Below are 143835 nucleotides of genomic sequence, written 5' to 3' on the forward strand. Positions count from 1 at the left end.
TATAAATTAGTTATACGAAGCCAATTTCAGTAATTTTGCGGCAAAAAGAGCACACCATTTTGCCGGTAGGGCTTTTGTTAACATAGTTGGTAGCAATTAAGGGATATAGACTAATATATTCCTCCTTTTTTGCTTAACAAGTATGAATAGGCTTATTATAATATTCTACCAGTTACTTAGTCCTTGATCGTATAAGCAACTTTCGCGCGAGAGATGTGCGCAAATGATATCTGCGGAAGCTAATGGCATGTCTAGTGGCGCACGTGTGCTACTGCCATGTCCGGTAGTGAATGTCAAAATAAGCGAGCGCTGTCTGCCCTCCCCTGTGTGTCTGTGTATGTGTTGATATGAAAAAAACGAATGAAGTGCGGTTTTCCTCTGTGCGTGCATGTGCGATGTGCCCATGACTGTCGCATTAGCAAGGCATCGACTCTAATTAAGTGCGTCACCCGAACCTACGACTATGTCAGAAAGGTAAGTGATCAGACTGGACACTGAGCAAACCTGAGTCAGTCAGTCAGTCAGTTTGTCCGGACCATCGACTGTCGTTCGAACTAGGCCAGGTCGTTGTGCGAATAGGGAAGAATCTAGAATTTTAATTTTGATTAACATCCAATTGAAACCTCTGCCGACAATCGTCCTGTAGGTCTCGCTAACTTATTTCTACAGTTAGTAAAGGTGTACTTAAAAGAAAATTGTAGTTCGAACATCAGTTAGGCTTAGAGTTGTTAGCATCTCGTGTTGCTGCTGTTGTTGTTGATGCTTGCATTGCTTGTATACAACAACAATACATTATAACAACAGTAACCGTACTGGCAGCGAAATCGCCAAATAGTTAACTCTAAACACTGCGAGTACAGAGCCGAAAAGACAATGCCCAAGGGTTAATGATGAATGCCGATGGTAGTACAGTGAATATTACCATCAGCATTAGCAGTCAACCGACAAAATGGTAAATTGTTATACCGAGAAACGGACCGTTCGGCAGCGAAGTTGCATAGAAATTTATTTTAAATGAATGGTAGACTGGCTGGCTCCCTGGTAAACCAGCCGATGGAAAAGAAAACAATGGGGCTGTGATAATGATAATAGTAGCAGGTATATTGGAAAACAATGGAGTAAATTTGTTTCAAGTGAGCATTGCGTTGTAATCTAAATTGAATGTACTTCTGCGTTCTCCATCTATACATTGTTACATGTAAAACAAATACGGTCGAAGAACGTTAGGGTCAATTGAGGTTTGCGCATTCGACGGCTCTTCTACGATAAATCACAGGTATAAGTTATATGGGATGAAGGAGCACTACAAAACGAAACCAAATATGAAGGTATACTCTATTTTAGTGATTAGCCAACTCAACAAAGATTAGCTACCCTTACCACAGGAAGCACAAAATAGTATTCGTACGATGCTTACAATCAGAGGCAAGTAATCAATCAATGTTATTTGAAACAAAATGAAAATTGCCAGATGAATGAATTTACATATCGTCCGCAAATAGGCAACAAAACACATTTAGACGAAGATGTACCGTTTGCAAATTAGCTATATGCCTATCAGTTGTTGAATGTTTTTTATTGCGTATATAATTGACCTCTTTCTTCTTTTTATTAATGAAATTATACTTAGTAATTTGCTGAAGTTGGACAAACTGCTTGAAGTTCACCAGTGGACAAGATTGTTGCTTTTTTATTGTTGTATCGTATTAACAGTAAAAAAAACGGTGGGTCCTAAAGACTTCGCATTCTTCGTTGTCTCTTGGAGTAAACAATCTCAATGAATATTTCTGTTAAAAAAAACTATTTACTTAAGGAAATACTACTTATTCAGTGTCCGGCATTGTGCTACTTCAAGAATTCTGAAAATACTCGACCAATGTCGATGCAGAGTTATCAGTTTACCGTTATCGCCTTTGCCTTTCCTGCTAAACAACACCATCATAGTTATTTACTCCACAGCTCTATTATTTCTATTGAGAGGAGAAAGGGATGAGAAGATTGGCTGGTGTGTATTTAGTGGGACGTCGCTGTTGCGGATTTTGCCTGTACGGATGTGTGTATTGCGTATTGTTCCGTCAGTCATTTGTGTGCAGGCATATGTGTGTGTGTATATACTACTTTGTGTGTTTTATGCTTGCCACCCCTCCTCATTACCATCATCATTTTGACGTCGATCATCGTGGCTATGGTCGTCGTCATATCGTTGACGTTTTCCCGCCGTAACAACATCAGTCACTTGCTCCTGTCTGTCCGTTCGTCTGCGTCTATTCTAAGTATGTGCCACACGGCTGGTTGTCACACTAGATAACGTTGGGCTAACGACAACAACATTAGCATCATGCGCAAAACCGCAGCGATCAAGGGCTTTGACCAAGAACCCCTGCTGTTGATAGTAGTGTGGCGACCACAAACTACAAATCAGCAGTGGTAATAGTACACCAAAAGCTATTACTGCCGTATTACCACAGGCAAGGGTAACAATGGTTGACCCCTTTCTCTTCTTTTGCAGTTGCGTTACTATAAGCTCTTCTTCTTCACCCTTCTCTCCGTATTCGATACAATGCGCAATTTGTTGGGCAGCTGTTGGCCCTCGTGGCCTGCTTGTTCATCGGCGCTGGTGAGTGTTGCCGATATTGTTGCGCCTCAACAATAGGAAGTTCGTCGTGCGACCAACATCACCATCGCCACCAACGCTATAAAGTAGCATTCCCTCAAGAACCCCGCTACTGCCCGTTCTTGTCTACTTGTTACTGTCGCGACTCTGCTGTTTTGTCGTTGCAGCGATTACCGCTATTGCTGCTGTTGCTACAGCGGCGGTACAGCCCTCGCCACAAGTTGCGCGCAGCCGCGGTAGTGAACGAGCACTGCAGACATCCGTTAAGCGCGCGGTTCGCGCCGACCGTTGAGTGCACAATGTCTGACTACGTTGACTTACCATCTGTCTGTGCTATGGTGGCAGCAGAGCCCGGTGCGATAACGGCCACTATCTTTAAGAGCGTAGAATAGTAATGATAGTATTGCAGTTGTTCCCTGCCTTATCTCATTCATCCAGTCTGCTCGGAACCCGCCGCACCGAAATTCCCTGTGCCATCGCACAACGCGGCAGCGCCGATGGTCAAATTGAATTCTTTGTGCAGTTTCTTCCCACTTATAAATATCATCTTCAGCTCTATGCGGGTACAGACAGTCCAATACAGACAGAAGGTCAACTGAAGTTAAAGAAAGCTTTATAGAAATTTTATTAAGAGTTCATTTTATTGGTTATGATTTCGCGCAAGTAGTTCTTATTCACGCTGTAACAATAAAACAACTTCGCCGACAACCGACAGAGAAGCATTTAAACGTACATTTATGTGACTAGTGTCACCGATCATGCCTTCATTAACGCTGGAGAATCAGGACTTTAAAGTAACGTGTTTTCAGGTGTACACTGGTTCGACAAAAGTGAGAAAGATTGCTTTGATAGTTGTTCTGTTATTATCACATGCGGCTATCCCACATGATGCCATTGACATATTTGTATGCGAAGTTGGTAAAGCGAAAAAAAGGAGCTCTATTAATAGACCGTTGAAAATGTCAGGACTCCTCCCTCCCTCCCTCTCTCTGCTTACCGCTATTTGGTGAGTGAAGAACAGGAGGCTTTCGGAAACGGAAACTACCGTACGACAGTTGAGTGACGGTGTGATGTCGATTTTACCTAATTTACTATAACAATATATCGACTGATTCCAATTTACACTGCAGCTACCAATTTCGCCTATGCTTTATCCTGTCCCCTTATGACTTAATTATTAAGTGCTTTAGAGAAGTATGGTGTAATGTTACGTAATTTTTGCTCCCAGTCAGGATTTCAGATAAACCTACTCTATTTCATCATTCTTTTTCCCTGGATTAAAAACATTCAACACACGAAATTATTTTTATTTGGAAACCAATACCTTTAAGGCTTAATTATCTAAATGTTCTTGGTTGAAACAAGGGTGTTTCGTAGCATAAAATACTCAGTCACTTGCTGTCGGTACGCGTAAGTGGCTGGAAAGATAACGAAGCCAAATTTGTTGAAAATCTGTATTTGGCTACGACTATTTTGGCAAGAGTGATCTCGTTGTGAGCATTTTTGTTTAGATTCGCGTAACAAGCTTCCAATATTAAACTTTCATATTTGTTATTATTTTCACGCTGTGTTATTTCAGTATGGACCACATCGAGGTCGGGATAAAGAAGCTTCGGGTAAACCCGTCTCGGTAAGTACCGCTGTATTCGTACTACTTCGCTTTTATATGTCTATATATTGTGAATTAATCTATTCTATCAAGAAACCCATGTTTTTCTGATAATTGTACTCAAGTCGAGCAAATAGTCTTCTAATTAATACTTTGCTTATATAAATATAGGTTATACAAAAAGATGTGCACCTCAGTTTTCTAATAGTGCATAGTTGCTAACGCAGTAAACGAATAAAAACAGCATAGTGTATTTCATCGCGCTGTCCTTCATGCGTCTTTAAAATTTATTACTAGTATCCCTGTACTGCAATTTTGATACACATTAGCTAAGTTCATATATAATATATACACGAGTGCACTTAACTTCTTTCATACAAAAACTGCAAGAGTTCTTACTGGACAAGGTTTCTTCAGTGGTTATGACATCTTGAGCTCAAAGACATTCGTGCTTAGACCAAATAGGCATGAAAATGTCCATTGTGGATATGGCACGGCAAAAGTTATTCCCTCTTCTTTCGAAAATATCTAAATAGGTTTGTTAATCACGTTTCTGGTCGATTCTTCAGATATTCAGCTGATATATCTCATCTAGTCTGAGAGTAGGCGCAGCTTGTGCCCGAAATTTTTCATAAGCTAGAAAGAAAGGCCTGTAGTGGAGATCTCAACTTGGATGCCTCGCTCATTTCGGTCACTTGTTTTAAGAGACTTTTACGGTTTTTGTTTGTTCCGGTTGTATTCCGGCTGGGTCCTAGAGTCGAGCTAACACAAAGATGCGTGGAAGCCATCGATTCTCGAGTCAGCTGTGTCGCTTTGGTTGCGAATTTATCGGAAACGTTCAGGGACCCTGAAAGTCAATGCGAAATAACTTTGTCAAAATTTACGATTTAGTCTCGGCTCTATTAAGATCTGGTTATCGATTCGTAGGACTGAACATCTGTTTTCCTCTCACCAACGGGTACCTAATAAAAAAAAAAAGCGTAATCGTCGCGCTATAGCTGTTATGGAAACTTAATGCTCGGATGAGCGAACACCTACCGGATGATGCACTGGAGAAGTGATTTGTACTTCCTGCAGGTCCAGTGGAATTTGTAGTAGTGGGAACTTTGATCAAAGCTTTTGCACCGCACAGCTTGCACTCATATCGAAATTGATACGGCTCTGCAGCCATTTTTGCGTGCTGTTTCAACAGCTTCTTCTGCAATCTGTATGGGAACGAAGTATTTTTTTTGTCATTTAAAAACGTCGTAATAATAGATATTGGAAGATAGCCATAGGTTCCGCATAAATGAGTGATTTGGATACCGTCCTCTCCTGTTAAATTCACGTTAAAAAGTAAGGATAATTGCGTAAGAAATTTTAACATACTTAGAAAGTGTCCAAGGTCTATGCGTTTGTTTTTCTTGTAGGCGTTTAAGTTTGCCATCAGAAATTTTTTTGCTCTTCCGGAGGTCTACACGCAGATATGAAGGAGTCCACAGGATGCCGCATTTTTGACATACAATATCTTTTGGGAAGATGTTACCCGCTTTACCTGTGGCATGTAAAAAGTCAGTAATTCAACAACTCGGCCATCTGTTTGGTATACAGATAGCAAATACAATACAATATCTGATGGCTTTGCGACGTTTCAGAAGTGTTTCTTGCTTTTACCTAGTTGCATGGTGTTTGTTGTGATTAAATCTGAATTATGACAAATCGTATTGCTACGAATAAGCTCACCATACTCTTCGTACCGAAGCATGTTCGCTCGGTGAAGGTAGACAGCTGGTAACTCTAACTGCTTTCGTCTTTCTGGCAGACCATTCCGTGCCGATTGGACCTTGTGTAATAGACTTGCAACGTTAGTTAGAAACAGAATTCTTGCTTCAACTGCTGAGTCCCGGTCAAGCTTCGAGGTTAGCTTATCCTCACGAATCCTGAGCACTTCCATCTCTTATTAAATAGATTCGCCTTTAAGACCGAGATACACAAACCCACAAACAGGGTGCAGTCGGAAAACCGTCGCTGCTTTTGCTTTCCTTTTCGAACAAAAATCGTGTTTTCAGTTAAACTACAAAGCAAAGACAAGTAATATACACTATTATATTAGGGTAGATTTCGAAACTGTCTGGACCTTGTCTTGTTGGATATATTTAAATCACCGCGAATCATATTTATCATGCATAACAATTATTTTAGCGACAGCATTGACTACAGAAACTTTAACGATACCGAATTCCTTGAGCACTTATTCTTTCATTAAAAAGTTGCTGATAGGCTATCTTACACATTGTGGCTGTTTTCTTCGAAGCTCTCTCGTGGAGCGAGCAAACAAAATAATAATCACTGGCATTTAGATGATGTTCTACCTTGACTTGGTATTTGTGATTCGGTTGTGGTACGAAAAGGTGCCACACATAATCCATGATGAACAGCTTCCCACATTCTAAATTATTTTTTATACTGTATCAATACTATTTGTACATATATAACCCCAAACTAACTCGTCTGTGGTGAATTAGTTTGTTTTCTGTGAAAAATTAGTCGAAGTAGAAGAGATTAGCGAAGTGTGATAGCGCCGAACGTACCGCATGATGTTTTATTGGCGCCACAGCGGCCGTGTTACTAGGTTGCAGAAAGCAAGCTGTTCGTACCAGTGGAGACAATTGTTATTGTTGTGTTCTGTTTGTGTGTGGTGTGTTTGGATGGCAATTTGGCGTGGAATTTGAAAAAATCGAAGCTTTTTCTGAATTCTGTTCTAAAGGGCATCACTGCTAAGGATGTCTCAAGATGATGATGATAGCCCTCGGAAGTCGCTGCCGGTCCCAAATGTTAACGAACGGCCACTGCGAAACCGAAAAAGGAATTCAAGGGTTTTTAACGATGATCAAGATACTTCGTGGGGGAACAGATCGCCTCGCAAGCGCGGAGGTCAATCTGGTCATCTCGCCAGCCCTCGACAAAGCCATCATACCTCATCGATTTCCGGAGCTTCCGGTGGTCCTGGGGGCAGTGGTATCTCGATCAAACAGGAGAAATCCGCTTCATCGAGAGATGGGCTTGCAAGTGACAAACGCGATAGACTTTCTGGCCATTCCATTGGGCCTCTGGTCAAAACAAAGCAGCGAGTTAGCAGTGTTCGGGGGCCCGATCGCGTTTCCATGGGAATTGCTAGTAACCGATTAAAGAACTTCCTCAAATTGCCTAAAGCCCATAAATGGGTCATGTACGAATTCTTTTATAGCAATATTGATGACTGCCTCTTTAATCAGGAAAATGAATTTAGCAGTTACCTCAAACAGAGCTTCCCGTTTTTAAGAACCCGTCAACTGACGCGTACCGAGTGGTCGCGCATCCGACGAGCTATGGGCAAGCCTCGGCGGTGTTCCGCAGCGTTCTTTGAAGAAGAGCTGAGATCTTTGCACGAAAAACGTGAACTGGTTCGTAATCTGCAACAACGACTTATCGATAAACTTGAATTAGTGGAACATCTGCCCGCTGAAATCCCGTTGTCGCTTGTAATCGGGACAAAAGTCATGGCTTACGTTCATGAACGAGACGGTATATTTGTTGGTACTATTGATGCTGTGGACACACAAGGTGCTACGTATCGGGTCTCGTTCGACCGGCCGGAGCTGGGTACCCTGACCTGTCCAGACTTCGAAGTATTGAGTCTTCAACGTGTGGAGAGAATGCCCATTGAGTATTTCATACAGAGACCACGAACGCTACCACCGCCACGATCGCTTTTCCCCTCTGCTCTGAAAAACGACGGAGATCCGTTGTTGTCGTCAGGAATTACGGACTCGCGTTTCGGTAGTTTGTTCCCTATGGCTTTCCTAACCCTAATCGTAACGCTAACTCGCGTATTGAGTGAAAAAAAACGTAAGATCGAAAAGCTAAAGGAGATGAATTCGTTCGCTGAGAAAAGTGTCCTTAATAGACATCTAGTTTCTGTACCATTTAAGAAACGGTACGCCATGTTGCTATTGGACCTGTCACAACTAAACCATGACTTAGAAGAGTGTCTTGAAGGTATACACAAATTCTGTGAAGACTTACAACCACAAGCTCACGAGCAGCAATCCATGTTGTCACATCCAGTGGCGCTTCGCGCAAGAGCGATTGAGGAAGCAAAAAACGTTGTCGCCTTGAGCAACGGTGATCCGCCAATGGTGACAAATGCGGCACATCTCGACCTCATTCAAAGTCTCATAATGGTCATGCTACAAATGAAAGCCGCTACCGAAAAGAAGTATTCGACCTTCGAGTTGCGATCACTACAGGAAGCAATCAAAGAGCTTCAAACGAAGGTCTCACCCCGAGTAATGACCGCCTATGAGAACGAGGTTCAGGTTCATCTGCTTCATGTCCAGCAGTTACTCACAAAACAAGCGGAAGAGAACCTTAAACACAACATGGAAACGGTGATTGAAGATAATCGAAAATAGGCAAAACTTAGCAGCCTTTTTTCGTTCTGGAGTGACTAGTTCATGCCCATGCTCTTTGTGTATGTACACAATTGTTGTATATATATATATCTCTACTCATGCGCACGTAATTCCTCATACCATTACACTGGGTTGCCGTCGTAATGCAAGTGTCTTGCTGAAATTAGATACGCTAACTAGGAGTAAATATTATATGAAAACTGACGGATCAATCGGTTTCTTATGTTATCAGTAATGAATAGAGTATTGAAGTGAGAAACAAAAAGCGTAGTGCTTAATTGTAATGAAATTATAATTATTTTGTCGGAATAAATATAAATAAAGTATAATGACATAATTGCATCACGTTGTTTCCCGTCTCTGCTTAGAATAAATAAACGCTATATTTACTTTTTAGGCTTACACGTAATACAGTATTTACGTTCCGAGCGTATTTAGATATCATCAAATGTAGAAAGTTATTACAAACGAATTTGGTAGACTTGAGTTTGAGCAGCCGTTAAACTAGGTGGGCTTCTACCAATACCAACTTTAATAGGTTAGAAGTACCCTTCTTACTTTTCCCAGCGTTCTGGCAGCCTTTGGACAGTCATCATTCGCGTTTCTGTGTGTTATTTCTCTGTCCATGGGTTGCGATATACATCAACTGTATACTACACGTACTCCAGCTAGCCTGGGGTTGATTCGCGAAAGACCCGTTTTGCACGAAGTTCACATTTTCAGGACTTGGATTATATGTCTATAACACGTTACACGTGAAATGCCAGTTTTGGCCATCAAAGCCCAAACCATGCTGTTGCGGGAAGCTTCCTCGATAACAATGCGTACCTGTCCTTCGGATCTCAACATCGTGTCTCCTCGCTGATCTTCAATGCTGCAATCACCATTCTTGTATTATTACGTACTTTTTGTTGAAGGCCTTCTTGTCTTGTCTTCACCTATTTTTGATGAATTTCCGCAACGTTGTGGCTTTGCAGGAACAATAGCTATTCAGCGCTGATTTTTGAGACTAAAAGATGGTGTTTCGTTTGAAGTATTTATACTGAAATAAACTCAACAGGTTTTTATTTGTAATTTTCTAACTGGAGAACTCTAGAATTTAGTGCGCTAGTGGTTCAAATTTCGAAATCATGTCGGATTCGCTTTTAAGAGCTAAGTATTTTAAATTTAGCTGTGTTAGGTTAGATAATCTAACTTAAAATTATAACTGTTCTGCCTTCGACGTCGAAGACGTTGTAGAGGACGGAACCTTATGCTACCAAGATCCTATCATAACCATAGATTAAGCTCATAGAGATAGGTGTTAAGTTCATAGAGGGCTTCATCACAAATACTTCTGACGGTACTGTAGTTATTCAGTTTAGCGAACTACCATGATCCTTCACTCGCATATCAATTTCTTAGAGAGATTAGATTAGAAATTTTAAGAGAAAGATTAGAACTCAACTTGGGTAAGCTGGTCGGTTGACTTCTGGTTGGCTAGGCATTCAGTCCATCCATGCTTTACGGCGCTGTGTAGGTCGAGCTTCTGGATCTTTTTTCACTGCAGTTCTAGCCAGTATTTCCTTCAGATAAATTTTTTTTATCAGTAAAGGATTGTCATCATTTTTTAAGGTATGATGATTTTAGTTAGTACTTTAACAAAAACTGCGAACAAAAAGTGATTATTACTGCGTACATTTCAGGGCATCGGCATCTAGCTTAATGTCACCACCCTCGCATCATCTGCGATCGATACAGCACCGCCGAAAAAATAGCGCAGCCTGTGGAGGTCCGCGTAGAAGCGGTCAACTGAAGGACAACCCATCGCCACCGCGCAACCAAACACAGAATACTTCTACCTCTGTAGCAACAGGAAGAACTACTGGGTCTACAGAAGCATCGCCAACACCCACTACGTCAAACACTACCCCTGCAGGTCAAGAGTCTGCACTTCCAGCGCCACTATCATTAGCAGACGCTCGAACTACGGCATCTACCGCATCTAGAGAGTGAGTATACTGTATAAACTAATTCATGTGGTCAGACTAGTCTATTCTTAATTCCATGTAGACTTATGATTGTTCAACAGCTTTATTTGCAATTCCGTTGTGGTAATTACTGTTACGTCTAATACTAATTTGTGCAGTATGTGAATGTAGGCTTGTTACTTCAGAAATCTTCAACAAGTACTGGGCGTCCGGTTTGCATTCGAAAATTCCAATTACCATTTGTATAATTGCTCTTTTAGTCAGGATCATCCTCACTGATAGCGTGCACCATTGTTGGAATGTAACTTTTTCATTTGTGTTAAAATACTATGGGCATTTGATCTGCTGATGCCAAGCTCATGAGTTGATTTCCTTCCTAATTTTCCAGTATTATTTTTTGCCTAGTGCAATTCTCTGATAATCCTCGTCATGAGAAACATAGTACCCAAGCAGTCTGAATACTTTTATTGTTTAAAACATAATCTGACTAATTGTAAATCGCGTAAATGGATCTGCCTGAAACTTCTCGCAGCATTGTTTTTGTACTTTTGTTACTTTTTGCACGATGAATGAATGAAAACTTTCAAAAGTCTTTTGAAAACATTTTGTCTGTTTAAATTAGAAATTAGAAAGTTAATTTGTTAGGCAGGGTATACATTTTTGGGACACCCTGTGTTTTACTCATTTTGACTTTAGGGAACAACGATTTGGAGACGCCTTCTCGGATAACATGAGTGACTTCGCTAGCCTTCGAATAAGTGAGGGTGTTAAGAGCATTGCAGAAGGGCTAAACTCACATGGACAATTAATAGTTCCGTCTAAATTAAGCCATCAAACAAAGGCTTTCCTCAGCCATCGCGCCGACGAGCCTCGCTTAGATGTACTCAGGTATGTTACCTTCTCTTGCGTAACGAGGAATTGCTTCAGCCGGCTTGCACAAACACAGACGGTAGGTTTCCTTCGTTTTATACACCGTATAAAGCCAGCTCAAACTGCTTACGTAATACAATTTTTTCGACGGCACAGAGCCGCGTCGTTTTTAGACTTACCATTCAAACGCTGTCCTTCGAACTTTCACAGACGCGACCTGAGCTGTTCTGCGCAGGCAGCAAACGCGACAAGTCTACAGCCCCCGGCAGCGATGGCTCCGGACGACGTGACAGCCGAGGAATTGGCTGGATACCTGGACGAGCTGTTGCATCTGCCCAAGAAAATGTCTCCGATGGCCGAGATGATGTATACGTAGCCTGAGACCGACACCTATCGCCGAATAACACACCGCTAAGCAACAGAAGCAACACCAATGATATCATTGTAACAACTTGTTGTTGAATAGTTTTTGAGCTACCAGTCTCGTATATCGCTGTGAACCGCTCACTGTGAACGACGCACGCACTTAGGGTTAAAATTGAGGACGGAAAATGAAGTAAAACATACGGCCATATTGGGCCTTATACTTGATATTTATATCTATGAACAAGATTTACGAAATAGATTTTCAAAAAATAATTCAGTCTCAATAAATACTGGCCATAATGTCTCTAAAATCAATCTTGTTCGACAACGGCGAGAGTTTACTACTCGGTAGCTACCGAAAGACAGATCCGGGATTCGGAAAAATAAACCATTTTTTGAATTTCCATAGTAATAATAATAACGAATGTTTCGGGAAATGCGTGAAAAATAAGAAAAAGTAAAAGAAACCTAATTAGTGTTTATGCGATGGTGTTGAGAGGAACACTGGTATGACTGTTACTAATCTAAAGCCGAACTGAGGGAAATGTATTGGAAAACTTGACGACAACATAACTTTAGGATAAACGTTTAGTGTAGATACGTTGATAATTATGAAACTCTATAAATTTGAGACGAATTGATAAATGTATCTGTAACTAAATATAGGCACCATACAGAACTGCCATAAAAGCGTCGACAATAAAAACGAGATCAAACGTTGATCAGTATAACTACGTTAGATATTACGTATGATATTTAGCTACTCAATGTGTTGAATTTTCAAACTTGCACTAACAGAAACAAGGAAACAAGACACTTCGGCAATTTTACTCTAAAGAAACAACAGAACCGGTAGGTATGCTTGGTAATTCAAATAGAAATTTAGTACTCATACCAACACCACGTATTACAGAAAAATGCAAAAAACAGCCTCCGAAAAATATCGGTTGCCTATCGTGTATAGTGTTGACCTCCCAAAGGAGATTAGTACATCAATCAGTGTGGAGTGGCCTATACAATACCTAATTAAATTCCAGTCCACTTTCAGTTGAAAAAATTGTGAGATTGCGATGCTGAAGTTCATTAAAGGGTCGAACACGAATGTTCGGTGGCGTAAAGAGCATAATGTCTAGTTGATAGTGACAAACGTGGAGTATAAGATCTAGAAATAGAGAACAATGGCGTATGTTGACAATAATGATGCGGATGATTATTGAAAACCCACATCATAAGTGTAATTATTAGGCGATACGAATTGCATAATTGCTTAATTTTTTTGGTGTTTCTTAAAACAATCATGTTGTTTAGACTATTTGGAGTCATGGCTGGTGTCTGAAGATTTTGACTCGTTTGGAGTTTTTTTTTTCTGCAATTCAATCTGTTATCAGCCACGTATCATCGGCGATACATTCCGCTTGATCACGACTGACCAGCTTCAATTACCTGAAATCATTTCTAATTGTTGTACTTGGAAGTCCTGAAGATACGTGAGCTGAATGCGTCTATTGGAGAGATAAAGGAAGAGCGAGGAGGAGGCAGACGAAGCTGAAAACTGAATTCACAGCTTAATAATTGAACCATATGTATCTGTAAATTGAAAAATAAAATCACTATTGTATGTTAGTATAAAAGTAGCCCTCCCTGTAAAATAGCCCCTCCCGTGCATGTCTTTATTAGGATGCTCATGTCTCTTGTGAAGCAATGTAGGTACGTATTTGTTTTTTATTGCTAATTTGCCGTAACACATACTGTACAAAATGAAGTGAAACCCCACACACGAAAGTCATCTGACTGGCTTAGCCGTTGCTTGAAACAATCTTTAGATCATGACAAAAGCCCACATCAATGACGAGATGACTGGCGAGATATCCACTGCATAAATACTGCAACAAACTTACTTCAGGACACATTTCATGGATATATAAGAAAAAAAGTAAATTCCTACAGTTTCATGTCTGTTTCCCCCTCATTTAATACCTGGTGGCTTGATTGATACAACAGATTTTCGGTCTAAAGATTAAACTAAATTTACCGATTAAAAAATTACAAAAGAGAATTTTTATATCAAATATTTTGTGCTTACGCACTACTTTTTGAATAGTTAAGTTTTACAAGGCCACAGTCATAGATATCCACCTGAGACCTCGTATCGTCAACCATGAGTTTCAGTACTAAATGCCGAAAAAATCAATATAGACAACGGATGCCCATTTAACCGCAAAAAAACGAAGTACAATACTGCTAAAATTATTAGAATGATGGTAAAAAAACAAAAAAAAAAGAAAGGTCTGTTTTTTCTTTCAATATGTATATAAAGTTGATTAAAAATTAATAGTACAAATCAAGTACAGGGGATGGACGCTTGAACTCAATAATATTTTAGACTAGTCGTTTGCGGTTTTGCACGCATTCACGCATTCAAAATCTCATAGCCGCGGCAAAAAACCAGTGAAAAGGATCCATGATTATCTAATCTATTTACGCGCAACGAACCGCACTCGAAATAAACCTACACGGTTATCGTAAATTAAGAACTTAATTCATCGTAAATAAGTATGTAGCTGCAGAAGAAGCAGAAGCAAATTTCAACATAGCTAAACAGAGAACCCACAACATCCAAAAACAGATTGAGCTCTAAAATGGAACGACCCTGTCTAAAAGTATATTTCTAATGATCCATTCATTTTCAATCAGGTCGTTATTGAACAACTTTTACTTCTGTGTGGTTACCACTTACCGATTGGTCGCGGAGACTTTAAATATACATCAGATAGCATAAAAGTCAAACAGATTCTCTCTAAGGTTAAAGAATTCAAGATTAATTTGATGTCGTTTGCTCTTAAACTATCACAGAAAAGAAGCAAAAAATCGTCCTTGATTCTTTTCTAGAGGGAAACTGTTTATATCCTCGATATAATAATCTTTTGCACGATCCAAAGAAGTGTTCTCTGCATTGTCGTCGCAAGATATATTTTTGACACTTTGTTGAACCGCTTTCTTATTATGTGCTTACAAAAGGCTCTTATACCTAATAATTGGCACAACGCATCGCTCATATGCGCTTTAAAGAAAAAGACAATTCTTAAAAACCTTGTAAATGGCGTGATATTGCTAGAAATATACTTTGCTATAGGCTCCTAGTCTCTATTTTGACCGATCGTTAAAAGAAAATTCTTAGGGAATCGCAAAGTTATATTGGAAAAGCAGTACAGTTGTGCGCTCTCCGTTTGAAGGGAGGATACGGTATTCGCGCCTTCCATATGTTGCATGCTCTTAAAATATCCAAGGTTTACTTTACGGTGACGCATTTTATATATGCGGCATTTGTAGATTCTCAAGCGCCATTTGGTACAGCACCAAGGACTAAAATTTTCTTTGAAAGACTCGAAGAAGCGAACGACACGTTTGACCCAGCAAGCATACTTCAAGGAGGATGAAGAATGCACTGGTAGCAGCTACAACAATCGGTAAATCACATAAGCTTTTACTACGTAGGACGATGGCTTTTGTATATCTCAAGAGAGTTTCAGGATCGGTATTTCGCTAATCTAGGAGCGTCTAATAGCGAAGTAAGTAGCTAAATCTTGCTAAGCTCTTGTTCCTACAGTACAATGTCAACACGCAACTGCTAAACATTATTTTATGTACCACCTCTGCCAAACGCTGCTTTTTATAAAAGACTTGCAAAAAAGCTTGAGTTACCATAAACAGCGGCCTACAACCATTTAACCCATGCTGTGGTTCAGTATACCGTACATGGTTCAGTGCATTGTATGGTACTATTTATGGCCGGTAGTGGCCGAAAATTACCAGCTGGGAGCATAACTGCAAACCTTCATACTAGAGGTTCCTGCTTTTATGTTCACGACGTTATTCTATATATTATTATCGTTATGATTATTAACAATTTCTTTAAATAAATGTAATAGATATAAATAATGTACCTGCTAAAAGTGCGAATGAAAGGTAATAATAAAATGATATGCCTAAAAAGACCATACATCTCTCAACAAGAACGCGCATCTATTCATACTAGCCGGCTACCCCAGGGTTGGCCGTTTGAGGCTCTGAGTATGTTCTGGAATAAGCATATTTGACCGCTGAACAACCCTGCTCTGATTCCATTGAAGTGCTATGTATAAAACATGATCAAGCGGTACCTCCATATGTCTGGGCATGACAACATCAATTCGCTCACGTCTTTAACAAGATGACGTTCGCACGATCGTAAAGGGAACATTTTAAAGATAGGTTTTTTTTTTTAAAGATAGGTAGGCGGCTGAAGCCCTGATTGAAGCGGTAATATAAACTTTAATTACATTTAAAGATAAATACAGGTTAATGGCGGTCGGGAACGACACTGCACATACAAGAAATCGTTAAACTTTGTTTTTGTTTAGCTGTAGCCTTAAAACACATGTGAAGTATTCGAATTTAAGTCAGCTGCCCTGCAATGAAGGGTTTTAATTTACCAACTAATGATTTTTTAGAAGATGAAATTGCCTGTTTGAGGACTTCCGATTATGGCTGGAAATCTAAAACTATGAGTGTAAAGCTTAAATTCTATTTCTTAATCTGGTACTATCCAAAATCTAAAGATGTTAACGAAGTGCTAAAACAAACTTCAGATGCACAGTTGTATAAAGGACGGAATATTTCTTCGGTATAATCCAGTAGCTTCATAACCAATTTCGAGGAGCACTCAGTTGTAGACTGATAATTTTCTATGGAGCCTGTTTAAATATAGGAGCTGAACATTCAGTTAAATCCATTGTTTGAGCGTCCACTGCTATCGCATTCCTTTGATTTCCACAAGAACAGACGAACAGTTGAGACTTCGAAATTCCTTTGCCCCTTAAAACTTTTGTTAGCTCTTCCACTAAGCAATTTGCTGTTCGACTTTGCCGGCTATAAATATCCGATACCCTCTTTTTTCGTCGGTGTCCATCGGTGTGTGGTGGTTATCAATCGCTATTTCAAATACTTACTATATGATTTTTAGATCACATAGCTAAAACATAGTGACTCCTCGAATTTTACTTAAATACTCAACTGTGTCAAAAAAAAAAACGGCTGATTAGCGTTGCGCAAATATTCCTGTTTGTCCGGCCATAATAAAAAGTTTGAAATTTCGTTTTAAAGCTAAAGGACTGTAAACGTAACGGTTTATGGCTCCTGCTTGTATGACCTATTAGTATTGGCTACTTTAAATCAACTTATTGGACCCGGTATTTAAAAAATAAATAGGCACATCTTTAAATATATATCCTTAACTTCAAACAACTGACCTTCTACTTCAAAACTTCCCCCATTTCCCCTATTGCTTTTTTAGATTATTTATATGTTTTAAGTTAACCCCTCCGAATAACTATAGGGGGATCGGTTGAGCCCAAGTAATTACCGGCGTAATGCTCTTTCGTGTCAAGGATCAAGTTTTAACTGATTAGCCTGCTAGTCCAGTTTGCTTGCCGTCTATTCCGGTCCACCGAATTAGCTCTCAGTGACGTCATTAGGTTCATTCACCGTAGGACTGCAGATGGTGACATGCCCACTGGCGTTTTTCGTGACGTTTCTGAGGCCTTTCTTTGTTGCAACATGGTACCCTGTAATAATACTTTTTCATTTGGAGCAGACTTCAAGCCGTGCAGACGCTTTTTGTTTTGTTTAAATCGTCGAATTATGCAAGCATGGAAAGTGATAGTCCTTCCAACAGCGAATTGATACCGGCTAACTTACCTCAAAATTCGATTATGCGACTGTTTTGCTTTAGTTTCTATGCATTATTATATTTATTATATTATATATATATATATATATATCTTCTATCTCAAGTGAGTACTGACAGAAAAGCGAACAGAGTTAACAAAACCAACGCTTGCCGTACTTTAATTCCTTATGTCCTATTGTATTACAGTTGGAGATGGTATTTGGAAAAAAATCATTGTGAATCTACAAGTAATTCAAAATTTTGATGTTTGCCATAAGTCATATAAAATTTCATAAATTTAATGCATCACGTGTGCCTGATTTCGAAACTAAAGTTTCGTATTTTCTATTTCTATAGTTTATTGTCATTTCAAATATTAGCTCATTCTAAAAAACATAGCTAACACACGATGCAACGTTTTATTCTCTACCTTAAAATTTTCTGATGTCCACATCCTCACAACCAATATTTTTAGCGCTAACGTTAGGTAACCACGGAAATTGGCTATATAAAGAGGTAGAAATTCGTTTAGGCATGAGTAATTACCTGATACCTGTACCGTAATGGTGCAATGGTAACGTCTGCAATGGTCGTGTGGTGCAACGTGGTGCAATGGTCTAGTAAAATGACGTATGCATGACGCGGTGATGCTGAGAAGAAGAAGGCGTATTTGTTTTATGTTTAAAGTCAGCCATTTAAAGCAATGCCAATAGAGTTTCGCAAGTAAAACTCGTCGAAAAATTTCGTCTACTGTAAGTGTTCCGCTTTCATTAGGCTTTTTTTGTCATATAATTGACTATAACAATATATTGTACAAAACTCGCATACTTAAAGGCATAACAAATCAATAATAACCATGACGTATACACCAATATGTATATAATTATCTTCTGTAAAGGTCGTAAGGAAGGCACTTTACTTTTTACTACAGTTTATTAAAGCTCATTTGTACCACTTAGAGTTGGCTTAGAAAAAATATAAATGATGCAAATACATTAAACCAAAAACAAATATTTCTCAAAATAATGCGCTCCTTGTCAACAGAGACGATGGTTCTTTAATTAACTATTGAGAATTAAGACCTACTAGGCACTTTTGGGCAACGCAATTTACTGTAGGTAAAGGGTATAAAATACAAGGAAATCGCGTGAACGGGTGCGCTCTAGGTTGGTACTCTGATGAAATCCCTAATGTCTTATATGAATCTAAGAGTACTATAGCGCGCGTGTTAACACCCACGCTTGATACTACAGCTTTAGTGTACCTCAGACATGGCTGACAGGAGATTAACTCTAAAGACTGTTCTTAAGCATAACGTGCGGAAGTGCATGATATGAGGCAACAGATATAGAAATGAGCAAAAAATAAAAGAGCAATAAATTAAATCGTAAATAATCGCAAGAAATATATTATTATTATTAGTATTAATAATATGTAGAAAGTTACTGCTAGCAACGTTTCATTGCATATAACTTGCATTGTATTTATAAAACGATATATTAAATAACGACACTTTTTCTAAACACTCGCAAGACTGCCATGTATTTGTTGATGAATCTTTTATAATTATGAAATCTATAAGTACATGTTTAGAAATATAGGTTGTCCAAGTTGCAAAAAAACATGAATAGCCCATTAAGATTCCCTATTACATCAGTTTCGTTGCTAGCAAGCTTTCTAACCGATTTATCCCATCGAGAACGACATACGCGCGGAAAAGAATAAAAAAAAAAGAGACCGTTAGAAACGATTGTTACTGTTGCAGATGATTTTATTGTTTTTTGAACAATGAGAAAATATACAATTGTATTATCGGACTAGTTCTGTTGTATGGGAAGAGGGTAAACTGTTTAGTCGCAGTAATACGCCTTGATAAATATAATGACATATAGTGATACATATTTCTTTATTTAAATCCGTACCTTAGTAATAATATTTTCACCGTATGCACTTTCTTGCACAGTCACACACTTACGCACACCACGTTAATCGTACATTGCACATGTATACACTTTACATGATTAAATTGCTAGCTTCATGTGACATATATAATCGCGTATTAGCTAATATAATCATTATCTTCAGATCTTCAACTTAGATTAAACATTTTGCGATTTGTTTGTTAGTTTGTCCATGTGGTCAGTAAACTTTGGTCAGTATAATTCAGTTTACACTTTGCACCGCTGTAATCTATTTGAAAGCCCGTTGTCGCTACCATTTTGTTTTCTACATACCATTTTTCAGGTTCATCTGTTTAATATACAGTTAGTTAGGAACTATGCTTGTGTTGTATTTATAGGAAATAAATATCTCCCACTGGAACTCCCGATAGTTAGAACAAAATAAACACTAGATGATTTATTAAGAATAAATTATCTAGGTCTAACAACGGAGCAGAGAGATTAACAGCTGGCGTATCTTATGCCAGCAATTACCAATCGATTGTTAAACGTGAAATAATTGTTACGTGGATGTCTGGAGGACTGCACCAAATTAAGCACAATACTAGCTTTATATATATCCCAAACATTTTGCTTAAGCAAACCTTGTTTTCGTTCATTTATAACAGCGGTGTGTGTGTATGGCAGATTGGCACATAGCGAAGCCTGACGTCACGGCTGGTGCCATACCTTCACACCGTTGATATAACGACAACGCTGTTTATCGTGTAATTGATGTGTTCCTTACCGCATAAATGCGGACCATTTTTATATATTTAGCCGAAACCGTGTTTCCGTAAGTAAAAAACGTGATTCAAATACCTGCGCAACTGTTTTGATTGAACGAATAACAACCAGACTACTTGACACAAAATGTGACTCTTTCAGCCAAATCTTACTTAATCTTAAATCTTAAGTGCTATTTGTGCTACTAGTAAGCTTCTTCTTATCAAACACCTTCTAAAACCTGTAGGAGCAAGCCTAGCAGTCAAATGCCTTCGCCACATACGCAGTTCTTACAGCACCAACAAAGCTATTGTCAGAAAAGGAAGTTGAGTCGTATTTGGTAATTATTAGTCTCCTCGTTCGATAAACTGGCGAAATAAACGACACCATTCCCGCTCACGACAAACAGAAGTTGTTTGTAAAGTATCAAATACACGCATCTGATGCCGTAAGTGTAAAATTTATCGGTAGCGACAACAATTAGCTGCAATTCTATAACAACATTTAACAGCGAGTTGAAGGGCAATAAATTTATTAAAGGATCGATGTATAAAAAAGTACAGAAAATTGTACCAACAGTTACGTAAACATTAATTTACTGATAACAAACATAAAGAATAACTGAGAGAGGGAGGAGCGATTCCCGAGTTTGCCGCATTAGTCAATACATAAATCATGGACAATATCTGCAAGAATCTGCATAATCGCACACAGATAATATGAAACAGTTCGGATGACATGATTACGACCAGTGCTTATCCATGGATAGCACAAAACTAATAAAAATGAACTAAAATGAGCCAGGTGCATGGATATACCATTCACACAATACACCGGGAAAATAGACATGTTGACCGTACACCAAAAATGTAAAGTAATGCGTTCGTACAATAAGTACTATACGCCGTGTAAGAAAAACGAAACAAAGAAATCTATCTGCGGAAAGCATTTTTGAGAAACGAGACGTTCCAAAAGCTAGAAGAATCCTGGTTTATCATGCCTTGAACGGAAGATTTCTATAATTTAGTATTACTTGATAAGTTACAAAAACGGTTGTGCAGTCTTGATTGGGCGCTAAATGGGGTAAGAGAGTTAGCTTGGAAACTGCAAAAGCCACTCCCAAATGAGTGACTCAGGTGGGAAATCTTCAGAGATTCGTCTATTTCCTAAATGATGACCGCCAATCGTCGGTTTCTGTTGTAGGGTCTTCTAAAGAAAGTATTAAGGTATAATAGCGAGAACAGATTAACTTCCCAAATAACAAAAACATGCGACTCGGGGCAATGCTCTACTATATACATATTTAGATCGTTTGTAAACTTAGCTAGCGATCTGCTAATTAATAATAGAGCTTGTGGCGAACAGAGCAACCCAACCAGTCCTCCAGTGGTACAAAAGTGCACTATCGAAATCGAACATTTACCTGAGTTTCGCAAAGTTTTCGTAGAAAAAAAGCTCTGGAATATCTGGATAATGCCCGCCTTCAGTGACTTAATTTTCCTTGACTCGGTATCTTGGCATGAAGTCAACCAAAGGCAAAGTACGCAATGATTATCAATAAAATCGTCATTCAAATATCAACAGCATATTCAAGATGTATACGGTGGGTATGCTCCACGCCTCTGGTGGTTTGCCCTTAGTTCCGCCAGCCAGTTCACAGTCATATTCTGCTCTAGTTTTTTCACGTGAAGTGTTCAATCAATATTTTTAGTACACAACTACTAAAGATGAAATAAATAAATTGTGCTCTATGATATCGCTTACAGCGCATCTACGATGAATCGTAGTAGTAAAAATGAATAATTAATTTTATACAGATACAGACGACGCCATAAAACGAAAAAAAATGTGAAACATCCTACTTTAGTAAATTTCCACTTCCTACTGGAAGAAATTTGGCTTCGTTCATTTTGTAGTCTGGAGCGGCTGGTGCTTTTTGCTTCTCATTTTTAAATCTTCACCGCCAAAACTATCGGTGTTCGGGGACGAATAGTGATGCTGCTGAATTAGTGATGACTCAAATTGTCAGTGAATCTATTACAGCATCGATTCGATCATGAATTAAGTCGTTCGATTCCTCCATCGGTCTATTGGTTTTAACTCGCACAGTTGGATTCAACAAAATACCAACATGCTAATATATATATATATATATATATATGTATTTCCGAATAAAGCTATGTAATGAGAGACGACCGATAAACTAGGAATTTGTTTCTAATGACTTGGTGAAGTGCTTGCCTACTTCGTTCGTCGCTAACTTGACGGAAGGCGCAATTGCCATCACATACACTCTGGTTTGTAAATAAACGCTTCGTTCAATGACTTAAGTTGAACCTACCAGGAAACATAACGCGATAAAAGCACAACTCTCAGATAAAATATTTGTACACAATCAAATGAAGAAAGGAAGATAAGGATGGAGTTGTACCAACATAGACATAATGTACCTAGAAAAAATTATGTTATATTGCGTACGCCTACCCTATTATTATTATAGATATTATATATCTACAGCTTTTGTTGACACATTCTGATTGTGTTGGCCTGCCTTCACTCATTCTCCCACTCTCGCAAGCTGTTCCTCGATTACACCTCAATGTATGTTTGCCTTGTTTCATTATCTATAAAGCGTGTGTGTGTGTGTGTATGTGTGTTTTTAGAATTTATGATCATCTAGTGAAGTTCGCATCCATTTGCTGGCTTTCACAACAGTCTGCAGTTTTTTGCAGAGATAATCATAGTAATAATAATAATCGTCAACACATGCGTCAGACACAACATACTGCCAGTGTATTATATATATATACACACCTTAACTTGTTATTTATATGCATATACTTATATCAATGCGCGCAAAACGAACATCGCAGCAGCCACTAAAATAATGATGAATAAAATGTGTGTATATGTCGATCTGCTTCATCGTTTTTTAAAGAATACAATCGTAATTATAAACATTCTGATACATTTTTTTTCAGGTTCGGCGGGCAAATGAATAACATCATTACATTTCAATAAAGCAGGACTGTCTGTTCTTCACTTATCATTTTTGTTTGCCTCATATATATATATATATATATATATATATATATATATATATATATATATACTACAAGCTTATAAGCTCATAAGACGCCGATGTCGCGATGTGTGACGACCACGTTTTGTCCATCCAGATACAATGGATGCCCGTGTTCCCTATAGTAGGCTGCCCTTTACCATTTTTAAAGTTTTCTCACCGTGGATCTGCCTTTTATATTTCTTACCTTTGTCATTTCGAAACTGTCTAATAGCTCCCTATATTCCGCTAAAGACAGTCACACACACACACACACACACATAAATATCAATTCAAATTACTTAATAGTTTACATCACCAGTAATTCCTCCTCTCGAATTCTTTAAGTTTAGCTCATCAATATAGCAAACGCGCAAAATCTAGTGAAGATGTCAACTTGTGCCTTTCTGCAATCTGTCCGTCCTCTTGCTCTGTGGATAGAGCCTTTCACTACTAAGCCTAGATCCATACGGTACTCCAGATTCCATATATAGCTGTACCCGTATGTTGGTCAAAGTTCCTGTTGTGAGGCTACCGCTCCTCCACAAAATGGAAACGATTTTTCACACACACTCTTAAACATCGTACTCGGAAAAGCACTTTCTTGTATACAACAATTATAATAATAATAATAATAATAATAATAATAATAATAATAATAGTCATCGTAAAGCTCTATTGATGATGTTATTAAGAATGTTTTCTTATTTGTCACCAACAGCTGATAGCCTCGACATACTATTGCCGTCTTCGGATAACTCCTTTGCTCACCGTTTTCTTCCCTACGAATTCGTGCTCAAGGTTGCGATGGAGGTTGCTGTTGATGTTGTTGCTGCAAGGTTAACAAATCCTGTCCCTGGGCCTGTTGTTGCTGCTCATCAGAAGATTGTAACATTGAGGCAGGAGGCGATCTTGCTAGGTAAGATGGCTGCTGGTTAGTGTTTAGACCGATCTGGTGTGGTCCAGGTGAATACGACGGTTGTTGTGAAGCGAGCAAAGGCGATAGGAAGCTTTCAACCCCGACGCCGCCCTCGACAAGATCGCAAAGCACCCCAGCCGCTCGAAGTTTGTTCAGATGACAACGTTTGTGGGTCACCAGCTGGTGGCCCCGTTTACAGCTGAAATTACGATCATAACGCAGAGGGTTGTAAATTCTAATTAATCATGACGTTACATAATCAAGAACACCAATCAGCAAATATACGAGCGTTGAATCTCTAGGTGGTAAGAGCAATGCACACGTAATAATCTCCTTAGGCTTAATTTACTATCTGCCAACCAACTTAACCTAGTAAATTGGAAACATTATGTGCTAAACTTGAAGAAAACAATGTACTATCGCTTTTTGTTTTGTACTTTTAACAGTTTTTTTTTTTATACTCCACAATGAGATGACATTTGTTTTGGTTGGATTTACCTTTTTGCAAAATGGTACCTGGCTGTCCAATAGGAAACAACTTAACTAAATACAACTCATCTTTTTTATCATCATCATCATACCGATAATCACAGAGATCGCATTTGTACGGCCTCTCATCCGAGTGTCTCTTAAGATGTTGTTGAAGATTAGAACTCTGTGAGGAGGTGTAGTCGCACACTGTGCATTTGAAAGGCCGCTCTCCTGTGTGCACTCGCATATGAGTCTTCAACCAAGAAGGCCACGATGTAGTGTATTCGCATTGGCCGCATCTACACAGAATCATTACAAATTCACACCATTATTAATAGCATAATTTTTGTTAACTAAAAAACCCCCACACATAAGTGCCGTTCGCTTACTCAGTCGGATATTATTAGCATGATATACAAAAAACGTTCAAGGGTCAACCTTTAAAAAACGACATCTACGAAAAACTAGATCCAAACACAACGAATGAAACTGGGGCCTGATGATGTCTTAAACTGTTAAGCCAATGAGTCATGGAAAAGTGAATGATGTGATAATGAGCGGAGGACCTAGAATTCTGATATTTGTCATGACCTATTTGTTCGTTTATTTATATGCTAGCGCGTCCAAGCCGCATTCAGTAAACTCTACAGTTTGGCTGACATCGTGAGCCGTTCTTCGTCAGACGCTATTTCGACGTAGCAGGTATGTTCGATAATACGAGATGTCACTCGACCAGTTTTCGATATAGAGTAAATATTTTTACTGATTTTTACTTTTTTACTGATCCTTTAGTTGAAACCATGCTATTGTTAGCGGCGGTAATTATAAACAATTACAGAAAAGCCAATTGCGTCACTGCTTATGGTTGGTGTAAGTAATGTTTTCTAAGTCATTTAGATCACTGTGTAGATATTCGTCATTATGAGCAGCACTGATTTCCGATCCTCTACACCTGAACACCTAGAGAAATTGGATTCGTGGCACAACGAACTGAAATTATTATTTCTAAATCTATCGGAACGAGGGAAAGTACTGTAAACGACGCGTAAATATAGAAAGCAACGGAAACATTTCTCATCTTTTTTTTTTTTTATTTTCATGCGACTATTGCCGCCTTAAGCCTTTATACTGCCACCCCCTGGCATCGTCATCAGTATCATCACCATGCCCTTTCCCGTCAAAGCTAGTTGCTGTTGCTAGATATTATCACGATGATTTTTCCGGATTGATAAACCAGACTTATTCGTTTTCACTCGCGTTCTCGTTCGGCCTCCGTTTTACTATCTTGGCCGTTCATACAGCGCGCCCCGAATCATCGGCACTATCGTTAGTTACGACAAACTGCAGCGGCGCATTTTACTGTGTGTGTATAAAATATTGTACGATCGAGCCACCAGCACCTAGCGGGCGCACACGCTGCCGCAAGCGTCCATACGGCGCTCACAAACAGCAGCAGCACGACCATCAGTAACCAACCTCTAGCTTCGCAGCGGCCTCACGCTGGTACCACTACGACTTACCGCGCTAGCAGCAGCAAATCAACGCGGGTGATAACACGGAAAAGCGGCAGCATCAGCAGAAACAGGGGTAGCCCAGCTATCAAGAATGAACATCGAAGAACGATGCAGAAAGTCTGTCGACGAACATTTCTAATATTTACACAACTGCCACTTTGGCAGCGGTAACTGCCTCCTCCCGCGCGGCGGCAGCAACCTTCGCTGGGTGAGTAGACAGACGAGGGACAGGCAAACAGAAAGGAGCGCCATCACGCAACGACGGCCCACCAGGCCACTGCTGCAGCCGCCCACCACTAGCACTAGCCAGTAGCTGACTAATTGAGCCAGACCTCCACTTATCAGTCTCTACTATTATCTATAATAGCTAGTCAAGCAGGTAACGCGGGGTGTTACAGACGAGGACCTCGCTATCGACGGCACCAGTAGTGAATGTAGTCGTGCTATAAGCTATTATTCGTGGACGGCAGCTACCCAACCCAGAATTAGGTCCAACAGGATCAGTCCAACAGAATAAGTCACAACTGCCGCCTCTTTCTCTTCTTCCCTAGCGGCAGTAGCAGTATCATCATCATCAACAGGAGATATCTATGCTGCTACTGCTGTGCCTCCACCGAAGCCGTCGTTGCGACTGCTGTTGTTGGCGTCGCTGTTGTGGCTATATTAACCAAACAACAGCGCGCAGCCGCCAACGAATAACGATACTAAGGAACGGTCGATTACTGAAGGGCGACCGAGCAAGCGTTGTTCGTTGTTTTAGGCAGGCAGTCATGGGAAGAAGCGTGCGCGCGCTAAAATGGCTTGACGGACAAATGGACCGTCTCCTTCTATCTGACCGCCGACGACCGGTCGTCGGCGGTCAGACGGACAGTGAGGCGGGTAAACTACGCGATCAAACGGAGGGACCGACTGATGTAAGTACGCAGCGAACAACGACAACAATTAATGTTATTATGGCAGCGGAAACTCTGCTGTCGGAGAGCGAAAAAGAGTCACTGACAAAAACCGCTACGAACAAGCTTCAAGTCAAGCAAAGAGATGTTAAGCATTTTTTTTTCCAATAGAAATTCAATTACCCAGCTAGTCTTGCTGCTTATTACTTATTCTCTTTGTCCACCTGACCTTACTATGCACCGAAATATTCAAGTGCGCTTAATACTTAGTATAGGACAATCTGGAACGCACATTTATTTCAAGCTGAATTGAACGGAAGTTACGGTTTATGCTGCCACAATGTGACCTCAACGATTAACTTCGCTCGCCAATGGACGTTAGAAGCGAACAGAGCTAAGGTAACAAATCGGAAGATTTCTTTACCCTCCAGCGTGACAATAATTTTTGATTGCGTATGAGTTGCTTCTATCTTTGACAGTTATTTAGCACTCTCGAAACTCTCCATGGCAAACACGGTAGCAATAGTAATGAGCTATTAAAAGGAGAGCAACGACAAAAACGAAAACAAGTATGGACTCATTAAACTAAAATGAATTCATATTTTGCTCTATGGACATGAAGAGAGTAAAATCGAAATTAGCTATCATGATAAGTCCAAGCCCAATGTAAGAGCCCTCTGAGGTAGTTACACGGGTTTTTGCTGCTCGTAAACGGAAGTTATTCGTTGTGAAAAACATATTCGGCCTAGTGAACCCCATACATGTCATATATGATATTGTATTGCGCCTCGCATAAACATCATACTTTCAATAATTAAATGGGTTGATCTCACGATGAATTGCCAGAGTCAGCAAATTCATGGGTGTAGACTTCTCTAACAGATGCAACAGACTGAAATCTAGCATGAGCTGATCTGGCCTCTTGTATTTGTAGTGACGCCTAGTTAACACCGATATTCAAAAAGGATATAACCAAGAATAAACGGGAGGGTGTTTGCACCAGCTACCAGCCGGGAGAAAATTTACGATTCTGATATTTCGAACGATGGGGAAGTAAGGGAAAGAGACGGAGACAAAGGGCGACTGGACGATTCACGGCGATTGTGAGCCCTGACGGCGGTTTCAATTGAGTATCTGCGGATATTTCCATATTCTAAATCCATCGGCAGATCTGTGTGTATGCACTATACATAGAATGGTGAACGAAACAGGTAAACCTAGTGGACGACAGAGCAAAAACATGCAGGACAACAGCCTGGCTTGCTCAGCTTGAATCAGTTGTCGTTGGTGTCATTATCAGGACTACTGACTCTTTTGGCCGGTTCGTTGCTGTTCATTCGACTGTGTCCATCTAACAATAGGACAGTTTAGACCGCTGCCACCTCCACTATTACTGCTACGCTAGAGCCATTTCTACCGCAGATAGACACGCGCACGGACAGAGCGGCAGTTGTTTAACGAGAACTGTGTGACAGATTTAGTTAAGTATCGGGTAGAAGAAAAGAAGATGTTTTTAAGCAGGTAGATTTGAATCTAATCAAATTCACCAGAAGCATTTGAGTGCGCGCACAGGTGGTAAAATCACAGAAATAGAAAAAGGAAATGAGCTCACTTTAAGCAGCATAATGAGGGGCTGGCCTAATAGCATTATACAATTATATTCATTTTACACACATATATACATCTCCTGAGGTATGTAAACCTTGACATGGATGCAGGATTAAGCCAGTAAATATTCGCCTCGTGATCTTGCAGTAGAAATATTACTTTATATGATTTTTTATTAAGAGGTAAAATCACAATTATCTGGAAATTCGATCTACAAGCTCATAATCAGACTAGTTCATCTCTAAGTAGAAGTTTATTACAGATCTCACTAAAATGCTTAAACATCTGAGCATCGACTCTCTTTTGCTAAAAATAATAATAATAACAAAGGTCATACGGTACCAACATATTAGCTTCAATATAAATACGAATAAGCCTTAGCTGTGAGATGTTTCTGTTGCCTATACTGAAGAAGAATCTGGTTATATATGCCTGATCATAAGAGTTACACCGTTTGGCTCAACCCAGCGTTAATGGAGCAGTGCTAATTCTGCTTGTCTCTTTATTGGCTATCTAGTGATCGCCATCTTTTGCGGCTCGCGACCAGAGGTGGTTAGTCATAAAGGCAGAATTCTTAAAATGCATGTGTAAATTTGCCCATATAAACTTAGTACAGGTTTCGCAGGCGTTACTAAACTTGGGTCTACGAATAAACGCCACATGAATAAAAGCCTGCGCGAATCGAGGACCAGCTAACGCATTACGCCATTTTATCGGTCTGCTTCGGCTGACTCAGAATTACATTTACCGATATTGCACGGGATCACCTCAATTTTATTATTCCGTTTTCTCGGCGCTTTAGTGGTTGAGACGTCGACGGATCTATGCACTGCTATGAGTAAGTGAGTAAATGTTTAGCAAACATTGACCAAGAATGACTAACCTGTACAAAGCCTTCCCATTCCCACTAACTCGCGTTCGGCGAGAGGCATCTGCTAATGCTTGTAAAATACCTGAAATCATTCCGGAATAGACGCAGTAAGAAACATATCCCATCGTATGCGTTCATATCCACTTTTGTTGCTGCCATCACCAGAAATCTGATCAGAAACTGCACGACACATACACCAGTAAAAAGCAATTATTATGGTTAAAAACAGAGCGACGATTGTTTACAGAAAGAGTAGTGCATTTATTGTTCTGTTGAGCTAGTTTAAGAAAAAGGGGGGTGGGGGTAAGAGAAGTGCCCACTGCCACTGAGTGCTGCTGCGCTGTAGTTATCTACCAATGTTCAAACATATTATTATTATTATATAGTACATGTTCAGAATTCAGTGAAATGAAGTAGCCTAACTTCGATAAAATCGCTGACCCGATTAATGTAACTTTCTCGTGTCGTTTCTGTTTCCGTTCTAAGTTGACTATAAGGGCGATTTAGCGAGAAAACAAGTAACTGCAAGAAGAATCAGCTATGAAATAAGATTCGCACATGCGACTGTAAAACATTGATGTGGATTCTGCGACGCAGGCACCATCGTGTGAACTTCATCCGTAGTTGGTAACGAGACACAGTGAACAGTACCAAAATGAACAGGCATCACCTCTTTCGGAGTGTATATTATCTAGGACCATCAAGCGGGGTCCCTTTTGCATGAATTTATAAACGTAAACACATGAGCATAGACGTGATGACTCCTTTAAGAGATCACTAAGTCGCTCTAGCTAATAATCTTCTGCGCTAGCATGGGATCACACATTGGTGTATAACTGCGGAACAAAAAGCACACAGTGCAGAATTAGTTGAACCGTGTTAGAAACCGTGACTAGGATGACCAAGGGGCGGAAGTGAGGTGGAGAATCGAAAAGGCGTCAGAGCTGTAGAGGAGAAGGCGGCGCAGTAGCACTGTGGAACAGGCGTCAGGTTTAGGTAACGCATTCAGGTGATGTAGGACACACCGGCCCCTCTTTCGGTAAAGGTTTGCGTTGCGGCTCCTGGTACGATGATTCTTCATTAGCTCTGAAGTGGCACTAACCATGGCACAAACCAATAGATTTGTTCCTTGGTTACTTTTAGAGCGCGTAAATCGCAAAGCATTGAACTAATTTTCTGCATCGCACAGCTGCAAGTTGGCCGCCGCGTCTGAAATGACATTACATTTTAGTAGAAGCACGCGTAGATTTACTAAACATATTTCCGCAATCTTATATATTTTCAAGAGCTATTGTAAAATAAGCATGAAAATGTCCATTACGTGAATTATATAATGGATCATGAGTTATGTGGTTATTAGATTTTAGAATGTAAAATAGCAGAAGAGACTCGTTTTAATTATCGTGAGAAATCAAACTTTGCACCGACACGGGATTAAATTCCAGCTCCATTCGAACGCGTAACTTTATTCAGTTCAGTATATCTAATACTTGAACGGTTTTGATGATCGTGCTGCAATACTACGCATATCTCGGGGGCATTCAAAAAACACAGGAGATAATAGATTCAATTTTAACTATATATATATATTCATATGACCCGATGATGACACTGCTTTTCAAGCTAGCGTTTCTTGCTAACGTAGAACGAATAAGATTCGAGTCCTAATTTGCAGAACCTATAATACGTCTTGCTATATATTGGACTGGTTTAGAGTAGGTACGGTAGAAGTAATCTCACTGGGGATCATGTGATAGCACATTTTGGTTAATGCAGTATGTTTTCGAATGATTTTCTAAGTGAACCTTACGCTTCTTTCGTTATCGTTCAAGAAGGAAGCGCGGAACCAATATGTTGTACATAGATCACTTTAATTTAGTAATGCGTGTAAACAAGTGAATCTAGCCTATAATATACGCCTGTTTGCCCTACACGCTGATTAAAAAAGGCTACATCAAGAAGTTCGACTATGACTATTTACACTAGAGGAAATTCTGCGGCAATCAACATACCTGTTCTGCCCTTTCTGAATCTGCAATTAAATGAGCACAATTTTTATTTTCGTCTATGTTGAAAAATTTATGCAGCTCAAAATTTAAGTCATTTTCTATTGTAGTCGAACTAGGACTATTGTTTAAAAGATAGGCGCAATTCTAATTTTCATATAGTCATTCATTAGACTCCACTAGATTTTGCTTGTAATAACACAAACATCTGTAGCCAACGTTTTTGAATGTGCGTAGGGACTGCAAAATGTGTTATGTAATTTTATAGTCTGCACGTGTGTCTTATGTTAATATCCTCTGTCCTTATTTTCAATAAAATTGTGGTCAGAGAGAAATGTAGAGCTGCGCAACCATACGTATGTGTGTGCAGTTCCAGCTGGCCCAGCAGCAGCAGCAAGATGGAGTACTGGGTAGTTTGAGCACCACGTAACAGTAGCCCACGAATGCAGCATCCGTTCGTTGCGCCAGACAGCGGCGACGCTTAATGCAGCGACACAATATTTTGCTCTTTGTCTTCTTTATCCCTCGCCTTGCTTGTTGTTCTTGAAATAAATTTTTCTCCTCCTCATTTACCCCACTTTACGCCTCTCCTATTTCAGAGCCATTTAAGACTTGCATATAATATGCAAATGCATCTTCATGGCACTGTTTTTTTCTTAGCGCTGAATTCTTTTCAGGCAAAAGCTGCTAAGGCAGCGCCACTAGTTGCAGCAGTAGAAGCAACGACAGCGCCAGTTGCTGTCCATTTTTTCTCATCTTTTTCGATAGAACCATATAGTAAAAGATACAAGTGCACAGCGGAACGCACCCGCCGCACAAGCTTAATGATCTTATATTACGTTGTTGATAAACACACACAGGCACACACACACATACACGCACATAGACGGCCCTCCACCCACCCACCCGCAATAAGCTGAAATGGTGAGCAAACGCAGTGCGCTAATCATTGACCTCGCGACTTAAAAAAGAGACAAGCCTGCAATTGTTTAGACGACGCATAAGTCGAATTCTAAATGATCGATGAATCCAATTTCACATACTGAACGCTCTATGAGCTTCTCATAGGCAGAGTTATCAAAGAGTAGCGAACTAATACTATTAATTTCTCACGAAACAGACTAGCGTAAGTACTATTTAGTGTACTCCTTATTTGAATGAAGTAGCATCACTGCGATTTGTTTGTGTATTGATCTCATATTAGAAGTACTTGAAGTTTTTACACGATAAGCTCTATAGTGCACGAACGGCCTAACTGTTCAGCCGATCTATATAGCCATCGAAACAATGGAAAGTTTTGGCGGGTGTTCGGAACCTGCATATTACCTAATAAGTTACTAGCTCTGCATAGTGCTCGTATAAGGAAACTAAACGAGTGACAGATCATATAAACGATAGTAGAATGCCATGTCATTCTGTGCAATCGACATCAATATCGAGACAGCGGTTTTAGTCTGACGTTACTCGATCTATAGAAGAGATTGCGCACTTAAATAGCTACATTTATCGCTCATTACGGTTGTCACTATGACGAAGCGTTACTCTAAATGACGACAAAAAATTTGATGGCACTGCTGTTATTGAAAATTCAAAGACGGCGATAAGACAATAAATGGAACACTTACAAGGAAAAAGGTTACCAGTATATTTAGCCTAGAGCTATTTTCGTATGATATTAGTCACAATGTTAGGAGAAGCAAGCCGCACCAAAATTAACACAAAATTGCCAGTGAATAAGCGAACGAATAAAATGATCTGCAAGGCACATTTGATGGCGCTGTACATTGATTTGCGCCCACTGTCACTCCAGTACACTGTTATGCACACAGGAAGTACACACATAGCACACAATTGCTTGAAACATATTAAAAGCTACAACATATACTATCGCACACGTTTCTACGCTAAGTTCGCATGGTATTGAATCGACATCGAGCTGCGTTCTCGATTCGACTTCATTCAGGTTGATGTAGCATTATGTAGACGAATGAAGGCTGGGCAGTATTCGTTGTCATTCCTGTCCTTGTTGGCTCACAGGGTAAACGTGAAATGTACTAAAAAGAGAACGGAAAACAACTTAATTTACTCAATGTATCCAGTAGCCCAACTGTCAACATAGTATTGATAAAAGACGAGATCAGGCTGCTGCAGAGCTCTGTGAGCGCCCAGCGCTCGCGGAAGTAAATACACCGACATTTGGCTAAGGTGAAGCATAGAACTCCCAACTGCGCGGACTTTGTACAAGATTCCTCCACTCGCACTAAACACGGTCCTTGCACACGCAAAAAGAACTGACACAAGACGACAACGGCACGAAAAGACGCAAACATAGACACACACATGGGCGATCGTAATAACTGACTCACTGGCCGTCGTTTACTAAAGACCATCGTGCGTTAGCAAGTCGCAAGATTGAAGTGCGCCGATTACAACTGCTCGTTGACGACGGTATGCAGTTGATGAGGTTTTCGCACACACTACCTTACTCTTTGTCAATTCGTCAGTAATAAAAATGGACGATGGCAGATGTTAAGAATCGATGACGGTGAAACGGTTGCGAGAATATCCGCAGTCACATTGATGCATGTAAAAATCGGCGCCTATCTAGAACAGCAATAAAGAATACGACCGTCTACATATCTGGCCAAACGCTCTTTTTTGCAACCTTCGTTTCGACAATACTAAATCGCAGTAATCGAAGCGACAAATAGGAATGGCGATTTCACGTTCCTCCCATCCATCCATTAAAAACGGACCCGGTCGAACCTGTTTTTAATTTAATTACGGTAGCTCTCATAATGCACCGGACAAGTAGAACCACGACATTGTCCGACAGTCCCGCACTCAACGGCCAACGCTGCTGCAGCAGCAGCCCTACCGGAGCAGTATAGATGGCGAATAAATTTACTACTGTTCGATAAACATTCCCAGCATCGCTGCCCTGCTTCTATTGCTGCTGAATAATGTAAACACTGAGAAAGGAAAAAGGGGGAAAGGACGAACGCACGCTCAGCATATGGAGGCCTTTAACAGATAGGCCCCAATTAACGAGCCACTGGCTAGCAAATCAAGCGGCGCCAGCTGGATCTAGGCAAGCATTTGCAAGGACCTCTCCCGATTACCGCTGGTGTTGTCGCGGCCGAAGTGCGACACGTTTCCTATGGCTAAATAGCAGTAAACGTAACTATAGTATACCATTGAAACCGTGAGAGACATTTATGCATACAAGCACGCAAAATATAGCAAGTAGCCGACACACCGACTCTTGTCTATCGTGTATCATATTATTGCCATCAACAATAATATCGTCTCAACTTTCTCCGTCATCCTGCCTTTGCAGCTCGCTTTCCGGTTACTGACCGGCATTGCCCAATTCCTTTTAAATAACAGAAGAAACCACACTTCAGGTGATCGACAGTCGGTAAAAACAGCAACAGTGGCGACTAGGCGTTAGACACCACTGGGCGATGTTCGAATCGACGACTAGTTATGTTATCGTTATCGTGCCTCGACGGATACAGAAGTGAGTTCTGATTGCAGTACCTACCCAGATAGTGTTTTCTAAAAGTCTCAGATATCTCGACTAACCACGATAGCTAATAGTAGAAAGTGTGTTCTCAACAAAAGCTCCTTCTGAATAAGCTGTTACGTCGAGAAAGAAGCCACATCCGCGATGATAAGCATGCCGCAGTAGTCGGAGAAATGGGTGGGTGAAAGTGTGGCTGAGTAAGAGAGACTAACAAATAGTTCTATAGCATCAACAATGATAGCTACCTCGCTTACAGTATCATTATGAATATTAATGCTGGTACACCACAGCCATTGAGCTACGGATGCACAAGACAGATGGCGTTTAACAGTGTACACGCTGATGCCCTTTGCGCTGTTGTAGCCTGATGCCGCCTACTTTATATGTCGGACACCGATACGCTAAAATCGCAATTCAAACGAAACGCTAAACTACAATTCACAGAGTCAATAGACTTCGCTCTGAACGGGCTTCCAACTCGACAAGGCGTAGCCGGCAACGAAATGTTCGATGCATGTTGTGATTACTACTATCGGGCCACTGATGCTTTGCTATAGACCTTAGTTCAGTCCTGGAACAGTAACTAAGAAACAGGATCAATTTGCAGTAACAGCTGGATGTGACTTGCCTCTCATAGGCCGTTATCAGCTGACCAACAGCAGGGAAACAAGCAGCGGTGCCTCCCAAATGTGCGACGATCTCTTTAGTTGATCTGACGAATAAGAGCAACGGTGTTGGCATGGTCGTAGTGTTGAAGGTGCTAGTTTGTTAAACTGAAAAAAAAAAAAGCTGAGGTAGGGCCTAGCCATACGGCGCGTTATCTGCCTTCGCAGCGATGTTGGAGTTCACCGATGTGCAGAAGGCCGGCCTTGGCTTCCTGACGTTTGGCGTGGTCTTTCTGTTTCTATCAGTGATGCTGTTTTTCGATGGCGGACTTATGGCTTTGGCCAATATTTTCCTACTTCTCGGACTTACGCTCGTCGTAGGCATACAGCGATCCGTAGCCTACTTTCTCGAGCGGAGCCGCGCTAAGGCGACAGGTGCATTATTGCTTGGTATGGCAGTTGTTTTGTACGGGTTTCCGATGATCGGGATTGTTTTCGAAATTTATGGACTTGTCATTATCCTTCGGGGCCTATTTCCCGGCGTGCTGGCAACAGTACGGTCCATGTGGAACGCATGGTCCTTTCCGTAAATAATGACAAGTCTAAATTGTATATGCGGGAGAAATTATCCGAAGGAGGTACTTGATGACCTACATATAATGACAACGATTAATAAAGTGTTCAAAAGCTAACATTATACGTAACGTCACAATAATATTTAACGAATACCAACCTTAAAGAAACCTCCTTGGTTATCAAGACAAACTGGGAGTGACCAGGCTGACTGAGTTTTACAGTATCAACAGAAATTCGAGGAAGGAAAACAGAAGACTTTAGGTAGTATCTACTTTACCTATGCTTAGGTAGAGACGGATATACGTGAAGTCAAAAAAATGAACTATAGGGAAACACGAAGCGGGTGTCACGTGTTCTACGCCATAATATGTAGGCAGCAGATGCAGTTGTTAGCTACGAAAAAGCATTGTTTGTTTTGTCTGATTATTGTCAGGTAATTAGTTGATAGACGAAGCAATATTAACCTATAATTCTATTTATGTTTTAAAATGATCAGTAAGCGCTGCTCTGAAATTCGGGAATTATTTCTATTGTAATAGAAATTTGTTGCTTAAAAAATATAAGACCTATAACACCACCAGTCTGCCAGTCGTACTAGACTGTGAACCTGTTAAGCCCGAATGATATTACAGATATCATCATTGATGGTACTACATTATGCGAATAACACGTAAGACATTAAACTTTACATATAAATGAAATGCGAACGTACGAAAGATTCGATGAAAGCTATTGCTGACTGTAAAACGACATAATATATGTAGCGTGAGAACTGTAAATAGATCGTGTAGACTTGGCAGTCGTATTTTTAAACAGAGTAAAAAAAATGTGTTTGTATGATAGGTGACGCTGGACGACAGAGATACCCATCTACTATATATACATATAAATATACATAACACTGTACACAGTCATTGTCACGAGGGATGGAACGAATCCATCGTCGACAACGTTTGAAAAGGACACGGAATGCTATAATGGATCACAAAATAGGGCGTGTGAGGTACCAGTTGTACGTGAGGCTAGTAATGAAGTACTTCATGAAAATCTGGTCTTGACACGTAGGAATTCGATGTGCTAATAATATCAATAATAATAACATACAAATAGTGATTATTTTTAATTGAGTTTCCAGATTTTAGTACGGATTTTTACCATGTAATGTTATTATAGAAACAATGAGTCGTCGTAAAATGGTAGCGGTGTGGAGAATAAGATGTGTTATTCCGAATGTCTGGAAGTGAATTAGTCGGACTTTTACGGGAAGAAAAGTAAAATCACAACATTTTCATGTTACGAATTGTAGCGAATAAAAGATATATAAATATTTACGCCTATTTGGGTTGTCTGGTCATTGAAAACAGCATAGGGCTTTGAGGGGCTTGGATTACATCTAACTAGCTCACGTGTCATTTGTAGATATTTGCTATGAGTTAATTCATTGCCACGAAGGCAGTCACGATCAGTATCTCCTACTTTAAATTTCCTTGGGTCAGTGGTTCTTCATTAGCAGGTAAAGGAATTTCTCACAATTCAAAATCTGAAATTTATGCGCAGTTTGGCAGTGACGTAAGTAAATTTAAGCCAAAAATATCTTCGAATAAGTTTAATAAGCCCATCCTTTTCTTTTGACTTTCATCTTGCATCGGTGGAGCGCAAAAGATCTTACGCTGAAGTCCACTTTGAGGTTGGGCTTAGAAACTTGCACGATAATGAAATGTTGCTGCGTCGCATTAGATTATCCGTTTAAACAGCAAAAAAACGTTCTGTTTGGCGTAGTTTCAAAAGCAAGCCTTAACACATTAGTAGTCAGTTATTGTGAAACCATACATTTAGATAGTAGAACATCAAGAAGATAATATTGTGTAAATATTTTAGTTCAACAGCGAAGTATCATCTCATATCCTGTAATGCATACGGAACGTTGATCATCAGATAGACAAACTATTTTGCACGTTATATCAGAATAACTTTAAAGGTGAATTTTCAAGGATAGAGATTCCAATAAGATAATTTTAGTGAATACACAAATAGGTGAAGAAACTGGTGCTGCTTAAGAATCGTTTACTCTAAGAAACGAGTCCACCTTTCTGGAACCAAGCCCACCTGTACCGTTCACTTTTTTTTTCTATAGCTGTCCTCACTGCCGTAGGAACTGTCATTTTTGTTATTAGAACAAAAATACGAATCAAGAATAATAATATTGTTAAGGATTGTTATTCTTTGTCCCTGAAACATAATTATTTATTCTGTTCAGCTTTGTCTTCTGAAATTAGCCTATTTTTTCTAAAATTAACTCTAATGATAAATATTTTGAGTTCTAAAAATTGATGACAGATATAGGTAGAAATCTATGTTCCTAGGGGTTACATTATTTACATATATGGAAGGGTCGCGACAAGCTCTTTCAACTGTCATATCATTCCAGTCACAAATTTCGTATGGTGATCATAGCTAATGGATGAATCGTATAGCTTGACACAGGCAGGCAGACAAGTAGTTACACGGATGAAGTTATCCAAATTTCGCTTGACGTCGAATCATGAACATTTATCAATTGTAATCGAATTCAACTGCAACGAGTTTCTCTGCTCCATCTGATTGACATCATGGTCTTCAGGACAAATTGATTCCCTTTCCCCAAGTTAGCAAAAGTGTGCCCAATTATGCAGTTTTCCAAAATAAAAAGTAACAAATAACAATAACGTGATTGGCGTACGCTTCACAAGGCAATTTTATTACTATGGTATACATAGATTCGTGTATTCTTATTCTGCTAGTACATGCTGTTTACCGGTGTACTTTTCTCTGTGATCGTTTCGGCGAATATCGATATATAAATCTACTTCTATCCTTTATCTGTTACATGACGCACATGAACTTGTCACATGTTTACATTTCTATATAATGATTGTATAAGGTTCCTTTACACATTACTTTCTAATGTGTGTGCAATTACAGCTATGACACGGATGCACAGCTTGTTATGTGTATATCTAAGTATACAGATTAACCCATAACGGGAAGAGCTCAATCTATACACAGCGGAACTGTATTTGATAATTTATAAAATTATGACGATGCTCCCTAAAAATAGAGGAATGTCACATTCGGTAAGGTGTAGTTCCTCACGTAAGTTGAATAAAAATGACAGGATTATTCACATAAACTTCACAAAACAAATCTCATATAGGAACAGGCGTGTCTTAATTAATTTGCTGTTTTATCGACACCCATATATTGAAACCCTAATAACTTATTTCTTGTTAATGGGCATATTAAGCTGAATGACGTCAACCAGGAATTGACGTTTCTGCTAATTTGTCACTTCTTGTCATCGATGTTATTTTCGCTAATTGACGTTTTGTTCACTTTGCGCTTTGGCTTTGACCTCACTACATGTTCTAAGCAGTAATTTTCGTGTTCGTTGTCCCACCAATGATTGTGTGACTACCATAGACATCATTCCATAATGGGTTCTAATCTAACCAAGACCTAGCCAAGAACTCAGGTATAACGCAAAACATAAAAACCTATTCTTAAAAACAACTCTTCACACGAACTCGATCGTTTGAACAAACGGTGCAGAAACAATCTAATGTTAGATTTTAGTAACCGAGGTTCACACTCTGATGTAATTAACTAGGCCTCAAGGGTAACGCATTGAGCCTACATCATTGTGTCTTCAGTGTCATCGCCGTCGAAGTCCATTACCTCATCTTCATCTCTATGTCGTTTTCGGCCCCGGCCCTGATATTGTTTGCCAGGTTGTCGTCCACTACCGCCAACCATAGGCGGTGCTTCCTCACCTTGGAGTAGACAAGATCTATTGGACACAATTAAACGGGAAGAAAACGTTTTAATATTTTTGCTTGTCATATCTATTTAGAGATAATTACGCAGAAACCGATTAGTGAGTTAAAACACCCAGAAAACAGCCTGACCGACCTAGTTTACAGTCAGAGATCACAAATCGTATACGAAATCGATGCTTACGCGATATTAAATCAGAACTTTGGATTAATGTTAATGTTTACAAATTAAAATAGTCATACTCAGGCTGGAATTAATATCAGGGCCTTACCTGTACAATCTGTGTGGCTCCCAATCATCGAATTTGCTTACTGGCAGACGGGCGGGAATCGATTTCTCCAGATATGCGCATACGACGCGGCGATCTTGCTTCATGAGCTTATTCACAAGGTCCAGCAACAGCTCCAGGAATGCGAGATTTGGCGGGTGGGTAAGTTGTGAGTTAAGTTCGTTTTCGAGGGGATGGGCGGCTAATTGGATGCCACGCCGATGAAACGCCGCAATGGCCTCACGGTTTTTCAGGTTATCTAAGCCAAAACTAAGAGCAAACCGTTTGGCCAATTCCTTGAGATTGCTGAACTGCTCTGAACCGCGGTCAATACAACCGTTTCGATCCCTATCAAGATCGCGAAACAATGAAAACAGCGCTTCTACCATCGTGTTTGCGCATATGACCTTATTAATCTCACGAGCTTTGCCGAGAGTCGCCTTAATAATATCTCCATAATCGTTATAGAAGCGCATATAATTGCGGAACACGAGCTTCAGGTGTGGGATATCAATCACGTTGTAGATACCTAGCTTGCAGTAAGCAGCCAGGAACTTGCGCCGTCTGTGAAGGTTTTCAATTTTCTGTTGTTCGTCCATACCATCGTCGTGATCGTCGGCGACAAAGACACGCTTCTCAATAAAGCGCTTCAAATCTTCAATCATCATGTCAGATGGTTCGTAATAGAGCACATCTTGACCTGGAACATTCTTAAACTCCCGCGAAAAATAGATGAGCATATCGCAAAGGCGCATAAATGCTTCTTCGCTTAGCTGGTTATCCATCAGAAGGGTCGAAAGGCAGGCCATGTATTCGTAGACACTGTCACGAAGGAGTGCGGGTGTGACTGCGCTGTGATGGCCACCGCCATCCACGATCGATTTCATGTCCCAGATGAGTGAGGATTCGCACGCCGAAATAGCGTAGCGAACCGCGTCAACAGGAAGCTCGACAGATGTTTGTTGGCTCACGTGCGCCTTAACCCATGGCTCCCATAATAGATTCCAGATTCTCCACGGACCAAGATTGTGGATATCGTAAAAGATGGCAAGCTTCTTAAGAGCGTTAGTGATGCGAAACACCGTTTCTTCGTCTGGTGTGTCATCAGCGGCGTACTGTTGAAAATCGGCGAGCGCAGTTTGATAACTGAAATTAATAAGCAAATGTTGTTCAAGTATTAAATTGCAAATTACTAGAATTAATATATTAGAATTAATCATCTAGCGTAAAGCAAACTGGGTTCAAATCAAATAGCGAGTATGATGTTAGCTGCTGAAAAAATGTTTGAAGCCTCTGCAGCCCACCTATCATCACTTTTTGTCATCCTCTAACTCAATTATAAACAAATGAGCTTGAACAACCGTTAAGCACTACAAAAGCGGAAACTTAAAAATGATTAAATGTAAATATTATAATATATGATTAACTGCATTTGGTGGAAGTAACTTGAAGTAGGGGTGATTACTTACTTGTTACGAAGGCCGTCTATCAACGTTGCCCTACTCACGCTGCACTTAGACCAAATTGCTAGTGTTTCATTACAAAGTGCTTCATAAGTCTTAGCGCATGCTACCAGAGCTTCATCGTTGACGTGCATTTCAACCAACCGGTTCATTGCGTGCAATAGCTGATCTAGCGAACGGTCTTGTCGTGAAGTTGTATAGATTTCCAGATCGAAGTACTGAGGCAATACGAGCAAGTTAGAAACTTTATCAACATCGGCTACATACTTGTTCAGAATAGCCGGTAAAGTCTGAATGAAGTGTTCGGTCAGCTTGGTGCGATCGTCCTGCACTTGCTTTGCCTCCTTTGCTGTCAACTGACGGCGACTTCCACGACCTACGGGGGGTTCGCCCGTTGCAGCTTGCTTTACAGCGCACACCATAAGCTCAATGAGTGTTGTTTCTTGCTTGTCCTCAAATGCGTCTTCCGAATCTTCAGGTTCTTCGAGCAACAGGTCGGTGTAGCATTCCCAGTCTTTTACCATCGGGTTGCTGTCAATTAGGCTGTCGACGATATACGCTCCTTCACGCGAAATAAGTACGAATTGCTTAATGAATGCACTACAAATGACTTGAATATAAAAGTAATTAGAGGCTTCCTTAACCATATATCGTGTTTTTGACTTCCTATATTATCAGATACTAGCACGTTTAAAATACAAATAGTCTGAATACAACAGATCTAGACAAGTGGGCTTAACTAATAGTTTTTTTTTTTTTTTTTTTTATAAATATTTCATGTAAATATATTTATATTACGTTGCGCTATCTTTGGGTCTTAAAAACATATGACTACAGATAGAACGGCAAAGAAAACGGAAGCGGCAGCATTAAGTGTCCAAAAAATGAACTATTGTACTCTACTTGATTGTCGTTTCAAATTTACCATGTTCGTGTAATTCGCTTTCAATAAAGAAGAGCACCATATCACGAAGTGCGGAGGTATATCTTGACATTCGTTTGCCGCGTTTCGTTTTGATGACCGTGGTATCATCGGGTTGGAAAAGTCTTTCATTAAGAAATTCTCCTGCTGCTTGGGCAACTGCCCGGTGAGAGGAATACACTAACTCGTAGACGTGCTCGCAATCCTTATCCGTTAGCACTTCGGGATGATATCGATGAATGTAGATGACGAGTTTAACTGCTTGTACACTCACATCGAATTCCTTGTCTAGTGTCATTTCAACAATACGCTCTTTAAATTTGGTTGAAAACAACTCCATTTTTTGGCACAGGTCTTGGTTCGCGTAGAGTGGTAACAGCGCCTGCAAGCATTTGAGTCTGACTTCGCCCACTTTGTCATGGAGTGTCCAACCAAGATATTTTAGATACGAGTCATCAAGGAACTGCTGGTGAAACTTCTTCATCCAGTTGCCGATCTCTACCATGCAGATACACCGGACCTCGGGAAGCATGTCCCGGTAGCGGTGAACAAACACCGACTTGAAGAGGTATGTTAGCATGTTCTTGATGTCCTCGTTGTTCTCTTCAAGTTCACGTCTTCGAGAAAGTAGCATCTGCAACCGCTCCGAATGTTGATCACGAGTGCGTGCCCACTCGTTGTCGTATTGACGTTGGGTGTTATCCAAATTGATGGATAAATTAAGAGCCACATCAACTAAAGCAGTCATCAACTTCATTGCCGCCAGCGTCGCTGTGTGGCGAAAAGCGCGAACCTGCCGAATACAATCGGTTTAGATGCGAGTAGTAATATTAGCGTACTTACGATCATTTGTTTAGAGGTATGGCATAGGTGGTAGCGAAGAACATATAGGGTCTGCGAGACCTGATCTCTTGAGGCACACACAAATCGATGCAGTCTTGTGTTAGGAAATTAGTTTATAAGGTATCTTAAATAATAAATTAACAGATCGATGTTCGTGACCGCCGGCCCTGGTGCGGTCTGCAATTCGAGTTCTACTGTTTCTATCATGTTCTGAGCTCATTTTCTTTTAAATCTCCTGTCGAATCCAGCTAGCAGATGTGAAAGAAGCTACACTCAGAACGTGATAGGAAAAACGGCCTAATTCCCAGATTGGCACCAGGCATGGTAGCACTAGGTAAAACATAAAAAAAAGTTCTAGCTTATTTTGTGATAACTGCGTTGAGAGGTTTCTTGGTATAAGTACAACTAACCATCTAAGTATTTACTCTTCAGCAAAATCTTTAAACCGGCTCTTGTCGCCAGTAAAACTATCCTTTCGCCGCATATATCTGTATATATACATGTAATACCGGTGTCTCAATCGCTGTGAAAAAGCTTAAGAAACGGAAAAATAAGGTTCATGCACATGTACCTGCGAGTCCGAAAGACCGGTCAGTAAGGTAATTATGTTATCCATCATGTACGAGTCGTAGATAATCGAATATTGACAGCTTTTGACGAGTTGGTGAACAAAGTCACAGAAGTGGTGGCGGAACTTCTTCCACTGTGGCCCAGGCATAATTAGTGGATAATCACCGGAGTCCTCGTCAAATTCTTCTGTCATTCGTCGAATAATCTGTGGATGATCCATTGAACGTTGCATCTCCGCTAAATATGTACAAACGTTTCGCATCTTAAAGTTAGCCAAAACCAATGAGTTAATCACCCCTATGCAACAACGCAAATATATGAAACGAATGAAAAACATTTCCCATTGAATTCAGTTTATGAGCGCATGACCATAGTGTATGCCGAATATTACGATACACCATATAACATTACATGGCTTTGTTGAATCTTTACTTAATCTTATTTTCACCTGGCCTATCGTTTTCCGCCGAACTTATCTACTGTGCTATCACAGTTTAGTATAGCCTACTAATTTGTTGTATTATTAGATATATTATATAATACCTACGTGTAATTTGACTTTTGCATCCTGCACTTTGAATGAAGAATTGCATAAGATCTCGAATACCCTCTTCGCGGTTTGTTTTATAGTTCGTGATCCACTCATCTACCATGTAGGTAATATTTGTTCGTCCTCGACATAGAACATCGAATATGCATCGGGGATTCACATCGGCAGGGAAGTTATCTTCCATTCGTTCCTCAGGAAGGGCGGCATCGCCGTGCGCCATCAAGTGAGCATGCGCAGCGGCGGCGCCTCTTCCCCGACCTCTGCCACGGCCCCGACCTCTGCCTCGGCCACGACCTCGTCCGCGGCCTCTACCGCGGCCCCTTCCTCGACCCCGTCCAGTCCCCTGCGAGGAGTACGACACCGACGGCCCATATGACACGTCATTGTTGTCATCATTCGAGTCCTCCTCGTTGAAGAAGTCGTCCTCCAACAACGAGTTGCTGTCGCGATCCTGGTTCGAGCCTTCCTCCACATAGTGGTGTCCACGGTTCGCGTTCCGAAGAATCATCTTCGTCCCTCCTGGCAACCGAATACAGTGACGCTTAGGTTATATTGGTCACACGGATGATAGTAGTATCAATAATGTCAGTAGGTTTTTGGATCACAGTTGCTTTGTCAACCCCAATTTCAAGTTGAGAGAGAACAGAAGTTATAAAATGACATAATCTTCAACCCATAAACACTATTGTGTATTTACAATATAATACATCGCAGTATTTAGCTGTAATTACTTCGACCCTTAAAATTTTAAATTAAATAGCTAACATTTGAAGATTGCTCAAAGTACTAAGTTATTTGTGGTTACTCTATGCATTACAAAATATGAATTATGTGACTAACCAGCTACATATTTTTTTCATTCTAAAGGTAATTTAAATTAAACCTAATTTATTCCGTAAAACAACATAAGTACAACAAATTGTCCCACTATGTTAAGACAAACAGAACTTGCGAATCTCAGTTTCTTTTTCTGCCGCTTCATTTATTTATAAACAGATCGTTGATTTGAAATAAAATTATTTTTAAATTCAGCACGGATTAACCTAAGAGTATCCACATGTATGTTTGGCTATATACTGATTAGGTCAGAACATGTTCACAGTAACGAGCGGATAGTTTCCGAGGCCACATAACGGATTGTCTCACTGACACAATTCGAAATACTTTACAACTGCTATTCAACTGAGCAAGTTCGAGGTTATTTGTCGACACTGAATAGGCTGTTCAAGTCTCTCTAGGTATCTATGACCTAACATCCGTTATTGTTACATGTACTACAGGAGACGCAAAAAAATACGCAAACATTCTCTTTCGTGCTTTAAGTACAAATTAAAGCTGAACTTGCGTCATCATCCCATGTTCAGAAGGCCATTGAAAACACTTGATACATCTTGCACATTTCCCACAGTTAGATTTTAAGCAGAACCGTATAACTTAGATATGTACCTTTGTGGAGTCAGGCTCCCCGTTGGCTGAGGCGATCGACGGGGTGAGATAAGCGGGGAAAAAATAAAACCGACGGTTTAAGTATCCTTAAGCACCATTAAATCGCGGCGCGAAACATAAACACTTTCAGGCGGCAAGCTCCAGCGAATGAACGCGTCTTTCAGGCGCAGACAGTGCCCTCCGAAACATACGGGCGGGCGAATCCCATCACTCAGAAAGGGCAAACAGACTCTGACAAATACATTCGTCTATACTGTTACTCCTTTTTCAAAACAGAATTTCTCGTCGGTATAGCTAAGCGTAGCACACCATTTAACAAAAAGCTTTTCGTCTTGCGCTTCCAAACTTAAAGTGACCTATTTTTGCTATTTGATCGAGGTGTTCGCGGTCCTAAATTGTTGAATGACTAGATCCATTATTGGGAATAAGTTTACTCTAGATCGCCGAATGATTTACCTTCGTTGTACAACCGAAATATTAACTTCTACAAGGTCGTCACCTTACTTTCATTTTCTTCTGTAATTTGGCAGGAACAATGCAACATACAAGTACGGTAATCACCTAGACTATATGTATCGAAGCCAATGGCGCCGTTATATCATATCAAGTAAAGATTAAAGTTGATAGCTTCGGAACTGGATTACTAATTCTGGCACGATTTCAATCCTTAATCTCGTTGTCTTTTATTTTTATTTAGATAGGCTTATTTTTCGTTCATAGATTCGAGGTATGTTATGATTGCTTACTCGAAATATAAGTTTCTTGTTTCTCTTCTGTTTTGTCTTTTAGCCAAATATGCCTAAATAACGTTGGAAGGTACCCTTAATATAGCGCGAAACTTTGAATATTTTCTTTCCGTTTTCTTTAGATTCTGATAGTCGAAATTCTGTCTTGTGCAGTACAATAACTCCCTACAACTATAAAAAACACCGTATATATGTATATGTATATATTTTTTTTTGTAAAATATAGTCCTTAGAGTACATATAGCTTTAAGTAAAAAATGCGTATCCTTATTGGAAGATGCGAGTTTAAAGTTGCGGTTTACTACTTTTGCTTTTTTTTTTTAATACTTTCGCTGGATACAATTGGCAGCAATACACTCCGTGCTAATTCGAAAATTATCTGGGTTGAAATTCAGTTGTAAAATTATGTCTTTTCCTAGATAAATTTAGTCGTGAAGATCCATCGATTTCCGTCACGGATATGACGAGTAACGGTACTGCAAGATATCTTTTATTTCGACGAGTGAAAATAGCCGAGTTTCTTAAGTTAATGCAACACTCAGTCAAGTTTGCCCATTAAAAACAACAATATGTCGTCGTCTTCTGATAATTGTTTAACAGCGTCTGCGTCTTTAGTGAGTCACTAAACTCGTGCGTCTACATAATTCAAGAAAATAATAGATCGAAAATAGGTTTTTTCCCATATTTTCATATATCAGTTAGAATACGGCATTCAAATCATGACTATAATTGATTAGACGCTTATACGCTATTTCACTAGCATAACTGCGTTTATATATATACGTCTTGATTCTCGATCATCGATTCTCTGTCTTATATTAGCTAAAATATATTCGCTTTGACCGTATGCCAAGTAGTCCATTGTCTATGTTGTGGGATAAAGCTCACGCGCTTTTTGATATAAAAACGCAGGTGTTAACCGATCAACATAGCTGTTCGCCTCTCAAACTCTTCTAAGCTTCGGCTAAAGTTTTATTCTTAAAATGGCTTGTTTGACTTGTCAGGATGGCTTCAAGGGGTCATGATACTCAAGTCAAGTACGTTTCTGAATTGCTCTCAGGCAAAAACAAGGTGAGAGAAATGAAATTCCTGAAGAAACTTAGTTTCGAAGCTCGAATTCTCCTTACTCGATCTCGACAAATATCTCTTTCCTTGGGTGGACAGGTCGACGGCGGCAGAACTTCGAAAATCGTGCAGCATTCGATAGGCTCTTTCGGAGCGCGGCGGACGTCACTCGTCAACGATGTCTCGCACGGGGGTGCTCCCGTTCGTCAGAGGCATAGATCTCGCTAGAAATGACCTCCAAGTAAGTTTCCAACACAATTGTGATAATCTCAACACTCCAGCAACATCCCCAGATATCCTGGTAAAGTTTGGCCACTATTTCACCACTGGCTCTGCATGGAAACACAAACCGGTGCCGTAGCCTGCCCACCCGTTCAGTGGTTTTAATAACTGTAGCACCCCGGTGTGGTGTGCTGTGTCTTTTTGATATAAAATAAGGGAGATGAGAATGTTCTGGTTAGTTTTCTAAGTGCGACTATTTTCTTGACGTAAAAGAAGTATGGAAAGGTTTAACGGTAGGAATTACTTAAATAGCTCAATTTCGACATTGGTTGGTATACACATAGTTGGAGAAATGTATCATTGGTCTGTGCAGGGCGTCCAAGGCTTGGAGACGACTGAATAGTTACACAAAAAATCGTATCAATTCGCTTATATATTAATAAATAATTATCACGCGTTTTCGGTCATATACAATATATTATGCTTCGGTATGTTTAAATTGCAATCGGTCGCTAAGCTGGGCAGCACAAGTTCCCTGTGATGTGGCAACTACGATCAGCTGCTAGGTGCCGCTCAGATATGTCAAATAGGGAGTTATTCTTTCTAAATGAGCTCCCAATAATTTGTATGATAGTTGAGTCGATAGTGGATTCTTAAAGATGGTATGTATCGAAAATCGGCATTTTTGGTACAACATGTGGTTAGTAATGCTATATTTACCTGCAGATTAGCAAACATAGTGTTCCCGTATTTACCAGCCCTACAGACAGTAAAAGAAACTACGTGAAATAATTAGCGGATAAACTGGCCGTGTTGATGCATATCTAAATCAGAATTTACAAGTCGTGAAATACTTCGAGGGCTGCCGAAAACGACGTGCTCAGTTTTGGCTCTCAGGACGTCGCCGGAACACCCACGCCCGTTTTAATATAAGAATGCTCCGATACAGAACAAAAGTTCTTTTTTTGCATCAGCGTTTCCTGACATAAAAAAAATTGTCTGATTGCCACAAACAAGCCTACATGTATGATGCGGTAGTGATGGTGATCAATGTTATTTGACGTAGAGTATAATAAATTAATAGTAGATTGGAACAAGAAACAGGACTGTCCGCTTTGTAGCAGAAACAGTTGACTAGCAATAATTTTTACGCAGCGTATGTCCACACCAAATTTAGCACAACGAATTAAGAAAATGGCATGCTAGATGGCTTGACGCACGCCTTATTAAAAAGTGAGTAATACACTGATTCGCAAATAAAGCTTTTGTTTTTATGTCGTGCTTCTACTTAAAGCTTTGAACAGATATGCGTTCTAGCCAGATTTAATAGGCTGCCCATAACAGATTAGGTTAACGTAATGCAAATATTCTAAGTCAATATGGAAGGCCGTCAATGGCTATAGTTGTCTATAGTTCTAGGAGATAGGAGACTAGAGTATGCTTTGTAGTGAGTATAAAATATTCTATTTGGAACTTAAATAAAATATAATAATATATAATAATAAGTAAATGTGTCACAAGGTTTGGCGATTTGCTATTGTCTGGAACGTTTCGCGAATTTGTATAGTCTCGAAATACAATTATATTTGCCCCTAAACGGATACTTCTTTAACAACATAATTTTATTGACAAATAAAGCGTACACCTTTCGTATGTATATCAATCTTACCTGTAGATACGGCGTATTTTATAACGTGAATAGCTTTAGTGCAATTATAGGTATATTTATCTGTTTGTACTTATTTAAGGAATCCCAATGGTTATAAGGTTGTGCATATAATATAAATTGTCAAACTGTTCTGCTTCAGGAGGATAATTTTCCACGTAGAGTGGGTGAGATGGTGGGACTCCGATGGCTTCGGCTAAATCGAACACATCTAGATGGATTTCCTGATGAAATGTCGCGGCTGCAGAAGTTGGTGAGTTGTTATACGGAGACTCGGAATGAAAATATATTAACGAGTGTACAGTGTATATATGCAATGAGAGACACAGCGCATAAACAATAAATAAAGCATTTTTTAGATGTTATTATAGGTAGATCCGATCCTCAACGCTATTCTGCATCAAAAAGCACTAAATTCCTAAACTATCTTTTTGTGTTACAGGAGAGTCTCCACCTACAGCGTAATAACTTATCGACAATCTTTGGAGCAATACCCACAATGAAAAATCTACGCTACCTTAACTGTCGGTTTAATAAACTTACGTCTGTTCCTCCAGACCTGGGTCTCATCGAAGAACTCTCAGTCCTGGTATAGCAATTTTTTGCTATTCATGATGTTGTTAAATAATTACTGTATTATATTATACAAAATTATAAAAGTAGTCTCAGATATTGTGTATCTATGCAAAATATTCTGTAGGCGTTTGTTAAAATCTTGCCTATTTTATTATATTTGATGCTTAAATAAGAAATTAAGCAGTAATTGAATTGCTTATATTACTCTCAGGTTTTGCTGTCCTGATTTCACATATATTGATACAATTTGTAGGGTATGAAAAAATGTATGCGTAACGTGAGTGCGGAGATCTAAAAACTCAGTTATGCTAAGGACTGTAAATTCCATGAAGGTGCTGACTTCAGAATGTCCTGTGAATTGGGAACGCTAACTTTGATAGATCAGTTTCAAATTTTCCATATTACTAACGTACGTAGTAGTAGAAAGATAAGTGCTGTAGAAATTGTATGCACAGAACGCGCTAGCAACACAGTTGCGCCATTTTCCTTGAGTAATAATGTTTTTAATCTATTGTTTTTTTTAGGATTTAAGTCATAATGAGCTGCGAGAAGTTCCAGAAAATCTTGAAAAGGCGATCTGCTTAACAGTGCTCAATCTTTCGTATAACCGGATCGAAATAATCCCTCAAAATCTGTTCATTAACCTCGTCGACCTTGTCTACCTTGACCTCAGCGGAAATCAATTAGGTACTCATTGAGAGGCACAGACTCCTCTAATCTAAAGCAAATTGCTTAATAGACACAAACATAATATACCGCAAGATAGACATGACAAAAACAGTTGTTTATAAAGAACTTAGAACGGGATTATCTTTAAATCTATTTTTTTTTTAACAGAAACGTTGCCACCCCAAATAAGACGCCTTGTTTTCCTCGAGTCGCTAATACTGAATGATAATCCTTGCCTGGGACACTATCAACTTAAGCAATTGCACGCGTTGTGCTCTCTACGAACATTACACGTGAGGAATTCCGCGAGGACTCTTACGAATACGCCGTTAGCGTTGGATATGGGGAGCTTATTGTCAGGTAACAAACGATATCTTATTATTTGTTCTATCACAACTAATAAAAGTTAAAAAGCATTCAGAAAGTTAGAAAATTAAATTACTAACTGAATGGGGAAAAATAAAATTTGTGCCACTTCCATACTTTCGATATAAGTACAGTTCAAAGCGTAACCTCACTGGTAATGGGAGCTTAGTCAGCGTCAAATGTCCAATATATTATGGAAAGAAAATTTAACGTATATTTCTCGATTTTTAGTATAACAAACGTTTAAAAAAATTTAATTGGCTAATGACCTCTTCCAGCAGCTTGAAACGGACTGTGTCCACATCGTTTACGACTGTGTTTCCCTGAGTTTAGTAAGTAAACACATTACCCTTAAATCATTCCGAAGGCCCTCGATGTCTAAAATAGAGGTGCTAATATGCTTATCGATTTCAGACATCGACTTTTCATCGAATAATCTCCCTCGTGTACCTGACATGCTATATGCTCTCAAGACGCTCCGTCGGCTCAATCTAAGTGATAATAACCTGGTTGAGCTCTCGCAGGAAATTGGAGGTGAGCTAAATGATTAACATGTTAATTTTGTAGAACGTAGCTTGCTTAATTCTCTACGTTCTAATTTGACGACTACCTTTGCAGATTCATGGAAAGCATTGGAAACACTCAACTTGTCTCGAAATAAGCTTCGAGCTCTTCCGGTAAGTTAGGGTTTCCACATTATTTTTGGCTTACTTTTCTTAACATCGTTACCAATATTGATGATTTCTGAAGCAATATTTTGCATATATAGAATCTGCTGACAATATGTTAGTTCATTCTTTTTCTTCACTTTTAACAATTTCAGAATTCGTTGTGCAAATGCAGTCAGCTTCGGCGTCTGTACATCAACGATAACATGATCGATTTTGATGGAATTCCTTCCGGCATCGGGAAGCTACACAATCTGGAGGTGTTCCAAGCAGCCAACAACAATCTTGAAATGATTCCGGAAGGTGTCGTTAGGTACGAGTACACATAACCGATCAACAGCTAGTAGTTGTTTTTGTCAGTGTCTTCTGTACTTCTGATGGAAACTGGTCTGAGGCCGCCGCATGTAGTTGAACTGTTATTAAAAAAAAGAAAGAGAAAAAACTGCCGCGTCAAAGGTATTATGGAAGAATGGTTGGCTTTTACTGCAGAACTTGAATACGGAGCATACCCCACAGACGAATAAGAATATGCTTTTTTTACCATTTTGTTTGTTACCAAAATACCATTCCTGTTCATTTTGTACTAAAAAATTGTAGTATACCTAGTCACGTCTAGTATAGAAATTGCGTAGCATAGACGTTATTATAAGTGAAAGAAATTGGGTGACTTTTGGGTCAAATAGTTTAAGAAATGTTAGGTTAATTTTTCTGGCATATCGCGTGAGAGCTAAACAATTCCAATTAATGGGTCTATTATTGTAGCCTGTTGCGAACGGCGACCAATCTCGATGATAACCTACGACCAACTGAGCTAATCTGTTCTATTGTTTACTCAACGTACCTGTGCCGAAAGTAATGTATATATATGCTGAATACTATTGTATATATATTTAAATGTACCAGCTTAGTCCGCAGTTAGCTTTGTTAGTCTAGTTCCCTTAGTGGTCTTATATGTACTTCGATAATTTACTGTAAGTGATGGTCCTTGTATTGCGTGGCGCAACATGATGCCACCCCATTGGGCCTTAACAGGGCTTTTTCTATGTATTCTATTAATGAGTAATACTTTCATTAGATGTGGTCGGCTGAAGAAGTTGGTTCTATCGCACAACCGCTTGATTACGGTTCCGGAAGCGATCCACTTACTGACAGACCTCGAGGTTCTCGATCTTTCGGCTAATCCCGATCTCACAATTCCACCTCGACCTCAGCAGATTCAAAGTGGTTCGGCCGAGTTCTACAACATCGATTTTTCATTGCAAACGCAGATGAGGCTAGCAGGCGCGCAAATACCAGCTCAACTTCCCGCTCCAGGTAACGTGTAACATAGAAATATACGTGCAGCTTGTATTGGTAGCTTGTATATGCTAAATGTATTCGTCTATATAATTTAATTTTAAGCTGCAACTAGCTTTACCGAGAAATGAATTCGAGGCCATGAGAAATGTAGAGTTTTTTTTTATTGTGTTGGTACTACACTTGGTATTCAAAAATAGCAACACCTCATTGACGGAATATGTTCTTTAAGTCACGCTTTACAAACCATTTATTATTGTGGTAGTTTGAAATATCCATCTATAGATTCCCAATATTTAGGTCGAAAGTAGTAAAGAGGTCTCTAGAAAGTGGACCGCCTTCAACAATCAAAATACAAAGCAATTACAATGCAAAGTAACAGACAATTAATCTACCTAGTCCATTAAAGTCTTAATAATTGCCTTCCTTTAAAGAAGGCAACCTTATTTAGTGATTAATGGTTGAGCCCTTAATCGTCTACAGTTTTTCCTCGACTGCTAAGTACCTAGGGGGAAAGATGGAGACAAGAACTGAAGTTTTAGAAAACAGCTCGGCTTCGTTACAGGTACTACCTCTTTGACGTGTCATATGGTTTGGATATGCACTACATAAAACTTCATTTGATACAATGTCTCAAAGAATTTAATTGTCGTCATCAATAGGTAGCTGCTGATAGTGCAGTCATTTTTGTGCTTTCGTAAATCGTGTTTCTGTCTGTATGTGTGTGACAACTTATTTTGAATCAACAATGCATGCAGCTGCAACGAAAGATCCAATTGCAAGGAAGATACGCCTCCGACGACGTCGCTGTGGCGATGATGAAAAAGATGACCAAGCGAAGGTTCTCAAGGGTATGAAGGATCTTGCCAAAAGCAAAGAGGCCAATGGATACTTGCCCGATACTCCGGAGTCTCTTAAGTAAGCTACTATCTATAGGCGATCTAAATTCGAAAGTGTATTATGCTGAAGTCAAATGATGTGAAGAATTAAATTATATTAAAAATAATATCTTTAGCAACGCATCGTGGAAATCAAATTATTTAACGTATCTGGAATTGCACGAAAACTGCCAGTATTTTATTTGCATATATTGTGAAAACAAGAATGCGCTTGTGTCTATGCATGCTGCTGAGATGTGTTTCAAAATGCACAAAATTCGGGGAATTGAGATTTTAGATTGCAATAATAGGACAAAGGTACCTATTTATTGTACCATTAGTATAATATAAATTATTATTATTAGTTCACAGATACTAATACTTGTTTACTAGAAATTCCTATAATAATTATTGTTCCCTATGTAAAAAAAGACCCAAAAGCTGGGAAGATGCTCTGGAAAAGCCAGCTATCGACTATAGTGAATTGTTCGAAGAAGATATCGGCCAAATGCCTGGTGTGTTTGTTTGGGAAATCGACAATCTTCTACCAGTACAACTTGATGATATTTTCGTGGGAAAATTCTTCGAAGGCGATTGCTACATCGTTATGCATACCTACCTCGATGAAACGCACAATTTGGCCTGGAAAATTCATTACTGGATCGGTAATGGATGCACTGTACGTATCTAACTTATCTTATGAAGCTATGTTAAGATGTTATTATTTATACAGCTATACAATATATATTGCATTAAATCAATCGACGTTGCATCTACCTGTCCTGTTGCATCTAACTTAATGCGAACTTAATATGAAACTAAGTTAAAAAAAATAGTATAGGTTTAAATACAGAATAAGATTAGTGAAAAGCATACATCTGTTTGTTACATTAAAATGAAGAAAATCATTTTTTGTTCGGTGCTAAAAGCTTCATTCAATGAAGTTTTCTTTCTTTCGTGTATAGTAATGGCGATATGCATTTACAGCATTCAGGGTATTTTTTTGGCAGATGGCTACCACGACATTTGTGACAATCGTTATTGACAATACATGAGTTTATGTGTATATGTTACATTCCATGTTATGAGCGCAGTTGGACAAGAAAGCTTGTTCGGCTATCCACGCAGTGAATTTGCGCAATTTCCTAGGAGCGCGTTGTCGAACTGTTCGCAACGAACAGGGAGACGAATCAGAAGAATTTCTCGGCTTCTTTCCTGACGGAATTGACTACATGCCAGGAGGTAGAACCCAGTCCGGTCTTTACACTGTCGAAGAAATCGTAAGTATAACCGAGTTTCAATCATCCCATTGTTAATACACTTAGTTGATGAAAATACTTGATTTGATATACTTTGTTACTTCTTGACTAGGTTCGTCACTCACTATCGCGATCGTTCTTCGTTTGGTGTACGTATCTAACCAGGTCTTACAGGAATTAATCGATCACGTGATACATTAATGGAATTTATTACAATCTATATCACAGGAATACACAACACGGCTATATAGAATATCGGCCACTCACGTAATGGTGCACGTTGAGAATGTGGCACCAGGAGTCTCAAGTCTCGACGCAAGCTACGTATTCGTGTTGGATGCTGGTTTGAAGATTTTCGTGTGGAGCGGCAGGAATTCTCGTTGTACTGTCACCCAGAAAGGACGCTTGCTTGCTGAGAAGATAAACAAAATTGAGCGAAAAGATGGCGCTGAGATATTTGAGCTTGTACAAGGGAAAGAGACTCCGGGATTTTGGGCGGCTCTTGGAGTTGATGAGGAAGATGAACAGAAAAGGATAGTAATTCCAAAAAATCAACTTCTTCAAAACTGGAAACCGCAGGAACCCCGTCTTTATCAAATATACCTTGGCTTAGGCTATCTGGAAATGCCTCAAGTAGAACTTAAAAATGGAAAATTGACTAAAGAGCTACTAGAAACAAGGAATGTGTACATTTTAGACTGTCACACAGATATGTACGTTTGGTATGGGAAGAAATCAACTCGACTAGTTAAATCGGCTGCCATGAAGTTGGGACAGGAGCTGCTGGCTATGATGCCACGGCCAGAGTTCGTTACCCTTGTGCGAACGTTGGAAGGGTAAGTGCGCAGCTTACATTACCTTGTCAACAATGTTTCTGTGCGTTTATTTCAACAGTAAAGTCATTTTATATTATAGCAACTAAATGCTTCCGCGCGTTTAGTACTTCGCCTTGCATAACCTTAGTATTTCTGAGTTTTCCTTATCGTTCATGCAGAGCATTTTTAGAGACATTGAATATGCGCTAAATTTTAATTACTGTCTTGTAATAGATGAGCGGCTGCGGTCAGAGCGAGTCAAATTAAGCTAGCAATGTGTGACTGAAATGTCTCAATTTACAGGAGCGAGCCAATGGTGTTCAAATCAAAGTTTGTCGGATGGGATGATGTTATTGCTGTTGATTTTACAAGAACTGCAACATCGGTAGCTCGAACCGGAGCCGACCTAGAAAAATGGATGAAAACTCAAGAAACAAAAGTGGACCTTGCCGTTCTGTTTAGTCCGCGTCAGACACCGTTGAACGCAGAGGAAGGGGATAAGTTTATGTTGGCCGTCAACGATGATCTCGATATGATGGAAAGTTTCGTTCTGGAAGGAAAGAAATTCGTAAAGCTGCCTGAGGACGAAATCGGTCATTTCTATTCTCAGGACTGCTATGTGTTCATGTGCCGTTACTGGGTACCTAGTGAGTCGGATAATGATGCTGCCACCGGCTCGGACGCTACCAGTCAAGTCGAAGGGAATGAAGACGAAGACCCCGAAGAAGACTTCAAGTGTGTTGTCTACTTCTGGCAAGGCCGGGACGCCTCGAACATGGGATGGTTGACTTTTACATTTTCGCTGCAACAACGTTTCGAACAACTTTTTGGGGATAAATTGGAGGTACAACGAACGTACCAACAGCAGGAGAGCGATCGCTTCCTGGCTCATTTCCGGAAAAAATTTGTCATTCATACCGGAAGCAGACGTGCTCCGAAAATTCCACGGACCGAACTCTACCATATACGGGCCAATGGATCGCCAGTTTGTACACGAACGATTCAAATTGAGGCAGATTCTGCCAACCTGAACTCTGCCTTCTGCTACATTTTAAAGGTACCATTCAACAATGAAGATTCAGGAGTCCTGTACTTATGGATTGGAGAAGCGGCGAACGCTGATTATGTGGATGTAGCCAATGAAGTTGCAACGATGCTATGCGATGCTGACAAATACAGCATTACACCGTTGAATGAAGGGGAAGAACCAGAGAACTTCTTCTGGGTCGCTCTTGGTGGTAAAAAGGAATATGACCGAGTAAGTAATTGAACACTTTCTACTTAGTATTTGTGTAATTAATATATATCATTCCCAAGATATCAATTTGCAATACGTTTATGAAAAAAAAAAGAGTTCTGAAAACCCGATATGAAATTGTTGTAAGTGTCCGTACTTTAATAACTTTCAGGATGCAAAATATATGGACCATCTACGTTTATTCCGCTGTTCGAATGATAAGGGTTATTTCGCAGTTAGTGAGAAATGTATCGACTTCTGTCAGGACGACCTTGCTGATGATGATATCATGATACTTGACGAAGGAGAGAATGTCTTTATTTGGGTCGGATCCAAGTGCTCCGAAGTCGAGATCAAACTGGCCTTAAAGAGTGCCCAGGTATATTTCACAATATATTTATTAAATATATAGTAGTTAAACTCGGCCAAAAGTTTGAGCAATGATATATGAATTTTTTTAATTCGACACAAAATGTGCATGCTTAAAGAGAGGTCAGATATGGATCAGCCGCCACCCCAGAGTGCAGCATCTAGCAGTGCTCGTAACAGATTTAACACCAGAATTGGCTCTTACAGGTCTATGTACAAAGTATTCGTGCCAAGAATCCCGAGCAGCCACGAAAATTAAAACTCACTATGAAAGGAAAGGAAACTCATCGCTTCAAGAAGTGCTTCCACGGATGGGGGAAATTCAAACAGGTTGCAGATTGGAGTGGATGAGGGCTTGGACTTTTTTAACACTTGTGCTGAATCTAACATGTGTGCGAATATTTTTAGGGACCCTGTTCTTTGTAGTAGTGGAGAGTCAACTAAATGGTATAGCTTGTTCGTTGAGCACCACCGTCGTTCAGCACCATCTATACATGAACTCTTATAATCTGATATTAAATTAATCAGAAGAAATACACCAGCGGGAATAAAATACGTTTTGAATGTCATTCTACAATATTGTGCAATGAGAGTTGAACTTGAAACTAAAATCAGCGACAGAAGTGCAATAATGTGTCGTTGGCTGAGTTTCGTGCCATTTAGCTTTATTACCAACTTTATTATTATTTTTCTTGCTTACCTATGGGATGCACGGTATAATGTAAAACGTTTAGTGAAACAAAATCATTCATTTTCCGCGGGTCAGCGTAATGGAAAGGGTGCGAAAACTGAAAATATAATGAATGTGCATGTACAAATAACCTAGATTTTATTTATTTGTACAATAAAGAATTGAATACCTAACAAAAATATGTGAACGAAAAACGCGACAAGAGTCAAAAGTAATAAAAATAAAACAAGCTGTATTTTAATACGACTATTCTGACATGGTTTCAGTCCAATTTAGCTGCCTGTTAAAAATTTTACTACAAATAGCATGTTAAATAGAAAGCCTTGCATCATATACAGACTTGTCTACTTGCCTCTTGAATATTTTGCTTTTGTACTGAGATTTTATCCATCTCTGGAATTTTTATAAATTAATGCGATTTCCTTAGTAAGTTGATAATTTTTATTAAATTATGCGATGCTTTTACGATAGCCTTTTGCAGAGATTGAATGATTTGTTGCTTTGATATGGATCAATTAGCAGATGACTTATTCTACTAGAATCATTCAGTTTACCTAATTAGCATATAGTGGGCTGATTATGCAAAATTCGCGACGTGGTTTTACAACTAAATAGAAAAAGCAGTAGACCGGCTTTGAGTACTAAAAGTTCCAATTTAAATCTACAAGGTACAAAAAAATCTGAATAGTTTAAAAAAAAATACAAAAATTTTTTTTCAAACTGTTTAAAATCGATAATTTGAACGCTTAAAATTCTAGCTGGAGAGTTAAGCTTTTACTTGTTTTTTATAGGTGGTCAAAAGGTTGATATCTTTTCATTTTTGTAAGCTTTTTTTACTTATTTTATGAAACATTTACTCCTACTTAAAGCTGACGCGTTAAAACATGCCTAACACGATTTCTAAACGGTATTTATTCATTGCATTTACTGCCTTCTACTCACAACATGAATGCAAAACAATATAGATATTTCTTTATGCATTTTTGAACCCGCAAACTTTTAGCTTTTATTTCGTGTAACCGTAGCTTTTATTTCAACATCCGTCATTGTATTTTCATGAGGATAATCTTAGATAAACTTGACACTTGATACTGCGACATCTTAATTAATAACGAAAAAACGAATTTATGAGTGGAACAGATTATAAGCAAGGTACTTTTTGGTGACGTTTTCTACCATGCCGTCATTGTGGACACGAATTTCATCCTTGATCTTCATCAAAAGATTAGCGATTTCACCCTGAAATAATTTTATAATTGTAAGATCCATCTAAAAGGCATGCTTTGTTCCATTGGCTTTGATTGCTCAGGAGATAATTGGTTAGCGTATATATATATATATAGAAATTTCTATATCTACAGCACATACACTTTCACGTAATTACTAATTTTATATACATAAAGAGTTTAATTACTTTACTTGTCGAATGACCTATTATCGAACATGGTCCAGTATTTTCAATATTACCTTAGTGGTCTAGCAGGGCCGATGCATTAGAAAATAGTAATTCGGAGATAACATTTCTGCACTTTTTTAGTGAATAGAAGATGCCAGATTTTTTGTTCTTGTCACAGTAAGTTAACTATTTATACATGCGCTGCTGTTGTTCACAACGTTCTCTTATCTTCCTACCAAATGATATATGGGGTCTCGCTAGAAAGTAGGTTTTGTTTTGAAGAAGTTTTGTAACCACGTTTTGAGTTGGTAAGACGACGGAAATGACTGCCAAACAGGAAGGTAAAAATCCTTAGACGCAAGGCTTGGAGAGTGTATCGGGTGCAACAAAACTGCCTAATTGAAGTCTAAGCGGGCAGCTTGGAGGATGCTTGCATGCGTGGTCTCGCGTTTTTATAAAGCAGGATAACCTAATCTCGTTTCGTAGGTCCCGTCTCTTGAATGGTTTAAATAACTCAGCGCAACTGTGTCAAATAAAAATGCCAATCAATTGTCTGGTTCGTAGGAAATAATTTCCAATGAATCAAGCCTCTGGTATCCTAACTCTTTTTGGACGAAAAATGTGGCTGGACGCTAAGTCTTAGCTTCTCTTTCAAGACCCCCACTCCGATCTCTGGTTCATGTTGACGTATATACACCATACCTGGAAAACTACTCTTGAGCAGTTCCTTTAGTTATAGCGTCGTGACCTCAGACAAGGTAAAACGTATCGGACTGTTTCAGCAGCATTTTGGCCTCGACGACACGCATGGTACAGAACATCCATGTCTAAAGAATTTTTTCGAGTTGACATGACACAACAAAATAGCGTCATAACACGCTGATACAACAAGCAGAACGCTTTTGAATAGTATATTAAAAATAATTTTTTTAGCATGAGAACTTTCTTTTCAGCTTAATATATGAAATTCTACGGGTATCTACGTTTACTTGTGTCCTTAATTGTGTTTAATTCATTATTATAAATACGTCGGCCTTTTCAGGATTTCTTATCTAAGGCTAGCGGTGGCTGATCGAAAACAATAGAAAGGACGGAGTAAGTTACGCTACTGAATACTGGCCGTCAACAAAACGGTGACAGAAAAAGTTCTGCTTTTTTTCCCTTACACGTAGTTTTAAAGTTCGTAATGCTTGGAAACAAAGCGAAACAACAACCGATGAAGAATAAGCTTGGCAACTACTTACAATCATCGATCTCTAAATAAGTGTGGACGCGTTAAACGCGCACAACTGTAACCTGTTTAAGGAGTATGGAGTTCCAAGTATAAACAATCGGACACGAACAGCAAACTCCTTAATTAATTTTGAATGTCGAATTACCTTGTTAGAAAATGTCGAAATAACAATGTTCACAAGAGTGACTAGCGCGACGAGTAGCATTATCACGTTATTGATAAAGCGTTGTCTCCTTTGTGAATAACGACCGTTATCGAAAAAGCCCATCATAAAAAAGAGGAGGGCCATTACCGCCTGTGTGCAGACAATTTTTAAGAAGCGCTAAGTAAGATATATAAAAAGGAACTTCTTTTATTAAAAAAGGAAAATCAACTGAGTTTTTAAGCACTCAATTTTTTTTCGCTAATTATTACTTTATTATTATTTTCAAACTGCTGTTGAAGCCAGTTATTAATCTTATTCTTTGCATTCGTGCAGTATGACAAAATACGTACACTTAAACAATAGAAAAGACTCACTTGTAATGTTAGAGAAACTGCTAGCATCACAATAACGAACTTGAATCTGGTGTCGGTGATTAGATATTCGCTCTCTATTGCAAACTTAAGCTGTTCACAGTTGGTAGTGAAAAGCGCGATGTCAAGAAATCCACCGGCAATCATCATTCGTCTGGATGCAAAAGATATCTTATTAAGTTCTTCTTGGGTGGCTCCCCACCGGGGGTAATTTTTTTTTTGAAGGCGCTGTAATCAAATAAACGACACTTCTAGAGCTCACCAGAATTCAGATTATAGCACCCCACAAAAATCAACCTAATTATAATACTAAGAGAATGTGAATTAACGACGTTTAGCTATACTGTAGCAAAATTTTGCTCTTATACATACCGCGTAAATATAATTGAAAATGTTACAACATAACATTAAGGAAATAATTTACGTAATCAACCCTTTCACAACCCAAACGACGGAAGTCATTTACTGAAGCCCTTGGAGTCAGTTCTAAAAGATGCATTGACAATACTGAGTTCTAGCTTATTCCAAAAACGTGATATGCGCTGTCATCGTACGTTCCTGACCTTTAGAAACCTCACTCTATCATCAAACTTTATAACCTATGGGAAAACCAATATTGTTGGCACTATTCGAAGTGTATCCGCATGGTAACAAACATAGCAACGCCATAGCAATTCAACAACAGTTACTGATGCTAGTTCACAACACAGCATTTTTCTCAGACGTAGTCTCATTAATAGACATATTCCTCGAAGTGCAACAAGCGTTTCATTAACGATGTGAGCTGCTTCAAAAATACAGGTATAGAAGAGTTTCCCACAGCAGTGAATATATATCGCCGAGTGAAAGTAACATATCCAATCAGAATCAGCAATTCACGTATGTATCTCGTATAGGAACCTGTTATGCACATTATAGGATAAATAATATTCTTGAGAGATTAACCTAGCTTTGTTTTTTTTTTTAAATATTTGACAACATTGTTGAAATTCAGTGTTTTACAATTCTATGGTTATATCAGAATAACTATACTGACATATTAGAACTGTCTTTTGTTAGAGACACGATAGATTACCTCATGCAAAACGTCATCCTCAGCATCGCTCGTTAGACCCATATTAGGAGCCACTCCAATGGAAGCAAATTCCTGTTCTGTAACTATTTCTTTAACCAATTAATATGTGTTTATACGTAGATGTATGGCTTAAGATCAGAATAGAATCAATGAAATTCTATTCCAGCATCTCGATAAAGACAACCAAATAATGTACTCTTTAATATCGAATTAACAAGCAAGATCCATGTTATCGCTTATGTCGTCATTATTACCATGGTCATTGAGATGTTGTAAAGTATCTTAAAGAAAAATTATTTGAGCTCCGTAAGGTACAACAAGAACTGATACCTAGCAAATGGGTCGACGTGTGGCACCTACCAGTAGGTTTTGAATACGTTGCGACAGACATTTTTACACATTATACATTTGTCTTGATGCCGTACTCTCTTGCCGAACACTAAGTATTATTAATTGCTGGTTGTCTGTTTAGACCCCAGTTGTTGATTACGTAGTATTTCCTGTTTTGCAACCTCATTGGTCGCTTACTCTATAATCCTTGCTTATCGTATCGTGAAAGAGTGAAAGCGGCAGGTGATGAAATATGTTATTTTGTTGATAATGTCATAATGCTTTTATTTAAACCCATTATTAATTCATTAAAGGCGTTTATTTATTTATTCCGATAAATATTCAATCGTTTCATGGCAACATGTTCCTTTTAAAGTGTTTTGATTGCAAATATGGACGACAAGGCTGGAAGGAAATTTAGCCTAGTTATTTACGATTTTAGTACGGACACAAAATGAAAAACGGCAAGTTCGAACATTATTTTTAGGAGTTCCAAACAAGGTGTAGTTATTAATCTCAGATGTCCCGGTAAGTACGTTGAGTCTGTTGATTTTACATAAAGATCTAATTGATAAAGTTTAGGCAACGTATGGGTTCCTGAGTACCTCAGGGAAGAGGAGCCACAGCAACGTGTGGCAATAGCCACCTTCCGAATATAGTAGATACATGGGCTAGATCGTGGAGGAAATCGATTTTGAAAATCTAAGCAGTTTCAGAGAACGAAGGTGGAGAAGTGCGGTTGCAGAGGGCCATTAGCTTTGTAAGTACGAATTAGCAGAACGGGGATACCTGGTCATAAATGTGCCCTACTAAAGCCAGTAGCAGGTAAAGCAACTTAATTCTTAAACGGCTGCAAATAAACGCGAATCCGTGACAGAAAAAGTATTGATTCTTTTTTTAATGAAGTTCAACAGTTTTCGGAGTGGAAATGTGTAGAGGTCTTAGAAACAATTACATTGTTAGTTGTAAGTTTGTATGCTCGGCTTTTCAAAAAGCTCACTATTGCGATGTCCAAAACATCAGGAACACAAGGTTTCAATGTAACGAAGACAGCTTGTCAAATGGAGCATCGAGTAGTATTACACATGCCCAAACTAGCTCTCAGTTCTCGCCCGTTGATTTATTTTTATGCACCATTTGAAAATGTTCCCTCCTCTCTATAAGTCCGTTATCGTTTTGTTATGCAGCAAATAGAAGTTTAGATCGTTCTTAAGTAAAAAAAAGTGCATTTTCTATTTCTACCTTGTTTTGCCTTTTGCTGAGATCAAAAAGCTGCCAATGAAGCAGTTACATACAGCAAGGATTTTTTAGCCGACCTGGCTGCTCAAAGCGAAATCTAAAAGCACCATCTCGGACTTGTAAGATGCACCCCGCGTCGTGCTGGCTAACAATTCGTGAATCGAGCAAGAAATTCCTACACACATGTGAATATCGATAGCCACCTTATATCAGTAAGACTTATTCAAAAATTAGGAGCATGGCTGCCCGGAATGAACAGCGCAAAAAGATTCAACTTCTCATTGCCTTTCAACATCCCGCTCGGCACCGAGCAACACGCAGCCATGGGGACAGGTTTCTAGACAGAAGTGTCACCGATGACGAGAAGAGGGGTCTCCACAGCGACATAAAAAACGCGGGTAGCTCCAAGTAGTCTAAGCCCAGAGTTAAGCTAAATCTGCATTTCAAGAAAAGGATGACTTATGTTCGGTAGGACTAAAAGGGTTTTATACAATCAGCAAAGATCTGCGCATGGCAAAGTTGTATCGAGTGAACAAGGCTATCAAGTAGAAACGATCTTATATTCAAGGCAAAGTCACCTTTCTCCATGACAATGCAAGTCCGCACATGACAAGGATTGTGAATCGGCCATCAAGAGTCCAAGTGGGAGGTTCTTTTGCACCCACCGTATTCCAGGTCTCGCTCCGACGGATTATCACATTTTCCAGATAGTGGCAAACTAAGTTAGTCTAGTAGCACATTCGACAATGAAAAGATGAGCGTTTAAGCAGACCTGAAAATGTCGGCAAGAAGAAACAAATTGGTTCATACATGGGAAAAGGTCCTGAAGGTGAATATAGAATAAAATAAATTGTTGTTAGAATTCGAGTGAAACGCTGCGTATTTTGTAAAGTGAAAAAATCGAAATCAGTTATGTCCCAATTGAGTCGTACACCTGAAATTCGAAGGCGCTGAATCTTGATGCTCCAATGTCGGATGTTTGCTTTGATTCATAACGTATCATTAAGTCACCCACCAGTAACACGTTTTGTTTCATTTCAGAGTTCATATCTAGTGTTTAAATAAAATGCAATGCAATATAACAAGATATATTAACAGGCAAGACAAAACGAGGAACTAAATTTCAGAAATATACATATGTGCGTTTATCGTACATCGTTTTTATAGCATTCGCAAAAACATGCAAACAGTCTGTTTCGGACTATATGTCGTGCAATATATTTTTCTATATTTTGATATTTTATTGTTGTTCTATGTCCCTATCTTCGAATCTCAATCTGACTGAGTACACCAGTCAGCAACTGTCTTGACTCATCTGCGTAAATTGGGTCAAGAATATCAGTGTCGAATTAAAAGGGTTGGTTATACCCACTCTCGTTTTTTTTATCAATGAACTAAATAGAACCCGTTGCGCGTGAGTATTTGCTTTAATGCTTGTGCTTCATGCTCGAGAGCCGCAATGACTCACTACAAGCGACAACTCATTGGGTTAGTGAATGTTGAATGTTTTAGCCCAACAGCTGTTGACCTGAATCAGCGTTACGGCGTGTCAGAAGACCCCGGCCGGTTTCTTTTGCCCGAAAAGCAGGTGGGCCTGGCGTCATCACTGCTATTAGAAAGGCCGCTGTATGTACGAATAGGCAATCTGCTATGTTATATATATATATATATATATATATATATATGCTTTTCATCTTCTTCTTTCGCCCTCTGGCCTGTATCCATTAGTAGGTTCTCTTTCTCAGGCCGTCTTTCTGCCTTCTCTCTTCTCTTTAGTCATGGCAGGCGGAACCACTATCGAGGGCGTCGGTGGTAACGCTAAGAAAAACAAGATCAGGAGCTGCCCTGTGACGAGACGACAAAACACCCGGGAGCTCTGCTGGTAATGCATGTCCCTACAGGTCTTGTCTCTGCTGTTGCAAATGTATTCCACTCTAGCGTGTGACGAACGATGGATAGGACTGGGCCACAGAAAGAGCCGAGTCGGGCCTCTAATGACGAGACTGACTCCTTTGTAGCACGGTTACTTTCCTTCACTCTCTTCACAACACCCGAACTGCCGGCGGCTTTTGGTCTTTCACTTATTATCCCTGCTTAAGACCGGGATTGGGCCATTGTACATTATTGAAAACTAACTGAGATGTGCCTATGCGTGTAGTCGATCAAGCTTGCTCTTTTTCAGTTGTGCAGAAATGTGTGTAATAATAAGCTGGTTGTGGCAACATACGTGCTAATTATTTGTATAATCGATTCGACTTAATCCTCGTAAATTCTATGTACACTCTACGTAGTGGAAAACCATGCTATGTTGAGGAATATTATTTATGAACTGCAATTTGTCTAAAGGGTGCATAAATGGAGGCGTCATATATGCAGAACTGCTAAAAGCTTAGTCATTTCAATCACACATGGATATATTGCTAATCGGTAGTAATCCTGCTAAAAACTGAAAGCGGGACAAAGGACGCTTTTAGAAGTGTGCTAATGATTGCGGCCCGCACTGTTAAAATACGGGGCAATATTCATAATAGTAAAATATGAATGCTACTTAGATGGTTCCTATTGGTAATAAATAATACTAGAATGACAATGGATTTGATTGAATGACCATTTATGTTAATATATGGGTAAACTTTCTGGGTAAAATATATGGGTAAAGATTCTGATTTAACTTTTCGTTTGTTTGAATGCTTTTCTACGTTTATTTCAAAAAGGAGCAATCTATTAAACCAACAAAAATCTATCGCAATGAAGGAACTGGAGCGGTTTAATAGTCTGTAATGTGGGGCTTCAACGGGACATGTTGAGTTCGGCTGTAGACCGATTATTAGACAATCGTAATCTAGTGGTCTAGCGACTTAATAATAATAATCAGGTGCCTTACCTTTTTTCTATTTGAGCTTAAAGCACCCACAAAAAAATTAGCAAACGCCTGTAAGGTAAATGCTACCGCAAAGATCATCATTAATCGTTGTTAGTTGGTTTTCATGCGGCACTTTATAGCACACCTATATGTAGTGCAATTACAGGAGAGTTAAGCTAACGCGATTAGCGCTAATGGTACCGAAATATTGGCTTGCCGTCTGAATTTGACCTAGGTATTAGCATTTGCGAAGGTATCCTTAAGAGTTTGAACCCATATGTCTAAGTGTGTTTGATCCCCGATAATAAAGCGCGTCATTATTATAGATCCTATGCATATACCTTTGGCATATATCTATTTGTTTCTGCATATAGCTAGATAATCTATGTTCGTACATCTAGCAGGTCCCTGTAGTTGCTCATGCACACTTCTTTGTGAAGTGGGACATTCTAAAGTAAGTACTACTTTGAAAAAGCAGCTACCCGGGCCTCGGCTTTGCAAATCGCTAGTGATAACCTATCCAGTGTCCAAAATGCCAGTAGCAGTCACCTGTCAAATCATCATACCTTTGTGTCAGTTACGATGAACGGCGGCACATAAAAAATGTCTGAGTAATGCCCCAGTTTAACGAACATCGTATGTTTTAGGCAAAGGGGTCGCTCTCTTCTCAAGAAGATTTGTGTATAAATGAATAACAAAGATCCAGCTTAAAAGTAATGTTAATATTCGTTCGTAAGGCAGACATGTAATCGATGTTTCCATGTGATCGCTGCCTTTGCTGGGGATGGCCTAAAGCATGTTGTAGTGGACTGAGTGGGTCTTTTTTCAAGTGGATGTAAACATTGCATCGAGCACACAAATACTGGAATAACTACTGATCCATCTGTTTACATATATTGTGTATAATTAATATAGATTGCAATACGATAACTTCGAATTCGATTTATCTACTTTCTCACGCAAACGCTTGAGACACTATTGAGTGTCTCAAGCGTTTGCGTGAGAAAGTTGTTCCGTATTCAAATGTTATTGTAGAATAACATCATCTTGTAGTAATTAGTAGTTAACGTAAAAAGCAGTTAAAGAAATTTTATAGTGTTTTTAAATTACGCTTCTGAAAGTTGTTACAATTGGCTGTCTCCGAATGTATCTATCGGTAAGTAGTAAGGTCAGCTTTGAAGCTAAATTTGAACGTAGCATATAGAAAACAGCCTACAAACATATATAAAACATTGTTTGACACACGGTCATTATTAACACAGACGCTACTAGCACTTCTTTTATACCTAGTTCTATTGTACCCGATCAAAACAACAGATGTTTGAGAAAGACTTTTCTTAAAAATCTTATCTTTCTGTTATATTTGCACAGGTTGCGTCGTCAGTGCGATGGCTTAGGTAGCCAAGCGTCTGGTTGTTGTTATAATTACGCGTAGACTTTCAACGGCCATTCTCAAATATGATTCGATTACAGCCCTGCGAAATTTAAACATGTGGATTATAGAAAAAATTGCTAGCAGTTATTTTGGTAACGGCAGCAGTAGACGAAATATTGATATATTAAAGCGAAGGTAATGATCAGGCCGAAGACTACGAATATGGAGTAAAAAAGGTATTTAGGTTGATCTGCACTCTTCGGTGAATTTAAACCTCTTTTAAGGATGCGTATGCCCTTAACAAAGGAAATAGTCGCAATTCGCCTAATACTAACCTTGCCACCAATTAGTTATTGTTTATTTCATGTAGCATCTAGGGTGAGAGGGAATACAGTTGGTCATTGTAGCCACACCCATTACCAGAAGAGGATGAAGGTAAGAGGACGTTTGACGCTCGCACAGCAATTCAGGAACGAACACACTTCGTGCGTCAAGATCAAACTTATCTAACAAATATTTTCAATAGTGATTCGAGACGAACCTGGTTGTTTTCGATAAGCATAATGAAGTTGTGTAGATAAAAAAATCCACTTTTCAGCTTAGCTACCTTCAAGCAGTACTTCCAGTCACAGAGTCCTTACGGTACGCACCGCACTTCCGCAGCCCACCTGGATAGCTTTGAGCTGAGGAAAAGACGAACAGGAAATGTCGAAAATGCTTTTTTTTTTTAATCTTAAATAGCTATCTTTGGCATCCGAATCCATGCCAGATTTGTTGTTAATAGAAAGGGCTTTCTAACGGTACATAATACTTACCAATCCGCAATCGAAAGTTAAAGACGGCAACAACAGCCGATAATTTCTTCACAGCGTGATAGATTATTTCTTGGTATTATTAAATTGAAAAAAAAAGCTATGAGACAACTTAGTTAATATATCCGGTGTAACGAAGTAGCCTAACATATTAGACGTAGATAGACATCAATAGAATTCTTCCCCTGATATAGAAACATATGCTTTTTCCCTAATTTTATTTTTTTATTTCCCTTTTAATAACGTTTAGATCTATAAATTGGCCTTTCTATAAGAATAACAGAATGAAAGAAAAATAACGAAGTGATGCACATGTCCTTTGTAAGACACGTTCACTGAGCGTTTAGGAATAAGGATGTAATGAACTCGTTTGTTATGCCTGTTTGAATAAGTAGCCACAAAAGAAGTCCCAAAAATCACATATGAGATCAAAATTAAAGCCGACCCTTCAAGGATAAGAATGGTGGAAAAGCTTTGCCCAAAGGCTGTCAGTGCATCTAAAAATATGTGGAACGAAATCTTGTTTTATAGACATCTACTTAGTGCTCCGACAACACCTGCTACAGTAGTGGATGCATCTGAAGGACAGCTGCGGGAAAAGCTGAAGCGGGGGCTGCGGTTTAAGTGGATTAGACGTTTCACAGTATTACTTTTGTTATGGCAATGAAAGGTGCATCTAACCATAAAACTGACATGCTAACATCAGATACCAAATATACCTTTGCCATAGTTCTACAAGTGGCAATTGCGATTCTAATTGCTTGTGATATTTGGTAAAGGAAATACACCGTTTCAGCTTATTTGCCTGTGAACTGTAAAAAAAACCAAGAACAATTTAATGAAGAGTCTCAACGACCATCCGGCAAAGTGCGCATGTGTTTACATGGAATAATTCAAATAGACATCTGTGATAGATAGTTGCCTCATCAAGGCACCGTTAATTATTTTATGTATTTGCGTTTTATGAAGAAGTTTGTGAAAAGTCACGTCGGACATACTTTTTTGCTCATTAATCGAAAGATCCTTGCATTTTTGATCGAAAGTAGTTTTAGTGCCTTAGGGTGACGGAGTTCCGATTCACATGTTTGCTAATAATATCCACTACTCCGTGTGATGCACTGCAAGCGTCATTTACTTCTTCTGCTCCTATAGACACTTTTAGATGCGCCGAAAGAGAAATGGGGATTACTATTGTAACTTGTCAAGGAACGTACTTATTCTAAGCTACTTCTGAATATGTTTTTACTTTGCTTTACATTCGTTGGAGCATCTACTGATTGTGTAACAAACAGGGCTACCAATACCCGATATCACCAAGATTCCCTAAGCTAAGTTTACAGTTGGTCATTGGAGGATTTCGTTATTCGGAGCTTTTTAGCGGGTTGAACCCCTCCAACCCATCCAACCGTTAAACATATATAGTAAAAGAGCAATGTTTTTCTTGTTATTGTGTTTGCAAAAAAATCGACAACCTGGGTGGTTCTCGTTAACTGTGCACTTGTACTACCACACCAGCCTCGTTATTGATGGTTTGTTTGAGAGGTACGATGGTGGGATACGCTATGCCATCTGTCGTCTTCTTTAAGACGCGGAAGCCATTGCTCGACTCCGTTTTCCTCGGTCCAGGATGAGATTGAAACGTAGCGAATATATTGTCGTTATCGCCGAGTAAGCTTACTGTCAACTATAAACGTCATGAAGCTATTCAGAAACTTGAGCTGCGTGATAGCGCTGAATTAGTATGAAGCGTATTGTCTTTACTCCGCATTCGTCGAAAAATTTCTGATCGCAGACGATTATTCTGCTATTTTAGGTTCAAGGGTTTAATCACCTCTACTGTAGTCCTTAACTTCATTATTTAGCTTTCTTTCTTAAAATGGTAGCACCCTCAACAAGCTGTTGCCCTGCTGAAGATCTCCTCAAACTTAATCTCGGCGTATTCATCTTCAGCACTAGACGATATTATTGCCCTCAAACTCTTTATTCCATAGCGACATTCAGTTAGCTTATAGTCGCAGATACACACATTTTCCGAACTTCGTTAGCTAATAATGCATGGTTATGAAATGTTTTCAGCTCGATGAATTGTTCTAGACAGGCTAATATGTACGTAAGCTAAAGGAATGGATACCTATCTTACCTAACATGAGGTGGGCACGCCTTTAATCAAGAACGTGCGTCAAGCACACTAAAAATGCTCTTTATCCGCAAAAGTCCATTGTTAATTCAGGCATTGTCCACAAACACAAGCGGACCCTCAACCACCGAGAAAAATCGCAGTACCAAATTTCTCATATTTGTTTCTGTATTAATCTTCCACCTTAGCTGTGCTTGGTTCTTAAGTAGCGTCCATTTTAGCTGTTTGTGCGACGAACACAGTTTTCGACAGTGTATGTGTTCTACTATATGTAGCCGGTAAGGAGACATATTCGGCCATATGTTTCCTTACCGGTAATGGAATAAAAGCGCAAAAAGTCCGTCAATGACACAGAAAGGTCTTACTATCTGGATCTTAGTCCTCGACGCATCGCAATCTGTTTTCTTCCAAACTTGAGACTTCCGGAATTTGTTTAAAAACCTTTTACATGCAGCCAACCTTGCCTGAGGTGAAGTAATATTTCAGTAAATTTTAAATTCTTTTTCTTCAGTAAGGTACAGGGATATATTAGTCAGTAAAATTGTTCCATCCTTATTTAATGAGATTAGGTAAACGTTACAGGCAATTAAATAAGATAAATAAAATTATGCTACAAAGAACTTCTTGCTAGTTACTTTTGCTGTACGTTAGATGCGACTTCAATTGCTCACATAGTTCCGCTGTCTGTTTGACGACCATCGAAGACGTATTGCAGAAGACCTAAAAAGAGAGCGGCAATGTTTTGTCGACCAACACTAATCGTTTTTATTCAGTCTAAATAAATCTAGCTGAGGCTCATAGATATTATCACACATCGTTAAATTCCACATTGTTGAGGTTGTGTTAAATACCTCTCCTGCACTTTCCGCTAAATCGCTTTAGTTAAGATAGATCATCCAACCGTTAGCATTTAAGCGTGACTTGTTTACGTGCTCGAGACCATTTACTGGGCCGAGGTTGATTAATTGCCGCACATCCTGTTATCGATGCGTTTCGACGTGGTGTACTTCAAATTGTCGTGGGTTTCTTACGACTTGGATACAATTTCTACGTTAGAACATAAGTGAGCTCACTTGCGTGCTTTCTACACACATATGTTTTTATATATTATATTTCAATATACCTTTCCTGTCTTGCCTGCTAGTTCGATTTCCACGGTTTCGAGCTACACAGCATTATGCCATATCATATTTTTTTACTATATTCATTTTTCTATACCCTATTTTTTTCGTGAATCGCTAAGGCGGTTATTGATATTAAACACCCCCTAACATTAGTTAAAATATCCCCTTTCTTCGATTGCGTCAAAATTTGTAGCGTATTTACCATCACAGACGCCAACAGCTCCTGTTCTATATACACATGCACATCTCCCCGCTAGCCCTGGCCAGGCTAGTGGTGAAGGAGTGTTGTGTGAAGATATGGCTGGTAATAATTCGGTCCGAATAAATTAATCAAAAACATCCCTGTTCCTTCCCCCATGGAAAAGCATTGTCGAATTTTACATATATTTAATCGGTAGCTAAAAAAAAAGGTAGAACGCTGCTCTTTCCGTGGGCAAAGTTCCGAATAAGCAACGCCGCCAGTAACATTCCACCGTTGAGTCAGAACAATTATTGGACTACAGGTTTCAAAAGAACAAATATTTACAGTAAATTAAGGTTGGGTTGTGCAGGACAGGAACCATACGGGTTACGGTTACGGTTTATCTCGAGCAAATAAAACGTTGATCTTAAATTCAAATGCTATCGACTTTTCACAATTTTTAAAATGTACACGTACCAGAAAATGACTATATTTCCGCCGCTTATTATGAAATTTCTGTTGAATGGTTGCCACGGTAAAAAAACAGACTTACGTTTCCACCACGATTTTGCCTGTTCTAAAATGGCATTTTCAAAGGCAAACCGACGAAAGTTACGTTTTATAAATACCATTAAAATAAGTTGCGTAACAGCTCTAGGAGCGATGTGGTCAAAGGTGAGGTATGGCTGTATGAGCAATTGTATTTTGAGCCCATATGAACCCAGGTGCCATCAATGCTAATTTCACAAATTGAAACAACTAAGCACCCCCAAGGTACAACCAACTCATCAGAAAGCATATATGTGTACATACGTTTAGTTAAAATGAAGCATCGTAGGTTTGCGTTCGTTTTATCATGTGTCGCGCTTGCCAACAATGTGGTAACTTGAAGGAAGTTTCGACAATTTTATTAGCATGACCCATTATTCGGATAAAACGATATTGTCCACACATTTTATGTGCCACGTTGCCAACAAATGCTGAACTAGAATTTACCATGTATATTTACTTAAACTAGAACCATGTACAACCACGGTAGCTACATAAGCTTCAATCCACTTTTGTTAACTTTGGAGAACAGTACGCACATCGTCATTGCTGCTGGTCATTCTTCGAAGATAATGCAACTAATGGATCTGCCAGCCATTTAAAGCAGTAAATTCTTTTAAAATAGTTAAAATTGCATGTGCTAGCCAGAATCACAGTCCTTCCTATGAAAAAAGCACTTCCCTTGAGCTGTTGAATGGTTGACTTCATTGCACGAAATCATTATTATAATTCCACCGCTGGCCATATAACCCCACCTAATCAGGCAACATGGGCCAACGACATACGTGTCTTCAACTGACATTTTCTTAAAAATTAATTAACTGTAAACTCATTCATGCCACATAGAGGAGTATTCTTTAACAAATATGGTAGTGGTATGGTTTTCTCTGCTGTGGCACCAGTCGTTTTCAACGGTACCGTTAAGCAAGTGTTGACTCATGTATCTCCACCTTTTCTTATCTTAGGTTTAGGCGCTTAGTATTGAGCGACCCTTCCCTATATGTCTGCGCCTCGCACGTTTACTTGTCGGCGGGGATAGGTATCTAGATATTTTGAGATGTTTCTTGCCATTATTGACATATTACGATCCTCCCGCTGTTAAAAAGATCCTTCGGTCCCGGCTTGATAAAACGGCAGTGGCAGCGAACAGAGATCGGGGACCGGTGGGTTTTGAGGGGAAGAGGGATAGGTTGTTAGACACGGAGAGCAAAAGAAAGGCATGAATAGACACCTCTGGGTGAATAGGAATAGGCAGGTCAACTGTTTTAGTTTCTCTCGAATCGGTTCTTAAAACAGATCGTGTATTCCAGCCAGTCGAGCGTGTCAGTTCGACTTCAAACAGGACAACGTTAACGAACCCTGAGAACAGTAAAACGTGCTACCCTCTGGACGAATGCCACTGATACGACGACAATGTCGGCCGACTTGATTCGTTCACGATTGGCCTTAAGTCCCGGTCGGACAGGCCAGAAAAGACCTTGTAAGGCGCTACTATCGACGTCACTGTGTAATCTCCATGAGCACAATGACGTCGGTTACCACCGTAAGTACTCACCAGCCGGAAGAAATAGACCTTCGCACGATATTCTGCACTAAAGGGCCAAGAAACGCGATGACATTGCCGCCAGCCTAAAGAAGGGGGCCCAGTTTGTTTGAGGCTCGGAAGCTCGTGAGTCTCAGCAGCACGTGCACCAGGCAAAAACCACTGTAGACCATTTATATGAAGGAGGTCTCTGGATGACTGCGCAGTGTTAGACTAGACAGTTGGACAGCGTTGTAATAAAAGCGAAGTGAAAGGAGAATTCATTGAATTTTATGTCTTCGCTTCGGTCTGCTGCAACTGATCAACCCTTACCTTCAGAGCGAAGAAGATTTTGTTCCATTCGTTATGGCTTAAGCCAGCTGGCTTTTTCTTTTCTTCCTATAGATTTTTTCGCTGAAGTTTCTAAGCTAGGAAATCACCGGAAGGACATACGGATTTTTTTTGGGATTCAATAGTGGCTATGGTTCAAAATATACGACAAAGTCTTGTACTACGACTTGAAGTTGAATTTTCAAGGGCTCCGTATATATATATATATATATATATATATATATATATATGGATTCCGGCAGCAATCTAAATATATCTATGTATAGACATAGATATATTTAGATTGCTATGGATGAGATTCTACGCGACCATTCCTTTGACTATATCTTTGCCCTATTCTACACACCGGAAATGATAAAAGCAGCAAAATATTTCTATACTAAGAAGAAAGATCGTAGAAGAAATATAATAATCTTTATTAAATCATATAAATATAGTAAGGAATTTTCTTTATGAACACATTAGCTTCGACTAAAATTAACTGTAAAAGGCCGTCTATATTGTAGGAAGTAAATCACCCCATCAGAAGATACTTAACTGAAAAAGGATAATGGTTGAGCTATATAAGATACTCATGACACTCGATTGAGGGTTTCCTACAATTTATTCATATGGCTGTATTTGAAACATAGCTCATTACGTTTTTTGTATAAGAACAGCTGAAACAGTGAGCCAAAAAAAACATATCCTAAGGCGCAAACGATTTGATTTACATCAGATACCAATGACAAATTTTCTTAGTTTTTTTAGAAAAACATATTACAAGTAAATCATTAAAAAACAAACGCTTAACAATAATTTCATCCGAATACAAGTTTTGTTTCTTTGAGGATATCTTTTTTCTTTAGAAATTAGCTTATTAACATGGTAAATTAATTTTATATTTGTATTTTTTATTTATATATATATTTAGTTTTAATTCTTATAGTATAAGACTGTGGTAATAGTAATTTGTTAAAAAATAAAAGTAGTAAATTTATTGGTTGGAATTATTTGATTTACAGAAATTGTTAAATGAAAAATGTTTTTAATCTTCTTTTAATATCTATTTTGTTTATGGAAATATTCGACTCCCTTCTTGATTTGGTGCTACTTAACTTTCCAACATAGGTCTTTCCCATCTTATTTCCTATCTTATTATATTAATTTCCTTTAAATTGAACATTTATATGCTTTCGGTTAGCTGTGAAGCAACCAATTTTATCTGTTTCTTGAGGTAATTTGTTGGACTACTTCATGGGTACGGAAATTGTACTTTGTTTTATGGTTATATGCTTGGAAGCTAATTGTAGCTGGCCTTCTAAAGCATTAATATTTGGGCAAATAAATAAGCGTGAGTGTCTATCCCATACAGGGTTTGAAAAAGGGTATAACGGCTAGTCATTTCTGCAGTGAAAGGGAATACCAGTCTATTACTATGGTCTTTTTCGTTCGATGTTACCAGTACACTGTCTGAAAAAAGAAGATTTAGAACGAATGTACTGCTTAGCTTTAAAAGAAACTATATTGACATACAACAATCAATTTCATTGGTACATATTGTTAGTTTCGATCTTAATAATATTCGGGTAGCTACCAGGTAGATATGCTGGATACCCAAGCGATCTTTATACTAGATACGATGTATAGAAGTAATATCATTTTTTATAAAACTATTTGAATTTAGTAATTCCAAACAGGACAAAGCGGCTAATTTAATACTTGACTGACACTATGAAGTGTAGAAGACAACTTTAAATAATAAATTAGCTCTTCATTTTTAAGCTTAAAAGCATATGATATTGAAAAGACTTCATTGTCAGACTATTTCATTTTACGTTTTTATTATACTTAATGGTGCAGCAACGATTAACTTGGATGTTATCAGAAAAACATTTCACACGGATGAATACAGAACAATCAATGAATAGGGTTGTAATGATTTACATACGACTGCATTAATTAAAAACTTATTAGGTACAAAAGTTTAAAGGCGCTAAAGTGGTTACGCCAACAGATGAAGCTCGAAAGTGCGTGTTTTTATACAGACGTATTTTTAGTGTTTTTGTACACTTCGTCGGTATCGTTCAATGAAGCGCCATAGCCGTCGATATGATGACAATTGCTGTTGCTCGTGTTGTTAATACGGAAAGCCCTTTGATGACCCCATTGGATATTTCTGCTATTTTTCCAACGGCCAAACTCGAAACGAATCAATTCAAACGATGGCAGCCACCTGGAGACCCTCGAATGATCTGCAGCTTTTTTCACACTTGCGCTGTTTTGCGCTATCTTTGGGGCTGCTGTAATCGCTTCTTTTTCGTCGGTTTTTTTAGAAACGCCTCATCTTGTTCACTGGCTGCCGACCCTTTCGAAAAGGGGTTGTTCTATACAACAGATCTGCAGATGCTGCCAGCCGCAGGCGCCTTCTATCCCTGTTGTGCAATTTATCCACGCCGCCCATTTGTACGAGGGCGTATAGGGACAAAAGATCAAACGAGATGTCTATGCCAGGGGGAGCCATAGCGGAGGACCTCGAACATGGTTGGGGTCGTGTCCCATTGGAAGGTTGTACTGTGTTCGCTTTGCGGGGCAGAGCTACAAGCTACAAAGTGGGGAGAAATTACAATTTTTCGATGGCTTTTTGCCCTCCTTTCCGCATGTTACCTGTTGTTACCGTGGTACCTCTCATCGGGCCTCAATGACGGGGCGAATGTATGGGAAGACGGGCAGCAGCGGTGCCCCCTCCACCGCTACTCGACAGAAGTGAAGTCAATAGATTATGGGCGTCGATCGCTCCCTCGACCAATATTACAACAGAGCACCATCAACGTCAACAGTGGCAGCACTAGCAGCAGCATTTAAAGTAACAAGTTGTAGCTGAGCATATCGTAAATGCCTCTGAGTGAAAACGCATCGATTTCGCTTGCAGTAACCGCTTTCCATGTCAACACGGACCTCTCCATCTATAATCTATATATAGATTCTGGAGGAAAACTAATTAATATTGATATGACAGATACGAGGAAATTTTTGCCAGCATTCCGCGTCATGTTTCTTAGTTCCATGTCTTGATAATGTTTATATGCAATGTATGCTTAATCAACATTACGGAAGCAAAAGGCCCTAACGAAAAATTTACTTTCACTAGGTACTAAAATCCTTCGTAAACGCTTATGCCTACAATACGTTAGTAAACAGACTCTTAAAAGTACTACATGTAGTAGTATTATGTACTACAACTAGCTTAAGAAGTCAGGTCGAAAGGTCTCGCTTGCCACGTTTAATTTGTATACATGTGTACATTTCAAATTTGTATGTGCTTATAGTTCTTCTTCATTCGATAATATATATCGGCGCGTATGATCAAGATTCACCTTGTGATTCTACGTCAATGTCTATATATCCATGTTATGTATGCTAAGCTAAACGCGAATAAGTTAAGTCATCGTAATAACTACCTTAAACTATTAAGGTTGCTGGATTTTGTGATACTGGCGAAGTATTAAAACAACAATACGAATTGTACATAATAGTACCTGCGCAATAGATCTCCCCAAAAAATATCGCATTCGCATTTGTACACAGCCCGTCTAGAGCTTTCGATTGGTTAAAAGAGGACCCTATCATCGGACACACAGGAACCACTTATTGCCCGATGACAGTTTATATCACTAGAAATTTTCTGGTTCTTGCTGTATCACCCGAACATAAATGAGCATAATTAATAGAATTGTCAATAAGCCTCAACTATTACACATGCAGGCAGGCACGTAGCGAGGCGGTCTATTACCTAATTATGTTGTTATACTACTAAAATGCTTTTTGGGGCTTTTATATTAAAGCTGTGTACAGAATTTATACTGCTGGCAAATACACGTAATGCATTCCACCTTTAACATAGTAAGAGCTGAGAAACAACTACAATAACCGCAATACAAAATTAACATTATGACTCTGCGCTAGTTAGTGTGTTTAACTAAACTCTAAATACGTACAACCCAGAGGATTATGTGCACGGACCCCAGACAGATTTCAGTGCGATGTCTACCAGTGAGGCCACGAATAATCTGGTCTCGATTTTTTCGTATAATAAGATTATTTATTTAACAACACACTTAATCATAAATATGTATATAACTGATAAATAGAAGCCAATAACGATAGACGAAATTTTACATGAATTTATCCGTGATCAAAATGCAAGGATTACCTGTACAATATACAATGCACTCAGCTAATGTACAAAGGTGTTTACCGTAACTCACACCAAGGCTGCTAGCCTAAGTCAGCCAGCTCATTTTAGGCATCAAAAGTTAACACTGACCAGTATTAGTAGACTCTGTTAATTTAACAATAGATCACGATCGTTGAACATATGTACGGATAGAGTTGTTAATCCCTCGAATTTAAAAGCGCGCTTTTACTCTACAATCCATTGGATCAATTGGGAAAGACTTTAAACACTATTATTATAAAGCTATATTGATAAAATCGCAAAAGCGCCAGATTTACTAGAGTATGAATAATTCGAATCGTCGAAAGTATAGCATAAATAGAATCGAAACAAAAACGCCAAATATCGTTTGCTGTAATACCTTTGCCGACAAGCTTTTTTCCTTTCAGAGTCCAGGTAGAACTTTGGTTGTTTTTATTAATACGGAAACATGCAGAGTAGGCGTGAATCCTCCTTGTATATCCTGTTCTGGTTGGTGAAATGTCAATTCAGTTAGAGGTACTTCGGATATTACAGCGGAGCATTGTAAGACAATCGCGTGCATGAAATACGTTAGTTACAAATTTGTATTACGTTCTTTCGAGGCGACCGTTCACGCTTTGTTACATAATACATATATCTGACACAAACGGAAACATAATGTACCTCTGGGTACATTTCAGCTCATTAATTTTCCTTTGCTTTTATTATATATTCGGGTTACCTTAAATAGTATGCGCAGTACCTGTATCCTCTTTCACGATTGCTATGTAGATATTTGTCAGATCCAGCTCTGAAAATGTGCGTTTAGTTCGTACACCAATAAGAAATGCATTTTTCTAGTCATTTATAGTTTACTCTCAATCGTTCGGGATTCAAACCTACTAATGATAATGAGATATACTACAAGACACGTGTGATTAAAGAAATGAAACACCAAGTCTTCCAGGAAATCCTGGATTACCGCTTGTTTTTTGCCACAATCATATGTCTATCCAAAACATAATGCACACATAAATTCATTAAGCCCTTAGTTAGTCCACCCTCTGTTTCTTGTAACACTTTGTGCACATTGAGAGACACTAACAATGTCGGTCGGATTATAACTCTAGTCCTGGAGCGGTGGAGTCAGAAGGGCGACTTTGTGTCTTCTTCGTAATCAATAACCCAGACGGTGTCGTCTGCTACAGAATGGCGAGTCTTGTTAAGAATGTTTGCGCAAAGAATTGTCGGGCAGAGGTTAGAACGCAAGATCAGGAAAACCGAGGGGTGCGTTATTTGAGGTCTAGATACTTTGTCATGGAAACTGTTCGAGACAATCTCGCAATGTGGTAAACTGCAGGACCAGGAATAATTTCCAATGCTCCAACAAATAAGAATAAAAGTGCAAACGAACAATTAATTGTATTACGGTTGTGTGTTTATACGGCAATAGCATGTCAGTGTCTTTTGTGTTCAAGTACGTGGATAGATGTTCTTAAGGAGACGAAGCCAAATACACTCCATGAAATTTAAAAAAAGAAAAATCAGAACTTACAGATTTAATTGCACAAAATATAAAAAGTGCATTTTATACCACGCTCTCATTCGTTGCTCGTCGCTCTAAGGACATTGAAAATCGAAAATAATGGAATCCCGTAAATACCGCATCTTTTTCGAAAAATATCCGTGTGGTGTCCCCTTTTATTTGCCATAGTTTTTTTCTATCACTTTTTAGTCCTACTATGTTTGGGTTTCCATGCAGATTTGAATGGGTGAAACGCAAGTCATGCTGTGGATGTATATATGTACATATATATATACAGAAAAAGAGCCTAGAAATGTACTGCTTGCGAGCTCTAGATGCTTTTTGCAACAGGTCCTTTTCGTTTCTGTGTCAGTTTATTATTATTTGTTGCGAGGTCTGATCCGTTTAGTTCGCTTTTCTTTGAGTTCTTCCCTCGTCGAACTTTTAATAGAAACTCCGGCGTCAGCTGAACATTTTACTCGTTGTTATTACTTCTTTTTTGGCTATTGGTGTCGATAATATTGTGCATACCTGCGAAATGCAAAACAAGGAATAAACGGCTAACGACTACGTAGCAGCCTTACAAAAGAGCGGGAAAGACATTGCTCGCCTATCCAGTGATGCAGCGATGACAGCAAACCGACGTCTGTCGAAAAGGGAAGAGGCCGAAAATTGAAAACGCGCGTTTAAAGCCAATTTAGCAAACAATAACATTTGCAGCAGCGTCAATTGCAGGAAACACATAATACGCATATGCGTAAGGCTGATGTGCGCGTAAAAAACTTTGTGATTCATGTCTCATCTGATAACAGATGATGGTTCTTAGTTTTGGCGGAAAAATGTGATCCATTGTTTGTAGAGGCTAAGATTCAGCTCGAACGCCGCAGTTTTCATTGACAGACCGCAACAATGAAAAACGACGCTGTGCGTCATACTTTATTGCCATTTTATTTTAGATTGCAGGTTACGTGTTACGGGCCAATACATCGATTATTAGCGAGTTTTGCTCGGAACACACAAACATACCTCGTTCCAATTAAGCTAGGAATCGCAATTATTACGTACCATACTATCCTTTAATTTTGAATAAAAGCACGATATTTTATTTAGTATATACGGTTCTGATATTGATGCATTTGCCAGCTCAACTAGCTCTTTGTAGGCTCATGTATACGAATAAATCTATTGGGACAGTTGTTTTTGGAGGCCATTATATATGACCTCCAAGACGATCCATACGGTCTAGAGCATATGGAATTAGTTAAAATCTAAATTATATTGAACATGTCCATTTTAATACAACAGAGAAGTTAGGTTTGAGTGTTGGTACAGTAGAATATTCTAAATTTGCGCCATGAAAAATACCTTAAGAAACGGACTATTTTAGTCCATTCGTGGTGAATCAGCTTAGCTCGATGTGACGCAAGTGTCACATATTGAATCACATAATGGAGCCACCTAGGGTGCGTCGTATCAGAGAGAGAAAATGGATTTACAAAACATCAAAAGTACGCCGAGGATATTAGTGACAAAGAGAAACCTTGGCGGCACACTGACACTTTCGATAAACATTGTTCTCCAGAATGCGACCCGGGTCGCAAACAAGTCAAATCATGGCCATTCAAAGCCCCGTCTGCTTTTTACACTAATGACATGCAACCACTCAGCCTGAGGAGCCTGTGCACGTGATCATTTGACTCAGCACACCTCTGTTGAAACTAAGGCCTTCAAAACCAGCCTAGTACTGACATAGGACCATAAGAAAAAACAGCACGACTCATCAATTAGGGCCAAGCGTGTTTGGTATGGGTGTGTTGCGAATTCAGAGTTGATGTGGTATGACGCCATCACTGCTCAATCCAATTTGATCAGCGAAATGTTTACCTTATACTACAAAGTGATTATAGTATGAGCACGTTAAATGATACATATGATCATAATTAAACCGGTGCGATTTTGCTGTCTTTCTAGAATTCCGTCTCTGTTTAATCAGCAGTTACTATCATAGTACATAATAGTCTCGTTTCATTCCAGTCGACCTCAACCAATAGTGAAAATTACGAACTACGTGAAGGTAACTAAACCACTCAAGCCGAACGTGTGCGTATTAAGTAGGAATAGATATTGCATTCACCGTGCACCTCAGGTAGATCTAGATACGTAATAATAACACTATACCCATGTAGTGAATAAATAGGCTGGGAGAGAACAGTGCACGGACGTGCGAGCAGCTGTGTGTAATACGCTGCCACCTGTTTAAGAAGATCATATATAGGGTTTAAATAAATTGAATGAACATCTAAATTAAAAACGCCCCTTGTATGCTACGACACTAAATACAGAACTCTCGATTATTACTAGTCGCGGGAAAGGCCCAGCTTATGGATTTGAGTCGTCAACATACGTGTTCCTGTATAATATAACACCTAGATCCGGGAGCATAGGTTTTTATTTGCTAAACATTACTCTATATAGGTATCGCACGAAGATTTTATAATACATAACACACAATTTAGCAGGAACAGGTATCGAGAGTCGAGAATAGCAATTTTAGATTGAACAAAAACTCTGTATTCTCTCTTCATTTCTGTATAAGATACACTTCTCATCACGGTGCAACGTAGAAAGATAGACCTGCGGGAACAGCATCTTCAAAACACAGAATTTCCCGAACTAAAATTCGATCTTGTGAAGCTACACAGTTGTGTTTTCGAAGGCAATACGAGTTTTGTCAATATAATAATCTTTGATATACTCCTCGACCATAAATCTGAGGAGGAAAGTTGCAAAAATTTCGAAACACCGTTGGTTTTTTTAAGCGAAAAGCTATATCCCTTACTTTATTCACAAGAAATTACATCACAACAAAGACTGTCTTTCTGATCGGTTGACACCGTTAACGACTGGAACGTTTTGAGCAGCTGAAACAGTTTAGGTGCCTTTATATCTGACATACATCACGCGAGACACGCGATTAAGTAATCTTTGAGATATTGACTCACCCATGAACCAGTAATACTTAACTACCGCAAAGTCTTCCAGTTGTCGGAAACTGAAGTACGCAACTCACAGGCCACTTTTGTGAAGCAGAACGGCATCTGAACGTCTGAGTCAGCACATCGTTCCTCTATCCGCGTGTGTAATTCCACCGCCACCTCATCTCCAGTAGTTTCTGCTTCGCTCTAGCTGCCAGACGCGCCTTACGCATTAAGGCTTTGTTTCATAGGTGGCAGTTTTTTCGACTGTGCCGTCCGCTGTACAACTTGTGTGCATGTGTGCGGTTAACAGGGGTGAAGAGGCTCAAGAAATAAAAGAAAGCAGCTTCACTTTAATCGCTGTCCTTCTACCAAATTCGTTGTCAACCTCTCATTCTTCGCTCGTGTCTCGGTTTGGCGCCCTTATCCCCCTGGTGTTCGTTTCAGAAGAAGCTAGAGGAAAGAGTGAAATCGATGGAGACACGACTGCTGCTGACGAGAGCGAATGCTGAGTAATATTTCTCGCATTTCTTATGCTCAGTCACTCGGCCGCCATCGTCGTGATTCTCGCGTACTCGCCGTCGGTGCCTTGCTCCGCTTGTTTGCCTCGAATCTCCATTGTACGCTCACTTGCTTCGAGTTCATACGTTCGTGTTCGTTTCGCTTGCCGTGTTGATCACACGCATCGGAAACAAACATTTCGTAGTATCGCATAAGAAAAAGGCACCGATAGAATTGCTTTCCTACGTGTGTTCTGTTAACTTATTTTCTTCTATGGTGCCCTACGCACTTGCTAGACAGCGTTTATCCTATCCCTGGCATTGAAGCTGACTCAAAGGCACAAAGGATCTGAATCAATCGCAAGACCACGACGAAGAAATAGGACAGGTCAGAGTAAAGGACGGAACGGGTTGAATCTGGGGTCACCGCACGCCGCTGCTTCGTGCTTCACGGCGACGTGAGGGGAATTGTGGCGCTAGGCGAAACGAGCAGCAACTTGAGGATTGCGTATCTATGCTGGGAGTGGTGAGAGAACTTTGTCGTTTGTAAGGATCGCTATCTTTTCCCTTTCTCTCTTCCTCTGCTTCCGCTGCTAAAACCTGCTGAACTCGCCCTTCTGAAGCGCAGTGCTAGGATTGTTCCGATCTCGATCCCGGAACGTATTTGGTGTGTCTTTGGCTGTATTTCTGCGTTTGTTTGCCAAGGATTCGATTGGTTGAGTCAGTCCTGTTCTTTCACTCCTTTTATCTGTTTTTGAAGATCTTCGTCGGACAAGCGGGCATCTAGTCTTCCAACCTCTCCAATCTGACGTGGATATTCTCAACGAAAACTAAGTTCATGCTGAAGAAAAAACATCAAATGCTACTAGCGTACAAGATCAATAACTTAATTGCAACTCCTTTTTACTTCCGTGCTCCGCCTATATCGTACGTTAAAATCATTCTCATCACGTAGACCGCCAGCTTACTGCATAAATCTACACGACTCGATAGAAATGAAGACGCCCTAAGCCACTGGAAAGCTGGTAATAATTGATAGCTCAAAAAGGAGCCAACCAAAAGCGCACCAATGTCTAACCGGTCGAAATCCAGGATAGCCTCGTCAAAAGAACTAATTGTTATTTTACAATTCCAAAACATTAACTAATACATGTCATACAAAGTTAGTCATATTATTTACACCTAGTTACAATAGACAATAAAAATTTCGCAGACATACCCTTGTTCGGTATATATGCTTTGAGATAACTGTATATCTGGCCTACACACTCTATTAAAAATGATTAACTCTGGTTTCTGTTTACGATAATTAATTGTACTTTCTTTTTTTTTACCATGGCTTGCAAATTACGACACTTGTTTTTGACGTTGCGTGTCCCGTTGAAAAGCCCACACAGATTAGCTTTGTTTGGAACAGGGCGTATTATTTTCTGTGTTGTCATACGCCTCAGTACAGCTGTTTGCTACATTTTATCGTTCTATACTGTACACGTACGTAGGGTTATGAAACAAACAATCGATTGATGCGAAAATAATTAAGTTCTCTTTGCGCCCTTTGCAAAGTTGTAGTACGGGACTGTTTAATCTTCTTGACGCGTTTCGACACTGGCTGTACATACGAGCGACTTTGTCGCTGCCAAAAACCTACTGGGTAGTCCTGCTTAAATGGCCACTTTAAAATGAACGCTTCTGATTGAACAAAACCTAAACATGATTCTATGTAACACTCTGCCATTTCGGTGGTTCACGCACGGGAGCTCAAGGCTGATCGTGTTTTGCTTATACCACGAAGAGAAATTTGGCAGTCATATGGACGCATTAAGATCAGAGACTGAACGTGTTGACTTCAAGTATACATTCTAATTTTTAAGCTTGGCTATTTATTTTACACTTAACGATGCAAATGTTATGCAATCGGATAACAGTTGCCATGAATAAGTTCTCAGTTTTAAGTTAATCATCTGGTATGAAAAATATCGTCGTTAGGAGGCGCGCAATTTCGGACGTTCCGGTAAAGTACTTGAAGTTTTAACTTACAGCAAAGATTCGTTTTAATTTTCCTCGAACGAACGTTCAGCGTACAACAGAGATCACACAGCTAGACATTTTAATTTGACGACAGCGTAGAATTATCTAAACGATCGTATCGAACGGATTGCCAGGAAATACGTTATATTAGTGAAAATTATAAGAATATCTAGTATTGAAATTTTAATCAAACATAATAGCACTTGTTTTGGTAGTTGTGACAAACATCTGATAGGTACAGGGTGTCAACAAGGTATGACAAGGACTCTGATGCTATTGGCAGATCATAAACTGCTATCATTGGTGAGGTTTACGCGTACTATATTGCCTTGTGCGACAGAGATTACTTTTATGGAAGAGACGGGAGGTACATATCCCAGGAGATTTAATTCCATAATATATCTGGGTGAAAAATACAACACCAAAGATATAATAGATTAGAAATAAAATTAGAACAAAAAAATCAATATTTTCTTTTTACTTTGTTGTTTTCTTTACTTTATTTGAAATTTGTTACTAAGAACAAAATTATATATGCGTTATCCTCATTAGTTAGTAAGTCCACTGCACTATTGCGGTATTGTATTTTTTACTTCTATTAAAAATAATAGTTTTTGCCAGCATTATTGCCACATTAAAATCCGTTTTTAAAACCGATGAAAAAATATCTGTTACCATAATGGGTAGCTGTACCAACTCCATGTCCAAGCGGGACTCCTCTTCCTCGGACGTACACCCGTGTACAGCGTATCAAGTAGTCAAATTTTCTAGAAATAATAATTACAACTGAAAAGTACTTCAAGGCCTTCTCCAGAACATCGGTCCTACTCCACCAAGCGGCTCCGACTGCGTTGCCTTGAACATGCTACTGCTACTCTTCAACAGGACTTAAAATTAATGGCTCTCGCTTTCAGGCTCATGACCCGAACCGCATAGATTGAACTCACACCTGGATGGCCGCTGCTTCAAATCGCAAATACGACATTAGACCATGTTGGTACAAATAGCCAGTTACTTGCCTGCTAATAATTGTCTACCTTTGTAAACTTGAAAATCTTTAAGCTTCATTTAAATTTTTAGTAAGGCCGTTTCGGTAGCTGCCTTCCGATGAGCATAAGTCCGCCAAATTAAGCTCTTGCATATATTAAAACTTCTTTATTTTGAAGCAATTTCGAAGCGATTATTTCACGATAGGTGGTCCGTAAGCTTTGAACCAGCTTACGTTCTCGCGATCTGTTCTAATTGGCAAACTACATACACCTGCTACTTTCTGCGATGGATGTACATATATTTGAAGCTTCGCAAAGCATTGGCAATGTCGGAAAGGATTACTCTAAGTATTTTAGTTTTTTACTACTACGCATGTCAATCGTATAGGGTACCTTAAACGCAATACGATATCTGCCTTTTTAGATTACGTATTTATTCTGTTACACTTGCTGAAAAGTCGCCGAATCCAACGAAAGGCTGATTTAGAGGCTGGCTGAATACACACGCAAAATCCTATTTGGCTCTTTCATTGGGGCAGCTAACCGATTAGTGATTTTTCGATTTCATGTTGAACGACACAAGGTTATTTCACGTATGTTTACATATGAAAGGTGTCATGTTGAGTTAAATGGGTTTATCTAATTTTTATCAGATCACATATCTGAAACTGTTCGTGTGATAGGTAACCTGTTTGTCTAATGAAGTCGAAAACACATAATGATCGAAGTCCGAATTCGGGCGTGGACACACTTCGTTTGGTACTGGAAGCCAGGCGTCACGTCTGACGGCTCAAGTACCGAACGTGAGACGTGAAAACGCAGTTAAATAGGAGAAAAAGACACATGGCATTTGCAAAGCGCGTCGTCCCAACACTTATTTAAGATAAAACAGGTGCAAAGCTACGTGCGCCCTTAAAGCAACACAAATAAATAATACGGTCGGGGAACTACCATTGGTAGAAGTAATAGGAGCGTCTATATTTAGGCTAGTTGGGAAGCTGCACCACTGGACCGCTGGTTGAGTCATGCAATCGCATAAATATAAGGGCCAGTACTACTTTTGTGCAACACTACACTACAGTACATCCTGACAGAATCCTTGCGAAACTTTCAAGAGGCTGCCTAGTCAACGTTTTCATCCTGTCAATGTCTAGACATAGTAGAGACTTGGCTGCGCGCCCTGGGGATGTTTCTAGGCAAGGATAGATTATAAAAGGGTTCAAGCAGTATGCATTTTTCTCGCATTCTAGTTCGTGCATTATCTATCTGGATAGCTCCCAGCTACTGGTATCGCTGCACTAGGAGGTAGGATGCGCCCAAGGCAGAGCTATGTTTCGAAAATGAATGGCATAACGTAGTAAATCTCTCTTCTCTATAGGGTGATTCATCCCGACGCTTCACACACCGTGCAATTTAGCGATGCTGGTCAACAAACAATATCGTATCGCAATTGTTTTGCATTAAAAGTACAATGGATTCATGGTACTAAAACATATTAATTATACCAGCAACCCAAAGATAATTTATAATAACAATGATCTTGTTTGATTATTTTTACTAATTCTTAACAGATCCAGATGTGATCGCATCTATCGGTGATGTTAAATAAATAATAGTGTTAGAAGGTTAGCCCGACGTTCGAGCCTACGTTACCTTACTCATCCACGATATCTAAAAGATTCCTAATTCTTCCCTTCCATTTATTGTTACTAAATAGCCATTTCTCTTCCATTTTGACAAGATGTTTAAGCTTAAATAGTCCTCATAATAAGACAAGGTCGTGCACCACCTAGCGTAAGCATCTGTTTCGAGTTTATTCGTTTGTTTTGATTTTACCAAGTAAAACCATTTAACAACAGCGTTATTCGACTTATTTTTACTGAACAGAGGTTAATGACTAGTTTTTTAACCTAACAAATTTCCTTGCATTGGTCAAGCGTGGTGTACAATTATTAATTAAAGGTCGGGCTGATTGCTAACCCTATATACTACCAAGAAACGCACTTTGACCCTTAAAGGTCCCATATGCCTGCTTATTCTGATGCTGATATTTGAAGGTTTTAGTCTATCAGGTGGATTTATAAATGCATGCAGAACCTTAACGGCCAGAAAAGTGTTGACTTATTTGAAGATAATATCAACCTACCCAAATACAGGTTTGGTTTTCTAAAGCATCTTTCTTAGGAAAATCAACACATTTTCCTGCTTCCAATCCAACACATTTTCAAACCAATGCAGAGTCGGAAGACTTTCTGCAATATTAACAATTTTAGATTAATTTGTGTTTATGTTCGAATGAAGTAATGCAGAAATTTCCCGTCGCAAGATTTTCTTGAAGATGGATTATTGTTAGGTGAAAAATGACAAAGGTGTGAGCGTGAAATACATTTGACTCATTTAAACTAGAATGAATTAGCAAAGTATCCGTTATTGAGTTACAAGGCCGCACCTTCCAACCGATAAACTTGGACTTAACAAATAAAAACTATTTTGTATATGCTTGAGGCGGGCATATACGAGTTATTGTCCGCTGCAACGTATTTCGAGGCAATGCCTTGGGATTTCCTTGTTATTTTTACTATTGCCAAATGACTCGGTACCTCGGTTGAGTCGGTTTATTTGAATTGCTCTTGCGAGGGACGGCTTTTGTGATGCTTCCGTAATCACAGCAGGCAATACTGCCGAACTGGGCAATCGGATATACAAAAAATGGGTGGTATCAAAGACATTTTGTACTGTGCTTTTTGCAGAAGATAAAATCACATTGTCTGTACGGTAAGCTGTATCCAAGCATAGTAACTTTGTTCAACTCTAAAATCAGCTTGTATATTTATTTTAAAGTTCTTGATAACTTGATAATTGTTCAAATTGATTAAAATAGATATGATGAACACGATGATTATAGACGATATCATTAACTACTATTTGTAAGACCATCTACTTTGCATGCTAGACTAATGCTGCTATTATACTAAAGCACATTTTAATTTTACAATTTTTTTAAAATTTAATTTAACACTGTCAATACTTTACCGAAAATTTCAAGTTGTCTTCGCCTTTGCTCGAGCATTCAAAAATAGCGGTGCAGTGGGTACATTTCGCTTTCTCCTCTAGGATTGTGAGGAATTATCATATTATGACACAGAGCAAACCTAACAAAAAAAAACTGTGAGAACTCAACTGAATTATGTAATGTATTGTATACTATTAAATAAATCTGGACATTAAAAAAATACCCTTTGTTTCCACTTGTAAAAGCAGGATACTACTGCGCCTCAAGTTTCGGTGCAGACTGGGTATTTAAGATTTATCAACAGTATCATAGAAAGTGTATTGCTATTATCATTATTTGCATTTGTGATACCTGACAAGTCGGTTTTTTTTTCAGTTATTGGCTTTAGTACACAACATTTGCCGTTGAAGTCGAACAGCGTCTATATCGTCCTGTGTACGAGGTTCAAAAAATGCTTACAAAAGACATAAGGCAACACGTTAGGATGCTGGAGATCATAATAGTTCCTTAAGACAATAGAAATGTTTGTTTTTTTTCCATAAAGTAATGAAAAAGCCTTTTCCATGTTCGTTTAGCTGTTCTATCCGTGTTTTTTTTCATGTCACTTGACACGTTTAATTTATCAGTACCCATAATATGGTCAGATTTTCCTTTCAGGTTATGTACGACGGTTCAATCTACCTCTGTAACTTCCTCACTTTTCAATTACCAGGTGGTGAGTATGGATATGGCTTCCCCTTAGTTTCTACTAACGAAGAACTAATTTCAAGTCTACAAAGCTGTTTTAATTAGTCGTTTACTACTAATATGTCGTTTACTACTACTACTACTACTGCTACTACTATTATCGTTACTGAAGTTTTACATTTGGTTTCACTGGCGTTAAGTATTGTTGCAAACGTCTGACCGTCAGAACGAAACGAGATACGTCTACGTTCGTTTTGGAACCCGAACCATCCTGCTCGGGTCTAAGTACGTCCATCCAGAATTCCTAATTGCGCCCTATTATCAGTCTTGGGCTTCCAATTATTTTTCTTGTGTAGTCATTCGATGTATGTGCCCATATCAGTTAGCTGATAATACCCGACACGCGTATTTATTTCTATCGAAATACTATCTACTAATAAAATAATATCTACTTGCTGGACTTATTGTTTTATGTATTTAAAGTGTTCGCTGTAAGACACTTAGCAAGAAGTAGATCTTCGCCTACCAGTTTTCTCATGTTTCATTGGGTTATTATCGAGTGCGATGAATGACAAGATGGAAAACCAGATGTTATGTCAGGCGTCATTTTGTTGTCTGTCGATCGCATTGTTGCGACTGAAGAGAGCCTCGAAAATGGACTGCCGGTTTGCATCTGCAAGATCGTGAGCATCGGAGTTTTACTTTTCCCTCAGATCGTGATTGGGTAATTGACGTGATCGTTAAACAACGCAGCGATTGCCGGTCAAATTCAGATGATTGTTAACTTTTTGCCCCAGCCTATATTCAGCGAGGTAACGAAAAAACGTCTGAATTGAAAGAAAAAAAAACACCAACTGAGAATGGTGAGAATAAAGCTAGAAATATTCTATCGGCATCCATATTGCAATAAGTGTCGCAAGAGACTATGCTCTCTCGTTAGGGTGCTTAACTCGATCTTCGAACGTCCTTGTAGGACGAACCATGAGTGCGATTGCTTTTTTGAGTTCTAAACGTCACAATGTCTCCCGTACTCCGTCTGCTAGTAGTCTTAACCGATCAGCTTTTGTTGCTTCCCGTTTCGACACCTACGCAATATTGTTTCTATTTATGCATTCTGTTCTAAGAATTAGTGGCGCATTTGCCGTGCAACAGATCGACTGAAGAGAATAGTTGGTGCAACTTAATCTTCTAGCTGTCGCACCCACAAAACACGCAGACGATGTTCGCGGCGAAAGAGAACAGGCTGGGTAGGGTCATGGCTGTACATATTGTAACAATGTCAGTCTGCTTACTTATTATCCGCTGATGTTGTTTTCTGCACACTGCGCTTACAATAGTCACTCACAATATTCCGCCGTTAAAAAATCAATCGATGAAAACGGTACGGTATCCATACGAATAACAATTACAGCAGAACATTCCTTTTTACGCGTTCCTTAAGTTAAATATTATGCTTAACTTACTCGTGGACAAAGACAGACGAGGGTAGCTCTATTTGTTTTGTAAAATGCAAATCTTGTTTATGTATTTGTTGTTTAGCTCAATGGGAAAAAGGTCGCTAATGTACCGTTTCTGTACACTTCTGACAGAGCTCGAATGGTATCATTGGTCAGGCGACGTCCAGTGTATCTATAGTACTACTTTCCTCTACAGGGCTCCGCAGCAAATGGCTATAAGATACATAGGAATTTTTCATAACCGCGCCGTGGTAGACACGTCGACACTTTCCTTTTGCCCCAGCATGTCCATACGTAATGGTCAAGGTGTTCTTCTAGGGCTGTTCCAAGCTCTTACAACTGTAATACATATATGGTATGACATCAAAATCCACAACGCGGCAGTTCTTGAATGGAAGTCTGCACAACAGCTGAATGTTTTTTAAGGCACTACTATCGCTCGACTTAGCACGTTCTTAAATTCTACCATTCGGTTGTCTATTTTCCTTCATCTCATTCTGCCGTACCATTTTTGCTGTTTTTCGTTGAAGTGTTCGGAGGATCATTCTACCGGTTCGCTTTCACTGCGTCTCTTGCCGAAGTTGTTAGTAATATGCCCTATTCAGTTGGTTGAGTCATTTTGTGTTGGTGTACGGCGTGCGGGCTGTTTCTTCCTTTCAAATGAAGTTACCGGACGGAATACTTAGCACTGATGCTATTTTGCGGCTTCTGTGATCGGACCGCCTCTGTCGTTCTTCGTTTGTAATTTTTCATCGTTCGCTATTTTGTTTTTATGTTGAATTTAACAGACACACGATATATAAACGCCGTTTCTTGCACGGAGGTTATATGTTATAGACATATTGTTATTTTGTTTGGTTGACGATTTCATGTGGCTGGGGTCACTCTGTATATCTGTCTATTGACTACCAGGTCACACGGTCTTTACTTTGCTTAGCTTTTTTAACATAGGGCACTTATTGGCTGGTGCAGCTGGAGAAAGCAGGTTGCGATTGATGACGCCCGCAAGCGAGAGCAAAAGAAGTTTTTCGAGAACTGTTTTGGAAACGACCGAATGAGATCCGAGGTAGACGATTCTGGCGACTGTGGTGAAAATAATTCTTGAACTGAAGTTGCTTCCTTAGCTGGCTTTCCTCCGCCACTCGTCCGCTATGGGAAAGCAATGAGACGGTCATCCGCGCGACAGGCTAGCTCATTGCCAGGAGGGGTTTTAGTGATTCAAGACGCGCGTAATGATGAGCGAAACTTGCGCGATCCGTTTTACGTCTTTTGGTGGTGTTGAAAAAGGTATACAAATTCTTAAGACGTAAGCTGCTATCGGAAGAAGGGCATGCGAAACGAGGAACAATGGCCAGAGGTGAAATGGCAGTGTCGTTGTGTGTGGTAGTGCCGAAGCTACTAGTCGTTCATTGAAACGTTGAGACGGCGTACCGCCTGCTGCTCCTGTGGTAAAGAGGTTGGCACGAGGTCGGCTGTGGAAAATGCGGCCCAGCAAACGAAAAGCAGCGGCAGCAGTTACTATGGGGGTGACGGAGGTGGCGTGAACGTCGCTTGCGAGGCTGGCGGGAAGAACGGCGGAGCTATCGCTGTTGATGGTAGATTGACATCATCAGATTGTCGTTTGCTCCGATTGCCGATTGTCACCCGGCGGCGTGGGTTCCATAACGGTTGGTTCAGCCGTCTACGAACAGAGATGCCATCGGGAGCACGATCGTCAGTTAAACAGACCAATGAAGATAAGACATAGTCAGAGATGAATAGGACAGAATAGGTGTAACAAGCTGAAAAGATGCCGTTGTTGGTGGCTGCTGATGCGTCGCTTGGCAAGCAGCCGAGAGATTCTTGCTCATGAATTATGACATTGCCGAAAATTATCTATATCTGGATCTACTGACCTTCAAGGCTAGAGGTCACTTCATGTAAATGCCGACTATGAGTGCATACGTGATATAACTTTTTGTAATGGTACTGTTTTACAGTCAAGAAATTTAAATTGGTCCTCCAAAAACTTAGCGATTGCTGCTGTGAAGTGTGCTACAGGAAATGCTTGACAACATAAGTGATGAACGACATAAGGCGGTTAGTTTTACGTTCAAGTGGTCTATACAGTTAGCTATCATAAATGAGAAGTTCAAAAATGACTTTTCGTATTTGTAAAGTTATTAATACTCTAACATTATATATTGGGTGTGTATTGTATCGCAGTAGTATACACGAAAGATAAAGTCACCTACACTAACTGTATGCCCATGCTGTAAAAACGTAAAAATGTCAACAAACGATTTAATTTCTATAATTTTTTGCTTTTAAATATGCTACTCTTTTGTGGCGCGGGCGCACTGCTTGTTATGCGCTAACTAAACAAGAGTTTGTGGTATTTGGGTTCATGTCCTTCGACTTCCATTATGATGCTTACATCATGCGTATTGGACAGTTGGCCAATAGGACTTACGAAACAATACTAAGATGATTTTTTGCAATTACTTTAGCAATAACAATAATAAATAAAAAATAATAAAAATTAGTGACCTTACAGTCAGAAGTATTCCTCTTAGGTATAGGCTCGTCGTTTCTTATACCTTTTTATTCTCTCATGCGCTCTTCTGAGCTTTTTTGCGCTAGTTTCCCAATCTCCAACGTTCTGCGACGAGGCCACTGGTCGTCTATGTAAAGCGAAGCATTTAGAATTTTAAATGAACCGCTTACCTTCCGAGATTCCTTTCCAAGATGAAACAGGCAGACACGGTCTTCATCCTATCTCTTCCAACATTCTTTTGTTCTAACCTCTGGTCTCGTGTACTTTTCTGTGAACTTGCGTGTGTATTTGTCTGTGCAGGCTTACTCGTGTATACTGCCGGGGGTCTTTTTTTTCTGACGGCTCTGTATTTTCTCCTGGCGTCATCGCAGCCGGCTCTTTTCTGCCTATCACTTCGTCATTCTCTCTTTATCTTTGCCTTTCTTCTGCCCGATTTTCTTTCCACCTTTATCCAACATTTCTGACATCTGGGACCTTCAATGTTCCTGCCGCACTGCACCCGTCACTCGCTCCAACTTCTATCGCGCGACTTCACATCCTCTTCTTCCTTTAGCTATCTAACAACACCTACGCTTGCCTACATACCGACCCACTTAGTCGCCCGCCTAGCCTTTTTCCTTCAACTTCGTCTCCTTTGTTGCTTTCTCCTGGCAGTTCACATCGTGTCCATGTTGTATTTCTCGACTCAGTTTCTTCTCTTTTTTTGATACAAATTTGATGGCCTGACCCACTCACTTGGTGGCCCATTCTATCTTTCTATCCTCGCGCGTCCAACAGCTTCATCATGTCCGCCCTCTGTTTACCTCAGCCTAATCCACTTCCCCCGATCAAACGCCGATACATAAAGCACACAGTCTCTTGTAGTCAAGATGTGGAAGAGGAAGGAGAATGGCTTATCTTTGTCGTAGTGGCACTGCTGACCATGCCAGTAGTTATGATATTAGTGGTCTCATTGGCCGTCTCGTTGACGTGGCGCTGACGGTCGCCACGCCACAAATTCAGCACGGCCTAAAACCAAGGCTGACTGTTCTCTTCCTTCAGCTTCCAGTCCGTATTCCCCTGTCAATTCTCAGTGTTCCTTCTATTACCGAAAATTCAGTGTAAACATTCTGTGGGCAGCTGCCTAAAGCGCGAGTACAACCGTTTTAGTTCCGACCTATCACGATTCCCGAAATCTGCTTGCTGCTATTTCACGTTTTGCAAAAGCCATGCGTAACTTGGTAGGAGAAAAGAGCTGACTGGAAAACTAGGCTACAAGCAAAAATCTTATGTAATATTAAATATTAGGGGGAATATGTTGCATGTCTTAAATTCAGTGTTATCAAATTGCGGGTTTTGTTTCGTCGGCTTATAGTGGACACGACAACCGAACCCCCAATAGCGGATGCGTAGAAGTCATACGCTACGATGCATGTGTCCCAGACTTAAAATGAAGCTTATAGACAAAGCTTGGATGTGTTTACATATAAAATAATGTAAGACATAAATCTAATAGTATTAGGATATAAACTTTATTTCTATTAACAAATACTCTGCTATTGTGCATCGATTAGATTTGCGGTCAAAGCGATTACGTATATGAATTGATATATTTCAGTATAGAACGTAATTGATTTCATTTTAATATTTCTACTGTGCAAAGGCTTAGGGTGTATTCTTTACAAGAAAGCAAACAATTGTATTCAGTTTCTGATTACCTGTAGGTTTACCGTTTCATTTATTATAGACAATGCAATGGGCGACCTATGATTGTAACCCATCGCTAATCTACGATGATCGGGACATAGGACTCTAGTGATCAGTTGAATTACTACATCCCCTGCTTCTTTTACTAGGTCCAAATAGTGCAAGGAATCGTTTCCTCTTCTTTTACGTACCAAAGATAGTGCGGATTAGTTGAACAGAACAACTCGTTAGTGTGTTGTCATCCTTTTTCACTAAAGGAGATTACTCATGTCGATGGTTGAACCATGAGAGAGAGGTACTTGTCAGCGCTACATAGACGAGATGCGAACCGATCATCAGAAAGAGGAAGTCTGCTATGGCGCAGGTTGTAGGAATGATGTGAACAAGCCCTAAAAAACAAAAAATTATTTTAATTTACCGAGCGTCTAGTACTATACACCATTACGAAGCTGTTTTGTTTGTTCTACAAGGACATTGGTCGCAAACTTTTATTATTACATCTGGCCTGAATGCCAAGTAGCAAAAGAGAGACGTCGTCAGCGTTCCCTACTCGTCTCTCACAGCGTTTAAGAAGCTATCGAATCGACTTAGGATAAGCGTAGGCTTCACGACAAGGATCCTGTAGTTAAGAGCATACCTAAAGGTGGCTTGATAAATTGAAAAATAACATCTTCGACCTAAAAAACGCGCTCAACTACACGCTTCGAATTGGCTTAGAGCACGTCTAAGGGATGATGATGATCACTTAGCTATGCAGTCCCCCGCGGTATCTGAAAAAAAGCTCTACATTACTTGTGAGCCCTTTTGACACTGGAAAAAAGAAAGTAGGTATCAAAAATGCGGCTTTTTGCTAATCGTTATACTTATTCTTGACGCCCTAAGTAAAAATAAACGTTGTGGCCTGTATAAAGGTAGTCATAAGGGTGAACGAAAGCTTTCTGGCGGTATATAGCAGTGGACTATCACTTGATCAACTTAGGAAAAGAAGCAATCACACTTACACATCAATCTAGTGTTAGGTAGCAACGCGTTTACGAATAGAATTGGTTATCCGCCTAGCAACAAAGCAAGGATGCTTGCTTTTTCAAAGTTGCCAGTATTTTTTTTTTATTGAAATCTGATTACTTACTGTAGAGAATCCTTCGCGACCTATAGGTAAGCAAAAAGACCTCGACCTGAATAGGACCGCCGTTGTCAGCCCGTCGAAAAAACATCCGCTTCCTCTGAGCCCGGCGGCATTTAAACTTCTAGAAAACGTTACCCCTAGTGTTGTCTAGCCAAGTTCTACTCTAAAAAAGGGATTTACATACTATTTAAGACATTCAGCCGTTACGCAGCTGGTAAAAACACAAAATGATAATAGGCTTTTGGTTGTAGATATTGTATTGAGTCCGCGTTTCACAGCAAACTATTCAAAATTTCACCGTAGATAGCATAGCGAAAAATTAATGAGCAAAGCCTAAACTAAAAACTACGGTGATGGCTTATTTAATCTCTGTTGTGAGATGAATGATTTCTTGAGTTTTAAGCACCTAAGATCGTGAACAGTCGCTGGGGTGGATCTAAATTGAATAAGGCCTTGACCGATTTTAAATAGAATAGTTCGATTCTACTAAATTATGTATAACTTACTCGGCTTAGGCCAAAATGGGCCACTTCATTTGACGACAGAGATGAACAATCAATTAAAAAGCAGTTTATGCTGAAGCTAATCTACCAAACAACTAGTAGTATTATTTTTGCGGATAAGCAGCTTTGTTTCGGGACACTTACGACGGTATTGCAAGCCGGTTCTGGTCTTTCGAACGAGCCCATTTTTTGAGTTGTACAAATTAACTAATCATCTTCCTATGTTTGCACAAAAATGTTTCCGAAATTATTCAATAAACCGGCCAGTTATTTATTTAGAATTTGCCAATTATAATAATATACATTATATAAGAACCTAACGACCGACAAATTAAGGCACAACCCGATCTTACTACAGAGAACGTCAACGGATAGTAATTGCTTGCAAAACTTCTTCAATATGGCAGCGTTCGAAAAGTTTGCGCTGAATAACAGGATCAAACTTGAAGCAGTTACTCGTACCACGTCAAACCACTTGTGTTGCTAATAGATCCTCTTACGCGAATAATAAGAGATGCCCAATTGGTTTTTAGTTTTAGGTAAAACAATGATCAAAAAGAGTAGATATGCATAATTGGAGTCATGTAAAAGTCGACGTAAGCACTTCTGTCCTCTGCATAGTTAGCACCGGAGAAACGATGATGACGCCAACGTAAGCGCATATATTGAATATTTAACTGAATACATACAGATCTGGTTCTGTACGGATGCTCTGTGCTTTCTACGCTTGTAGTATAGCCTGAAGCGATCGCAATTAAATAGAAAAACCTACAGTATGCTCGAAAACCATCGCGCGCGAAGCCTTTTCATTGTCAACAGCCGAAAAGGCTGCCGTAAAAGTTTCTACAGAACGTAGATGCGCCTCTGTCGTGTTTTGACATTTCGATACGCACTGCAGACAGATCTTATCATCGTTACTAAGTTAAACATACAAGGGTTATTAGTATTTAAAGCAGGCTTATCAATCCATATATTCAGTTAATTCAGAATGTCTCATATTCTAGTCAGCTGCAGCCTAGCAGAGACAGACCGCGTGTTTCTCCTGTAGAGAAGAAACCGGCTTGTTAGAGCTGCTGTCTATCGCCTGGCTCTTATCTTAGGTTCTTTCAAAATAATAAATCTTCTAACGTATAAAAAAATGTCCACCAATCTACATTGGCCTCAAATGAACAAGGAGAAACTGCAATGGATTGCGTTTTTTAATATTCTAGAACTTCGATCAAGTAGAGCGTAACGGGTAATTAAGATTAGTCTGATCTTTCTGCTTAGCCTTGGCTATCCACTTCTGACCGAAGAAACCCACAGAGAAGTTCATATTAGATGATTTTCGTTTATTTGTCAATAGCGCCAATGGTGTGAGAAGCAGACTTCAGATCGGCTTCATTTACACGGGCTTTTCTATTACATTTTCTGCTTTGTCATCCCAATAGAACACAAACATATGCTACTTCTCAGTGAACATTGTTTAGCGCGGTGATCTATCAAACTTAATTTTCGTACATATCCTTATGTACTCAGCACCTTATACTTAATCCTTACTTATAATCCTAACTTGGAACCACGTCATTTAATGGCCTTAATTTGAATAACAATGGCCTCACTGTAAAGACCGGGTTATCGCTTCGTCGTTTACATTCACCTTCTCTATACTTGGTAGCGGGGAACAGGATTTCAGAACAGCGGTTTTCTTTGGGTTTGATGTACGGATCAGAGGAAATATCTGATCGCTGACTGTATGATACATGAAGGAATCTGATTCCTTTAGTGCATTGCAAATTTTTCAAGTGTCCACTTAGCTGTTCGCATGTGGATATATTTATGCCATCTTTTTATATAAACATGACTTGTTTCTCTTTCTAATTTCTGAATCAGTGTCTCCTTCAGACCTGAAAGCTCATAATCTGAGATAGAACCCAAAACATCGTATCCCAGGATATTTACAAACTACTACTAACATGTCAGCAAATAATTTCTACAAGTACTAACTGTAAATTAACTTGCAAGAATAATCAGATACCGAGAGATAGGTCAGACCCTTGATGTCCTTGTTGACGTCAGTACCGATCCATTTATAAAGATCTCTTTCAGTAGGTTCTGACCTTTCACTACGTATCAAGCGATACATGGTTTACTGCACGGTTACGTATTTTTCCATAATCCGCATGTGTATTGTATGTACTGTATATCGGTGCACGTGCCATCAGCGGGTTTGATGCTGTGTCTATACTCGATCAAACGGAGAAGTTGTACGGTTCACTTCGCCGAGGCCCGGACTAAATTTTTTAAAACAGTTAAGGGATTCGTGTCAATATATATATATATATATATATATATATATATATATATATATATATATATATATGTAGGGTGCGCTAGTTAAAATGGGGCACACTTTAGCGGGCCGTTTGTCGCAGCGGGTATACGTTCATCCGCTATTCCTAAGCTAGTTCTTGCTAACATAAATAGACAAACGTGGAATAATGAAGAACAGTACGTTGTCTCAATATGAGCAAAAATCAACTATTGTCCAATCTCTTCTATTTGGCTGAACTTCCACCAACATTAAAAAGTTCTCTTTTTGTGTCAAAGTTGAAGGTCCACGTTATTGCCAGTTTTTACCTCTGAAAAATAAAAAAAAAGTCACAAAGCGAAACTGAGGATCTTTTATAATGTAAGGATTTAACAGGCCTAAAAGTTTATCAAAATGGCCGAAAAAATCGAGTTTTTATAAATCTAAATTTTTAATACGGAAACTAGGGGTCGTTTTACCCCTTTACGTATGGGACATTAGCTACCAATTGGGTCATTCAAAAGTTAACCTTTTTAAAATTTTTGGACCCTTTGTTCGTTTTTCGAGTTTTTGTGTTTTTAGGCTTTTGGTCTACTATCAAGAGCAACACTTAATTCAGTTGGTATTTTTTTATGTAGCACACTTGAGCGAAGGCTTTAGCGAATCGATGACTCTCTATTATGCTTAACGTAGCCTTCACATTCGTATTAAAGAAAGCATATTGTGAAAATTCCTAGAACGTAATTTTATCCTAAATTAAAGTTCTAATTGCAATGTAAGTTGATTATACTGACAAGCGTCAGAGACAACACTTTGAACATATTTAAACAATTAAGTTAAAGCATCTGTTTTGGTTCAGATGAAGTTTTATAAAATAATTAATGAAAAAGAATTCTTACTTTGTATACGTATTCCTCTCAAACTGTTAAGTAACTCTTGTGTATTTATTCCACTTTATGCATATTTAGCAGGATGACTGTTTTTTTTTTCGCGTTTAAGGTCATCTACAGAATGTAAAAGAATAATTCCTGGGATTCCTGTGTTAATTCGCGTGTGTATTTGAAAAATTTTTCTAAATACGTAATAGTTTATTCTTTATTGTGGAACATTGTACGACTGTAGTCGTATACGAAAGCTGCGATTCTAAGAATACTCAGCAACACATAATAATGACTTCGGTATTTGCTCCGGAGCAGCTTGCCTTTACAACATCTAAGGCAAATTTAGGTGTCCACAGCACAATTTGTAAAGGCATATGTCGCTGACGATCGTAGATAAACTAAAACTGGAGACAAATATCCAGTTTTGTTCTATCTGGTGTAGCCACAATCTTATATTTTTGCCCCTGCTTTTCCATTAAATTTGTCCGCTGTCGAAGAGCTAGGGAGATCTATGCGAAACCAATCGCTTTTTCTTTCTGTCCTAAAATCTCCGCCTCGGCACTCCCGTCGCGCTTTTTATTTTCGGCACAAAGTAACCAGAGCGAACGCATTGCTAGGGTTTTTTAATTTTTGACTTTACAAAATATTTAGTTATTGCGCGCCAATTCTAAAATCAGTTTGATAGATATGCATCTATGCATTGCCATCACCGGAATACATTAGCAGATATTTCGTAGACGATTATCTAGCAACTAAGTTAACCAGCTCATCTACATATATACAGTCATGGAAAACGTCTAGATATAGCGGTACCCCCATCAGGCCGAATTTCGTTTTTAAGACGTGTCTCTCTGTGCATTATGACCTCAAATTAAGGTTATGACCTAATCACAGTAAAATAGTGGTCACTTATTATAAAGTGCATTCGAATACGAATACATAGGTCTACATGCACATTTTGCATAGCCAAAATTCAGTTTCTCTAGTGCTGTCTTCTACCCCTTCGTTTTCGGTTCAGTAGTTGCCTGAAATTTTTTTTTAATGAAAAATTGAAAAAAATTGCCTGAAAAAAATCTGAGTGGGAACAAAAGCAGGGATCGCTGTTATTAGGTTGATGTGTCTCCATCTGTCATCGAATGAGGCGTTCTACTAGTTTAAACAAGAAGATCTCAGTATGTGAGTTATGCTTTCTTGCTGGCCTCTCTCAGGATTTTCCTGGTCTATTGCGTGCCCAATTTCAAAAAATGTGTCGTACGGCCGTTTTAAAACACGTTGTTGAGTATTAGCTTTAACAGACGAGCATACCGCCCGAGGCTTGTGTCATGCTTGACAATGACAGGTGCCTAAGTTTTTGACCACTGCGTTTTGCACACGATTCTGTTTAGGTTCGTGGACCCTGCCAACATTTTAGAACCATTCTATTGTCGTCTCCCATCTTTACTTTTCACCGGTTTTCCCGCTAGGTCCAGAGACCTCTCTAAACCTCTAAACTCTCTGCTATTTCAATCCTGTGCTTTGAATACATACGTAACACGTATACACCTCTCATTTGCGAGTACAAGTGACTTGCTCCGGTGTCCATTTGCAGATTCCATTGCTGCGGCGCTATGTCACGTCTTGCAACGCGATTTTATTGATATATGGGGCCAATTGCAGCAGGTGTGAATAGCAACAGTATCAATAATGGTTGTTCCAACAGTGGACTGTAGCCGGATGTAAAATGGCGGCGGTGTTAGAAGGAGAGCAAGAGCTAGAAGACATTGTCTATCCCAGTCTACACCAAACTAGCTGGGTGACACTGCACCGTTACAGTATAAGGTATCTGTGCAAACGCACATATGCGTTGACACAGCCACCCTTCGACACTCGTGTGGAGAAACACATATCTTTGGAATCCACCGAACTAGTAATCTCGTCTTCTACTTGAGGAAGTCGCTCTGTAGTCTGCTTGAAAAATTCGTTCAATCAGTCGTCTATACAAAACATCGACAAGCAGCCGTAAGAGCCCGGGTGAACTTTTAGACTAGTGATTTAATTTTGCAGTCCAGAAACAATCGCTGGGCTGGAAACGAAGTTTGAGGAGTTCCAGTGGGTAAGTTGACGTACTCGCCGGCCTTTTCACGCGCCTGCGTGCGCCAAGCACAGCATGGAGAAAACCTTTTGTACTGTTCAAGTTGATAGTACACTTCATTGTTACAAGCTAGATTTTGATCGACGTCGCCCCTTGAGCATTTCGTCATGTAAACTCGGTAAAGTTTTCGCCCCCCATGCCTCTGACATTGGTTGCTTCCACTAGAAAGTTGGCGTGAAACAGCAAGGAGAAATAGCGTTGCCGAAGCTCGCCTGTCCGAAACGTTGCGTTGGCGATAAAAGTGGCCAGATAGACATACACCAGCTATGATGCCATAGGGATACGGACACGCAGAGCAGGGGATGTTGGCCAGAACGCGCGAGAGCAAACGGAGTGACATTACCTTTATGGATCTTTGGCTACCAAACGTTCGACACGGCTCACGTGAGGTATCGCGCACTTACCTGTACGGGCTAAGAGGCAGTGACAAAACGAATAAGGCATTTTGAGGTTTCCGCACAGTATCTGCTCAAGCTGCGAATATCCATCGCTTGACAATCGTGCCATATCGTTTGGGAAAGGGAAGCCACCATAGACCCAACTAGTCTCGCCAGGTTAGTAACTTGTGCTTGCGACGGTTCTGAATTTCGAACGTGCCCGGCGAAAAAAATATGGCTACAATGAAAACAGGTGTGTCGTATGTAAGAACTAGAAAGCGACGGCAATCACGTGTAATACGAAATTATTTGAAAAATATATCCTTAAGAGTTATGTGCGTTCGTATAGGAAATCAATGTCAATCGGAATCATTAACCCAAAAGAAAGCCATACTGAAAGTTTGCTCTAATTTTTTCTATTACATAATAATAATAATAGCTTTTATCTAGAAACGCGTGTTTCTCCGATGCAATCACTGAAATACCGATTCTGCTTAATTTTCTTTGGACCCGGCAGAATTCAAGAACAGTTGAACTCGCGATGCTGGCTTGCGGGTGTTTCCGTTACCCCTCACCCAGGCCATTTCTTGGTTAAGTATTTGATACACAATACATTGAAGTTTGCCTCAAAATTCACTCGCTTTTTGTCGCTTGCCATTCGTCTGCCATCTCCTTCTGCTTCCTTTCTCGATGACATTTGCCTCTACTCTCGTAAGTGACCTGTCCCCGGCTTCTCAGTCCCCGTCGGCTTCATCTTTGCCTCCGTCTACCTGGGTCTTGTAAACGTTATTCTTCCATCAGACAACGTCGAAGTCGTCACGTTGACGATGAAACATCGACGTTAAGCGATGTCGTTGAAGAGTCGTAGGTCATCAGTGACTTCATTTGAAGCGCGCACTTCACCAGTCGTCAATTACTGTCCGTCCTCACTTCTGTTCGCGATCGTGACACAACAACGTGTAACTTGTAGTTGCCTGTACGTCACTCCAGCAAGCTGCGTTTACTGCAGTGAATGAGCAGAGAGCGGAGAATGACAACGGGTCAGCGGACCGTACTGAGTGACTGCGTAGCCATCAAAAAAATCACAGAAGTGCATCCCGACGCACGGACGGTCGGCACGAGGGCACCCTCATTGCGGGAGTGACAAGCGACTCTTATCTAAGCGGATCCCTGTGTACCAATTAGTCGGTCGACTATTTGGAAATGCGTTATTCCAACACTGCCTAAGCCGCATGCTCTACTTGTACCAGATGTCCGGAAAGATTACTTTAGGGCTCTGAAGACATAGCCTGTAGACACGGGCTAACTGTGCTTGAATTTTCAGAAGCTCGTATCTACAGATATCTCGCAAGAGCCCCTAAGCGTCGTTACTCTTTATATCGCCCCATTAAATAGGCTTTTAAGAGAACGCATAGTTAAAGTTCGTTGTCTTTGGCAACAATTCACACAGCCGAAATCACACGTTGGTTATAAAAAGGAGTGATAGTGTTGGCAGACTGGCGTCTCGGGACGAGCAAAAGTTCTCGGCCGATGGACAGTTTCCCGTGAGTAAACTTCTATGAAATCGCTTTCTTTATTCATATAGCTTATAAGTAAATCTATATATACCCTAGTATATATATCGTCATGACCGTATGTAGCACCAGAAACACTGTGTAGACCGTAGATCGCTAAGTAAGGATGATTCGCCGGGCGTCGAGGCTCAGTGAACAAGATAAATGTAGATCGACAGCTTAAATGTTTTTTTTTTTTAATTTGTTTGCAAAAAAATTTGCTTGTACTTCACATAAAAACAGATAGCGATACAGTACGAAGCCTATTTTGATATGCTGACGTTTGATAAATTAGGTAAATTAAGGCACTAAACAAGTTATGGAGTTGACAGTATAACTAGCTATTGGTCAGCCCGTCCTAATCGGCAAATACAAGAACATTGTTGCTCCATTTTCATTTCTAAACTATGCGTTTACATTAACAACCTGTATGTGTGTATGTGACTGTGGTGCCCTTTAGTGAACCGAAGTAATCGACACGTAAGTAATATAGAAAGTGGACCTCCACTCACCATGAGGCGTCTTGTCGGTTGTGTTTTTACATCGCCTTTCTTCGCAAAATAACGATATTTCATTCCCTGTTAATGGGTAATGAAAAACAACGGTTAAACTTGTAGCTACCCAATATCTTCGTATCAACGTCGTCTAACAAACAAATGCGAATCAGGAGATAGCAAGGGATGTCCTTGCGTAAAGAAGGTTTGGGAATGTTTACCGGAGCGTGTTGCATCAGTACTCGTGGACAAGAAAATCTGCCAATAACCAACATCTCTGCCCGTCCTTACATTAACTTTATGGGCTTTTTTTTTTTCTAAGAAATTGACATCAGCCAACAACAGGTTAGAGTAGTTCATCCGAATCCTCACAGTTCTCCAACAGTGGCGTGCTATTGGGATCTACACTTGTAATGCTAGGATTAAGTCATGCTTTATTGATGCCTCGGTTCCCTCCAGAAATGTCTAGTTTCGGGAGATGCGTAGATTTAAAATAATACAAAACACTGAAATTGGTGTGGTTTTACGTTATAGAATGACGAATTTACGTTGCCAATTTTAACGAAGTCCTTTTGTTGCTGTTGTGTGTGTATACAAGAGGCCAACTAGATATGTATTTTCAAGAGTGGATTGCTTCGGTAAGTGTTTTTTTTTAATATTCGGCCGAACTGCAACAAGGCATTCTAGCTTTTAATTACAGAGCGCATTTTACGCGACGTCTACACGTAAGTGATGATGCAGCTTTGATGACAAAAGCTCATTTTATGTATTACACGTTTTCGTACATTGTAACGCTGAATTTTTCAATTTCGCCGAAAACGAAAACTGTCTTACGTTTGAATGAAAGAAGTCTACTTTGAAAGCTGTGGATTGTTATAAAGAATTACGAACGGCTGAAAATCTATACTCTCTCCGCCAAAATATCCGGACCTCTGAGCATAGTCGCGCTCTTCGTGTAAAAGCTCGATCTATTCAAAGGATGCCACAAAAGTTAAGCTTATGTCAATAGAAATTACGTTTGAAGCAGGTAAGCCAGATGTTCGGCTAGCACAGTCTCCGTAACGAAACGTATGAATTGCGCAGGTACGAATCTCTTGCTGGTCTTATTTTAACTATGCATTCGGTTTTAGGTAACAAATGTCTTTTATGTTTAGCAATGCACGATATCAAGCCCCGGCCTGCCAGAGTGGCAAAATTAATATTTGCTCAATGTCTAGATGAAAACAGACTTCGTCTATAGGCTGAGTTGCCTACGCTACTACGTTAAACTATCTCGTAGGGGCACATTTTGAACAAATCCTGACCTCGTTACCATCATTGTAACAGCGCCCTGTTGTGGCTTTCAGTCCTGCCGCAAGATCGGATAAGCTGACGAATCGCCATCGTTAGGGTATTCGGCGCAAAATGTATGCCCAATAAGGGCTGTAATTCAGTGGATAACGTGTCATCGTGCGGCGGATTCGTTGCAAGGATCTCTGCGTCAAGAAGTGCTGTCTCTTAGTAGTGTAATAATACTTTCATGTTTGGCGTTAATATGGCAAGTTAGTAGATATACAAGTGTATATTAGATATGTTACGAAGCCCTACTTATCAATCTAACACAAATTCGTTCTTATTATATACCTCAACGCTTACCTATGGTAAAATATCAGAGGTGGCGCGAGCGGATTGCAGGTGAAGTTAAACAAGCCCGCGGAATACGGTATAGAAAAACGTATTCGGCCCAAAACGACTTGCTAGTATACCTAATCGTTCTAGAGCAGCCTGCATTAAACATTAAGTGTTGTTTCGGAGCGCGCTGTAAATAAAAATAAGTCAACAATCCGCAATTAGACTAGCTAGAAATGATAGCGATCACTCTTAGGGAACTTCGTATACAAAAAAATTACGAGTGAAAATAGTTGTAGTCCACCGTTTTTACCGAACTCATATCAGCAAATATCATTTTTGTGATTAAGTATCCACCTTCGTCGAAAATCAAAAGCATCTATAGCTATGATTTTACGCACCGGTATTATCGGTTAGATAAAACGGCAAGCAACTTAGCCAGGAGCCAAAAGCAAAAATAGAGCACTATACATTCAACGATGTTGTCCATGATTTTTTGACTCGATAAATGCCGATGGTGTTGGGATGTCAATTTGAATTGATGACACAAGGCTACAGAGTAAGTTTCCTGATTCGATGTGACCAATCTATATACATCAAATACATATTGAAACTTTGCTTCAGAAATTTACTAAATTATTTGCTGATCGTTCGTGTTCGAGAAATCAGCTACTCCACGATGAGCTCACTTGTGTGCCGCCATCACATTTGGTTGTGCAGAAAGTCTTAAATCGACAAAGCCAATGGCCGTTTTAGTACTTCAATTCATCCCCTTGACTTCATGGTCCTTGGTAACGTCATTCCTGCTTTTCTAACTCACTCGCTTGAATGCGTTATCGGGTCGGCAAAACACATTTTGAGAATAGATACACGTTCAAAGGGAGAGCTGACAGATCAGGAACTAGTCGGGACCGCTAGAATCTTATTGTCGTTTGTTAGTTGAATCGATTTACTGGATTCACCGGTCGCTGAGGCAGCATAATATCTAAACAGAAACATTATACTCTAGTGAGACCCCTTTAGAAGTATTTGAACTTACCGATGTAGCATAACGATAGCTGAAATTTTCTATGTTATTAACAATACAACTAACCCTCCATTATGATCCGGAACCCCGTTTACCAAAATACCAGTTATCTGCTGAGATCATCATTTTCGGGTATGAGAGTACGTCTTATTCGGTGTCATTGGTATCGTAAGTGACGTTAGTAAACTTTCGTAAACTCAACTAACTGGTTTCTAGAGGGTCGCACTAAGTGATATGACAACTATTACTTTAACACTGGCCGGCTATATTTCCGCGTACCCCAGTACACACATGCAGTAAGAGATCTATGTAAATATAGCGCCGTATGCACCTATCCAGCTATCGAATCTGTACGCATATAGTGTTAGGGGAATCACCGCTGGCCGGCTGTTTCGCAAGCTAGTTTTTAGGAGCTTTTTTCCGCTGTTGGTGAAGTCGAAGATTTATTCGTGAGGCGGTCGTTGAGTTCGTCTCGGTTCAATGGTAGACTTCCATCAGGCCGCCGTTGCTGTCGGGTGGCTTGCTGATGACCTGAACGGCGCACAAGCAATCATTGACGATGATGAAGAGTTCTCAATGACCGAAATCTTCGCTCTTTGAGATGACGACTGCTCGCTGCATGCACTCCCGCAGATCTCCGCCACACACATGCGCACAGAAACGGATCATCACAACGCGGGTGGTTGTTTGAATGAAATAGACTTGAACAACGAAGGCGTCCAGGTGAACAGATACATCAGGCAACGACAGTGGCACATGCAAACACACATATTTAGGTGTGGGTACCACTGTTCAACATAATAGAGGCACAACGGTTACCGACTATAGACAAGTCACGTCTGAACTTTTGGCAAAACCAGTAAATAAACCCTATGGTTGTGCATCAGTGTGTGGGTAGGTGATCCATTTAGTGAAACCGAAAAATATTCAAGCTGCTCTTCGCTAAAATGACTATCTGTCCAACAGTGCAACACTTGATAGCCAAGCGTACCGAGCAACCACAGCTGGCATGACTGCCTAATGCTGCCCTATTCCGCCGGGATCGTACGCACGAGCGACCTGCCATAAGGAACAGTAACGATGCAACATCACCTCAAAGTTCCATAGCTGAGAAGACGATTTCGTCCGAAAACATTATATGTATATAATCTTTAATATAGGCGACTCTGATTAGAACCTTAAATCTCTACAAATCTCAAACCCCGGTTCTTCTACTTGAAGGAATAGGGAAAAAAAAATGTTTTCCTCCTTTAGATCAACAAAGGAGAGAGAAGACGACCCGGTCGTGGGTACGTGCTAATTAGCAATTAGGAACGTTGGTTTCGACAGTGGCGGGTACAGAGATTACTGCAACGAGGGGAAAAGACTTTACATTGTTTTAGTCGTTTTCAGGGCTAAATGCACTTACGCCAATAAGAAATTCCGAACGAAGCTTAACGTCACTCTAGAGCACCTGAAGAAATCAAAGAAATGTTTTAAAAAGGCATCAATATTTACTAGAAGAGAGGCAGCACTATGGGCGTGAATTCACGAGCAGGCTACAGATAACTGCTATGCAAATTCAAGCAAGGCCAGTCTAGATCCGGTAGACTATACGGCCAACGCAAGTCGCGAAAGCGTGGGTTGCAGAGGTTTTAGGGCATCGCCGAGTGTAGGGCGCTTTTGAAACTGTAGTATCTTGAGGCGCGATAGGTTATTTAAGAAATTAATAGCAAAATAAATAGATAACCGACAATGAAGTCAACAATATTACAAAAAAAAACATCCAAAAATAATTGTGGCAGTTTTTCTTCGTGCGTTGTAGTTTATTCAACCATTCATGTATGGATGGAACTTGGATATTTATGGCTTCAGCTATTAAAAACTAAGTTATAAATTATCTTAGCACATTAATACAGCGGCGGATAATATACGAGCCTCGGTGCAAAGTGAACATGCGCGATGACCGGCTAGCGCGTGACACTTGAAGTAGAAGTTAATGTAATTTGTAGTTTTTCTATGATTTTTTGAAATATTAATTATTTAAAAGAAATATAGACACTTGACAAATTTATAGATGCTTTATAAAAATATTATAGACGCCTTACGAATTTGTTTTTGTTATTTCTTATTGATTAACACCTATTATCTTTTTTGGTTAGCTTTTTTTCTCATATACCTTCCATGTATTGTTGTTACGTTGTGATTGTAAAAAAAGCCATGCGTATTTATTAATAATAGGCATGCATTGAAATTACACGCAATTTGGCTCTCTGGAAAAAAATTCCAGTCGTAGGGTTTGGCAAAAATAAGGGGGCAGCGACTCGAACAAGACAAGGTTCGCAATTCAACACCGGTTCAAGCAACCGAGTAGGCAGGCATCCCTCTTTCGGCGCAGGTCTTTGCAGCGCCCTCTGTCAACAGTCTTAGGAACCACGGCGGCTTCGGATACCTAATATGGCTCAGAATTTCGCGCAAATAACAATGTTTTCTGGCAAATAATGAGACCTATTTGGTCAAAGGAAAGCCGTAACAACGATACGACGCAGCTCAATCTGACTGTGTGAAAAACAAATTTCAAAAGCAAAATGTTAGGCAGGAAAAACTGCTTTATAGAAGAGAGTGTCTTACATAGCTACAGGCAGACACATGGACATTGAGTTGTTGTGTATATCAGAAGCCTGAACCCTACAAACGTAGATAGGTACTACCAATCCTTTGGTTATTTATAATCATGATTCAATAATTTGTATTAACTGCTATTGAACCGAATTAGCGGTCGCAGGCGTAAAACATTAATACTACGTAAAAATCAATCCGTATGTATCTCCCTTCGTTGCTCAGAATAGCTCTCCTCTTCTATTTTTTTCAACTGTATAATGTGTATATATATATAAACTGTATAACACCTTTCAGGAGCAATATTGTGTACCGAATGAATCAGTAATGACGTATCGCGCCTATGCTCTAATACTCTACCAATTACTCTGATACCCCAACCAATACCCTAACAGCTTGGTAATTATGCAGAACATGACGAAATATTATAACATAACTATACTGCAAGCTGTCGTTTCTGAGCAAAGCAAAGAATTTGTATAGATAAACGGGCATATCCTCGATTGTATTTACCGAAGATAATATATATATATATATATATATATATATATATATACACATTCGGAACGCATAAAAACAAAAGGTTGATGAAAACAATTTCGTAAGACTATCAAGAATAATGTGAAGATACGTTGATTTACTAATTCTGGCTCAGCTTAACCATTGGCGCTGGAAAAATGCAGCGTTTGTAAACAGCGGAGGAAACAGTGCCTATGCATCGCGATACATACCCATTTTATCGCTGGGACACCAGCGCCCGCCTCACTAAGCGTTTTGCGCTCGATCTTGTAGTAGACGTGTACGCGGGCCCTTTGTCGCGCAAAAGTAGGCAGGCCGAAACTGGTTGACTATTCGAGTGTGGAAGTGATTCCCTAAACCAATCAACAAATTATCGACCGTATTCGGTAGCTGCTTATTGCCAACGTGCGCCCTTCTGGGATGTCTGACCTAACAGACCTGACCACCGGTCACCTGGTTAAATTTGTGATCGTAAATTATAAACATTGTTGAGAAAATATCGTTCGTCGTCTTGTACATGTATGTGCTGGTATACGTGAACACGACTGTTTGGTAGACGTATTTTGTTGCGGCGCTATAGCTACCACAGAAAGTTAGTTTCAAGTTGCAATATGTTAGTCAAAACATGCTTGAAATAATACGGAGAAGTTGTACTTCTGTAAAGCTCAATTCATGTAATTTAATTGCCTAGACATAAGCAAGCCACTGTCACAGTTTTTTAACCTTTTATTTTGGTCCCGTACGCGACCTTACACCTAGCCTACCAGAAGATAGAGGACAATAAGTCTTCACGTTAATAATCATTACTCGAATAATAATGAGCACCGGACTCGATTTGAAAACGCATTTTACTAAAATGTTATTAAATTTACTAATAAATATTGTGGGGTGCAATCGACTATTGTCGTATACATATTAAAATGAGTCGTCCCAATGTACTGAATAACTTCAGTTTATGACCAAGGCTGAACAAAAACTTCATTCTCTGTAGACGTACAGCCATGCTAAGTAATTAGCTGGTTAATTAAAACTTTTAGATCCATTTATGTTTTCTTGGTTAAAATCATTATAGGTAGAAAATGTATCGGAAGCTGGCTGCGATCGAGCTCAAACAGCTTGCCTCCGGCTCTTAAGCCTCTAATCCTATTATATCAAGCATGTAGCCCTAAACCACTATCCAACATAGTACGACTAGATGGCTTTTACTTGGGAGACGCAAGCTCTTAATATGGCCTTTTAAATACGAGGAACTTGTGTGTTTGGCCTTGTCACAGTTGCCAATGTCCATCTGCGCACAGCTTTGCTGCGTCTTGTTCAGTTGATGATTCTGTGTGTTTAATTTCGATAAGACTAATCGGCGTATTTTTGTTTGGTCTACAGAACTTTCGTATGTAAGTAAACAGGTATTTGCGCGTGACAACAATGCCGGTACGGATAAAGCATCAAATATACATCTTTTGACATCAAAGTGACAAAGTTAAACACGTAATCGATGGAACTTCGTTCGCCTTCCCCTGACCTGAAAAAAACCTGACCTGTCAAGATAAAAGCTGCTAGTTGGGTTTTATCTCCTCTCCTCATAAACTCACAGATCAGCAATTGTGTTCAGGACAACTCAAGGATAAAAATAGTACAAAATAGTCTACGGCGATTGTTCACTTACTAGTGCATTGGCAAACGTGAGCGTACACACCATGAGAATATCAATAATTTTACATTGTTTACAAGCGGTCGATTTATGATGGCGCCACTATCGTGCCTATTAACAAAATCATTATCTATTTAGTATCCTAGAAAGACGGAAAAAACGTATTGTGTACTGTATTGTCTTTCGCTGAGGTGACATAGTTGTAGGGATACGGTTAGATTGCGTGGTAGATGATGAAGTCGACTATCAAGATGTTTCATATGCGTTTCGCTGTGCTTCAGTGTGTTTGTCGAACCGTAATGTGACAACAGTAGATATGTTTGGGGAATCATTGTTGTCTGCTTCCGCAGTTACATCTGCAATCACGATGTTCGCTGGCATAGAGTTGTATATTTACGATTAGGAAATCATTAGACACCAATCACCCATACAGTACGTTCGCATTAGTTCAACGGTGAACAGCTCGACCCCCTACTGCTGCATTGGATAACCCCAAGTTAAACTAAAGATGTTACACGGAAATAGTACCCGTGTGACCTATTCTTTACTGACGAAACTCACTCGTCATTCATTGGCACAGCCGTACAAAAGCAAACATCATCAGCCAGTTCTTCGTATTCGTTCGATATTATTTTTATAGCGTCATTTACTGTTATAATAATAGCTTTCTCTATTCTTATATTATCGTGTATTCGAGTGATGTTTTCAAATGCGTGAATTTCGGCTTCATTGTGTACCTCAGCTACTAGCCATTGATGGCTTTGTACTTCCTGTCTTTTTCAACTTATTGTGATAGTGTAACGAACATTTCGCACGCGCTACCGAAAGCCTCGTAATAATTCCCTATATTAGGTTACCGCTTACCTTCTTTTTTTTTTTAAAGAATTATTCTTTTTGCTGTTGTACAAAACATTATATCATTTTGTGAAAGTACAAGGCTCACAATATCCGATAACCACAGTGCGCATGGTGTTTCCTATACTTGATACTGCGTTAAACTATTATTAATTTCTCGTCACATGAATAAGCTGCTTTATGTCTTCAGCCTTCATTCGGTCCGCAACTATTCGATACGATTTCAATCGATCCTCGAAATTCTTTCTAACCGCATTTTAACAAGACTCCATGTAGTTTAAAATATTAGGCTAGACCCATAGCCGAACGATACAAAGTTAAATGAAGGGTATCTATAAACCATATCGAAACAAACAGAAAATGTGTAGGAAATTCTGTAGTGACCTGTAGCGTACTAGGTACCAAATCGTCATGCTTCTCCGCTTCGAAACAGAATATCATTTTAACAAATTATTATTTCTTATTGTCATTATTTTTATTATTTATTTATGCTATAGGTAATCCCCTTTATCCTTCACGTACTTGTTTCAGCCCTCCGACAGCTTTGAGGGGCTCAGTCTTTTGAGGAGCTCGAGATCGTGCGATGAATTCGTTTGTCTCATCTTCGGTGAGTATCTCATAGTAGCAAATGCTTCGGGCGTCCATTGCAAGTGTCATCATTACCTTACGTCCGAATATACTACTTGTTATTACCTCGGAACTCGATTTCTCGTTAGGGCCACGCCACTGCCTCGCCTAGTTCCCCTCCGGCTGGCGGCTGAGATACAATCATGCCTCGTCTATGGCGAGCGTATGTTCTAAATCAGCTTTTGTTAAATGAAATTCCGAAAAATTTCACGTGAAGTAGGCTACGCCTGTTTCCAGCTGGTTTGGAGTCAATTCGCGACGGATCCGTTTTTAGTCAGTGTTCGCACTTTCATAAATTGGGTTATAGTTCTGTAAGATATTACATGTGAAATGGCCGACAGAGCCCTTATACTTCAGGTTATGCTTTCGTAAAAAAAGCCTCTTTGATTGTGGAAATGCTTTGTTGGCTTTCGAGTCTCGGCTTCCGGTCATTCTCTTGCTGTTTATCAACATTTTAATCCTGTTCTTCAAATGCTTACAACATCTATGTGCCCTTCTTTCGCTCAAGGCCTCCTTGCCCAAATCCTTCACAAATGCTCAATTAATTTCTGTAACGGTTTGGTCTTCGAAGAACAAGAAGCTGGCCGCCAGGAGTTTATTTTCGATATTAATTTCCCCTTTAAAACTGTTTTTTTTTTTTTTTTTGTAACAGCCTTATATGAACAAAATTATTGTTTCGTGAGCACAAGCGGAAAACTAATAAAATCGTTAATGTCTACGTTTAGCGGCAGATGTTTTGTGAATTTTATGTGTAAGATGAAGTAAGCTTAGCTAAACAGACATTTTATGACTTTTGTTTGTGACTACGCCACTTCATAATACACATATGTTCAATAATGCACGTATGTTCTGGTATGGTAAGATACCTTAAATCAGTAGACAATGCCGATGTTATTGCAGCTTTGTGTATTCGTATTGTTTGTATTGTTGTTACAGCAGAAAAGTTCTGAGTGAAAACTTTCCACTGAGTATTATTGCAGCATACATGACACTCTCATCAAGGAGACATGTGATTAAGGTTAGGTAAGGTACAAGTTTGATTATATATACAGAGTTTAATATTGTTGTCTTTAGTTATACGGCATACATGCGGAAATCTTAAAGTTTTACTAAAAGACCACTTGAAGAAAACGTCAATCTTCATTAGACCCACAACTGATTTACGAAGCGTCACGTGACCGCTAGATCAAGAAATGATGAAGAATTATCTTTACGGTTCCTCATCTTTTCAAAGAAAAATACTAACCCGTTCCGTCACTTACTGTTAAGTTGGTACCCATTCTGGATACTACGTCGACTCTTTTAGTGAAACGGAAAATCACATTTGCCACTTCCACACGATAAATGGGTTTTTGAGGAGAGACTTTACATTAATATGGTTACGTTATATGAACTTGCGAAGCATTGTCAAGTAACTCATTTATCATTGGGGGTTCTTTTACTCAATGTTTTACGCAGATGTTATGTATATATTTCTTAAAAATTTTGCTTTATTATAAAATGATCATAAAAGATGAAGTCACTTCAGTTTGATGTGACAAATTCCATAATTTTTTCAACAACATTTGTTTCCGTCGAATATTTCTGCCAGCAGCAATACATTTAGCGTACGCCTAAAATATGTTGCACATGTTCCTCGAACAAAAGATGAGTGATCTGCGTATTTTTAATTGTGAAACTCTATACAACTTGTTTCTATATTGATCAAACTGTCTGGTCCATCGTCCTAGCCATCAATTACCTGTACACTTAATGTATTGTCGTCGTTCTAACTCTATGGCCGTGACCGTGGCTACTATTCTCAGCCGAGTTCCCAAATCTATTTTAGTGTAACCGAAGACCGATTTACTTCACTGAACAAGTGCCATCACATAGCCTGCCTCCAGTACTAGAATTGGACGTCACGAATTTCCACATTGAAATTATTAAAACTCTCCATTTGTTTCGATTTGTCTAAAGAATTCTAGGACAGAGAGTACTCTTTTTTTTTAGATCTACGATCTAAAAAAAAGAGTATAAGCCTACTTGCCAATATTAGATCTACGATCTAATATTGGCAAGTAGGCTTGTGTGGTGGGCATATTGATATCTATATAGTTTTTGGTGTTAGCTATTTTACAAGGGCCGTGCAGGTTGCAGATTTTTATTGAGATATTTGCCCAAGATAAACGTTCTACATATAGGCTAATAAAGATGTCCACATTGCAAGATTTGACTGAAACTTACTCAATCAAATTTATTGTAATTTTATTAGATTAGTTATTTCGTACGTTTATGTGTGAATAGTCTACTCTCTGCAGAGCTTCTAACAAAGTATAAGCACGTTTCTTTAAATTACATATAGAATAAAAGTTTTTTCCGGATGCGTCACGGACAGTACTGGTAGCGGTAAATGCAAGCGTCAAAAATGGTTTTATTCGTGGATTCAGAAATCTACAATGGGGAATAATATAAGTACTAGTTTACAAGCTTGGGCATATTTCTATTCTAAATGCAGTGGTGGATCGTTTTTAAAATGATCGTAAACGTTTTTTGATCTTTGTACCGTACTGTAAAAATCTAACGTAGCTCAGGCAAGACAGCCTCTTTCCAGCAGCTCTGAAGTTCTTTTTCTAGTTCGATCAGCAGGAACACTTTAGTAGTAGGAGTAGTAAGGTGAAAAGAATATCAAAAACGTGTTTGTTCATGTAGGCGTATGTGTATGTGTATACAATGTGTGTCTTTAGTTACGGCTTGCCCCAGTAAACGGGTGCACCTGAAGCCTCGACACATTAAGAATGGAGTTGGCGATGGCGGCGGTAGCGGCGGCAATCTTGTCGATGTCAAGACTACACGAAAAGAAATTTTGGCCCTGTGAAAATGGATGAAAGCGTGGCAAAAAAGACGAGATTTACAGCAGGGTTCTGAAGAACTGGATTTGGTTGGATTTGAAGTGGACTTGAAGAGAAACGCTTCTTTCAGCTGCTGATGTGGAATTCGTTGAAACTACTTGCAAGCCTCGATTCGACGCCCTATGCCGTCTCTGCATTGCTCAGCTTACTCGAAACTCCTAGATCATTTCTCGGTCGGCAGTATTCTGTGGTAGGAGAGTCGAAAATGTAACTCAGTAGAATCTATCGGCTTGGCCTCTTCTCCGCAGCTCCGCTTGGTCCCAGTAGGTTTCTCCTCCTCTCGTTCTCTCACTTAAATTTATCGTTTGGTCCAATTTCCACGGTTCGCTAGGCCCTACCCCTCTGGCTTGTGGCCCATACCCTCTGCTCGGATGACCCAGTGGTCCGCTCACCTTGATCTGCTGCGGCCGTCTAAAGCCTGCAGGCAGGCACCCAGCTAGCCAGAGAACACCACGGCGGCCTGTCGGCGAACGAATGCAAAATTCATTTAGAATTTTTATTTCTTTCCCACCCACTGCGGCCCACAATTTTACCGGTTTACCTTCGAACTGGCAGAAAACAGGCATATAGAATATAACAGTATTGCAGAAGAAAACGGATTTTTATTTTCACGAATGACGCTGTAAAGGAACAACACAGCCGGGACGCATAACGTCGATGCCCAATGCAGGCCTGCTTGGCCCCCCGAGAGAAAGTCGACCACCGAGGTCACATCATCAAATGTGGTTACCACAAAAGCTATTTAAGTTAATGCAATACGAACAAGTGTATGTACGTAATACAGTTGTTTAGTAAATGTATTGTAAACTAGAACCGGTATGACATGCTATATGAGTCTGATGATTTTTCGTATTGGCTTACTAATTGATTCAAGCGTACGTTCCTATAAGCATGTGTCAAAAATGCATGGCAATAGAAAATGTTCTCGATTTGCAGAAAACAACGTAGTTTCAGCAAATTCAGGGACGGATATTAGGCGGAGCTCACTCAGAAAACGTCAAACTATAATCACTGAAAAACTTCCAGAGGATTGGTACAAAAAGCACCCTATTTTTGGCATGTACTGACCAGTTTTCGTATCTTGTCACACGCGTTACGTAGTAAGCTAATATTTCGAAATATAGCTTTGTTCGTCAGTCTGATTAAAAAGTATAATGCTTGAAAGGACTGACACCACTGATTTATAGTACGCACGCTAAGAAGTGAGAATTAAGTTGAGTAAATAAACTCATATTCACACTATATCTAATGGTGATTAAGTCGCACCTGCCGACTTTATTCCCTAGCTGTTCCCACTTATTCGGCCAATGCGGTTGTAAAATGTGGTAATTCTTTGAGGTGCTCAAGCACCGACGGAATAGTAGCTAGTAAGGGGGACGCACATCTGGGAAGCGCTCGTATCTACGTCATTTGCATCCTCAGGACAAATGCATATCATAAAAGTGTTTGTTAAAGTGTATGCATGTATACACTGATTCCTAAAAGCGGGTGCCCAGCCGAATTTAAACTTTGGCAGAGAGTACAAAGGGGCAACCATAAGTTGCAAGTTTGTTCGATTTGGCAGTATCATGTCCACACATATCGACGCTGTGTAAGACCTCCCGCTAGCACAGCGAGGCCCATCTTACGGCCTGGCATCAATTCCCCTTTTCTTCGTTAAACTTTTACCCGTTAGCAAGCACAGAGTTCAATTGCGTTACGCGGTCCACCAAGCGACGTACAGGGGCGTAAGCGACGACTTTGTTGCAGAATGCTTTTGGTAACCCTTCAGAATGGGCACAAATGAGGTTTGTTGTGACTGGAGCATCGCGGCCATTGTGGAAAATAACTAACTGGTCTGCACTTGCATAGAATATCGCGGTTTTCAACCTTGCGTACTAGCCAAGACCAACTGAATACCTACAATGTGTGTAGGTGAAAGAGCCGGGTTAACGTCGTTCTATGAATAAATTATGAATGTGACTCTGTCTTTCATTACAGACCCATGCCGTTGAGAGGGGTGAGATGTTCCTAATAGTAATCTAAGATAATTACCATTTTCGTCCTACATTTCCCAACGCCGTCTTCCTTCTCCAGGCATTTTAGCTACCCATACAATACTATCACCAAATAATACACAACTGCGTGAAAATCTTAAGTCTCCAGTACTACACCATGTTCTCCCAGCACTCGAATTTCGTGATGTTGAAGAGATGCTCACATAAAGCACTGAGTCTGAATCTGTTCGCTCCATGTTCCGGTTCTCGACACGGTAGATATCGTTTATAAAACGGGCAGACGACACGATACGCTGAGTGATATAGAAAAAAAAAAGGTTCATAAGATCTCTGTGAAGAGTCAGGACCAAGCAAAAAAATAAACGTTTTTTTCTTTTTTATCACCGGAGACGTCTACCGAATACACATGCTTAACGAAAGCACAACGATAAAAAAGAAGACTTTTCAGTGATCTACGAGGAATATGCTAGCGCACTAAAACTGTATGGTTTCATATATACGTAACTGAAGTGGCCACTTCATGCTGTAATAAGAAGGGTGTCGCAGAATTTCGGCGCCATATTATGTACCCATATGTTCGATCTATTACCCATATTGCTATATCAGTGTATGCTACAGATTTTGTAGCCGAAATGTATTCATATATGGACGAAACTAAATTGATGTTTACACCGACACTTACTTCCTAAGGGGATAAAGACACGGTATGTACTCAACGTAGTAGGTAATAGCTTTTAGTACCATTAATGAAAAATGAAGGTATGCGCGTATGGAAAGTGCTCGAAAAGTCCATTGCTAGAATAAACCACAGTTTATCATTTGTATCCCCACATAACCTGTAGAGTTGAAAATATTGAAATAACAGAGGCTTCTATGTCGGCTTCATACAAATATATACGATTTGGTCCTTATAATAGCTAGATATCACTTAATTGTGGATATGCTCTCAACAAGTAAGATCTACCTATTACGACAAGAACAACGTTCGTTTCTCGAACTCAGTTACTCATCCGTCAGTCTTATCGTGGTGGGGTCCTGATTTCAATAGTATTGAAAGGGAACATTTTCAAAGATAGTGGACTCTATCCCTAGCAAGCAAGACACGAGTGTGGACTATTACAACCAATAGTCGATTCTATTCCTTACTGGACTTTTCAGCCAGATATTCTTGCACAGAAGCTATTCTAGTTTCATTATATCTGAAAACGAAACACGATCGCACCTAAATATTCGATCTGTTTGTTGAGGTGGGGTTATCTTCCGATGGCCCGCCAGGGTAGGGAAGCTCATTGACGTGACACAAACTTTGCAATTCAGAATTCTCGATGGGCAAAGACAGTAAAAAACGGATGAGCTATCAATGCGTCATTTAGTACGCGCGACCAGCTGATGGCAATGAAAGCGCAAATTTTTGGCTCTACCGTGCGCAGGCTCCTCACAATCCTTTATCAGCCTATCCACCACCACAGCCTCCACCATGACCGCCACGGCTGTTGGAAATAAGTATTATATATCGTTGAGCAGTGCGAGACAAGGTAATGCTTCCGTCGGTTGGCTTAGCCTCAAATGAATGGCTGACGTTGACGGCCACCGAAGCAAAGCAGGTCGACGGACGGCTGTGCGCAGAAGGCTTTTCATTCATATGCACGCAGCGTAATTATCAAGGCGCCTTGTTCGCCTGTTTCCGGCCGTGAAATTGTATTTATTCCTTCTTCTAGGACGTCGAACAATCCTAGCTCGCTACAAAGCTACCTAAATCAACAATATCGGTAGTGACTTATGCTGTACACGCAAAAATAACATACAGATGTTAATACCGCGTTGAAATGTGTAGATTAAGATTGTGTTTTTTCCTATTGGGAAAATTTTTGCTTGAGCAATATCATTTTGCTAATGGGTACTGTTAAGAACAAATGCGGAGCGCATATTCAGATCATGATGCTTCAATAAACTCGTCGTCTTTAGGGATGCTGAGCGTGACAACATTATTGAATTTTTTTATGTATTTTTTATGGACCCTAGTGCCTAGTTCGGTGGATACGGAGCTTATCAGCTGTAAGCTGTCACTAGCAGATTTGCAAGGACCAAAAATGCATGAAATTAATGATGCATTCGTTCACTGGGAATTTGTCTGTTACTCCGCGATTCTGTGACAATTCCAGCCAGCATACGACCAGCGCGAACGTTTGAAGAGTTTGGATGCATGGATGGTCGTTTTTAAACGATACTGCATGCTGCCATCCCCTCGAGATATTACTACCCGTCAATCTGAAGCTGTTGTTTGTCGTGCATAATGCTTTATTAACAAGTTATCGAACAAAGTAATTAAGTGCTTCTTAGCGTAGGTGTTTCTTAGTGTATGTGCTGCAATAAACAGTAAGGAAGCCTTTTTTTAGGCACAAATAACCGCCGTCCTCCTCCTCCGCCGCATTCCCTATTTGCTAGATATAATATGATTAGATTTTTTACTTAACCTTAGTTTTCCTTCAAGGATCAACCCGACCCGAGGTAAAGGTCCAGTCTAGTCAGCTTTATGTGCGTAAAGGGTTTGGCGTCAACAAGCACTAATCAGTGGCCTCTTACCAGAACCTCAAATGCCCTCGCCACTGCTAGCGATATTTTTGTTACGATTCCAGTGCCTCAATTAGCTTCCTCAGCGGAGTGGATAACTCGACTAGTTCTGCCTGCTGTCTACGGTATAAAGCGAGTGTGACCTTACCGGCAATTGACTCGAAGTGGATTAAAAACTTTGTCCTATATCGTAAGTAGAATAATTGCGCCCACGACTCATATATATTCACGGATTTGTCCAGAAATGACAAATTCGCGTCGAGTCGATAGCGGTTTTTTGATAAAGCCATCTGCATTGCGCCTGACCTGAGAACGATTACGAATTACTGAGGTAGATATGAAATTGTAACGAAGATTGGGTGGTCATAACCTTTTCACTGGTGCCAGTGTACCTTAATGAGCACATTCCAGGTACATACTCTATTTAAGCGCCTAAAAATATCGCTCACTAGAAGCACGCTTTTTTGTACGCAAATTTCGAAGTACCAGCCTTTTCTATTAATTGAAATATGAAAAATTACCTGGATCGCTGTAAAACTAGAACAGTTTAATGTTTTCAGCCGTGCCAATTTAAAAGCAGAAAGTTGCACTAACGTAGTACAGTGTAAAACAATATTTAATTGAAATAAATAAAATTTGCAAATACTGAGTTATATACTGGTGTTTGTTGGATTACGACAATATTGCCCCATAGGACCCTCTGGTTTGAATGATTTATTGGGATATCTTGTGAACTTCAATGATCATATTGCATTGATCCACTTTCTACATGCTCCGAATATTTACGGCTATTGAATTTAGAATATTTAATTTATTATCAGTCCACTGTATGTATTTAGCAGTATAATATATGACATATATTATAGTTTGCGTTCTTCAGACAGAGCTAGAGACACTCCTAGAGGAACACATGATGAAAACAGGCATCCAAGGTCTGATATTTCGGCCAAGTCGGATTAGTTACGTCTCGATGGTGGTATAGATACATAAGCCGCGTAGAAAATTACACAACTGTGCTGCTGGTCCGATATTTATTAACTTCACAAATTCCAAAGTAACTTATCTATACGTGGGTAAAATCGAAATTTTACCGAAGCAGCGGTGTATTTGAACGAAACAATGTATCCATTGATTTTTCTGTAAATGGGTAATTCAGCATTTGCTACATATCTAATGAAGTTGGCGTTGAGGCTTAGCATAACTAATATAGTTAAGCTCTCGTAATTTGTTACAGATCCGATAAAACGTCTCACATCATTGACAGTTTTGCAAGGTATCAGCATATATTCATATTTGGTATTCACTTCAGTGCCAGATTTACTTGCTGCTGCGGAAACACCGTCGTCGCCGTTGTCGGCATCGGCCTCGTGAGCGTTGTTAACCGAAACCACATTGGCATTAGAAGGGTCGACGCCAACAAGTGTCGTTGGCCAAAGCTGTTTATACAGTGGACAGTAATGCCGCTGTGGTCGCCGAGTTCTGGAGTACCGGGCGAGGTGTCATGTGGTCAGCACCCGCGAATCCTCTCGACCACAATAGTGTGGGGTAGCGTCGAGGGTGCACAGCGCCCGCTACAAAATCTCGACGCGTTTCCGGTCGAACAATGGAACTGCGAACTGTTTGAGTAACGACCCTACGAAACTGAACTTCAGTTACAGCCGGCCACGATTTCTGCAACTTAACATCAGCGAAGAAATACAGGTAAATATTGTATAACGTGCTATCCAACATTACAACGGGTAAAAATAAAATTACACCAAAAATATACATATGTACACAGCTGGTAAACTGGGATAAATGGCCAGGATATGGATTTGTATGCCAACTGTAGCAGAGGAGTTGTGACCGGTGTGTTTGCGTGAGTAGAAAATATGCTTTTTGACGGCTGCTGTCCAGTCAAAATGGTGGAGGTCGCCAAACATGCAAAGGCAATTGCATGAACGCACCATTACCTTATTTTGGAATTTTCTACTGTTACCAGAGCAGATGTGAATCAGCAAGTTCAGCTATAAGGCAAAAATTGTATTACGATGGTTAATTAAAACGTAGAGTGTTCGCAATAGTACTAGCGGCATAATGGTAGCAACTCGTTTAAAAAGTTGTTCAATTCCAAAAGCGTGGTCGGAGAAACGAAGTAATAACTTATAGACAAGCTAGAGGGTCCGTCAAGCAGACCATTTGCTCAAGATCAAACCACACTATGAAGCAAAAATGATTATCCCAAAGAAACTTCAGACCCAAAAGAGGTCCCAAAGACTTAACAAGGGGAACTCTAACCTAGGAGCGAATTGCCCGAAGAAGATAGAAGAATTCTACTTTTCTTGTCTAATTCGGACTTCAGTTGACTTGAGGCTTTTCAGTTGGCCTGGTACTGAGACGATACATACGAGATTACTGTTATGTCGCTGTTAGTTAAAAAAAAAAAAACTACTCAGAACATAACTTTAATAGAATTCGTTGTTGCCCAACAAAGCACGAAACGCAGCCGTGGAGAATAACTTAATTACGGGTTCCTAATCTATTTCAAATTTTATCTTTTATGTATATGTACATTAGAATTGGAATAAAAGCAAATAAGAATGGACACCTATCGATGAAAGAGTACGGACAAAGTTCGAAGAGTAATGTACGTACGAGATTAAATAAGCAGCAAAATTAATGGGTATTCGTTTTAAGTTGAAGCTTCTGAGTGCTTAGAAAGTCGTATACCTTGCAAAAAAAGGCCTAACATAACATTTTTATTAAAATTGTACTCAAAGTAAATATCTTGCTTCAAAGATAAAAGCTCGTGGGAACGATTGCTGATAAATTTCCTCTCTGAAGCCACTCGTGCTGGCAGCTAGATTGCAGTTAAGTATACACATATATTGTTTTAAACTTCTATTATATTTACTGATTTGCGAATATTTCAGTAACTTTAACCGCGTGCTATTCTACATTGTAGCTACAGTTTTTCAGCCACAAAGAGAAGGATGAGAAGACTTTTAAAACGAGTATGGAATTTATTTAGACCCAGGCTTAGTCGGGCTTCAGCGATCGCTAGCGCGTCACGCGCTATTAATATTGATGGTTGTTTCCCTGAGGAGTACGTCATTGCAAGTCAAAAAAAGCTGACTATTTTATCGGATGCTCTAATCGGTAGCACGTTGAAATTTATATTTTACTTTCAATTGCGTGTGTGTTTCCTACGTACCAGGAACAACGAAGCATCAAGTTGATTTTAGTCTCGTAAAATCAAAATGAATGCCGATAAAGTTAATAGCAGCCCTACAACTTGTGCAGGACGAATATGGATTTGTTTTTTAGCGATTTTTTGCGCACGTTTATTAATTATAGCACACACGTGACGCCTAAGTTCATCTTCATATGGAGGCTCATTTATGCAAGAGTTGGATGACGGTGAAGCTAAAGATTGCGGTCAACCACGCAAAGGCAAACCGTACAGCGGCTTGAAAAAAACGATCTTCTGGATTAAAAACGAAAGTCCGAGGAGGTGACGGTGATGACTTACCAATGTCCTGTGTAGCCTTTTGTACGTCGCCATCACCCTGCGAAGAAAATTCGTATGCATGAGACCACTAACCTAAATGTGCCTGCTTCTAAGAAGTTGATACCGTACCTACAATTTTGTTTACAACGAACGGTTTAAAGACAATCTGTACTTGTTCCCTAACAATCAGCAGATAGTTTGTAAGTTCATTTATAATTGAACCGTTTCAGAAGCACGTCATTTAGGTTGGCGTTACGCTATCTTTGTAACCGACTTCACGGCATATTGTATCGGAGTCAAGGAAACATTCGAGTACGACGACGTTAAAAAAGCATAGATGAAGGACATGTAAACGCTATTCTATTGTATCCAGCCTTTTCATAGTATATGAATGAATGCGAATATAAACTCTTCACTACGGTTTAATACGATTCTATTATTTGATAGAACTTGCTTGCTATGTAAGCAATTGTTTTCGACGGCGTTTTCATAGTGTTTAACACAGAACTGGAAAATGGGTGTCTCCATTGAAAATAGTATGACAGCCTTAGAGCGTTTCAGCGGTGTGCTTAGATCAACAGATACTAATGATTTATAGACAGGCAGCAAGCAAGAGTTCGGCTGTATAAGTTTACTCTTTACCTATCCGAATAGCATAGTTTTTGTTTGGAGTCAAAGTTTGTTAGGGGTTTCATCTGTAGAACAGAAAAAAAGCAACGCTATGTTCTTATTATAAGATCCCGTTCTAACGGTATTCTGTGATCACCTGTGTGTATCATAAAACATCGCGTACTAATCGCTAGCGTCGGCATGATTGATCTCCAGATCATATTTGATTAGTCTTAAGTTCTAAGAATTCCTTTCCAGCTGCCAACAACCTTCAAAAAGTTAGTTGCCTAGTTACTAGCCCTACAGGCAATACCCGCCAGCGTGAACAGCGTGAAAGGCTTACCAGACTTCCCTGATTAAAGCGAAATGCACCGTCTCAAATACCGCTGTTAAAATTCATCTTATTATTAAGTATATTGTCTGAAGTGCTATTGTTTCATGCAGACATATTTTGGTGTAATTATGTTCTTAAGTATAAGCGTACCGCCTGTCAATTGGTGAGTCTCAGATCTGACCACGTTGCGCCATAGGAAGGCACTTAAAGCCTCCATAATCGACCCTGGAAACAGTTACCTTCTAAACTACTTATATTACATTTGATGTTCGGATCTCAGAGATGCACGAAATATTCTCAGGTCTTGGTCGTATTAACTAGCCTAACCTTTGCAATTCAAGGAGCATACAATGTAAGATTCAATATTTATGAGGCGCAAACAAGTCTTTTGTCAGTCACCATTACTGAAACACACTGAAATGAACCGTGAAAGTAATGCTTCTCGCTTCTTAAATGTAATGCTTCTCCCTTCGCTACTTAAATGCGGTGTTTGTGACAGCGTTAAGATATATGTCCTATCTAATAGTGACTGACACGTCGGACCTTATCGCGAAATAATTTAGTACATCAAAGATACCTTACAATATATTCTATTCAATGTTTCACGTTATGAACTATGAAACTTAACGTTTTTCGTTAACTAGTAGATTCCCTTGGGGTCTATCTAGGACGGGTGTTCTATTCTAAACTCGGATCTCTTTATTTCATTTTTTCAAATGTAGTACTGCGGGACTTATGAATTGCTGCGAGCTTTGTTTATATTGTGTCCTTACTATATCACTTAACGGTTAACGTTTTCACGTAAAAGAGCACCATATTACACGATATGATCAAATAATGGTACATGTCATTACGGAGGCCAATTTGAATGCACCTGAACTTTCTGTACCATAGTGTGGCAAAGGCAGAAGCGATACACACACACATCGAACCATCTACGACGTCCGCGCATCCCTATTGAGGATTTTGCTAGCTAGTTGACAGGAACAAATTTCACAACGACCTTGTTGCTATTATCAACTACGTCTCGACGGTCGCCAAAATAGGCAGGCCAGCTCTGCCTGCCCAGTATTTGGCAACGTCAGGCTCACTCTTATTGAGCTGTTGTCACGACAACATGTTGCCGAGAATGGTGAACTAATTGTCTAATTGATTATCACGACCGCTCTTGCGTCGGGGCGCCTGATTCCATACCGCCAAGCAACCATCACATTGACAAAATAACCCTATATATAGTAAATGGCTATTTCAGCGCTTCGTAACAAACTTTTTGACGTTGAAGCTGTTGGACGTTGTTACTGTTGCTCCTATTATTTTGTCCGCGTTTTCGGTCCCTTCGTCGCTCTTTCCTGGTTCTGCGACGTCTATCCTGTGCATTTCGAGCATTGTCCATTTGAAGAGCGCTGAGAGTTTGTTCCGGCAACCACTATATACAGCAATCGTTTTGGGGCGCCTTGTCAATGGTCAAATCTATCGGTAATCTAGACGAACTTCGTCGTTTCTCGAATCGATGACGGTGTCTGTCAGAGTTTAAATTCGTGCATAAAATAGCACGAAACTGCGATTTCGGTGCCGTCTGTTTTGGTCGAGTATTTAAGTTTTTCCTCCTATGTTTAGATTCACCTTCATACGTTTAGTATAATGTGCTGTTTCGCATTTGTCACTGTCATATCATTTCTGATAGAAAACACTTTTCTTATAGAGAAATGCAGGGTAAATACTATTTACCAAATTCAGCTTCAGTCACACATGGAGCATTTTATCATAGATAGATAGATAGCTTAGAAAATACCCTAGGTCCGGGCTGGTAACCGGAATCGGTAAGGTTTTACGGTTGTAAGTAAGGTACGATGCTCTACCCATTCGTTCAATGAGACAACTGAATTGAATATGATACACAGTACATTGTTGATCATCGACTTTTCACCACACGTTATTTCCACAACACACACTGGAAAATCTCTGAAACGCTTCATTGTTTGTGAAAATAACTCGCAAAGACATCTCTGAAAGTCGTAAAACCTCTTTAACCTTATCAACACTATGGTATTTTTATATTTATTATATTATATATATGTTACTTATAGTTATTTCTACAAATGATACTATCCATGATAAATTATACGAAAAAAACAGAGTGACAGTGATAAGAGATTGAGATCATTTACCTTATGCGATCCTTACATGGTCTTGCAGAAGACGTATTTTTCAAACGTTGACACTTGAGCCATATGATGTACGTATCTGCTGCGTAAAAAGCGTTATCTTTTCGACTTGGAACTAATTACCAGTATTTTTGTTGGAGAAACTTCCTGAAACTGAAGCCTTCCTGGGTGAGTCCAGTCAAAGCGATTGAGCTCTAGCATACATGACCCTCCTTAACATCGTTAAACCACAGTTAAGAAATTCAAAGCGTCATATTCCAAGGACACTCAAGCTCATAAATGCGAAATACAAACGTCAAAGGTTTTAAAACATAAATCCATCCGCCCATCAAATCCATCTTTTCGCTGTGTTTTAACGATTGACAGGTGAGAAATGTTTTAAGCTTAACATAAGGTTAGTAGAATAAGTGCGTATATATAATTCATAATTTTCTGCTATGTTGTATTCGAATTAAGTAAATGATTTTTGTTAATTGCTTTATTTTACTACCTTCAAACAAAAAACCACAAATACTATTGTCAAAAATTACCAAGTGACTATTCCTAAAAAGTTTATTCCGTATTGCCTACAACGTCACAACGGAAGATCGGGGAACGTTAGGGAGTGTCTACTTTACAAGCTCGGAGAAGCTTACTGGACTCTTAAGTAGTATTTTATTAACATGTTTCCCTAGAAATTCATTGTACTTGTGTTTATTAAACTTGGATCCGAGTGTTAAACCAAATTAATTCACTCTTTTAAATAACTCTGCATGGTGATGTTTCTGCATTTTCTAGTCTACTTTTGCTTGTGTTTCAAAAAATGAGTTCAGTCTGAAGAATTCGGTTAAAAAGTTAGATCGCTCGCACTCTTTTACTTATTACACCGTTGCTATATCTATTGCCCCTATTGTCGTACCATGTTCGCTTAGAACGCGAGGTTCAGAAAAAGTACAATATGGTGGAAAAGTTGCGCGAAAAATATCTGCCGATAGCGACTCGTCGGCCGATAATTGCGCCCCAAAAGGTCTCTTCGTATTGACAGAGTTACTAGGTAAGCTAATACGCTCCACGCAAGCAGAGGTTCAAAAAAGGAACTAAGGGAAAGTCAACAGCTTCGATCTGCCAGCGATGATAATATGTGTGTGTGTGTGTCTATATATACAGCGACATAGTCGACTACGAAGAACATGCCCCAACTACAGCTCTCGTTTCCCAAGTCCTTTTCTCTCCGGACCTCTCTTTGGGCTTAATCCCGTTGTGTTAGGAGGTAAGTATGCCACTGTTCTGCCCCAACCAAGCGCCATTTCGACCCTTCTTCATTGAGGTTCAGGTTCTGCAGGAACAAAGGGTGGGGCATGTTAGCGGTATTTCTCTTATACCTGTTTCTTCCCCTCTATTTTTGCGTTGTTCGCAATACCGAACAGGGCGTCGGGAAGTATCTTCGAAGACACGCCTTCGACGGCTCATAGTGACAGACAAAACCGAACCCGATGCCGTGTGCGCTTTTCTTTTCGATTTCATTCGGGCTCAAGCCAGCCAGCAACGTTGCTTTGCTTTAGATGGCAAGAGGCTTGAAGGCGCAAAAGGACACTCTGCTCTGTCCGGCAGCCAACTAGTTAGAACATGAAGATTTGTTTTAAGACTATAAACCTTTACCTTCCACCATTCTTTTCCACTTCTAAGTGGCGATGTTGATGTGGACCGTAAAGCCAACGAAACTAATTTTCGAGAGTTTTCGATTACCGGTACTTATGGGACCCACTTACGGCCACTCCTGTGATGAATGCGTCGAAACAAAAAAAGCAAAATACTCTTGTTGAGTGCGAAAGTTATATATATATATAACTTTCGCAATATATATATTATAAATATATATATATATTTTTTTTACTTTTCTTTGTTTCATTATATCGAAATCGACCTGCGTACATATATATGAGAAAACAGAAAAGACTCGTGTTACAAATCTTTATGAGTACAATCTATTGACAACTATTAAACAATAAATCTTTGAGGCGGTGTCTATACTAAAGTAAGGCACTTCTATTAGGCACGTAGAACTTTGCAGGCCCGAGTCTCCGTTGTTCAGATAATACACCACAAGCTCAAGTTGATAACAAAAATTAAAACGAACGGCTACCGACTTGAATTGTGGCACACATTTAGATTTCCGGAAGTTGGCGGGGCAACGCAGTACTATGATAACCTGCGGATGAAGAGCGGGTTAGGTACATAAAACAAGCTTAAACAATAAGTTTTTGATAATAATAAATAAATCGATTTTTGTGAATGTTTGATGAATAGTTATTCACGTGGTTTATCGTGCTGAGAAGTTTCTTTCCATTGCGAACGAGCAAGTTGAAATATAACTATGAAAGACAACATACGAAACAAAATAGTCTCTTGTATTCAAGTTGATCTTTTGTTTGTAAAAGATATATGGCTGCAACTTTAGCGAGACTCAAGTGTGATTATATTCCTTGACAAATCATTACTCCGACCGGCTGAAACATGTTAGCAATTGCTATTGGGTACACCTGTTAAGGTCAAAAAGAGAATCTCATAAACTTATATAAGTCAAAAGGTACAGAAATCAATCTAGTTCCTATTATCTAGTTTTAGCGAGTGATACACCCTCTACGAACTCCAGTTTTTTACACCATCAGGTTATGACGCTATTATAACGTATACTGGAGTATTTTTTTTTCTTTCTCATTAGATAATGGGAATGCCTTTGCGTAACCTTTTTGCATTTAAGACCCATGTTGGTCCTAGTTTTGCTTTTTGAGCATTCGAACGTCACACTACGAGCTAGAGGCTGCACGATTTATCAAAAAATAATTGCAAATTAACTGTACCATTCTCTTTTGGCTGGCGTCAATCACTTGAATTTTCGAGTGCAAGAAGAACAGATAGATCGGACAAAACGGTCTCATGAAATACTCGACGTCACACTAATAGACTTATTCCTGTGAAGATATATTCGAAATAAAGGAAAGCGAGCTGAAAATTGACGATACTGACGAAAGCTTTGAGAATTCTCTGAAGTTTGCAAATCAATAGCCCGTAGTTCCATTTGGGGCATATATGAAGCCGACATGCGCACTACGTTATGAACGATAATGGACCAAAATTTTCCGCGGGCAATTACGTATACAGGAATCATACACGAACACGATCAAGCTGGCTTTGAAAAGCGAGGCGCAGATCGTTCTTGCCCACTTCTCGAAAAATATATGCAATTTTTGTTGATGCGTTAGAAGTTAGGCCATTCAAAACTCGGCTTCATACAACCTATAAAGGACACACCATCATATGTTACCTGCCAGTAAATGGTTGTAAAATATATCAAATATGTAGTCTTGCCTCTGGGCCATATAACCATATTTCGTAGGGCTATACGGATTAACAACGTAAAGATCTTCAACCAATATTTTCTCAGATACGAATAAATTGTCGTTTCGTTTAGGCTCAAGAAACTGCTAGGTTTATTTACTTCCCTGCGCGAGAACAGCTGTTTGATACGATAGCTATAGGTGTTATTCCATATTGCTTCAGTTACCCCTATATATTATTAGCGGTGTCGGCCGTACTTAAGAAAACATCGAAAGACATGTCTCATCACAATTGCGCTGCTCTAATCATGACGACGGGTTAACTTAAATCGGCTGGATACATTCATTGATCTCTCTTAAAATCTTACTGCGAAACTCGTGGAGTCTTTAAGCGCCATAAGGTAGCGGTTGCAATTGTGCTATAGCTTATATTGTGATAGGAGAATCCCAGAATAATAACTCGGCTTTGCTGACAGTCCCAGGACCCAAAATGCTGGCTAGCGATACCAATACGTCCCATTTTGACCCTCCGTCTTTTTGTTTACGGGGCAAAAACTGTATCATTGTGCGTGTTTATCTTATTTTCAATGTAACAACAAAGAATTTAAGATAACGGACACCATTAAATTGCTCTCATCGAGGACAGCTAGCTAGCTAAGTGAATTTCCAGTTTTGAATTCTATGGGCACATTTTATCAACATCAAATGCAATGATGTTTATGAAGCAATGAAATTTATACAAAAAAAAAAAGTTACACCGTGTATATTACCTGTTACCAGATATTAAACCTATATTCATGGTATACCGTAGACCGAACAATAACGTTTTTAGTTATGGCGATCTTATGATACAAGTGAAGTTTATTACAGTATACTCTGGTACCAACGTGAAACCTACGCTATCTCATAAATACTAATTGGTGGTCCAATCAGAAAGACCCGAAGATGTAATCTTCAAGCTGAAGCTTATTGCCCATCCACAAGTCAACTATATTGACATATGGTGGCACGCTTGAGGGCGCGAGTATATAAATATGTTTGTACTAAATTATCCTATCGGATAAAATAACTATATTACAGCCTTAACTCATACCTACCGTATCGATGCAAAGTATTACACATTCAACGCACTTTACATTTGCTTGAATCGGCGATTGGCCATCCGTTTTCTTCGTGAAAAACTCCCTCCAATCCCATTTTTCTTTTCTATTCCTGCTTTCCTCTTTCTATCTTTCATCCAATCCCTATGACGTAATAGACTATATGAAATATTTTGTCTTATTAATTGGTTTAAGTTTGCACGGTTTAAGTTGACCTATAAGTCACTGTTTTTCAATCGCATATATAATATCGTGATGTAATCATTATCATCTTATTAGAGCTTTTCAAGGCATCATTCCGCTTCCAACTTTAAGGTTCCACTATGCAGACAGAATTCCTTCCTCATTAACCTATCTTACTGGACTTGAAAGTGTGCAATCAATACCTTTCAATCCTATTAATGTTACCAACACCTAATGGTCTGCTCCGAACATAAATTTCTTCTTACAAAGATACAAAACTATGCCGTTTCTAGCCGCAGACAAAAAAGCAATTGCTCTTCTCTTACTCGCCGAATGGCCCCTCTGCGCGGAATTCAATATGCATAAAGCATGTGCCGCAAGCATTTCGGTCCTCGTGTACCTCCGTACGAACGCTGCGCGAGGGCCTACATCAAAGATTTTCATAGCAATAATAAGAAGAGTCGTATTGAAATTTGCCAGCGGCCGTGCTTCTATAAATGTATGTTTCATCACCCTGAATACCCGATTCCGTTTAATACCACATTCAAACTTGATCTACTTCTCTGCCTATTGGCCGGTTTCTCTACCTAGCGATCCGACAAATTCAGAAAAGGTAAAGACAGGCCTCAAATAGAAACTGGCTGAAAATAGTGCAGGTGTAGCTTGTGCAATATCAAAAGCGTCCGCTAAGTATTGAAAACTTTAATTTATACGGAAATTATTTACTGAAGGATTTGGTCGACACCAATGCATGTAACTCTTAAGAACTACCGCGCACGATCCATGCAATAGAATTTAGTAAGCAAAATCGATCATCATATGGAACTACAAACCCATCCAGACAAACTGGTAGTCGGAACGTATGCACAGTATACGATACTCACTATCATTGAATCTTTTCCGATCAGTGTCTCTCGAAACAAAAACTAAACTCTTCTTGTTAATTTTATGATATGTTCCCTTACCGCTATCTTTTATATCTATCCTATAGTCCGCTGTTGTTGCTGTGTACCTGCAAAGCGCACGACCCCTTCTAATGTTCTCTTGCACATAAACGATTTTCTAAACGAAGAGACCTTCGTTTAGACGTAGAGACCGATAATTCTTAGAAGGAAGGACCTTTTCGTGTGTTGACTAACCTTTAATGACCAACCTTCAATTCTACCGCCCTAGAACAACTTTTTTCTAAATTTTTTTTTTATTTAAAAATTTAGCACCAACCACTGAGTGTCGTACAGATGTATACGCTAGCTTAATAACCCGCTTATATACTCTAATTGACCTAACGAGCTTGAAAGCAACCTCGTTTTCGGCATTCTATCGATATCCCATGGCCAGCAGCTGTATCATCTGGTAATTTCAAACTTCTAACCCTAAAAACTGTCTACTGTATGCAGATGTGTAACAGAAGAATCATAATAGATGTACAAAGAAAGCATGTTAACTTTATTACCGCCGCGTGTTTATAGAGCAGCATAGATTGGTAATGTTATGGCAATGCAATAAAAGGATTTTCTGTGCGATGGCGTGCACGCCATCGCACAGAAAATCAATCTCATCATAATGCAACTTAGCCTTACGTTTGAGCATTTCATGAGAAAACCAGAAGCAAGCATTCAAATTGTGAAGGCACACGCATAATATTCAAGCAGTCTGGTTAGGCAACAACGAGTGCATTAACGCTGTTAGTGCACCCGTCGCCGCATTAGACGCCTGCTCTGGGCTAGGAACAAAAGGGAAGGACAAGGAAAGGGAGAGGCGCTAGTTTGCATCACCGGGTTTGAGAAAGTTACCAGCACTTCGCAGATGTTACGAGCTTAGAGTCGATCGAAGTCAAACAGGTTACGTACAACTCCAGCCTCCGTGCACTACACGATCGTAGACACCCGACGATAATGGCTTGCTGAATAAATATTTCAATCTTCACTGGCCGTTGTTAAGTCTAGAGCGCAACGTGGAAAGAGATAGCTGTTTGGAGAGCAGGACCCCCATGTAGAAGAACTTACGATGTGCCCAGGCGTTTGCTTAACTCGGCAAGGTTCGTTCCAGCTTTACACTGTGGCTTGCCGCTCCAAATGTAGAGTGACGTGTGTCAAAGCTGACCATACACTGATTAAATTTTATGAGAAGACATACTGGAATCTAACTAATTAAATCTGGGACGATATATTTCCAGCTAACCACTGGTTATTGTGATCATTTTATCGAAGATAGCGAGTACCAAGCTGGCCATCCGTATCCCTATTGAACATATCTGGCTTTACGGAAAATTCATTATACACTCTTATAAAATGTGAGCAGCATATGTATCATGGGATATTTCTAGTGTGTACATAACGACGCTATCGTGAAGGCTGTATGAACGATAGAACTCTCACTTTAGTTTCGTTGGTCTACAGGCGTTAAAATTTTGACGGGTTCTAAATTGCTTCGGCTAGCACAGCGGCGGCCATCCGGTAAAAAGTGACGCCAAAAAGAACCGAATATATTTACATACATAACATCTAAGGTTTTATTTAAATAAAGCAGTAACAAAGTGAGCTCCCTTGGCTTTTTTCATAGTAGCCATTTACTCTACAGATCTTTGTCGCTTCTTCGGCGCTTTTCTGGCCTATACCTGGTTCTGTCTTTGAAATGGTTTATCCGTCGTTTGTGGATTGTCGCATATCGTAACCTACACGGCTATCCACAAAAGAGAATTACGTCCGAAGACACGTCTTGTATGATGCGGCATGTCGACAGGAGTTTTCATTAGTCTTTTTTTTTTAACCAAACTGTGAATTCTGTTCGCTAGCAGGAGATGATCTCAGGTATACTTGCACCCCAAGTCATTAAAAAAAATGTTTCCAGGGCATGTGGCTTAAATTGGGTAATCCACCTTTCCACGTACTCGAGTTAGTAAGGAAGCGCCTGGTCTCCAAGTGGTGTGACATCAAATGGCCCCTAAAATCACGTGACGGAACTCTGCTCGCTATCTTTTTATGGGGGCACTTAAAAAGCGGCGTGTGCTATAACTATACAAGGGCAGCAGGCATCCTTCGGAAGGAAAAAATATCGGTATTTCCGTCCTAGGATAGGATAAATATATGGCAAATAACTATCACAAAGAGAGCCAAGAAAACTTCACTGATATTGTATTTAGGTTAAATCGCACACGTGTAAAGTTCATGTGAATTTTTCAGTTTCTTCGTCCTTTGAAGTTGCTTTCGATCAGATGGCCGTCCAGAAGCAAATAAGCTTGTTCAAAACGGTAAGAGTAAGCTAATGGTTGTCTAGATGTTTCCGTGGCTATAACTGATATGGCGGTATGATATCTGCTGCTTATTGATTTCAGCTATGGTACTGCCAGAAATGACCATTACTTTAATTGAAAGCAGCCAAACTGAATAGGCGGATGTACTTTGGAAGGCCCAAGTTTGTAATATGTAGAAAGCATCAGATTGGTTTGCCACGGACAACTAAACTGTTCATCAAAATTCTACAATCGCCTGCATTTAAAACAAAGCTTTTCTGGTTGATCTGGAAGGTGACGAGTATTAGTAAGGATTTCACTTATGAAGTGTAATCGTGAACGAGATTTTGTGGAGATGTAGCGTATTTCAAATATTATAACAGTAGATATTTGTTCCCGAAATTGAATTGACTTCAGGTTTTCAATAAATGGGTCCGAGGTTAATTCATATAAACTAGCACATTGCGAAACTGCAGTATACCCCTGAGAAGGGAGAAACTGATTACCGGGTGTCCATTGTGTGGTTAGACTGAATACAGAGGGCGCAGATACCGCCATCTAGGGGAAAAGTTAGGGCACATGACATGGAAGACGCAACCGGCACTGGCGAATAGTTCCTTTCCTCTCTTTCGGTGAAAGAAAGTTCGGCGTCCGCCTGAGTGCCTGCGGGTCGACAGAAAAGGCAAGTCAGTAAGTGGCCTATAGCACCAGTGATTGTGTCGTTCAATCAATCTAGGCCTGCTGATTTAGGCCCGTCCATCTGCAGCCTATCTTGGCGATTGCAAACGAAAGGCTTGAAGCTTTTCATTTAAAAATACATACGTTTCTTACGTTTTTATGGTGGCAAATCACAAGGGATTAAACAGGTGTTTTTTGTATAATCTAACGTCAGCGAAATGCAGCTTCAAAATAGACTCTACTTCCTGCTGAGCGTAGGTACATTTAGGACACGGTGTTGATATAATGAGCGATGTGTACTGTTTTCCCAAAATACTTTGAAAAGATGTGGTCGCAAAATACGCGTTAAGGTGTTCATTACATTAATACCCGTTATTGCCTCGTTCCTTCCTAACTACACGACATTGCACTCCAACTGCGAATAGATTTGTTTCTTATATTTTACAACTGGAACATTCTTTAACACATGGTCAACTTATCTTAAGCTATTAAACTTTCTCATTTTGTTCTTTCTTCTACCTCGACATAGGCGATTCACCTACATCAAGTCTCTAATTTGCAGTAACACGTGGCTTTCAACTCGGCCCGCCATAGTTCGATGTGAATCCTGCAGTACTTTCGAGGAAAAATACCTGCCTGAAAATTCAACGCAGACGAAGTTAATTAACAATTACCGAAGGTTGGTTTCTTTAATGGCAGGCTATACCCATAGCTTATCCAATAGAACAGTTGAATAACTGCAGACGGAGCCCCGCACGAGGTTTATATATGAATAAAGAAATCACGTTCGATTATTTCTACGGTCTGTTCATCCGGTTGCTTCCGTGGATCCGAGCTCAAATAATTAATGATCTTGTGTTTTCGAGTCGAAATAACATACTTACCTATTGGCCCAAGTGTGGGCCCTCTCTATACCGAAAAGTGAAGGCTTTCGAATCAGCAGTGTTCTATGCCGTGATGAGTTTGCTCTACACGTCGTTAAAAGGCGGCAAGTGGGAAAACCGAAGTGGGCTGGGTAAGTTGGTAACCCAAGTTGCTTCGTTGTGTTCATCTTGTGTGCAACCGACTATTTTCACCAACAGCGGCTCGTTCAGCGAGACGGAAGTCGTTCCCCATTTCCTTCTGCCCTCTTATTCCATCTTGCTCTACTTTTTCTTCCGGCTAGTCGAGTCTCCCGACGGCCAACTCTCGTTTTATGTTTTTTCTCTCTTTCGCCAACTAGTCTGGTCAGCTAGCCGGTCTGCTTGGTCGGCGATCAGTTTCGGTCGCTTGTTCCTATAACAGTACATACCGCCAGTGTGAAGAAGAACAACCGCCGCTTTCAGAAACTGAACATAGTAACTTCGTAGAGGTTAGGCAAGGGAAGAAATAAGTGAAAAAATAAAGAGAGATCTTATAGCAGCTGGCAGAAAGCAGTACGGCTATAGGTAATGGTTAGGAGAATCAGGCAGGTGGGTTTTCTTTCCAGTTGGGCTGCCGGCCTTTTCACGGAACTCTTCTTTCGCAACGACTGTACAAAAAAGTCAATTTGTTGTAAAGACATGACGGGGTAGGCCAATCGAAGAAAGAAACAGACAAGTAGCATCCGCCGAAGGGCCAGAGAGAATAAAAGGAGCTCAAGGGCTCGATCGCGGCAGTCACCGACCGCTTAGGCCTAGCATAGCACATATAGCTCTATCGTGTAGATTCCTTACAACGTCCGAGTTAGCCTGTTGTACCGACGCAATGACCGTTACCGTCTCCGTCTTTTTCCTTTCGTTCATCTCATTTGGCGGTGATGGTAGCTTTTTCGTCATTGAGTTTTGCGCTTCTCCTACATTTCATCGGATTTTTTTACCGATGCCTACACGCCTTCGCAAGCTTTCTCATCTTGCTTCATATATTGCAATCTTTTGTTCCCTCTGTTTGCTCTCAGTTTCCACGGTTTAGCACCAGCCGTCTCTTGAGGCTGAACCCAACCTTTGGTCAGTTCTGTTCGCACCTAGTTTTTGGCCAGCTGCCTAGTCTTCCTTTGCTGTGATTCGTCTAATTCAACAGTCCAGTATTCTCCGCCAAGCTTTCAGCCTCCAACGCTGAAACTCAGCGATGCCGCCAACAAAGCTCGAAAGGTGCCCGCCCTCTGTTGCTCTTGTGAAAGAGGGCACAGAGCCCACCACGCCGTTGCAAACAAACAGTGAGCACCGCCATAAAAATACGACGCAATGCTGCCGACGAACGCTGCTACTGTCGCCACAAGCCTCGCCATGATGGGACATCACAGAAAAAGCAACAGCGGTAGCGGTCGAAGCATTCGTCGCTTAATTCAACGAAGGATGGAGACGAAACGCGCACGCGATTTGATCAATCGACATAGCTAGCGCGATGTACGAACATATTTATTTGACCAATAACAACTATCAGTTTTCCCTAGCCAGCAGTTTTCTCGACTTTTTCCTTCACTCTCCACTTCGGCCTCCTTCCGAGTAGGCAAGCTAACTATAAAGACACCAGCACCACATTTGATGCTACGAACTATGAACTTGCCGTTATAACGAAGTAAAAAAAGCGGGAGTTTCGGTAATAACATATAGAAAAATCCCTCGACTACTCTTCGACGATGCGCCTGCCGATTACTGCCTTCATCACTTTGGAATTACTGCAGTTGCTGATTGCGGTTTTTGTTCACTGCAAGTGGGCCCCCGAACCCCGCGTACCTTTGAAAGACTAAAGATGCGGTATAGCAACATTTTCTTTTGGTAGCAAAACCGCAACGTTTAGGCCTCGAACTTGTGCCATGTCTAACTTAAAAAAGGTTGCGTCTTGTTCTCTATCGGGTGCGCTCCTCAATCCACGTAGTGTGCTATAAAATTCTGCCTGCTAAAAAGTATGTAGAGCCTACTTTTGTTGGTAGACTGAACTTGATATATGATCGTACAGCTTCCCATCATAGCATATTTCGTTTTTACAACATTATTATTGGTCTGGTTGCTTTAGCTGAGAATCTCAGATGTAGAAACAAAGGATTGTTTCTTCGCGCATCTGAGCATTACAAATACAGATACATACATGAATAAAAAATGTTGAATCTGGTTGTTAACGATTTTGTTAGCTTAAGGACTCTTGCTGTTGAAGTTAGCTAGAAGCCCAGGAGTAAATTAGCGACAAGTTTAAAGCAGGATCTCTACCCTCAGAGCTAACTATTGCGAACACGCACAAACTACACTGTTCAAGAAAAGTTCGACAAGTTTTTTGCATGTAGCTCCGTTATTATCAGGCCTAAATTTTAGGCCTAAATTGGCCAGCTTGATATGTCACTAGAGACTTCATAATATCTAGGCGTATCTCGAACGTAGTACGTGCCGGAAGAAACGTCCGTTGGATATTGACAATGATTGTATATTTGGACAATATCGGATTTTGATCTAATCGTCAAGGGTAGTAAAGGCGTAAAGTTTTTTATTCGCAACGCCACACATCGCAGATACACGTTTATCCGCAGAAGGACTGTGTTCTTCTATGTAGAGCTTCTTGGAACATTGTAACTGCCAATTCCGCTACAAAACAGAAAATGTTGTTACAGTGACGCCATTTAGTGAAGTCGTGAAGGAATGAATAGCGTCTTTCACAGTCCTTAACTAAGCTCTCTAGTAAATTGTCTGCATGAACGTGTCTCTAGTTACGAAAAGTTAATTTGGAACATTTTTCTTTCACCAATAGTCAGCCAAGCCAGTCTCAAATAAAATGTTTCATTCATTTTCTCTTGTTGGCAAGCTCAATTTGAGATTAGTAGAATCGATCTGAAACTTCTAACGTAATTCAAGATGTTTAAGGTGTTTGCAGTACTTTCGCAGTGCAGAATCTAAAAAGACCATACCGACCTCGTAATTGTATAGTAGAGTGCAAAATTCATCAGTTCGAAGCAGTTATAGCACTGTTAGTGGATTTTGGCCTTCTTATTTAGAGGTTTCAAAGTCACGCATTTATTGTAAAAATGTTGATTACGTACTTATTTTCACCCTTAAAATGTCTGCCAGTTAATAAACTGTAAATGGTATTTGTAAACAGCCTCGGAGCGACCTAGTCATATTTGACTCTACGCAGTTGATCAAATGTAACAGTGGTTCGAGGCAAAATCGCGGCGACGGTGAGGTGGGCAAAGGTGATGTCATTGACACCCGTTGCTCTCTCGATGCCCTAGCTCTCAGTAGTCAGTTGACATGCTAATATGGCTCGCATGCTCTACGGGAATGTATTCACGTTTATTGCTAATTGCGTCTGCTCCGAAGCTAACTGCCCGACGGGAGAGCCTTCGTGAGGCCACCACCAGAAATGAGTCACAATGGTTGTGGGGCTCAGCAGGCCGGCCAGCCAGCCAGCCAGCCAGCCAGCCGCCTGGGGCATCGAGGTAATGGCGTCCCTTGAAGACAGGGATGGCCAAACGAAGTCGACAGGTGACAGTGGAAAGGTTGCCCTCGCCTATGGGAATGGAGGTACCCGTTTCAGTATGCTTCCTGGAGAAAGAAACGGTAGTAGAGAGTAGTCAGAACCAGTACGGACGTCGTCACAGGAATGGCTGTAAAGGCGAGGCTGTGGACGCCCTTTATGGAAGCAGTTAGATAGAGCACCGTTGGTGCGAGCAGGGTTTGGTTAGCAGGAAGTTGCGTTTGGCCTCGTGCGAGAAGGGGATGTTCTGCGGGCTTAAGGTAAGCACTGGGTGTGAACCCTGCTGTCACGGTGGTCGATTAGGGAAAGCCTAAGTGATGTCAACGGTCTGCCACCGACGACGTTTTAGCGGTTCGGGAAAGGTGGCCGCAAGGCCACAGAAGATAAGCCGCCACGGCCACAGTGGTTCTTACTGCCATTTTGGTGGCCCGAAAGGCCACTTCCGTCTGAGGATGGTTTCAGCAAAGCTACGTCGACCCACACGCCGTCGCGTTATTCTATTTTGGCCCGGCCTGGCATCCTTGTCCAGCTCAATGCACGGTTTAGAGAACGGACGCAACCGAGTGAACTACTTGCCGGCTGCACCGTCACCAGGCTTTGCGTGTGCTACTATTAGAGAACCCACCATACTGGCTCTAACACAAGCCAAATCGGCTGGTAAACACAGACTAGTATAGTGAAGTAGTATGTGAAAGTAGTCTATTCAGAGCGACTGTCCATTGCTGCAGTGTCTAGGACTACTTTAACGCCTATTTCGTGTTTTCAAGTCTTGTGTTCGGGATTGGTCTCCTTTGCGTGTAGCATAGCGTGACTGAGCTGCAGTTTCGATGATAACTAGCGTAAAGCTAGTCGACGACCTACGATAGGACCGTCTCATAGCTATGCATATCGACCAACCTTGCCGAGAGTGCCACTTAGCGGTGATCTGCGGACGTTGGCCGCGCACAAGGCAGAAAATATCGGGTATGTGTTGTGCTGGGAGCTAATGGTTAGGGCCGAAAAGAACTATCCGTGATGTCTTTATCAGCATATCCATACCGCCACTATCGTCGTTGCCGAGGCTGTTCCTGTGGGAACCCCGCTTTGTATTCGAAACATGTTTATTATGAGGTATTGTCACATTTCCGATAGGTAATACCAGCGGAAACACCCGCTCCACCATACAACGATCCCCTGTCTGCTCATATCTTCCAGCTCAGAGTTGAGTCGACAGCGTCAATATATGGATATCGACAGATAGTGTCTACAAGGAAGGGTCGCCTCTGGCAATGAACAGGGGGAGACAAACGTGCAGACGAAGATCCCACGAACATTGTCTTTGTAAGCTGCGGAATTCAAACTTTATGGCTGTATGGGGAGTAGCATTTCGTCAAGATGAAGAGCCTGTCACAGAACTACGTCTTCTAGCGTCATCTCCTTTGGAGACTAATTCCTTGCGGTACACGTAGCCACCTGAAATATGTGGTTTTTATGTTGTTCGTATGCTCAGACTACAACGAAGATGGCATTGGCTGCAGGGCTACTCCCATTGGACGACATCACCGTTTTTTAATCCATCGGTCATCGTTCCTACATAATCAGCCGGCTGGTTTCTCCACAGAGCGAATTTGCCGGTCCGAATCTGACGAGCGCCCCCTTTATCTTGC

At 39.8% G+C, this 143835-nt stretch overlaps 7 protein-coding genes, 2 long non-coding RNA genes and 1 pseudogene across 32 annotated transcripts in view; 4 read left to right on the forward strand and 6 right to left on the reverse strand.

Moving 5' to 3' along the window:
* The first annotated feature begins 276 nt into the window (after positions 1-276).
* LOC111249510 (protein lin-9 homolog) lies at positions 277-13493 on the forward strand. 8 transcript variants are annotated; one of them, XM_086987000.1, is made up of 6 exons: positions 289-474; positions 1220-1276; positions 4194-4244; positions 10342-10647; positions 11323-11514; positions 11707-13493. In XM_086987000.1, exons 1-6 carry the CDS (start codon positions 464-466, stop codon positions 11870-11872), a joined length of 783 nt encoding a protein of 260 aa, XP_086843126.1. In that variant the 5' UTR covers positions 289-463; the 3' UTR covers positions 11873-13493. The 8 variants fall into 8 exon arrangements, with proteins under 8 accessions (XP_086843119.1, XP_086843122.1, XP_086843126.1 ...); XM_086986993.1 differs by lacking the exons at positions 10342-10647; positions 11323-11514; positions 11707-13493 and adding an exon at positions 6970-9001 and having other exon boundaries at positions 277-474; XM_086986996.1 differs by lacking the exons at positions 1220-1276; positions 10342-10647; positions 11323-11514; positions 11707-13493 and adding an exon at positions 6970-9001 and having other exon boundaries at positions 277-474.
* On the reverse strand, positions 4473-6614 carry LOC111249511 (uncharacterized). Of its 3 annotated transcripts, none has more exons than XM_022803460.2 (5): positions 6493-6614; positions 5946-6276; positions 5592-5757; positions 5262-5428; positions 4473-5070 (listed from the first exon to the last, which is right to left on the reverse strand). In XM_022803460.2, exons 2-5 carry the CDS (start codon positions 6154-6156, stop codon positions 4853-4855), a joined length of 762 nt encoding a protein of 253 aa, XP_022659195.1. In that variant the 5' UTR covers positions 6157-6276; positions 6493-6614; the 3' UTR covers positions 4473-4852. The 3 variants fall into 3 exon arrangements, with proteins under 3 accessions (XP_022659195.1, XP_022659198.1, XP_022659200.1); XM_022803463.2 differs by having other exon boundaries at positions 5946-6244; positions 6493-6612; XM_022803465.2 differs by having other exon boundaries at positions 5946-6176; positions 6493-6607.
* Positions 13494-19314: 5821 nt separating the features above from the next.
* LOC111249638 (uncharacterized) lies at positions 19315-34520 on the reverse strand. 5 transcript variants are annotated; one of them, XM_086986124.1, is made up of 6 exons: positions 33204-34520; positions 31585-31604; positions 30460-30781; positions 29585-29654; positions 24797-24985; positions 19315-24414 (listed from the first exon to the last, which is right to left on the reverse strand). In XM_086986124.1, the coding sequence occupies exons 3-6, from the start codon at positions 30575-30577 to the stop codon at positions 24093-24095; spliced, it is 699 nt and encodes a 232-aa protein (XP_086842250.1). In that variant the 5' UTR covers positions 30578-30781; positions 31585-31604; positions 33204-34520; the 3' UTR covers positions 19315-24092. The 5 variants fall into 5 exon arrangements, with proteins under 5 accessions (XP_086842250.1, XP_086842249.1, XP_086842251.1 ...); XM_086986123.1 differs by lacking the exon at positions 33204-34520 and adding an exon at positions 31935-32480; XM_086986125.1 differs by lacking the exon at positions 31585-31604.
* Positions 34521-35942: 1422 nt separating this feature from the next.
* On the forward strand, positions 35943-36302 carry LOC111249904 (vesicle transport protein GOT1B pseudogene; annotated as a pseudogene).
* Positions 36303-38998: 2696 nt separating this feature from the next.
* SA1 (stromal antigen) lies at positions 38999-46323 on the reverse strand. 2 transcript variants are annotated; one of them, XM_022804175.2, is made up of 7 exons: positions 46164-46323; positions 44715-45236; positions 44169-44404; positions 42758-43547; positions 41839-42394; positions 40373-41515; positions 38999-40114 (listed from the first exon to the last, which is right to left on the reverse strand). In XM_022804175.2, exons 2-7 carry the CDS (start codon positions 45223-45225, stop codon positions 39958-39960), a joined length of 3393 nt encoding a protein of 1130 aa, XP_022659910.1. In that variant the 5' UTR covers positions 45226-45236; positions 46164-46323; the 3' UTR covers positions 38999-39957. The 2 variants fall into 2 exon arrangements, with proteins under 2 accessions (XP_022659910.1, XP_022659911.1); XM_022804176.2 differs by lacking the exon at positions 46164-46323 and having other exon boundaries at positions 44169-44429; positions 44715-44959.
* A 1750-nt stretch (positions 46324-48073) lies between these two features.
* Positions 48074-58932, forward strand: fliI (FLII actin remodeling protein). 2 transcript variants are annotated; one of them, XM_022801645.2, is made up of 16 exons: positions 48074-48215; positions 50005-50115; positions 50305-50451; positions 50963-51125; positions 51276-51467; positions 51888-52007; positions 52092-52150; positions 52297-52454; positions 53217-53455; positions 54196-54355; positions 54748-54994; positions 55410-55595; positions 55803-56410; positions 56693-57647; positions 57799-58005; positions 58203-58932. In XM_022801645.2, the coding sequence occupies exons 1-16, from the start codon at positions 48153-48155 to the stop codon at positions 58344-58346; spliced, it is 3759 nt and encodes a 1252-aa protein (XP_022657380.1). In that variant the 5' UTR covers positions 48074-48152; the 3' UTR covers positions 58347-58932. The 2 variants fall into 2 exon arrangements, with proteins under 2 accessions (XP_022657380.1, XP_086842248.1); XM_086986122.1 differs by lacking the exon at positions 48074-48215 and adding an exon at positions 49410-49429.
* A 722-nt stretch (positions 58933-59654) lies between these two features.
* Positions 59655-63415, reverse strand: LOC111249373 (uncharacterized). Of its 5 annotated transcripts, XM_086986130.1 has the most exons (6): positions 63268-63392; positions 62908-62996; positions 61836-62060; positions 61462-61611; positions 60785-60909; positions 59655-59925 (listed from the first exon to the last, which is right to left on the reverse strand). In XM_086986130.1, exons 1-5 carry the CDS (start codon positions 63296-63298, stop codon positions 60832-60834), a joined length of 573 nt encoding a protein of 190 aa, XP_086842256.1. In that variant the 5' UTR covers positions 63299-63392; the 3' UTR covers positions 59655-59925; positions 60785-60831. The 5 variants fall into 5 exon arrangements, with proteins under 5 accessions (XP_086842256.1, XP_022658898.1, XP_086842255.1 ...); XM_022803163.2 differs by lacking the exon at positions 60785-60909 and having other exon boundaries at positions 62908-62990; positions 63268-63415; XM_086986129.1 differs by lacking the exon at positions 60785-60909 and having other exon boundaries at positions 62908-62984; positions 63268-63396.
* A 27345-nt stretch (positions 63416-90760) lies between these two features.
* On the reverse strand, positions 90761-113838 carry LOC147756319 (uncharacterized). 5 transcript variants are annotated; one of them, XR_015326739.1, is made up of 5 exons: positions 113734-113838; positions 112283-112523; positions 106337-106402; positions 97155-97352; positions 90761-94422 (listed from the first exon to the last, which is right to left on the reverse strand). It is a non-coding gene; the product is annotated as an uncharacterized LOC147756319 (long non-coding RNA). The 5 variants fall into 5 exon arrangements; XR_015326740.1 differs by lacking the exon at positions 90761-94422 and adding an exon at positions 107954-109654 and having other exon boundaries at positions 96788-97352; XR_015326741.1 differs by lacking the exons at positions 90761-94422; positions 97155-97352 and adding exons at positions 99699-101213; positions 107954-109654.
* Positions 113839-124159: 10321 nt separating this feature from the next.
* LOC111249309 (uncharacterized) lies at positions 124160-128498 on the reverse strand. Its single transcript, XR_015327021.1, has 3 exons — positions 128360-128498; positions 126171-126207; positions 124160-124336 (listed from the first exon to the last, which is right to left on the reverse strand). It is a non-coding gene; the product is annotated as an uncharacterized LOC111249309 (long non-coding RNA).
* Positions 128499-136936: 8438 nt separating this feature from the next.
* The window catches only part of LOC111250133 (hemocyte protein-glutamine gamma-glutamyltransferase-like), a 21517-nt gene continuing 14618 nt past the window's right edge, over positions 136937-143835 (forward strand). Inside the window, exon 1 of the mRNA XM_086987719.1 lies at positions 136937-137107. Coding sequence (XP_086843845.1) covers positions 137072-137107 — 36 coding nt within the window. The 5' untranslated portion in view covers positions 136937-137071. The remainder of the gene's footprint in view (positions 137108-143835) is intronic.

This window comes from Varroa destructor, unplaced genomic scaffold (assembly GCF_002443255.2).
Source record: "Varroa destructor unplaced genomic scaffold, Vdes_3.0 BEIS01000004.1, whole genome shotgun sequence".
Lineage (NCBI taxonomy): Eukaryota > Metazoa > Arthropoda > Arachnida > Mesostigmata > Varroidae > Varroa > Varroa destructor.

Excerpts from the sequence above, each read along its gene's own strand:
- LOC111249373 (XM_086986128.1), bottom strand. The coding sequence starts at position 63,298 with ATGTCTGTCGCAACGTATTCAAAACCTACTG. Across the intron at positions 62,997-63,267 it reads AACGTATTCAAAACCTACTG|AAATAGTTACAGAACAGGAA; the intron begins GTAGGTGCCACA and ends AATTGGTTAAAG. Across the intron at positions 61,612-61,835 it reads CAGTTTCTCTAACATTACAA|GCGGTAATGGCCCTCCTCTT; the intron begins GTGAGTCTTTTC and ends GTCTGCACACAG.
- LOC111249638 (XM_086986125.1), bottom strand. The coding sequence starts at position 30,577 with ATGCGTTACCTAAACCTGACGCCTGTTCCACAGTGCTACTGCGCCGCC. Across the intron at positions 29,655-30,459 it reads CCTTGGTCATCCTAGTCACG|GTATTTTACAAGCATTAGCA; the intron begins GTTTCTAACACG and ends GAATGATTTCAG. Across the intron at positions 24,986-29,584 it reads AATGGGAAGGCTTTGTACAG|ATGCGGCCAATGCGAATACA; the intron begins GTTAGTCATTCT and ends GATTCTGTGTAG.
- LOC111249510 (XM_086986993.1), top strand. Across the intron at positions 1,277-4,193 it reads TCTTCTACGATAAATCACAG|TATGGACCACATCGAGGTCG; the intron begins GTATAAGTTATA and ends GTGTTATTTCAG. Across the intron at positions 4,245-6,969 it reads CTTCGGGTAAACCCGTCTCG|GGCATCACTGCTAAGGATGT; the intron begins GTAAGTACCGCT and ends TCTGTTCTAAAG.
- SA1 (XM_022804175.2), bottom strand. The coding sequence starts at position 45,225 with ATGATTCTTCGGAACGCGAACCGTGGACACCACTATGTGGAGGAAGGC. Across the intron at positions 42,395-42,757 it reads AAGCGAATTACACGAACATG|GAGCGTATATCGTCGACAGC; the intron begins GTAAATTTGAAA and ends TTTCGCGTGAAG. Across the intron at positions 41,516-41,838 it reads ATAGACGGCCTTCGTAACAA|TTATCAAACTGCGCTCGCCG; the intron begins GTAAGTAATCAC and ends TATTAATTTCAG.
- LOC111249511 (XM_022803460.2), bottom strand. The coding sequence starts at position 6,156 with ATGGAAGTGCTCAGGATTCGTGAGGATAAGCTAACCTCGAAGCTTGAC. Across the intron at positions 5,429-5,591 it reads AGACCTTGGACACTTTCTAA|ATTGCAGAAGAAGCTGTTGA; the intron begins GTATGTTAAAAT and ends GTTCCCATACAG. Across the intron at positions 5,071-5,261 it reads CTTCTCCAGTGCATCATCCG|GGTCCCTGAACGTTTCCGAT; the intron begins GTAGGTGTTCGC and ends ATTGACTTTCAG.
- fliI (XM_022801645.2), top strand. The coding sequence starts at position 48,153 with ATGTCTCGCACGGGGGTGCTCCCGTTCGTCAGAGGCATAGATCTCGCT. Across the intron at positions 51,468-51,887 it reads TATGGGGAGCTTATTGTCAG|ACATCGACTTTTCATCGAAT; the intron begins GTAACAAACGAT and ends TATCGATTTCAG. Across the intron at positions 54,995-55,409 it reads GGATCGGTAATGGATGCACT|TTGGACAAGAAAGCTTGTTC; the intron begins GTACGTATCTAA and ends TTATGAGCGCAG.